Source organism: Zingiber officinale, chromosome 7A (genome assembly GCF_018446385.1).
Source record: "Zingiber officinale cultivar Zhangliang chromosome 7A, Zo_v1.1, whole genome shotgun sequence".
NCBI classification, from domain to species: Eukaryota; Viridiplantae; Streptophyta; class Magnoliopsida; order Zingiberales; family Zingiberaceae; genus Zingiber; species Zingiber officinale.
The window spans coordinates 113166684-113309053 of record NC_055998.1 but is presented as its reverse complement, the minus strand read 5'-3'; the positions used below and the strand labels follow the sequence as shown (position 1 = coordinate 113309053).

Sequence of the window (142370 nt, the reverse complement as noted above, 5' to 3'; positions counted from 1 at the left end):
AAGGTTTGAACCTTTAACCTCTTGGTAGGTGGTTGTATGTGATAACCAGTAGCCCCAGCAGGGGTGTGCTGTTAGGAAGAGAAGAGAGATTGTAGTTAAGGGTGGTGAAAGTGAAGGCCCCCCCTTCACTTAGAAGGAAAAGTTTGAGTTTTCTTCTTCTTTCCCAATGAAAAGATGATTTTTCCTTCTTCCTTCATTTAGCATAAATAAGAGAAAGGAAAGGAAAACTTCATTTTTTTTCTTCTTTCTTCCTCCTCCTTCCTTCTCCCACCGAAATCCCAAGCCCATCTTCTTCATTGCCGAAACCAAGCTAAGGGGTCTTCTTCCTAGGAAAACTTCTCAAGCAAGGGTATTTTTCCTTAGCGAAAGGATGTAAGTATTCCCTCACCTGCAGTACAAGTAGCTTTCGTATGTTTTATGCTTAAAGGTTGCTTAAAAAACCTAGGGTCTTACCTTGTAAAGTTTCGGCCAAAATAAAGTTAAGAGGTTATCTATGGTTACTAAGAGCTTTCATGCTTCATGTTGTAAAAAAAAAAAGAAAGAAAAACTTGAAACTATGCTTTTAGGGTTTCGGCCAAGAAGAAATAAAGGCCTTAGAGAAAGTTTTTAGACCTAAATTATATTTGCTTATGCTTCCTCATGATGTATGATCTTCTATATATTGTTAGTTTAAGTTTCCATGTCTTATGTTGCATTAAAAACCTAGAGTCTTACCTTTAGGTTTCGGCCAAAAGAAATGAAAAGGTTTAGAGAAAGTTTTTAGACCTAAATTATGTTTGCTTATGCTTCCTCATGATGTATGATCTTCTATATATTGTTAGTTTAAGTTTCATGCCTTATGTTGCATTAAAATTTAGAATCATGCTTCTAGAGGTTTCGGCCAAGATTTGAACATTAGGGTTAGAACCTCATTATGCCTATTAAGAGTCTCACTTGCTATACTATGTATGGTGTAAAAGGTTCATGCTTTAAGTTGTTAAAGGAAAACTAGAATCATGCTTACATGTTTCGGCCAAGACAAAGGATTTAGGTTAAGAAGCTACCTAGGGTTTCTAAGGGGCTCACATGTTATGTTAAGTATTATGAGAACTTAGGTTATTGATTTCATGTTTTTATGTTGCTTGAAAACCTAAGATTCATGCTCACAAGTTTTGGCCAAGACAAGAAAAATGAGGTTAAGGAGCTACCTAGGGGTTTTAAAGGTCTCGCATGTTATGTTAAGTATTATGAGAACTTAGGTTATTGATTCCATGTTTTTATGTTGCTTGAAAATCTATGATTCATGCTTATATGTTTCGGCCAAGTTATGATTAAGGGTTTGTAGGAAGTTCAAAACCCCAACCATGCATGATAATGACTCTTTATGATGTGATATGGATTTTATGTCACCATGATATATGTTATGTGCACTTATGCTATCATGTTATGCTTTCTCTATGATATGCTATATGTTATGTACATTTATGCCATCATGTTATGCTTTCTCTATGATATGCTATATGTTATGTGCACTTATGCCATCATGTTATGCTTTCTCTATGATATGCTATACGTTATGTGCACTTATGCCATCATGTTATGTTTTCTCTATGATATGTTATATGTTATGTGCACTTTATGTCATCATGTTATGCTTATGCAAGGCTTATGTATGATGAAAAGCCTAAGAGATGCTTCCCTTAAGTTGGGATTAAGAGCACTCTTCATGATATGACAAGAACATGATATGTCATGATATGACAAGAAACATGATATGTCATGATATGATAAGAAACATGATATGCTATTTTACTTTTGTATGGCTTGTACCGGGGATGGACTCCTAAGTTGCCCCTAGGTCGATGGTCAAAGAAACGGTCCTAGTAAGGGATGGGCTCCTAAGTGCCCCTAGGTCGATGGTCAAGGAAACGGGCCTAGTTCCTAATAGGTTCGAGATTAGCTACCTCGGATCTATTTAGGATGAGCGCAAATTTATGTATGTGGTACAAAGCTGGGCCCTCATGTTGAGATTATATTTAAGTACTTATATGATATATGTTTTCAAAAGGACATCTTGCATATACTCATTTCATGATACATGTTTTCAAAAGGACATCTTGCATATACTCATTTCATGCTAAATGATTTTCTTTATGCTTTAGTAAGATGCTTTTTGAAAATATGTCTATGATGCCTAGATGATCATGCTACTACTTTATGTTTATGCTCTCCCATGCTATGTTATGATTTGCTTAAATGAGTATGCCACTACCTTATGCTAGCATGCAAATTTTATATCTAGATGTTGGTTAAATGAACATGTCACTACTTTATGTTTAAATGCATGATTTATGTTTTGTGAGTAGGAAAGGATCTTACTAAGCCTATGTGCTTATAGTTAATATTTCCCTTGTACTGTAGAAAAAGGAAAAGAATGGTTAAACTAAAATGGAGTAGCAGGAAGGGCAAAGATGTGTGTGGCAGTGGCATGGTGGAATAGATCTGCTTTATGCTTATATGGTTTAAAGCTTTGCATGTGATCCTATTTTGCTACATAATGCTTTTGATGGATGATACTTGATGGTTTATACTTATTATGAACTTTTGTTTTCATGTTCCATGTTAGTATGCTTTATGCTCTAGTTAAGTAAAATATCATGTATCACGTAGCAAGTAGTAGATGTTAAGTCAAGTTATGAATGCTAGCATGTTCACATGTTAACATGATACATGATTACATTGTTCACATGACATGTTTTGATATATGCCTTATGATAACAGACATGCTTCTATGATAACATGATTATTAGTTTTTATTCATTTACTTCCGTTGCCAGATATGCGTGTATGTATGTTTCAAGTAACCCCGTCCTTCGTAAGCAGTGGAAGGGTGGGCGTTACATGAGCGGCGACCTTAAACTCATATCTACGCCATTAAGAGGTCGATCAGTGACCTTAAACCCTAGTCTTCATCAACGGTTGAGCGGCGCCCTTAAACCCACATGTCTATGCCATTAAGTGGTCGAGCAGTGACATTAAACTTTGGTCTTCATCAATGGTCGAGCGGCAATCTTAAATCCATGTCTATGCCATTAAGCGGTCGAGCGGCGACCTTAAACTCATGTCTACGCCATTAAGTGATCGAGCGGTGACCTTAAACCCATGTTTACGTCATTAAGTGATCGAGCGGCAACCTTAAACCCTCGTCCACATCAGCAGCCGAGCGACGCCTATAAACCAAAGATCGACAAAAAATGGCTTGTCCCAGCAAGTAATACAACCCTGATCGACCAGTCACGGAGCCACAATGGGAAGTTTTCGCATTATGGTAAGTAGTTCACAGTCTTGCTTTATCCTGAGCGGTAGCGCAGTGAAACAAATCAAAAAATGTGAAAAGGAAAAGTCGAATGGCATAGAACGAAGGATCGACATTAAATACAAAGGTCCGCCAAACGAGCGACCATTCATTAAAACTTGCATAACTTTTACAAGTCCTAAAAGGCAGTACCAAAAATAGATAGGATACGCAAGAGCAGACTCACTTAAGATAGTCCATAGCATCGTCGGGCAGTGACTCAGTCAGCTTATCCCGACTGATGACCTTGTTTGTCAGAGCGATTGGAATGTAGCCATCGTCTTTCAGTTGATTGAGCGTCCCGTCGATAACAAGGTTGAATAAACAGAGTGCCCGATCGGCAACCTTGTCATTAAAGATGTCTGAGCGGATGTAGGCCCGTTTCATGAGCTCAAATCTACTAGACTCGACCCCCTGATACGTCTCTAGGGTCGCTCAGGAGGCTTCCAGCTCTGCCTTCAACATGGCCAACTCTTCATCTTTAGCGTCGAGCTGGGTCTTCGCGGTGAAGCGTTCGGTCGATCGGCTCTCCCGCTCGATGTTAAGAGATGCCTCCGTATCCTTGAGTTTCTGAGCCAAAACTTGAAATTCCTTGATTTTGATCTCCAAGTCTTCAATGGCCCGAAGCTTCCTGGTGTTGGCCGAGTTGATCTTGGATTCAAAGGAGCTAGCCTGTTTATTAAGTCGAGCCAATTGTGTAGCTTGCTCGGCGCTTTTGCCCCTCTCCGCCTCCAGCTGCTCTGAGCTTTTACTCAGGTCGGCTCTTAATTGAGCCATCTCAGTGCTCATTTGCTCCAACTGCACCTGAGAAGCAAACGATTGGCTGCTCGGAGCACGCGGCTGCTGGATTTTATACTCCAAGTATATGAGCCTTTGGCACATGGCCAAGCTCTCTACCCAATACTGCAAGGCGCCAGGAAACTATGAAGGCTAAATGGAAATAAACAAGTATTCGCAGGGGATACTTACCCCAGTGGACATCGGGGTGTGACTGTCGGCGAGAGCCCTGGGAGGCATGACTATCGCACGAGCCTGGGCATCGGCCCATATCTTAGCAAGTGGCCCTTGAATAATTATTTAGTGCTCGAGGGTCCAAGATGTGACGTCGTCGGAGTCGCACCACTAGTCTATCGACAGATGGATGACTGTCGTTATGTGGCACTGGCCATTCGAGCCAAATGAGGCGGAGGTCACTCTATCGGTCAACCGAGACGCATGTGCCAATCAAATGCGTGATTTCTAGGTCACTAGCAAAGAGGGAGGTGGTATGAAAGCGACCGGCGATGCGCAGATGGTTCCTTGTGGCAGTCCGGACAAGGATGGCGTCCAATCGGATGAAATCGAAGTATGGATGGTCGTCGCTTGTTCGGGAGGAGCGGGTGTAGAGGTCTCACCCCACTCAGATGGAGGACGTGAGCTGGCTTGAATTAGGGTCTGCATAGCAGAAGTAGCAGATCGGGATGCGGCTTCCACGCGGTGCCTCTTCCGGCTTATCAGCGGTTACACAGAAGAGATCGACTCTGAGGCTGGGTCAATTGGAAGTGTCGGAGGTTACCCTAGTGGGAGATCTGTTGTACCAGCTACCCCACTGCCAGCCATCCAGCTACCTCCTCCTTCGCTCACCTGCAACCACGTTCCCCCGCTTCCGCTGAGCGGGTCCTCTTGGGAGCCAACAAGCTGTAAGCCTCGGCTCTCCAGCTCGGCCACAACATTGATCTCTATGTTCGCCAGTTTATTGTTGCCAGCCAGACGCGCCCTTAACATGATGTGAGCTATAAAAAAGGAGAAAAAATCAGTTAGATTCAACGAAGAAGAGGAAGAGGAGCATATCTAGGCTGGACGAGAGCTTCGTGCGGATAGGGCTCAAGCCGAACACGTAGAGGACTTCCTCATACAGTAACTTGTGGATGTGGTACTTCTGACTGGCTAAGTGTGAAGCTGCATGGAGGCAATCCGATCGACTCTTGTACTTCTTGAGTTCTAGAGAGTTCGCCACTTCCAACTGCCAGCCGGTTAAGAAATTTGGTCGCTCAGAAAAGTGAACGAAAAAATAGTAGTCCTTCCAATACTTATTGGAGGATGATATCTTATCAAAGAAGACTAAGTCTACTCGGGCTTGGAATAGAAAGGTTCCCGACTCAGACAGTTTAGGATAATAGTAGTGGAAAAGTCGAGGGGTCAAAGGAATGTCGTGTAAGCGGAATAGGACGATGACCCCGCACAGCAGCTGAAAGGAGTTCGGCACTAATTGATGGAGAGAGATGAGAAAATATTTACAAACTACGGAAAAAATGGGTGGACTGGGAACCATAGACCGATGGTAAACTGGTCCCTAAAGAAGCATAAAAAAACCTGGCAACGGTTCATTGGGACGGTCGGAAATAGAAGGGAGAGCGATTTGATAATCAGAGGGAACTTCGTAAGCGACTCTTAAACTCTCAGTGTTGCCTTCGTCGAACTTGGACTCGATGGATGTGTACCAAAGCTCGGGGATGGAGACAGGAGATTTTGAGGAGCTTGCCATCGAAAACAAAGAGGTCGACGAAGAACAACAAAAAGATTCGACTGAAAGGGTGAGAAGGCTTACGGGAAGGATCACCGGAGAGAAAGGAAGTGGAGCATCACCGGGAAGCTCGAAGATGAAGATGCGAAGTGAGGAAGACGGCGATGCACGTGAGGCTTATAAACCCTGTGGTCGATCGACTTCTATCGTTTGATCCATGGTTATGAAAACCTAGAAATAGATCCAACCGTTGAATTTGAAAAACCGCTTGTCACGTCTGTTGGTGCAATATCCCTAGGTCAAGGTTGACCAGGTTGACTAAGCTTGAGTTAGCTCAAGATAGAGTCTTGATATTTGGGTTTCGATGTTTTAAAATATATGGATATTGCAGATGCAATCGTCTGATTGGGGATATTGTTGGTGCAATGCTCCTCTGGTCAAAGAATGATCAATTTGATGTGAAGAAGAGTCAAGTAGATCAAGATTGACCGGATACTTGACTGGGAAAATCCTAACTGGAGGTTAGGCAAGTGAAAGTCTCGGTGAGTGAAGCCAAGCAGATGGAAAGTCCTGGTGAGTGAAGTCAGGCAGATGGAAAGTCTTGGTGAGTGAAGCCAAGCATGTGGAAATCCAGGTCGGTCAAGGTTGATCGGACACCTGGTGTTGGGAAGTACAAGTAGGTCAAAGGAGTGACCGGATACTTGGAACAAGAAAATCCAGATGGGTCAAGGCTGACCGGACATATGGTGGAAGGAATTCCAAGTGGGTTATGGAGGACTAGACACTTGGCACAAGACGGTAAGTCCAAGTGGGTCAAGGTTGATAAGTCACTTGGCACGTGGAGAAAAGTCCAAGTGGGTTAAAGGATTAACCAGACACTTGGTGAAGGAGTCCCAATAGGTCAAGGTTGACAGGATGTTGGGTTTGGGAGCCCTAGACTTGACTCGGGCAAGCTAGGGTTGGTCAATTTGATCAAGTGATTAAATTGGACCAAGCCCAATCGATCAGTTGATCGATTGGGCACAGTGTTGTGATAAACAGCAGCCAAATCGATTAGCCGGTCGATTGGGAAGCGATGCCGCAAGCACAGAACTGTCCCCAATCAATCATCCGATCGATTGGGCACCGCCAATCGATCAGTCGATCAATTGGGGGCTGAATTTCTTACGAGGACGCGAGGAAGCTTGAATCGATCCGTCGATCAATTCAGGTCATTTCTAGCATAGCACAAAGGCACTCTGAATCGATCATCCGATCGATTTAAGCCTCCCTAATCGATTGAGATATGACCGTTGCACAGGAAGCGAGCGATGGACGGCTGCGATTGCGTGGATGTGACATGAAAATCGATTAGGAGTAAGCCAATCGATTGGGAGCCCTAGAAGCGTGGAGTATAAAGCTATGGCGAGCTTCTTCTTTGTAGCGCTCTCGACACAGTGACATATGATCTTCTCCGACAATCTCCACTAGGTCTTGGAAGCTCTTGGGGGCAAGTGTTGTTGCACTTCTAAGGTTCAAGAGGCGTTCTTCAACAACAAGGTCAAGCAAGAAGAGGTTGTTCTTTTGTATACTTGTATTTTCTTCTTGTGTGTGTTATATCTTGTTTTGTGAGTGTTGTATAAGGCTTCTCCGCCTTCGGTAGTTACCAAGAAAGAGTATTTTTCATAGTGGAGAGCGTGTTGTGTGTGGATCCTTGGATTAGTCACCTCTTCTTGAGGTGGATACCAAGTAAATACTTCATGTTAGCATTGTAAGTGTGTTTCGTGTTTCATTTTGCTACATATCATCATTATGAAGCAAGACAACGAGTGCGATGAGCTATTAACCCCCACCCCCTAGCTAAATATCGACCCTAACAAGTGGTATCAGAGCGAGGTCGCTCTTCACCGGAATCATCACCGGAAAGGGCAACAAGCTAGAGGGAGAAGAAGTTGAAGCAAGTTCAGCAAAGTCAAAGGCCTCAAAATAGCTCAACTTCAAATGGAATTCTAAGATGGATTTAGATATGACACAAGGGTGCCTCCACCATACACATCGACAAGCTTCGATTCTTGGAAATCAAGAATCAAAAACTTCTTTATGATGGAGATAGAGCAATGGTTTGCTCTCATGGAAGGCTTTGAAGCTCCAACAAATAGCAAAAGCAAAATCCTCAAGAAGAGCAAGTGGAACCAAGAGCAAATCCAAAGATGTGAGGCTAATGATAAAGTGACCAAGCTATTAGTCAATCTATTGCCTAGCAATATTTTGAAACAAGTGGGAGAATTTGAAGATGCCAAGGAGCTATGGAGTAAATTGGCTAAAATTCATGAGGCCCCCTCCACTGCACCAAATCAAGATAAATCTAAAGAGGATGACTCATTGGATCAAGACCAAAAGGAAGAGGACTCCAAAATTGAGAGTTGTTCAACTTCCGAAGAAGAAGTCTAAGAAGCTTCATCCTCAAAGGAGTGCAACTAGAAGAGCAAAGAGGGAGCATACTCTTTGTTTCATATGAAAGAAGATGAAGATAAAGAGACCTCCACCTCTAGAATTGAGGGGGAGCATCATTCACTGACACCGAAACAAGATGAGGCTTCCACCTCTGGGTCAAATGAAGAAGAAGAAGATGGTGCCACCTCCACAAATCAATAAAAATCAAAATCTAAGGATTTAAGGTTGGAAAACCAAGCCTTGAGGTCAATGCTTGATAAATTAGAAAATACCCTAAATAAAATGAAAAATATTCTTAAGGGTTAAAATGAGCAAAACATAGGTTTAGATAAACAAGAGTCATCCTATGACCATAGAGGTTTGGGATACAAACCCAAAGTCAAAAAGGATGTCCCTTCTTATCATAGGGTTCTATATAGTTATAAAACCAATCCTAGGTCTAGGGGTCAAGTCAAAGATACAAGGCGTTGGTGCGGGAAGCATCCGACGATCGACCTTAGTTTTGATAATGGCAAAGGGATTCAAATTTAAGCTTAATTGTTATCTAATGTGTATAATTGAGTGTGTCAGGAAAGTCCTAGCTGCGGTTAGGCAAGTGGAAAACCCTAGGGGGTGGTAACCCTAGGTCATAGGGGGTGATAACCCTATGCGAAAAGTCTTGGCGGGTCGAGGGTTTCAGACAAAAGTCCTAGGAGGTAACCCTAGGTGGAAAGTCCTGGTGTCGCGAACCAGGTGAAAGACTGGACGAGCCGAGAAGCGGAAGTCCAGCAGAAAGTCCGGAAGCTTCGAATGCTGAGCAAAAGTCTAGTCGATCTGGAGGATCGCACTGGCAATAAGTAAATCTCCTGAGTGGAGTAGGTGAGGACGCGTTCCCCGTAGAGGGAACAGTAGGCGTCGGGTCGACCTAGGGTTTCCGGATGGAAATCCGAAGTCAGACCAGGACAGTCCGATGACTGTCAATTATTTCTATCATATTGTTCTTGTGCTGACTTTGTTTTGCAAGGTTTATGTTTGGGACTAACACATTTTGCAGGAACAAAGAAGCAACTTAGACCTCAGATGAATAGTATCCGAGGCGCCTCCATGGGCCTTGGAGGCGCCTCGGGTGCTAGCCGAAGCCAGCTGTCCAGAGACGCTGGAGGTGCCTCGGAGGAAGCTGAAGGTGCCTTGGACCAGACGTTGGAGGCGCCTTGGAGCAGCTTGGAGGCCCCTTCAATGGGATAAGGCGCGACCAAATCAGAGCTGATCCACGCGTACGACTCGACGGCCTGGAGGAACCTCAGACAGGCTTGGAGGCGCCTCCAGCACTATATAAAAAGGGTCTTCAAGCAACAGCTAAAAACATCAGATTCCAAGCAACCTTTCTGCAACCGACTGCTAACGAGAAGTTCCGACGAAGCTACAACTTGATGCCGATGACCTGGAGTTTTATTTCTGCCATTTCTTTTGTCATCGATATATTTATTTGCTATTAATTGTACTTCATTTGTAAATCTTTTACGATATTAGTTGTTGCCCAACGTAAACGTTCAACGAGCATGGGCCTTGGAGTAGGATCACCACAAGCTCCGAACCAAGTAAATGACTTGTGTCTTCTGTGTTTGTGTGATTCTTTGTTTCTTATTTCCGCTACGTTACTCGTTGTCGTACGAATTTGAATCGAACGAAATAGCCACGAGCTCCATTCACCCCCTCCCCCCTCTAGCACTTCTCGATCCAACACAATGGAAGCTATCCCTAGAAGTATTTTTGTCAAGACCAACGTGACTAAGACTTCTAAGAAGTCAAATAAAGTCACCAAGAATGTCACAAGGGAAGCTATCCCTAGAGTTGACCTAAGTGAGTCAAGTGTGACCAAGGCTTCTAAGAAGCCTAGGAAGGTCATTAGGAAGGTATCTAGGGAAGTCATCCCTAGTGAATACCTAGAGCATCCAAAGAGTACCAATAGACAAACCCTAGCTCTGATACCAATTGTTGGTTGGTCCTAGGAAGATCGTACCGGTTCCACTGTACAAAAAAATTGTACAAGTGTCGAACCTTTCCTAAACAACCTATTGTATTCTTTAGAAATTAAATTAGGAATCGCAAACGAAACTTAACATTATTGATTCCAAATTTAACTTATCTGTTCTTAATGGTTTAGACTTGGATCGCAAGCGCAACTTAACACTATTGATCCAAATCAACTTATGTTATAAAGTTAATTAAATATTTATTTCTAAAATCGGCTCCCAAGTCAAACATGGCGAGACACAAGGCCTTCTTGGGTATGGGATCATCCACCACTGCCTCGACTTAGCCTTTAATAGAAATTCAATATTTAATTTCCTAAAATAACATTAGGTTTAACCAAAAAGAACAATCGAATCACAAATTAGAAAAACAAAACAAAAAACACAAACTCGAATTACAAATTCGAAACTCTAGAATCATATGCCTCTTGTGTTTGGTATTTCTAAAAATAACTATACAAAGAAAACTAGTATGATGCGGAAAATAATTACTAGTTATACCTTTCTTTGTAAGCAAATAACCTCTTGATCTTCTACCGTATTCCTCTTCTTATCCCGGACGTTATGTGGGCAACGATCTACCGAGATGAGAATCCACCTAAGCCACCTTCTTTTCCAAGCAAGATTCGGCCACCATAATTCTCCAAGAGAAGTAGAGGTCCGGCCACCACCATCAAGCTCCAAGGGATGCTAGAAACAAAACCTCCTTTCTCTCCTTCTTCTCCTAGCAAGAACCGGCCACCATGGACTTCTCTTATGTTGATTTCGCCGGCCACAAAGGAGAAAGAGAAGAGAAGGAGAAGAGACCCTAGGGTCGGCCACACCAAGGAGGAAAAGAGAGGAAGAAAATGAATAGAGATGTTAGCCATGAAGGCACCTCTACCTCCTCTTTTATAATCCTTGGTCTTGGCAAATAAGGAAATTTAAATAAAAACTTCCTTAATTCTTTTTGCCATAAAAAGGAAATTTTAATTAATTAAAATCAAATTCCTTTTCTCACATATCATGGTGGTTTGTAAAAAAGAAATTTTATAAATTAAAATCTTTCTTATAAACATGTGGATGATTTCCAAAAAGGAAAGTTATCTCTAAAAATTAAAATCTCCTTTCTATTTACAAATAAGGAAAGATATCAAATCTTTTCTTAATCTTTTGTAGAAACTTATAAAAGAAATATTTAATTTTAAACTCTCTTTTAAATCATGAACATGGTTAAAAAGGAAAGTTTTCTTAAAATTAAAATCCACCTTTCAATCTACAAATAAGGAAAGATTTCAAATCTTTTCTTAATCTTTTGTAGAAAGCTTTAAAAGGAAAGATTTAAATTTTAAACTCTCTTTTAAAACCATGATATCCACATTAAGAAAAGATTAAAAATAAAATCCCTTTTAATATGATGTGGGTTCCAAGCTTGGGTTCCAAGCTTGCTTGGCCGGCCCCAATAGGATGGGTATAAAGATGGGTAAGAAGTGAGTATGTGGTGGGTATAAATCTCTATATACAAGAAGCTACGATAGGGACCGAGAGGAGGAATTGGTTTTGGTCTCCCGATGAAATTAAGTTTCCCATGTTCGCCCCGAACACCCAACTTAATTTCATCAATAATAATTCATACCACTAAAGAATTATTATTGAACTACCGCACCAATCCCAAATTACGTTTTGGGCTCCTTCTTATTATGAGTGTGTTAGTCTCCCTGTGTTTAAGATAACGAATGTTCACTAATTAAGTAAGTTACTGACAACTCACTTAATCAATATCTAGCTCCAAGAGTAGTACCAGTCAACCTCATTGTCATGTCGGACTAAGTCCACTTGTAGGGTTTAACATGACAATCCTTATGAGCTCCTCTTGGGGACATTCTCAACCTAGATAACTAGGACACAGTTTCCTTCTATAATCAACAACACATACTATAAGTAATATCATTTTCTAACTTATCGGGCATATTGATTTATCGAGCTAAATCTCACCCTTTGATAAGTTAAAGAAATAAATACTAAATATATGTGCTTGTTATTATATTAGGATTAAGAGCACACACTTCCATAATAACTAAGGTCTCGTTCTTTTATTAAGTCAGTATAAAAAGAACTTATCTTAAATGGTCCTACTCAATACACTTAGAGTGTACTAGTGTAATTTATTAGTCAAGATAAACTAATACCTAATTACACTACGACTTTACTGACGGTTTGTTCCTTTCCATCTTAGTCGTGAGCAACTGTTAATAATTTATAAAGAACCGATAACATGATCTTCTGTGTGTGACACCACACACCATGTTATCTACAATATAAATTAATTGAACAACTGCACTTAGCAAATAAATGTAGACTTTTGACCCATGTGATTCTTTTATTTCTAAATAAATGTTTATACAAAAGCTCGACTTTTAGTATACACTCTAACAATCTCCCACTTATACTAAAAGACTATGATGTCATTTATCCTGCCATACATTTGATTATCATCCCTTCAACATGCCCATAAAAAGCTCTTGCCTTAAGGGCCTTAGTGAAAAGATCCAGGTTATCATCTGATGCAATCTAGGCGACAACAATTTTTCCTCGTTATACGATATTTCGTATTGGGTGGTACTTGCGCTTTATTATGTTTACTTGCCTTATGGACTTATGGTTTCTTCGAGTTTGCTACTGCACCAAATAATTTTGGGCAAACCAGAAATCATATGTAAGTCTATCTTGAAGTATCTGAGTCATACAACTTCTATGGCTACCTCAGAGGCTGCCATATACTCAGCTTCTATGGTGGAGTCCGAAAAAGCACCTATGCTTATCACTCTTCTATAGTTATGACTTCACTTCCTAAAGTAAACACAAAACCCCGAGGTCGACTTTCTATTGTCCCTATCCGATTGGAAGTCAAAATCCGTGTAACGCACATGGAGCAAATTATTTGCCTTGTAAGCTAGCATATAATCTCTAGTGTCTCTAAGGTACTTCTTTATATGCTTTACCGCAGTCTAATGTCATTGTCCAGGGTTACTTTGATATCTGCTAACCATGCCCACGATAAAGCAGATATCCGGTCTCGTACACAGCATTGCATACATTAGGCTTCACACAGCCGAAGCATAAGGAACTGCCTTCATGTCCTCTATCTCCTTTGATGTCTTCGGAGACATCTCTTTATATAAAGCTACTCCATGCCTAAAAGGTAAGAAACCATTCTTGGAGTTCTTCATGCTAAAATGAGCAAGGATTGTATGAAGCTCGGGATAAGCACAACATTCTTTTCTTGTGATCCCTTATGACTTTGATCCCAAGAATGTGTGCACTTTATCCTAAGTTCTTCATATCGAATTGCTTAGACAACCATACCCCTACTTCCGACAACACTTTGATATTGTTTCCAACTACCAAAAATGTTATCTACGTATAGTACAAGAAATACCACCACGCTTCAATTTTAATTCTTATATACACAAGACTAATCCGGACGCTGAATAAATCCATACGACTAGATTACTTTATTAAACCGGATGTTCCAAGACCTTGAAGCTTTGCTTCAGTCCATAGACTGATTGAGCTTGCACACAAGATGCTCTTTGCTCTTTGCAATGAACCCTTCTGGTTGCTTTATATGGATGTTTTCTTCAAGACTTCCGTTAAGAAAAACTGTCTTGACATCCACTTGTCAAATCTCATAATCCATATGAGCAACAATAGATAAAGGAATCCAGATAGACTTTAAGCATGGCTACCAGTAAAAGGTTTCCCTTTTTCAACAAGCCTTGCTTTGAAAGTTTACACCTTCCCGTCTATCCTTCCTTTTCTATTGTAGACCTAATGGCTTTACACTATTTGATGATTTTTTAAACTCCCAGACTTTATTAGAATACATATATTCTAATTCTTTATTTATTGCTTTTTGCCAAGATGCTACATCTTTATCTTGGAGTGCTTCGTCATATGTCCGGGGATCAGGTTCATGTTCACCAGGGATCAAGGCAAAAGACTCTCCCAAAACATGAATCTTTTCAGGTTTCCTAACAACCCTCCCACTACGACGAGGCACTTTCTGTAATTGTGCATTTTTTTTTGTGACACGTGTTGTAGTTTTCTTGTGGTATCACATCTTGTACAGTTGGTACTAGATTAGACGTGTCCTTTCTTTAAGAACAAATTTACTTATGGGCTTGTGGTTCATAAACCTCTTCTAAAAACTGGGCATTGGTGCTAACAATGACCTTCTATTTTTAGGACTATAAACCTCCTTTCGTTCCTCTAGGATAACCCACAAACAAGTGAACTTCTGTCCAACTTCTCAATGTCTCTCTTCAGCACATGTGCTGGCCTACACCAAATCTGAATATGCTACAGATTAGACTTATGCCTACTCTGCAATTCTATGGGAGTAGAGAGTTCTGACTTAGAAGGTACTACGTTCACTTCCGTTTCCAGAATATATCCTTAAAATGAATTTGGTAATTTTCTAAATAACTCATCATCGATCTAATTTTTTTCATAAGAGTCCTATACCTTCTTTCTTCTACACCATTCTGTTGGGGTGTACCAGGTGCAGTTAGTTGGGATTGAATCTCGACTTCTGATAAGCGACTCCTAAACTCTCCTAAGAGGTACTTATCACTACGATCTCACCGTAGTGTCTTGATACTTTTATTTTGACGTTTCTCCACATCAGCCTCGTACTCTTTGAACTAATCAAAGCACTTAGACTTGCGGTGCATCAAGTAAATGTATTCGTATCTCGAATAGTCGTTTAAAAGAGACAAAATATTCGAAACAACCTCTTACCTGGATAGTCAAAGGTCCACACAAATCAGAATGAACCAATTCCAACATATCTTTGGCTCCTTACCCCTTAGACTTAAAAGCTTCTTGGTTATTTTTTCTTCTAAGTAAGATTCGCAGGTTGGAAAGATTTCCACTACCAATGAACCATAGAGTTCATTGGTTTGAATCCTACTCAAGTTAATATAACCTAGCCTTAGACTGACAAAGATGTGATTAGTTCATTTCCGAAGGTTGCTTTCTCTTAAAGTTAGAAGATGTGTTATTAATTTCCATTTATTGCATCTTGGGAGTTATTGAATTATAAATTGTCAACCAACGTACCATAACAGATATCTTTCCTATTTTCTTGATAACAATTTTGTTATCAAAATAGACACAATATCTATTCTTTAATAGTTTAGAAATTGAAATTAGGTTCTTTCTAAACTTAGTACGTAAAGACAATTTATGAAAATCCATATTTTATTCCTATTAGAGAATAAACTTCTCCCACTACAACAGCTGATACTTTTGCAGCAGTGTCCATGTAGTCGGTGATTTTCCCTTCATATAGTTATCGGATTTCCTGGAACCCTTGCAATGAACTACAGACATGATCAGTGGTTCCCGTATCTATACACCAAGTACCGGTAGATAACACCACTAAACATGTAACTACTAATGAATAAAAACCACCTTTATTGTTCTCAGTTCTGAGAAGACAGTCTACCTTAATGTCCAAGTCTTATTTCCAATCATTATAATTGGGACTACTAAGTCTTTTCTATAGTATAACAACTAGGAGATTGACTAACATTTTAAAACCTAAGAATCAAAAATATTTGGTCAAGATCAACTCCTTAAAATCCCCGTGAATTTTGTATGTCACGATAGTGTGGACATATACAAAAACAAAGAAGGAGATTTTATCCATTAATTGTATTATCTCGTCAACCTTACTTTATGACAAATAAAATTAATAGTTGGTCTTTCAAATATTTGGTCAAAGCTTTGAATTTAAAATAATATTGATTCCTCAAACAATATTATTTAAATTCACCAACACCTCAAACACCGGGAATTATGCATGCCACGATAGTATGGACGTATATAAATTCAAACATTTGTAAGAGGAGGGTTTTACCCATTAATTATCTTGTCAATAAATCTTTATGACAAATAAAATTAACTCAAACACCGTGAATTTTGTATGCCACGATAGTGTGGACGTATACAAAACCAAACATTTGTAAGAGGGGTCTTTCCCATTAATTTTATTTTCTTGTCAACCTGACAAATAAAATTACCTCATGCACCGTGAATTTTGTATGCCACGATAGTATGGACGTATACAAAATCTCAACATTTGTAAGAGGGGGTTTTAATTTTATTATCTTGTCAACCTATCTTTATGACAAATTAATAGTTGGTTTTCTTCGGTCACACAAATAATAGCAGTGACTCCGATGAGGAGGATACTATTAGATGTGCCTAAGTGTGTACCATTACTTGGCACTTAGTCCATTAATAAGATTGTGCCCCTTCCGATGGGGAAGATCACACGCTCTTGATTAATTTCCTATAGTTATCCAAAATGAAAGTTTGATCTAGTGATCCGCAAACAAGCTCATCCAATATGGAGGAAGGCACTCAGAGCCAACGCGCAAGCTTGTTGCATCACTTACAAACCAGTAATGGAGACCATGGAATTTATCTAAAATAAATCTCTCTCCCACTTAGTTATTTAAAGTAGGAATTTTAAACTATCCTAGCATACATCACATGCATACACACACATCACAGTAAATAAAAGCAATAAATATGAAAATTAATTTTCCAACTATTATGGCCTTTTTCCATCACTGTCCTCCGTGTGCTCCAACCCTAGCTGCTGCCATATTTAGCCACCGCCATCAGGTATAGTCGTCGCATCCATCTTGCTTCTTATTCCGCTGCACTTCTGGTGTTCCAAAAGTACCACGCCTCGCAAGAATTTGATCCGCAACAAAAATAGAATTTTACATATATTGATCTTATATTCCACGAAGGAATGTACATATAATCTAGATCAAAAATAAAATTCTAAATCCTAGGGCTAATATAGCTCCTGCTGTATTAGTTACATACAATCATGCACACACAAAATAATGCCCTTGACATGTCTAAGGGTCCAATCACACACAATATCTATTTGCCATAATAGTTGGAGTCTGCAACCACAAAGTTAGCACATCCTACTATTATCCTGCCTAAATTATGTATGACATGTGCATAATCTAATTGAAAACCAAACACACAGAGGCAAACCCTAGCTCTGATACCAATTATTGGTTGGTCCTAAGAAGATCGTACCGGTTCCACTGTACAAAAATTTTGTACAAGTGTCAAACCTTTCCTAAACAACCTATTGTGTTCTTTAGAAATTAAATTAGGAATCGCAAACGGAACTTAACATTATTGATTCCAAATTTAACTTATCTGTTCTTAATGGTTTAGACTTGGATCGCAAGCGCAACTTAACACTATTGATCCAAATCAACCTATGCTATAAAGTTAATTAAATATTTATTTCTAAAATCGGCTCCCAGGTCAAACATGGCGAGGCACAAGGCCTTCTTGGGTATGAGATCATCCACCACTACCTCGACAAAGCCTTTAATAGAAATTCAATATTTAATTTCCTAAAATAATATTAGGTTGAACCAAAAAGAACAATCGAATCACAAATTCAAAAAACAAAACAAAAAACACAAACTCGAATTAAAAATTCGAAACTCTAGAATCATATGCCTCTTGTGTTTAGTATTTCCAAAAATAACTATACAAAGAAAACTAGTATGATGCGGAAAACAATTACTAGTTATACCTTTCTTTGTAAGCAAATAACCTCTTGGTCTTCTACTGTATTCCTCTTCTTATCTCGGACGTTGTGTGGGCAACGATCTACCGAGATGAGAATCCACCTAAGCCACCTTCTTCTCCAAGCAAGATTCGGCCACCACAATTCTCCAAGAGAAGTAGAGGTCCGGCCACCACCACCAAGCTCCAAGGGATGCTAGAAACAAAACCTCCTTTCTCTCCTTCTCCACCTAGCAAGAACCGGCCACCATGGACTTCTCTTATGTTGATGTCGCCGGCCACAAAGGAGGAAGAGAAGAGAAGGAGAAGAGACCCTAGGGCCGGCCACACCAAGGAGGAAAAGAGAGGAAGAAAATGAATAGAGATGTTAGCCATGAAGGCACCTCTACCTCCTCTTTTATAATCCTTGGTCTTGGCAAATAAGGAAATTTAAATAAAAACTTCCTTAATTCTTTTTGCCATGAAAAGAAAAAATTAATTAATTAAAATCAAATTCCTTTTCTCACATATCATGGTGGTTTGTAAAAAGGAAATTTTATAAATTAAAATCTTTCTTATAAACATGTGGATGATTTCCAAAAAGGAAAGTTATCTCTAAAAATTAAAATCTCCTTTCTATCTACAAATAAGGAAAGATATCAAATCTTTTCTTAATCTTTTGTAGAAACTTATAAAAGAAATATTTAATTTTTAAATATTTTTTTTAAATCATGAACATGGTTAAAAAGGAAAGTTTTCTTAAAATTAAAATCAACCTGTCAATCTACAAATAAGGAAAGATTTCAAATCTTTTCTTAATCTTTTGTAGAAAGCTATAAAAGGAAAGATTTAAATTTTAAACTCTCTTTTAAAACCATGATATCCACATTAAGAAAAGATTAAAAATAAAATCCCTTTTAATATGATGTGGGTTCAAGCTAGGGTCGGCCACACCAACTCAACTCATCCTATTTACTTGGCCAGCCCAAGCTTGGGTTCCAAGATTGCTTGGCCGACCCCAATAGGATGGGTATAAAGATGGGTAAGAAGTGAGTATGTGGTGGGTATAAATCTCTATATACAAGAGGATACGATAGGGACCGAGAGGAGGAATTAGTTTTGGTCTCCCGATGAAATTAAGCTTCCCGTGTTCACCCCGAACACCCAACTTAATTTCATCAATAATAATTCATACCACTAAAGAATTATTATTGAACTACCGCACCAATCCCAAATTATGTTTTGGGCTCCTTCTTATTATGAGTATGTCAGTCTCCCTGTGCTTCAGATAACGAATGTCCATTAAATAAGTAAGTTACTGACAACTCACTTAATCAATATCTAGCTCCAAGAGTAGTACCACTCAACCTTATTGTCATGTCGGACTAAGTCCACTTGCAGGGTTTAACATGACAATCCTTATGAGCTCCTCTTGGGGACATTCTCAACCTAGATAACTAGGACACAGTTTCATTCTATAATCAACAACACACACTATAAGTAATATTATTTCCTAACTTATCGGGCATATTGATTTATCGAGCTAAATCTCATCCTTTGATAAGTCAAAGAAATAAATACTAAATATATGTGCTTGTTATTATATTAGGATTAAGAGCACACACTTCCATAATAACTAAGGTCTCATTCTTTTATTAAATCAGTATAAAAAGAACTTACCTTAAATGGTCCTACTCAATGCACTTAGAGTGTACTAATGTAATTTATTAGTCAAGATAAACTAATACCTAATTACACTACGACTTTACCGACGGTTTGTTCCTTTCCATCTTAGTCGTGAGCAACTGTTAATAATTTATAAAGAACCGATAACATGATCTTCTGTGTATGACACCACACACCATGTTATTTACAATATAAATTAATTGAACAACTACACTTAGCAAATAAATGTAGACTTTTGACCAATGTGATTCTTTTATTTCTAAATAAATGTTTATACAAAAGCTAGACTTTTAATATACGCTCTAACATGAAAATCATTTCTAAAACTTATTTTAAAATCCTTTGAAAATTATTTCAAAAACTTATTTGAAAATCCTTTGAAAATCATTTCTAAAACTTATTTGAAAATCCTTTGAAAATCATTTCAAAAACTTATTTTAATCCTTTGAAAATCATTTCTAAAACTTTTTTAAAAATCCTTTGAAAAATTAGTTCAAACACTTATTTCACTTAAATCTTTCAAAATGCTCTGAAAAATCATTAAAATAAATATGTTAAAAGCATACTTTAGAAATTAGTTGAAAATTTTAAAAATTACTTCTCAAACTCAAATTTTAAAATCCTTGAAAAAATTGTGGTTCCAAACTTTTGACAAATTTTCTAACTTAGCTAAACATTTACAAGAAAACTTATTTTAAAAGAGCTAAGTGTTTATGTCTATACTCATTTTACTCTCTTATTTATTTTGATATATGGCAAAGGGGGAGAATATATGGAAATTCAAAAGAAATTAAAGAAAATGGGAAGCTTCTATTAAGGGGGAGGTTTAATGTGCTTATGTTTTAGTTATGCTTGTGCTAATTTATGCCTATCTTTATTGTATTTTTTTTACTTAACTTTGAATTTCGGTTGCCATAATCAAAAAAGGGGGAGATTGTTGGTGCGGGAAGCATCCGACGATCGAACCTTAGTTTTGATAATGGCAAAGGGATTCAAAGTTAAGCTTAATTGTTATCTAATGTGTATGATTGAATGTTTCAGGAAAGTCCTAGCTGCGGTTAGGCAAGTGGAAACCCCTAGGGGGTGGTAACCCTAGGTCATAAGGGGTGGTAACCCTATGCGGAAAGTCTTGGTGGGTCGAGTGCTTCAGGCAAAAGTCCTAGGGGGTAACCCTAGGTGGAAAGTCCTGGTATCGCGAACCAGGTGAAAGACTGGATGAGTCGGGAAGCGGAAGTCCGGAAGCTTCGAACGTTGAGCAAAAGTCTAATCGAATTGGAGGATCGCACTGGCAATAGGTAAATCTCCTGAGTGGAGTAGGTGAGGACGTGTTCCCCGTAGAGGGAACAGTAGGCGTCGGGTCGACCTAGGGTTTCCGGATGGAAATCCGAACTTAGACCCGGACAGTCCGATGACTGTCAATTATTTCTATCATATTGTTCTTGTGCTGACTTTGTTTTGCAGGGTTTGTGTTTGGGACTAACACATTTTGCAGGAAAAAAGAAGCAACTTAGACCTCGGATGAATAGTGTCTGAGGCGCCTCCATGGGGCTTGGAGGCGCCTCGGGTGCTACCCGAAGCCAGCTATCCAGAGATGCTGGAGGCGCCTCGGAGGAAGCTGAAGGCGCCTTGGAGAAGTTTGGAGGAGCCTTCAATGGGATAAGGCGCGACCAGATCAGAGCTGATTCACGCGTGCGACTCGGCGGCCTGGAGGCGCCTCGGACAGGCTTGGAGGTGCCTCCAGCACTGTATAAAAGGGATCTTCGAGCAGCAGCTAAAAACATCAGATTCCAAGCGACCTTTCTGCAAACGGTTGCTAACGAGAAGTTCCGACGAAGCTACAACTTGACGCTGACGACCTGGAGTTTTATTTCTACCATTTCTTTTGTCGTCGGTATATTTATTTTCTATTAATTGTACTTCATTTGTAAATCTTTTACGATATTAGTTGTTGCCCAACGTAAACGCTCAACGAGCGTGGGCCTTGGAGTAGGAGTCGTCACAGGCTCCGAACCAAGTAAACGACTTGTGTCTTCTGTGTTTGTGTGATTCTTTGTTTCTTATTTCTGCTGCATTACTCGTTGTCTTACGAATTCGAATCGAACGAAATAGCCACGAGCGCCATTCACCCCCCCCCCCCCTCTAGCGGTTCTCGATCCAACACAAGGGAAGTTATCCCTAGAAGTATTTTTGCCAAGACCAACGTGACTAAGACTTCTAAGAAGTCAAAGAAAGTCACCAAGAAGGTCACAAAGGAAGCTATCCCTAGAGTTGACCTAAGTGAGTCAAGTGTGACCAAGGCTTCTAAGAAGCCTAGGAAGGTCATTAGGAAGGTATCTAGGGAAGTCATCCCTAGTGAATACCTAGAGCATCCAAGGAGTACCAATAGGCTTTAGGTTTCTAGGAGCATATTCTCTACACCCTAGATGGGTTTAGAGAGTGTCAACTCTAAATTTGTAGGGTGGTTAATCCAACCCTGATAAAGTTGACACTTGGAGGTATTTTCAAGGTTTTTGTTAACCTTTGAAAATGAAAAGGATTAATTGTTTACTTTTTGGAAGAATAAAATGTGTCAAACTTTGAGGAAGTGGACTTAATTTTAATTAGCACAAGTAGGAAAAAGAAAAAGAAATGTCAAGTTAGATTTTGGCATTTTCTTGAGAAAATGAGGGCAATCTAGGATCAATTTTAGTTTAGCTAAGGATTTGAGATACTTAGATAGATTATCTAAGTATATTTTATTTATGTTAATTGTCATGATTATTTACCCATCATATGTCATGACATCATATTTTACATTCATGCTTATTATGAAAAATAAATAAAAATATCATGTCATGTCATACATACATCATGTAGTAATAATATATTCTCTTTTAAAAATTATTTATTTTTGATGTATGTTATAACTCATCATGCATTATTTTAATTTTCTTGTAATTAAGGATAATGGCATTTACTACAAGTGACATCCTAGGATTCGCTTATAATTCTTAAAATGCCTAGATAGATATGCATGATTCCTAGTTTAGGGCCAAACCAAAATCTACATATCACAAAAACTATAAGGTGACTTGTATATATTTTAGTACACATTAGATACAAGTGAGATGCTAGGATGATGAACAAGATTCAAGATGTTGATTTAGTGTATCAATTTAAGTTTTGATTTCATTAAAACACATATTTATGTGTACTCCAATCATTAGAAAAGTTAATGTAGAAGTCATGTGCATTGAACCCAAAGAATATGGTTGGAAATTAGTTTTGAAACTCATTTTAAATATATTTTAGAAAACCTTGGTGAAGGCTATCTTTTGATAGCAATCATCATTGAAAAGTTAGATACAAACTAGAAGAAAACATTGAAGTTTTCAAGAGTTTTCAAGTTTGTGTCAATCTTTGAAAATCGGAAGTATTTTTTTAGAAAACTATTTTTCATGATAGTATATACCCTAAATAATGTTTATAGGAGTTTTCATGATTTTTAGAATTTTATAGAATTTTTAGGACATTTTTGAATTTCGCTGCAATTAAATTTCAGGAAATTAGAACTTCAATCGATCAGCTGATCGATTGGAGTGTCTCAATTGATCAGTCGATCGATTGAGACTGAGTTTCTCGCGAGCAGAGGCTCGTGAAATCGATCAACCGATCGATTCAATGATAGTGAATCGATCGGGCAATCGATTCAAGCGTTTTCTCTACGAATAGAAGCTTGCGGAATCAATTAGTGGATCGATTGAAACAAGTGGCAATCGATTGAGTCCCAACCCAATCAATTGAGAAGGTTGATTTTGGCTGGAAAAGTCTGATTTCAGCACTTTAAGCCACTTTTAGTCTCTTTAACCACTCTAAACCTCTTGGAATATATTTATATATATTTAAGGGTAGTTTTCATGATGAAAACAAGGAGAAATGGTTAAGAAACACTATGTTAAAGTTTAGGTTGAGGTTTGTATTCAAATATTGATACTTAAACCTCAAAACTTCAAGTTTTGGGTTTTCTAAAGATTTAGAGATTCCAAGTCGTTGTTGGTGCAATGACAGAAGTTTGGAGCATGTCTTTAGAGAGAATTACTCTTTAAGGACATGAAAATTAATTTTTCAAACACCATAGAAGGTGGTTAACCTTCGTTAGAGTTAATGTTCAAAGTTGAGCATTGAAAAATAATAGAGAGTGGATATCTTCATTGTTGAGTTGTGAATACTCTAGGATGAGCATTATGAAGTGGATTAATGCTCAAGGGTGAGCATTAGATACAATGAACGGTATAGGACCTTCATTGTTGGAATGATAAATGCTCTAGGATATGCATTGTGAAGTAGTTAATGCTCAAGGTTGAGCATTGGACACAATGAAGGGTATGAGACCTTCATTGTGGTGTTGTGAATAATGAATAAAGTTGTGAACAACATATAAAGTTGTGAACAATATATGAGTAACTCTTCAGGAGGAGAGTTTTTGATGTGTACCAAAGGAAGAGAATGTAGGATTTAAGTTAGGCCTTCATTACCTAAAGAGTGAGTTTGTCCTCTAAGAAAGGGGGAGAATGAAGGAAACCCTCATTCATGCTTTGGCATGAAGGGAAGTTGGGGCTATGGGATTATCCTAACTTAAAGGTATTGTCAAACATCAAAAAAATGGAGATTGTTGGTGCAGTATATCTAGGTCAAGGTTGATAAGGTTGAATAAGCTTGAGTTGGCTCAAGCTGGAGTCTTGATATTTGGGTTTCGATGTTTGACAATATATGGAGATTGTAGATGCAATTGCCCGATTAGGGAGATTGTTGGTGCAATTCCCCTCTGGTCAAGGAATGATCAGTTTGATGTGAAGAAGAATCAAGTAGGTTAAAGTTGACCGAATACTTGACTAGGAAAGTCCTAACTAGAAGTTAGGCAAGTGAAAGTTCTGATAAGTGAAGCCAAGCAGATGGAAAGTCATGGTGAGTGAAGTCAGGCACGTGGAAATCCAGGTGGGTCAAGGTTGACCGGACACCTGATGTTGGAAAGTCCAAGTAGGTCAAAGGAATGACCGAATACTTGGCACAAGGAAATTCAGATGGGTCAAAGATGACCGAACATTTGATGGAAGGAAGTCCAAGTGGATTATGGAGGACCAGACACTTGGCACGAGATGGTAAGTCCAAGTGGGTCAAGGTTGACAGGTCACTTGGCACGTGGAGAAAAGTCCAAGTAAGTTAAAGGATTAACCGGACACTTGGTGAAGAAGTCTTAACAAGTCAAGCTTGATCGAATGTTGGGTTTAGGAGCCCTAGACTTGACTCGGACGAGCTAGGGTTGGTCAATTTGATCAAGTGATTTAATTGGACTAAGCCCAATCGATCAGCTGATCGATTGGGCACAGTGTTACGACAAACAATAGCCCAATCGATCAGTCGATCGATTGGGAAGCGATGCCGCAAGCACAGAACGGTCCCCAATCGATCATCCGATCGATTGGAGGCTGATTTTCTTGCAAGTATGCGAGGAAGCCTGAATTGATCCGTCGACCAATTTAGGTCATTTCTAGCAGAGCACAGAGGCGCTCTGAATCGATCATCCGTTCGATTCAAGCCTCCCCAATCGATTGGTCAATTGATTAGTATATGACCGTTGCACAGGAAGCGAGCGATGGATGGCTACAATTGCGTGGATATGACGTGGCAATCGATTGGGAGTAAGCTCAATCGATTAGGAGCCCTAGAAGCGTGGAGTATAAAGTCGTGGTGAGCTTCTTCTTCGTAGCGCTCTCGACACAGTGACATACGATCTTCTCCGACACTCTCTGCTAGGTCTTGGAAGCTCTTAGGGACAAGTGTTGCTGCACTTCCAAGGTTCAAGAGGTGTTCTTCAACAACAAGGTCAAGCAAGAAGAGGTTGTTCTTTTGTATACTTGTATTTTATTCTTGCGTGTGTTGTATCTTGTTGTGTGAGTGTTGTACAAGCCTTCTCCATCTTCGATAGTTATCGAGAAGAAGTATTTTTCATAGTGGAGAGTGTTGTGTGTGGATCCTTGGATTAGTCACCTCTTCTTGAGGTAGATACCAAGTAAATCCTTCATGTTAGCGTTGTAAGTGTATTTCATGTTTCATTCCGCTGCATATTATCATCACGAAGCAAGACAACGAGCGCGACGAGCTATTCACCCCTCTAGCTACAAATCAACCCTAACAACGTCATCAGCGGATATCCACCTGTCATGTCAAACGTGCTACAGTAGAAAGGGGGCACATGGCGCTTAGTCACCGGACGACATTAATAAGGATGAATTACAAGGTATGGCAGCGTGTTCGGCTATAATGAGCAAAGATTTGCATGGTCTCCAAGAAATTTAGATGACGTCAGGGTGCTCGGTCGAGGAGCGCGAGGAACAAGGAGGAGAAAATGGCCGCCAAGTATAATCGCTCGTCGTCCCGACCGGGCATAGATAAGCGATTATCACACAGTCGAATGACCAAGACACATGTTTCTTTGGGGGCTAGGGTCGAGCGACAGTAACAGACCTAGTCCAGTGAAATAAGGTCGAACAGCGTGGGCATGTGCGCGACCAACAGACTTGAGCATATGGGCTAATCGGGTCTTAGAGTCAATGAAGGCACATCTTGTCCAGTCAGTCGAACTTACAGTCTCATTCAACTAGATTTGAAGGGGAGACTTGTGATGCGGCAATAAGAGGAAGCCCACCTGGCACGGGGTCAACCGCCAGGGTAGAGTTCAAAGTCAAGATGGTCAACGCCCAAGTGTTAAAGGGCCGAACGAAGGATAAATGCAACGACTGGTCAGGACAGGTAGGGCTTGATCGGCAGGAGACATGTACAAGCTTTCAATCCTTTCGACTAGAAGAATACAATAGCCAGGCGCTCAAGTCATATTATCAAGACGCTAAGGGAGATCGGACATTTTGTCCGAACAGAGGAAGGTAGGTTACTACACAGACACTGCACGAAAGGGCAACTGAAATTGACAGAGCAGAGGACTTCCGGCTGAGCGACTACCTATTTAGCCAAGCAGCGAGACCTGACCATAGATAGAGCATAATCCTTACCGAGCGGCTGATCCGCTCGGCCAAGCAGCATGGCGATGGTCCTCACAACATCCTTTCTTAGGACATAGTAGAGGACGTGACCCCGAACATGTTGGAGAACGTGGTCATGAACGTGTTGGAGAACGTGGCCACGAACATATCGGAGAACATGTCCACGCCTCGAGGAATGTGTATGTCATCCACCAGGACTCTATATAAAGGGGGGTCCATCACCGGCGGAGGTACGTGTGATTTACTATTTAGGCATAATTCCACTGTTTCACTTCTTCTCTGTATTATGATGACTGACTTGAACGTCGGAGGGCCAGCGTCAGGGACCTCTTCCCTGCCTCGGCACTGACGTCATCTATTTTGCAGAGAGGAGCGTAATCCACATCTGGTCAGCGAAACTGTCATATCCCAACTTTTCACTTGCCCACTTTCAGAGGATCACCCGACATCTAGAGTACCGTCTTGAAAGGGAGAATAATTATTTACAAGGAAGTATTGATTGGGCTATTCCTAGATGGTTTTGCCACAATGCTTGTAATCGTACTTAGTAAGATCATTAGACTAAGTCCCGTGGTTTTTCCTCACATTGAGGTGGTTTTTCATGTAAAATTGTTGGTGTTATTATTTTACTCTCTAAACTTATATTCGTTTCTACATTGTGCCCATTTTGTGTTTACAGATGACGGAATTTAATCTGTTAATTTCTAGCAGAATGCTACTAGACCCGGACTTCATCCCTAATTATCTGAATAATCGAATACTCATATATAAAGAAATCTCTTCCTATAAAATTTCATTCGGATCAAATATCACATCCTCCATCAAAGTGAAAGGAAATTGTCCCCATGCTCAATGCTCGGGAGATTATCCTTTTTCTGTTAAAATAAACGTGCATGCCTTAAAACCTATTTTGCATCATTTTTTATATTTAAAAAATCATTAAAAAGGTTCTTGAAATTTGTCAGATTTTTACCTCACCTTTTTTTTGCAATATATATATATATATATAGTTTCATTTCATTTTTTTTTAATGTAAACTGTAAAATGTGAAATGAAATTTTCTCTGAAATTAATCCGACGAGTTGTTTGGTCTGATGGTCTCTCTCTTGTGATCGTCCGGATTTGACATCGGAATGGAGATGCAATCGCCGCAAGCGTCAGCGGCCTCGATTGCTCTTTTCTATTCCAAGTCCATGGTTCGAGGGAGGTTGAAGTTCCTCCATCTCAAAGACGTGCATGCCTCGACAAGTTCGTTTCGCTCGCTTCCTCCATTTTCTCTTAAAGCTGGAACTTTGTCTGCCTGCAACACCCGTGCCTTCGTCAACGCCACTGACTCCTCATCTGGTCTCGGGATTCTTTTTGGTATGTTCTTGTTTTCGATGGAAATGCTTGTGTTTGTTCCATTTTAGCATAAAGTTGTTTGTTTTCCTTGATGCGTAGTACTGCGGTCATGACTTGTAGAATCTTTTCTGGTAATTAAAAGAAGTGGGCATGTTCAGCCTTTAACCATTGGAAGTAAGCATGAAAGTTTTTGGGTGGAAAATGTTGGGAGGAGGTTTTCTTCAGGGAAAACCTGTTGTTGTCTTGATTTTTGCACAGTGTAAACCTCTAGGAAATTTTCTTGAATCTGATTACAATAATCTGCATCGATCGCGCTCCTGAAAACACAATGACCGATTTATCAGAAAAATTAAAAATCCTTTTTCTGAATTGTTTCTTGTTTCAGTAGAATCTCATATCATCTGGAAGCCTGAGACAACCCTCATAGTAAGATTTTCAACCTCCTAGATCTCCCTCTCATTTCCTGATATTAATAAATCATATTAAGTACCATGAAAAAAGTGTGAAGAATGATAACAGGAGCTTGAATATGCTTAGTTGTAATCAATAAAACAGAACAATCATGCTCAGTATTCTGGATATGATTTTATTGTTTTTTCGTTTCTCTTGTAAAATTAGTATTTGCATTTTACTTTAGGTGCGAGATTTGGAGAGTCACTGGAAGATCAGATCATGGCCATGATTTTAACTGCTTTCATTCCTCAAGTCATTCAAGTGTTAGATGGAATCACCAAACGAGAGGAAATTTTACTCTTGGGCGTGGCTGATGAGGTTAAAGGTCTGGTAAGGAGGCTAGAGGAGCTAAGGAACATTCTCCAGGATGCTGAACGCAGGAGCTATAATGAAAAGGAGATACAATGGTGGTTAACCAAGCTACGAGATATTATATATGACATAGATGATATGATTGATCAATGCAAAATTGAGGGGGAGAGTCACAAGAGATTGTTGGAGCAGCAAGCTCAATCATTTAGGTTGCGCATTAGCACTAAGTGTTCTGTGTCACTATTTTCTTTCTTCAATCGATCTTTCCACCACGAGATTACTGAAAGAATCAAGAGGCTAAGTTCTAGGCTAGATCAAGTAATTAAAGAGGCTGCAAAGTTCCAATTAATATCATCCATCCATGGATATGAAGTTAGCCTGACAAACAAATGTATTGTTAGAGCAATGGATCCTGAAAGTGTAGAATTTAAGTTCAAGAAGGATGCAGAATCTATGTTTAAGCTACTGACTATGGAGGAGCGGATGAATCTCTTGGTGATTACTGGTGTTGGAGGGATAGGAAAGACCAGGCTAGCTCAAAAGATCTATTACGATGAGAGAACAAAAGCTCACTTCCAAGTTAGAATCTGGATATGTGTCACTCAGCAAACCACATTTATCGACATGCTGAAGCAGATAATCACTGGTGCAGGGCAAACCTACGGCGAAGCTCAAACAAGTGAACAACTAGAAATCGAACTGAAGAGGGTCTTAGAGCATAAGAAGTTTTTATTGGTTCTGGATGATGTTTGGAGCATACAAATTTGTAATGACTTACTGCAAAGATCATCACAGAACATAGTTTCTGGTAGTAGGGTTCTGATTACTACAAGAAACGAAACTCTTGCAAGAGAACTTCCTGGAGCACATCTTCATAGAATGAAACCTCTGTCAACCAAAGAAGGATGGTCAATGCTCCGCAAGGAGCTGTATCAGGAAGATCATGTTCAGGAGATGCAGGAGCTGAATAACATCGGTATCAAGATTGTGAGGAAATGCAAAGGTTTTCCTCTAGCTATCCGCGTAATTGCAGGAGTCCTTAGAACCAGAGGGTGGAGCTCTGAAGAATGGGAGAAGGTTTTCCTTGATCCAGCATGGTCATCCTTTGATCTTCCAAATGATGTTACAAGAGCTCTATATTTGGCCTACAAGGACCTACCAGCTAATTTAAGACAATGTCTTGTCTATTGCTCCTTATTTCCAGAGGATCATTTGTTTGATCAACAATCCATCACCAAGTATTGGATAGCTGAGAGACTGGTAGAAGAAAAAGAAAGATCAACAATTGAAGACACAGCTGAAGGCTATTATAAAGAGTTGATTTGGAGGAACCTCTTGGAACGAGATTTTGGTCAGCAAGATGCTCATAAGATGCATGGGCTTCTTCGCTTTCTTGCTCATTTTTTGGCAGGAGAGGAGAACTTGTTTGGAAATCTTGATCTAATGGATGCAACCTCAACAAAGCCTCGACGCCTATCAATTGTGGCTAAGGGGCTTATGGCAATCCCAACAGAACTAAAAGAGCAAAATTCTTTGAGAACATTGTTGCTTTTTAGGAATCCTTTATCAGGGAAAATTCTTGATGATTTTCTTCAAGGACTAAACCACCTGCGTGTCTTAGATATTCATGGCACCGATGTTGATAGCTTACCAGATTGCATTGGAGATCTTATACATTTGAGGCACCTAAATGTTTCTTCTACAAGATTAAAACAGCTCCCTGACAGTATAGAGCGACTCATAAATTTACAGTTCTTATCTGTACGAGGTTGTGAATCAATGACAGCGCTGCCTCAACATCTGGTGAAGTTGCAAAGCATAAGGAGTTTGGATCTTGTAGGTACTCAGGTCAATTGGTTGCCTGTTGGTGTTGGTAAACTTGAAAACCTTAACTCACTTTTAGGATTTCTTGTGGATTCTGGCAGTGAAGGTATTTTGATGTCTACACTAGATGATCTGGGACCTCTGACAATGCTCAAGTATCTTCTGTTACAGAAATTGGAGAGAGTATCCAATGGTGCAGAATCAGCTAGAGCAAACTTGAGAAGAAAGAAGTATCTCAAGAACTTAAGCATGCATTGGTCACTTAATATTGCAGATGCTCAACTACTTGAAGTGGACAAATTCAAGGAGGTGCTCGAGGCGCTATGCCCTTCATCAAGCCTGGAAGAGCTTGAAATTATGGGATACCCTGGTCTTGATCTTCCCAGTTGGATTTCCACAGTGAAAAAACTTACTAAATTGGTTCTTCACAGGTGCTCATCAATCCAACAACTTCCACAACTAGGCCACCTTCCCCACTTGAGTTTTCTATATATATCAGGTGCCACCGCTGTCACTAAAATTGGCACAGAATTCTTTGGCTTGGATGCATGGCCTCCATTCCCAAAGCTCAATACTTTGGTCATGGAGGATATGATCAACTGGGAAGATTGGCAATGGCAGTTGGAAGATGGTGAAGCTTTACCCTGTCTAAGAGAACTGCAGCTTGTCAACTGCTATAAGTTACCATCTCTTCCTGATGGCCTGCGGCATGCCACAGCCTTAACTGTTTTGGCGATGGATGGTGCTAATCGACTTATGAAGATCGAGAACCTTTCTACCATCAGAAAATTGTCAGTGTCTAGCAGCTTCAATCTTGTTGAGATATCCAATCTTTCTTCACTTGAAAATCTCAAAGTCAGCAACTGTTCATCTTTGAAGAAGTTTGAACATTTGGTTCATCTGCAACAACTAAATGTGATAGATGAATCAATGAATAACCTTCCAGAGGGCTTAGGAGAATATGCAACAAAAGATCTTCGATGGCTGGAATTGGAATGCAATGAAGATATGTTCAAGAGTTGTCATCATGGTGGCTCAGAGTGGCATAAGTTTCAGCACATTCAGGATGTACATATCCACAGCAAAGATCGATATATGTACTTCTCCTACGGCAAGTCGTTACAATATTGTGAAGAAGCAACTGGTTCGGAGTCCAATTTGGCCATTGTTCCTGTTGTTTCTAACACCCCTTTAACCAATACGTCCCCTGTGGCCATTCCAAACACTGATATGGTTACAAATCAAGGACACTTTTGTTTCTCCCCTCAAAAACTTCTACTCATCCTGTATATATACTTAACTATTTATATCCTGTTTGAATCTTTTTTCTTGTCTCCAACTCACCTTTCATACCTTGGATCAAGTCTCATTTCCTTTCTGATTGATGTCATCTTCTTCCTCATAAGTTTACCTCTTTGCATTATGCGCGACACGTTTGGTTCCCTCAGCTCTGTTGTTAGTGCAGCCTATAAACTGTTTGATATGTTAGTCAATGTTGCCAATTACATGGATGCTTCCATAGGTGCAGTTGTTGAACCTGGTGTAGACTTTCTATTTTCTTCCTTTTCATTCAGCTCCATCGTTGTTCTCTCATGGCTCATCGCTTCATATGGTGGTTGGTTTCATCAATAAACTGAGCTGAAACGTGTTGTGCTCTATGTTAGTGGAAATGAACAAGAAAAAAACAAGAAAGACAGAAAAAACCTACCACTGAACTTGAAAAGGAAGTCGTAGAATTTTAACTGGTGGTAACTGGTAAAGAGCACAGATGATAAGATACAAAGGCAGTCAAGAGATAGGGAGAAAAAGGCATCAAAAGATGATGCCATGCCATTAGCTAGCATCGAGGTGAAGGTCATGGCAGTGGCACCATGCCACTGCCATACTTGCAGGCACAGGTCGCTTTCTCTCTTTCTACTTTCTGGTCCTTTACGAAGGAAAAAGAGAAAAATGATTCCAATCCCATCCCTTATCTGCCCCACACACCACACCATCCCATCAAAGCCAGCACACAACATGCTGCCCCAGCCCCCAGCAGAGGCCTTCCTTGTTTCACCAACAGGGAGCATCTCTTTCATTTCTCCTTTCATTTTTTTTCTTTTTTTACTTTCACCAGTCTGTTCATTAGGGTGAGAAACTCGGAAGAAAGTAGAGGAGAGCAGCGGCTCCTGTGTTCACTGCCTGCAATGGTAGAAGAGGAAGAACTCCCATTGGAAAGTACATTACTGCACAGCCTTTTCAACAGTTGGACTCTGCAAGACCAGACATTGACCATTCTGTCTACAAGCATCACATTTAAGCAATTTTAAGCCTTTTGCATCAAGAGAAAACCACAACCATGCATGAATGATAGACACAGGTCAGAAAATGATAAGGGTGCTCATTATGCATTAAAAAACCGTGTTCTTTTATCGAAGTTTCAAATCTGTAAGCTGCATTAAATACTTGTGATCAATGATGATGGCTATGACTCTTCACCTCCACATTGGTTTCTTTCCAGATAATGTTACAGCTTTTTTGATACCTGATAGGCTGACAGCTCGCAGTTTGAAGGCATTTGGTGCTGACTGTCAAGTTTCCCTCCTCCATGCTGCAGGTCCGTGAAACACCATTTTCTTAAAAAATAATAATAATAATAATTTCTCATTATTATTTTTTTCAAGTTCAAACATTTTATCTGTTTTAGAGCACCAAAAATGAACAACTCTGAGAGGGTGGAATACTAGACATTCATTCATGCCCATACTACACATGAAATAGTTACTGCATCTAAACCCCTGCTGATAATATTGTATAAAATTTGATAATATTTATAATAGTTATTTAGCCTTTTATTATGATAGGAAAACAAAACTATTATGTAGAATCATTCATTATTCATCCTACACCCAGTTAACTAGTGCTTAAGTCATTTCAAAGGGATCGAAAATTTTTAAATTTTCATTGATATATATTCATTCCAGTTGTCATCTCTTATCCTCCTGCCATCCCTAATCCTGCTCAATCAAGAAATGCTGAAATAAAAAAACCAAGCATGCATTCATGGTTTGCTCAAACACTCTGATTCTCTGAATTCATGCATGCTAGTAATATCTACACGCCTGTTCTTTAATTTCTTCCAATGAGGATGGTTCCAGTTTGCTCGTCTCTTACTAATAAAAGAGATTGAGAAAGAAAATTACAAGTTTTGGATGTATTCTTGAACAGCAGAATATGCACAGTCACAGTACACCTGATTTCTCAAATGCACAAGTGTATTTTACACCCCCCAAGCCAAAAAAAAAGCAATATATATATATATATATATATATATATATATATATATATATATATATATATATATATATAGATCAATCTATCATTAAATTTAGACAGTAGATATATTTTTAAAAATTACAGTCAAAATATTAAGGAGAGAGATTTATATGGTGCCTTTTTATAAAACATTATAAGATCATATTTTTATAAATGCTAATAATGCTCAATATATAATCTATTTAACTTGATGCACATAATCGAGAAACTTTATTTTTGGATTTTTGAAAAACAGTCAAGAAACTTGTACCTTGGAATTAGTATATTGCAACTTGGAGAGAAATAGAGAGAGGGAGATAAATACCCTCTGTTGAAGCACAAAGCCGAAGGTGACCGACCACCTGCCCTTTCATTTCTTGTTCCTCTTGTCTCTTACAAGTATAACCAACAGGGGAGTGGAGAGAAGACACTCTGAGTTTTGACAGTAAAAATAAAAATAAAAACCAAAAGTCTGGTTTGAGGAGATCATGCAGCAGCACCTCATGCAGATGCAGCCTATGATGGCAGCTTACGCTTCCCCGAATCAAGTCACCACTGATATCATCCAGCAGGTGATCCTTTTCCTCTTCCTCATAGTCCCTTCAATCCTCTGTTGGGATCCAGTTTTTCAAGTGTTCTCTGCAGTGCATGGTTGTTCATCAGCTTTATATTCTACCTCTTGATGGAGATTTTTGGAGTAATATTTTGTGGGTGCACCCTCATGTCCTGATTCAGCTTTTGCTTTCCTTTTTGAGAGATTTATCTGAACTTTCTTCCTCTTAACGTTTGCTTGGTTATCTTCTTTGTGATATTGAGTTTTTTACTCTTAAAAATTGTTTGGTGGCAGTATTTTTTTTTTCTTGAAATTCTTTATTAGTTGATCAAAGTGCAATTTTTGGGTGATAAAATCGATAATATTCTCCTGCTCTTAAAATAATCTTCTTCGTAAGATAGTCTTTTATCATGAATTGATTCAAATACAAATATTTTGTTGATATGGGTGAAAAAATAGCTAACCTTCTCTTTGTTCTAATCTTCTTCGTAAAGTGATTTTTTTGTGTGTGAGTTATATAAAATGCATCTTTTTTTTTGTTGCTAATGGATGAAAAAATAGCTACCCTTCTCTTGTTCTAATCTTCTTCTTAATCTTTTCTTTGCAACTTGATTAAACTGCAATTTTTTTTTTTTTGTTGTTTTTTTTTTACAGTTTTGCTGGTACCAAAAGGTCCTAGGCTTTTGATTTTGCATACCCAAAATATTTCATAATATTCTCATAACGTAGAACACAGGAGGAAGATAATAATATTGTCTTATTCTAAGAATCCTAAATCTGCTATGATTTATGTTCAGCATGAAGATCTGGTCTGGCGGATATTTCAGATCATCTATTTCTTCTGAAACTATCTCGAAGAAGTTTCTTTGCCAATTTAATGCTATATATGGTCTTGTTGGCTATATCGGTTATACAACAACATCTAAATATATTTTGATATTCGTTTCTTGATACTTCAGTATCTGGATGAGAACAAGCAGTTGATTCTGGCCATTCTGGACAACCAAAATGCAGGGAAAGCTGAAGAATGTGCTGAGTAAGTCCATTTTTTTTTTCACGAACTGTTCAGGTTATTTTTCATAAGAGCTTTTATCCTGATGTGTATTTATCAGAAAGATAATTTTGTTAGATTGGTTTGCTAATATAATGAAAGTATTTAGCGAAAAGAAGATGTTATTGGACTATGGCATAGAATTAAACTAGAGGATCATACATCTCATTTTACAGAAACCAAGCAAAACTTCAAAGGAATCTCATGTACCTTGCTGCCATTGCAGATGGTCAACAAACTCCACCCCTTGCTCAGGTATTTTTAATCTCTCGATCAATCTAAAAATGCATTTTGGGATATTTTGTTAAAGATTCTAATTTCAAATCATTGTAGTTCTATACCTTAGATAGAAATGTTTGGTGATAGATGACAGTGAGCATGTCTTTTCATTGTTCTACCAGTTTCCTCCCAATCATATGATGCCATCCAGCCCGCGATACATGCCTCACCAACAGACCCAGCAGATGACTCCTCAGTCCCTTGCGGCTGCCCGAACCTCCTTGCTCTATGCACACTCGCCGATATCTTCTTTGCAGCAGCAGCAAGCAGCACTGCATAGCCAGCTAGGTGTGAGCCCCGGAGGGAACACTGGTTTCAACATCCTTCACGGTGAGGCCAGTGTTGGATTCCCCATTTTCAGCCACAGCAATTCACTGAAGCAGGAAGCTGGCAGTGCATTACCGACCGAGGGTCGCGGAGGAAACTCAGCAAGGCAGAGTGGAGACGGCACCGGCACCAGCACGGAATCTTTGTATTTGAAGGGCTCCGAAGAGGATGGCAACTAGTAATCAGTAAAAACCAAATGGATGTTCAATGATCTTTGTACTGGAAATGATCTTGTGGGTGTTTGTTTGTTTTGATGCATATTGCATATGCTGCCTCAATCTCCATTAGATTCTACGTTGACCTTGTTAGATGTATGCCTGAGTGTGTTAAAATTGATCTTTGTGATGCAGTGTGGATTTGAACAATAGTGTCTGGTTTGCCCAACCAATTTTGCCTGTTCAGCTCACTCGACTAGCTAAATTCGGCACTTGTTAGGCCTACATAACTGGCTCAATCGCCTGATCCGCTCGGTTAGTTAAGTTTGCCTGATCCAAGCATGTTTGATTTGTTCAATCCTTTTCCATGAAATTTTATTACAAATACACAAATACATATATTTGAATGCATAAAATCACACACATTACATATGCCTCACCAAGTGCATGGAATGTATCCTATGACTTCCTTTATTATAGCAAATATGATCATTAATTATGAAAAAATGAAAATGGCTAATTGATCAATCAGGGTATAGTAGGGAAAGGGCTTGAATCAGGTGGGCAATTAGGGCATTTTTCCAAATAGACCCCTAGTGCATGAACATAAGATGATGCCCTTCCGAAAAACCCCACAATTTTGTAATTGCAATCGAGTTTCGATGTAGGGGGGAAACTGATACTTTTATCATTACCCTTCCCGAATGAATGTGTGTGTTTGCTCGTGAGGATCTCCAATTTGGTTAAACCAGCCGGGTCATATAATCCTCTTATCAATTTGATGGGATCTTCCGCATCGAGTTCAATCTACATATATATAAAATTAATTGAAAAAATAAAAAATAATTAGTTTATAATGTATGTATAGTGTATATATTGCCTGATGTGGAGTGCCCCCTTCTCCTCCTATTAGCGGCGTTCGGTATTCTTTGTGATCATCGCTTTTGTATTCAAATCGAATGGAATGGATGCGATCGTCGGCGCTCACGTAGATGGTTTTGATGTTGGGAAGAGGGCCCATGTCCCACTCTATTCCTAAACGGGGGCCCCATGGGCCGTCTGTTTTTGCAAAATCTTTACTCGACTTGATCCGCTATAAGAATGGATGCACGTACTTGTCATATGAACGGTCGAGATTAAGAAAATCAGATCTGACGGTCATGAATAGATTGCATCACCTTGTAGAGGCCGTCATAGACGGCGGCGCTCTCGCCGGCAGCGGCGCTCTCGCCAGCAGCGGCGATCGCCTTGTCGATGGAGGCGTCGATCCGGTTGAGGTTCTCGACGACCAGCATGGAGGAGAAGGACGGGGCGTCCTTGGTGCCCATCATCATGTCGTCGATGTAGTGCTCGACTTGGCGGAGCTGCACCATGGCTCTGTCTTCCCGGCACAGTATCTCCCTCACCATCTTAAGCTGCAGCACCTCCATTTTGGTCTTGATCTGCATGAACCTGGCGTCAGTCGACGCGTCGGTGTCCTGGACGCTGCTCTTGGCGATGTCGAGCCGCTTCAGCAGGCGGCAGAGCACCTCGAGGCTGCCACTACTTCCGCCGCAGGGGTACATGATGGCGGCGGCGACGGGGAAGAATGAATGAATGGGCGAAAATGATGGGAGAAGTGTTGTTATAAGGATTAAGCAATAAAATGTGCCTCACTTGATGCGGAAGTAATAGATTTGTACTAACCAGGCTTTACTATCTGTGCCCGCCACCTAAAGCGATGCTTTGTCTCATCCAAGCTTAAGTGAAAAAGTGAACTATCATAAAAGAGAGACCTTTCATAAGATTTCTAATCTGAGAATTACCGGCCCGACCCTATAAAATTTTTCATCAACTAATTACCAGAGTAAAAGAGAAACATTCACAATGAATGCGTGGGAAACTAAGAATTCTCTTCCAACCATATCAAATTAATTGGATTGAACTCGAGTCGAATAACATTTTACATATTTCATTTCAATTTTCTAAAAACATTCAATCAAGAAGAGATACAGATCACAATCATCATGATGAATTGACTTATGAAAAGTGAGAAAAGCCAAACACTATATCAACTCGGCTCTTGATTAGCATGCTGACAAAAAAAATGTAACCAGTTGGTGCATCACAGTTCCCCACTAAACAAAGTAAAAAGCAGGGGAGATCTATCTGATACTACTCTCTCTGCCATTCAAAAACACATCCAAACATATGTAGTTGAATAGAATCTAAGAACCAGCCATGTGTTTGTGATAATACACTTTTGAAAAAAAAAATGTAGGACGAGAAAACAAGACATACAGGATCTGCATCAGGTTGAGTTGCTGTTGGAAGGTGGGTGATCGCAGGAGCCTTTCTACACGCTGAAGGAGATATGGATTAGCTGCTGATTTGGGTTTTTGGTTGATGGATTATAGCTTATGAAGGAGTATCTGGTTCTGGCTTGACTTCGGATTCAGATTGGTGTTGGGTATCATAGATCGCCATGGCGAGTGAGATTGGCATCATGCAGAGGGCTTTGGACTGGAGGAATTGCATTGCAGCTCCAATATCTTCTTCCATGAGCTTCGCAACCTGCCTTTCTGTGCCATCGGTTGACCATTTCTCCCAAATATGCTGTCTGCTGCCGCCCTCACTAGTTTCCTCCTTGAACAGAGAATTCACTATGCTATCAGATAGAAATATCAATAAAATTCACAGAATTGCGTGAGATTTCCTTGAAGCTGCCAAACTAATGTAGACTACTTTGGATTCAAGAGGCCATTATGAATATTTAGAAAACATCGAGGAACCTTCAGAAAATTTAAACTGAGTGAACATGTATGAAAAAAAAAATACACAATCACAGATATATCACCAAATTGCTTTGAAGATGGACAAAGTGTGAAATCTTCAAAGAATCTAATGAGGAAAATATTGTTACATTATCAAAATCAATAACCTGCTATAGGCGTGTGGCCTACGACTGGATAATTTTAGAAAGCAATTGCACTAGTTGAACTGATCAAATGCCTTATCATAAACTCTAAATGCCATGTAACTAACGCAATTTACATGGGTATTTCTAAGTGTTTCTTGCAACTGCAAAGCGCCTTAGAGTAACGAAGGGAAAGGTAATACTTGAAAAACAACATTAGCACTTGAACATGATGTTTTCCTCAAAAATTAATATACGAATTTATTGATGTTAGCTACCTATGCGTGTGCAATATATTATGTAGCATATGAATTACAAGTGATAGCCACTTGAAATAAAAATTCAATGTTGATGAACACCTACACGGTATCAGTAGAGTGGCAATAGAAGTTCTTAAATGTCCAATTTGATATGCTAGATTTTACCGAGCAATTTTACCTCCACTGATGCAGGAATTTCAGCTACAAGTTGTGCAACAGCAGCAGCACCACCTAGTCTACTCATGCTTAAAACCTGACATCAGAAGATAAGCACATTTGTCATGATGTTTTCAACTGTCCATTGTAGAAACAAACCATCAATATATTTAAGAAAGTGATTTTTTTTATGTAATTAAGCAAACATGGCTAATCATGAGACACGTAAAAGTTCAAGGTTATCAAAATAAAACAAAGATGTGCTATACAAAAAAGTGCACTTCTTCTCCAAGCTATTTAAGTGCCTAGGCTAGATGAGAAATGGTCCGTCTAAATAATTTAACTAACACATGAACATGGCCTGTAAAAACAAGCTAGGGCCCTTCCCCCACCTCACCTCTCTCTTTTCTTTTTCTTTCTTCTTGCCCCATTCCTTCTCTTTCATGCTTCTCTCCAACGGTAGAAAAATTGCAGCACCCCCCTTTTCTTCTCAAGCACGAGCCCTTCTCCTCCTTTCTCTTCACCAACCAAGAGAAACCCAGCAGCTGTTGCTGCTGCCCTCTTCCGGCAACAAGGGAAGTAACCTTTTTTCTCCTTTTGTTGTTTTCCAGCCAATCCTAGACACCAGAGTCTCTGCTAGAGCTAGCCGACGCCACCGGCAATAAGGAAAAGGTTTTCTTTCCTTTTCTTTCATTGTTTCGGCATTTTTCTTATCATTCCTTTCATTTGCTCTTGGGTTCCAACAATAACATCAACAACAATTTCTCTTCCCCATTTACAGCACAAGATTGAGCCAACATCAACCCCTTTTCTTGCTTTGTCCGATTTTTCCAGCAAAAGGAGCAACTTCAAAGGAAGTTGCAAGGTCTATTTTGGGTTGTTTTTCATCAATGTGTAGTTAGGAAGGCTATCTAGATTGAAATGGAGGTGGAATGTTAAATCTTATTAGGTAGCGAGATCAAAACAATTTATCGATTTCGAACGGTAGACAATGTTTACATTTTTGGTCATTATTTTTATTAGATAGTATTTTAATTATTTGAGTTATGTTTGGTATTATGTTTGTAGATACGAGCTCGAGTGGAGCACGGTGATCTACCGGCACTTGAAAAATTTTGTTGTATATAAAATGGGTAACTTCAATCCCTTGACTCTTTAAACATTACATTGTGCATAAATAGATAGTGAATTGATTATATTTACATGTTTGTATAACGGTTTTAAAAAGGGAATTCAAATGATATTTAAAATAGTGCAATGAGGGTTTTAAATAATTAAATTGTTAGGGGGTAAATAATTGATATTATTTTCGTATGCGCATGTGGGTTTCAAATAGGGATGAAGATGGAAAAGGGTGTTTTAAAAATGAAATGAATGTCTGACATACTCTTCCGTTGATACTTGTTTTTAATGTTGCTTCACCTTCAATGCTTCTTGATATTTCATACTGTTTATACTTGTAGCTTTTTATTTATAAGCCTTATGAGGATACAGAAACAGACTTCATACGAAATAGTTAACTTGATTGATCATTCAATATGAACATAGAACAATTATAATAAATTGATCAAGTGGAATTCTAAAAGTAAAATAACAAATATGGTAAATGGAAAATACTAAAAAGTGAAAACTATATGATATGTGGTAGTGTGTTCATCCGTAGTTGTACATTAGATGACGTATGCGATAGTATTATACTCTGAAGAGGCTTTTAGCCTATATGTATGCCTAGTTATTCACTTCTTAGTTGATTTATCATATTAAGATCATTGATATACATGTTGATACTCGTGATTTATGACATTTATCCATAATGATATTATCCAATGCATGACCTGTATTCAGAATTGATTTTAATCGATGATAATCAATAATGATAATAAAGTCAAGATATATATATATATATATATATATATATATATATATACTGGTTTGTTTTACTTTCGTCTGGTTGTATTTATGTTTTGTTTCACATGTCTTGCTACTTGTATAGTTTTGTTGTCTACGAAAAATATAATATATATGAAATTGATAAATTTCCTGATTATTCTATCTAGATAATTCTTAAGGTTTCTTATATTATATTATCACCGAGTGGGGTATCAGGCATGCATTGAAATACCGTTCCGTGCTGCCCGGCACGGACAGTTTTTACCGTTCCACTGAAGAACCGAACCCGACACCCTACGTGTGGTTGCTTCGAGCGTGTGTCGCAAGCAGCAAGTGTCCCAAATGAATCGTCGGATGCTTCCGGTGCCGTCGGAGGCGTCGCAAGGTGTCTGAAACGTCACAGGCTCCGGAGGCGTCACGATGCGATGCTTTTGGCAGGGCCGGAAGCTTAGTCGGACGCCTCCGGCGCTGTCGGAAACATCGCCGGACGCCTTCGGCGCCGCCGCCAGAAGCGTCACCTCCAGCGCTGCCGGAGGTTGTGGGGCGCCAGAGGTGTCAAGGGTGCGAGGTCGTAGACTCGTAGGCGTGCATCATGGGCTATCGTGCAAAATTTGTAATTTAAATAATTTAAACATTCTCACTTAAGTATGATATTTTAAAAATGCTTTCGTAAACCCGAATTATCTCAATAAAATATAAAAAATATATTTAAATTTTTAAAAAGTAATAAATTTTATTAAATGATAATCTGAAATTGTTTTTACTAATTTAAATTTTATTTAAAAATTCAAAAAAAATCCTAAAAAATTTATAAAAATTATAATAAATTAAATTTATATTCTGATTTTTTTTACTGTTTTAATATTTAATTGATATTTTGATATTTTTAATTATTTTAAATATATATTATTTAAATTAATAATTAATTAAATGAATAAATAATTAATTTATATAATTATTATATAAAAAAAATATCTTTGTATTAATTTATATAATTATTATATATAAAATAGTATCTTTGTATTAATTTATATAATTATGATTATTTAATCTAAATATTGGAGAACTATATAAGTTACCTACATAAAATGTTATAAGAACCAATATTTTTATCTGATTCACGCTACTCCTTTTAGTATTAACAAGGTATCATATTATGATATATTAATTTGAATTTGAATTATTGATAGTTCAAATTTTTTTTATAGAAATATATATTTAATTATTTTTTCTAACAATATTAAATTGTTTAATAATGGAGAACTTATATAAATTTAATATATAACTTATTTTTAAATTATACACAATAAATATATTTATCTAATAATTACTATATATAAATAAATAAATAAATACTGAAATCGTATCGGCACGGCTCGATATCGGAATCGTATTATTCCGGTCTGGGATCGAAACTTCAGCACGGGTCGAAATTTTAAACCTTGGTATAGAAACTATCTCTCAGGGCATGACATTAATAACCATGGAACACAGCCTTAGCTTTCAAAGTCATGAATTAAAGTGCCAAAATTTGGTAAATGTCCCTGAAGCAATATGAACCACAAGAACACATTTTATTTTACTATCTTGAAATTATGGTATACAGGATAAGTAAAACTGTTAGAAAGTACACAACTCTAGCAGAAAAGAGACTAACATCTTTACCTCAGGATCCTATTCAAGAGCAACCACTGTATTTCTAATAAACCAACTAGAATGATTATTTTAATGGGGAATTATAATATATTTACCTTCACTTGAAGCCTCAAAAATTTGACATAGTCTAGAATCTCATCAAGCATTGCTGCTCTATCAGTCTGCACATAAAGAAGTAAACTTTTAGCACATAGCCAAGGAATCAGGTTTTCTACATAATTGTCAAGGCTAAGTTTTTCTACATTCTGAATCACTATCAACACATTCTATTAGTACATTCAAATTAACTAGAACAAAGAAATATCAGTTATTTTCGACACTATAGATTATGAAATGAAAAAAAAAAAGACTTTGTCAAGCATGGTACAAAATAATGTAGTGGATATCAGGTCCTTTGCGATTGATGGAACCGTTAGAAAAAACTGTTGATTACTTGGGCATAAAGATAGACAAGCCAGTCATCACTCAGAATACATACTGCAGCGCAAACACAATGTATTTTCTAGATATATTTCCCTCAGGAATTATGACATACTATTGAAAATAAATTACATCATCTTCATGCAAATGGATTAGTTCATTTAAAACAACTGTACTCACGGATGCATGACTAGTTGATTTTACACTTTTCTTGTAACTGAACATGAACAGAAGAAAATGGGAGAGTTTTATATAGACCTTATTAGTGTTGGGCACCAATTCCTGCAAAGTTCTTAGTCTTTCTGATATTCGTTCTCTCCGTTGCTACAACCACAAAGAAAAAACAATGCTATGAGAAACTATTTTAGAGGTGAGTATGAGTCTACTATCTCAGCTCAGACAATATAAAAATTAGGCATCTAATGCACTTTGCTGGAGGACCAAACTTTACCCGCTCAGCAATGCTATGAGGATCTGTGGCTTGGCCACGCCTTGCTCGCACCTTCGGTCGTGGGGCTGGAGGTTGTGGCATTGCAGTGACTCCACCTTGCTTCACTTGACCATGGAAAATCTGTACAAAAATTGATGGAAAGAGCATAAAAACCATATATTATACACCACTAAAACATGTGAACTTCTCCAAGACATCTGAGATAATGAGCCAATAGTCGAGCATTATATGGTACATGAAAGAGGAGCATACTGAGGCAAGCACAAGATGATATGCTGCTAACTGATGATAGAAGAATGAAGAGGAGAGCATACTCGTTCTCCTCTTCTCGTTCGTGCCATAAGAAATTTAAACAGGACATGACCAGGTTGAATAAGTCAAACCTTTAACCTATCATCAGAAATCATATTCAACTTCACTTGACAGTGCAAAATGTAAATTTCCATACTAAATATTAATCATTTGTATCCTTAGGTGTTGCGCAAAGACGGGAGCAATACCTCTCAACATTTAACGCGAAAGAAGAGGAAGAGAGAAAGAGATTACACGGAGCAACGAGCCAAAGACACAGAAAAGAACAAACAAGGGAAGGAGGAGGAGGAGGAAGAGGAAGAGTTACCGTGGTTCGGCGGCGTGCCTACTCCATAAAATGGCCGAAGTTTTATTAAAATTCTCTATATACAAAAAGTCATCATCATAACAATGATACTCCTAATAGGTTTACAATGATCCTTATAAATAGTGTTCAAACCCTAACATGCCAAAACAGATCCGAAAAATAATAATAAAATTCTGTTACGAAAAACTACTACAGAATTATGTTACGAAAAAAACCTTAATAGAATTCTATTATGAAAAACCATAACAGAATTTTTCCGTCATTTCTTTCTTTTCATTCTTGGCATCCCTTGCATTGGCCTTCACTTAAATATGAGTCATCCGTCAACAATCTCCACCTTAGTAAATATTCACCCCTTCGAAGAACAAGAGTATCTAAGCAAAACTTCACTTGGATCTCTGGGTCTTCGTTTTCTTCCTCTAGCATCTAAAAACATGGATCAAGTTCAAGCAATGCTTAAACTTTTCTACGGTTACTGACTTTGTCAACATATTTGTAGCATTATCTATAGTATGAACCTTCTCAAGTTGAATTTCCCCGAAAACAATCAATTCTCTGATCTTGTGAAACTTCACATCACTGTGCTTGGTTCTTGCATAACACACTTGATTCTTCGCTAAATAGATATCACTCTGACTATCACATAACAACTTGACTCTATCTTACTGAACGGCTAATTTTCTGACCAACTCTGTAAGTCATAAAGCTTCCTTCGTTGCTTCAATTTCTACCATGTACTCCGACTCCATAGTAGACAATGCAACAATAAATTATATCATAAACTTCCAACAAATAGGCCATTCCGTCACAGTAAATACGTATCCTGTAGTAGACCTTCTGTCATCTAAATCTCTTGTATAGTCTGTACCCAGCAACTGAAGAATCTTTCGGTTATCTACTGAACATAATGTCATAATCAATTGTATTTCTCAAGTATATGAAAATCCACTTCACTGTATACCAATGTAGTCAATCAAGATTTGAGAGAAACTTGCTTACCATACTAACTGTTTGCGCCAAATCTGGTCTTATGCAAACGATGACAGACATCAAACAACCAACTGCACTGGCATAAGGAACCTTTGACTTCTCTTAGATCTCCTCATCCGTCTTTGGGTACTGTATACCGGATAACTTGAAGTGATGCAGCTCACCGACTTTTGTATTTTTCATGTTGAACCTATTCAAGACCTTCACCGCATAGCTACGTTAAGATAACCAAAATCTCCCTACAATTCTCTCCTTGTAAATCTCCATCCTAAGAACCTTCTTGGTCGTGTCTAAATCTTTCCTGTTAAATTCCTTACTCCTTCAATTTGTCGACCTTTTTCTTTGTTTTTGCAACAACCCACTTACACTTTACAAACTAATGAAACCCTCTAGCCATAAACACCTTCTCAGCTTATTATTTAGTTTGAAAGTAGTAATTATTTTAAATATTAGAATATTGAATTCTCCTAGCTCGATGAGTCATCGAGCAAGTATTAAATGGGCTTGAGATCAACTTGAATATTAAACAAGCCAGCTCTAGCTCAGCTCAAGCTCGGTCAACATCGAGCTCAAGTTGAGTTTTGACCGAGCCACTCACGAGCGGCTTGACTCATTTGTACTCCTAGCTCCACCTGCACAACATCTTTCTCCTTGTTCCTCTGTAGTGTCTCCTTTCCTTCTTCCTAAGTACGCTAATATGACCTTCTCGTCAAACACTACATCTCTATTGATCACTCTCTTGCTTGTCTTAGGATTTCAAAGTTTGAAGCCTTTAACTCCTTTCTGATACCCCAGAAAAATGCATTGCTTTGATTTCGCATCCAGCTTTGATCTTTCCTCATTATATATGTGCATAGAGGCTAGACATCCAAAAAATTCGAAGATGAGAGTAATCTACTAGATTTCCTGTCCATACTTCCTCTGATATTTTACCTTCCGGTGTTGCTGATCAACAAATTCTCTGTTAGCCCTGCATTCAGTCTGAGATATCTTGTCTTATCAATAATTATTCTATTCAACCTTTCCACCACACTATTTTGCTAAGGCATCCTATGAGAAATGTCTTATTATCTCATGTTACTCACAAAATTCCTAAAACTTTGAATTTGTATACTCAGTCTCATTGTCTGACTTAAGGCATTTGATCTTCCTTTCAGTCTAGTTCTCCACTTTAGTTTTCTATAGTTTAAACTTTACAAAAGTTTCCGACTTGTGATACATAAAGTATACCCAAACCTTTTATGAGTAATCATCAGTAAAACTCACGAAATACAAGTGCCCTTCGCATAATGCTACATTGACGTGTCCCAAAGATCCGTATGTACATAGTCCAGAATCCCCTCCATCTTGTGTTGCTGTCTTGAATTGCATTTTATTTTGTTTCTCAAGAACACAGAATTTGTAGAATTCAAGCTTGCAGGTCTTAACGTCCTTCAACAAATCTCTCTTGTGAAGTTTCAGCATCCCACGTTCGCTCATATGCCCTAATCGCATATGCCATAAGATAGTACTTTCTGATTCAGACTCCATCGAGGCAACTCCATCTACAACTGTAGTCTCTATCAACTTGTAAATATTCCTTACTAACTTTTATCCTTTCATTATTGTCAAAGCTCCTTTGCTGACTTTCATCACCCTGCTCACTGATTTGTAATTGCAACAAATACCATCCCGTGTGTCTAGTGAGATCAAATTCTTCCTTAGATCTGGTATGTGTCTGACATCACATAAAATTTTGATCACATCATTAAGCATCTTGATTTTGATGTCCTTATGCCGATGACTCTGCAAGATATATCATTTCCTATCAACACTGAACCAGAATACACTACCCTATAAGTGTCAAACCACTCCTTCTTTAGAGTCATGTGATATGAACATGCAGAGTATTCATGCATATGTCCTCTGAACTCGACATAGCTGATAGCATATCTCCATCATAACTCTCTGAATTTTTTTCTTCAACTATGTTTGCAAACATTGCCGAACTATCTTGTTCTCTACAACATGTTTCTTTATCTCTTAACAATTTGTCTTCATAGGACCTTTACCTCCACATTTATAGCATATGATCACTTTCTTCCTTCTCGATTTAGAAAGGGTCTTGTTGCCACTACCCGATCCATACCGAGCTTTGCTCCTACCGCGCTCTTGGTTACTATTCACCACAAGTCCTTTTTCCTGAGAAACTTCATCGCTTGTTTTCTTTGCCTGATGAAAACCTAACAATGCACGTGATCTCCTCCAATTTAAGAGATTTTTTACCCCATATCAAAGTAGTAACCAAATTTTCATACATAGCAGATAAAGGTAGAGAATTCAACAACATCAGCGTCTTGTCTTCGTCCTTGATTTTCGCATCAACTTGCTTCAAATCGCTCACAATCTGATTGAATAAGTTGATCTGTTGGCTCAGATTAGTTCTCTCTGTCATCTTCAGTCCCTATAACCTTTGCTACCGACTTTCCAACTTTTGTCAAATTGTCAACGATGACTCCTCGTTCATAACATGGTATATCACATCATCCGTAAGACAAAGCCCGATTGTTGTCACTACCTTCGCCTGAAGTTCATTCTAATCTAATTTTTCCATGCTTTCCGGTTTCCTTTTTCCTAGTGCCTTCACCGTGCCTTATTGCACCACCAAGTCCTTAACTCTCCTCTGCCATAATTCGAAATTCCCAATTCTGTCAAACATCACCATATCAAACTTCACAGAAGACATCCTGACATCTTGAAAAAATCCGCCAAAACCTCACTCTGATACCAATTGTTGTGTAAAGAGGAGAGCAACACCTTTCAACCTTTAACATGGAAGAAGAGGAAGAGAGAAAGAGACCGCGTGGAGCAACGAGACAAAGACGCACAAGAAAGAGCAAATACGAGGAAGAAGAGGAAGGAGGAAGAAGAGTTACCGTTGTTCGGCAGCATTCCTACTCTACAAAATGGCCGGAGCTTTATTAGAATTCTGTCAACACAAAAGAGTCATCATCATAATGATGATACTCCTAATAAGTTCACAATGATCCCTATAAATAGTGTCCAACCCCCAACACGTCAAAACAAACTCGAAAAATCATAACAAAATTTTGTTACAAAAAATCTTATCAGAATTCTCTTACGAAAAAACCTTAACAGAATTCTCTTACGAAAAAACCTTAACAGAATTCTGTTTCGAAAAACCATCAAAGAATTTTTTCCATTGCCTCTTTCTTTTCATCCGTGACGTCTCTTGCATTAACCTTCACTCAGATATGAGTCACCGATCAATAATAAATCAGTTTAATTGCAAAATGAACTATCTTACAATCTCAAAGGAAGCGGTTTGATGTTTCTTTTAATATTTTTCCAAGTGATGTTGCTTCCTCAGCACCTAGACAATGCAATGCTCAATAAAACACCTTCCAAACATCACCAGACAAACATAAACATAAAACAAAAACCCTTCAACTAAGTATTTTTCATGTTAAAATTGCAACATTTAAATGGGAAATATCATTGTTCCCTATAAAGTTACCGATAATACATATTTGTTGGTTGTAAAGTTGTAAATAAAGTCTCACATTGAAAATACATGGAAAAGATCATAGATTTATAAGGAAAAAATATCTCCATTGATATGAGGTCTTTTGGGTAGAGCCCAAAAATAAAACTCTGAAGAGTTAGGTCCAAAGTGGACAATATCATGTCATTGTGGAGATATATAAATTCCTTTTGGTCCTAACAATTGGTATCAAAGCTCGGATTGTCAGAAGGTCTAATCGCCGACTATGCATAAGAGTTTTGGTCTAATTGAGTCATATGAGTAGAATATTAACCTCGAACAAAGGAAGTGGGAGCTCCCGTATTTGAATCAAGAAGATTAGACACCAGGCAGGAAGTCTTAATTGATCGGGCATGGGAAGTTGTGGTCCTTCATTTGAAGGGGGGGAAGTTATTGGGTTGCAAGGTTGTAAACAAAGCCCCACATTGAAAATATCATACATTTATAAGAGAAAAATATCAAAATACATGGAAAAAATCATATATTTATAAGGGAAAGATATCTCTATTGGAATAAGGTATTTTTGAGTAGAGCCAAAAATAAAATCATAAGGGTTTAGCCGAAAATGGACAATATCATGTCATTATAGAGATATTTAAATTCCTTTTGATCCTAACAATATCATCAGTATAATTATTCAAAAAACAAAATAGAGGAACAAACAAACCATTTTGAGAAACAAGTCAATAATAATCAAAAATACATTTTTTAGAACCAACCACCTGTGGAGGAGTTGACTGGATTTGATGAGTGTGGAGTTGCATGAAGCCCGGCGGAAGCAATCCCGCCAACTGCATCGACTCTCTCTCCTGCTCCACAACGACACCAAATGAGCTTCACAACTCATCAAACTCACCGCTAACCCCGTTGCTTCGTAGAACGTGCAAAACCGAATAAAAAACAGGACGAGATAATCACACGCTCACCGCCTTGGCGTCGATCCCCTCGCAGAGCCGCTTCCCGCACGAAGAACCCTGCTCCAAGCTCAGCCCTAGATGGAACGCCATACCATCGCCATCGGCTGAGATGCGTTGGAGGGCCATACCGTCGGCAAGCATAGCCTCGTCCCCAGTACCGTAGGACGAGGGCATGGCCAGGATCTGCTCCAGGAAGTCGTCACCTAGGCCCTCCTGCGGGGGTGGCGGGGCCTGACCCGCCATGGCGACGGTCCGAGGGGTGTGACGAGGAGGCGGAGAGTCGGAGGAGGCGGAGAGTTGGGGAGTCGAGGAGCTCAAAGTGCATCGGGAGAAGGGAGGAGGAAAGGGAAGGGTGTGGATTGTTTATTACAGAGTGAGACTGTGAAACACTGGAAAATAAGGAGCGAGAGTGAGAATAAAGAAAGAATGGGGACTTTTGTTAATATTTTGCCCCTCACAATTTTACACAAGTGTTTAAATTCAGCTCATCCAATTTTTGAATTAATAATTACGATAATTAGTTTTAACTTTTATATAAATAAAAGATTAAACAATAGTACTTTGAGTGTAATAGCAGAGTATTTTAAAGTAGTTTTTATTAAAATTATTTTAAAAACAACCATACTATAATATATATATATATATACCCCTTTTTTCAAAAATACACACTAGTTTGTCTTCTCGAGACCTCACATCGTGACCCACAATGATCCTCCAATAAATGTTAAGGTATTTTGTGGGGATATGAATTGCGTAGAATTGTCTTTTCCTCGACCTTTTGCTCTCTTCCTCTTATGGCTCTGCCGTTTTCCTCGCCCTCCCTATTAGACCCATCCGAAGGGAGCCACTATGGTGGTCGCCTCCAAGGCATCACTCTCTCTGCTGCCCCTCAGGAGCTCCTCTGGTATCTCGTTCTCTTGTCGACCATCCTCCACGTCGATCTCTTGGGGACGATCCTGCACGCCAATGGCATCTCTCAGCGTCGCGTCGGCGCCTGCGATCTCCGAGATCTTCTCCCGGTTGAAGGAGAAAAATAAGGTGAGAGGAGATGCTAGTTTTTATGTCTTAGTCTCAGGGTTTCGTAATTTCTTGTTGATTTGAGTTTTTCTTAGTTTGTCGGAATGGAGACGGAATCCTGCTTGCTCTGGTCGTTCGCTTGAAATATTGTTGCTTTTAGACTTTTAGTGCCTAGTTGGTCCGATGGGTTTGATCCATGTTTTATATTAGTTTGTCTGAATAATAAAAAGAAAAAAGAGAACCTTCACATGTTAGTTTTCTCTGGAAAATGATGAGAAATTGCACTTGGGGGCACTCTCATTTCACGTTTTTCTATCATATCGAATTAAATCACTATGTTTTATGATCTTTGTTGTGATTGTAGTACATTCAGATTTGGTCTCTCAATGTTAAAAATTTTTAGCCATAAGACTGTAAAAGAGTGGCACCCTGATGTACATGTTTTTCCAATCACAGGTATAATTTTTCATGTTCGTGTGAGTGGATTGGCACGGGGCATTAGTGGTTTAGCCATACCTCACAAACAGAGTGATAGTATTGCTTTAGAAATCAAGATGATTCTATATTTGCTTTATTTTTTTGGAAATGAAATGAGTCTACTAATATTAGCTTGATTTTTTTGAACAATGTACCTTTGGTAATACTTGATAGGATATTCTTTGTTTTTTGGACTTGCTGTGATGCTGTCATATGCTGGTACCGAATTCGAATTACTTTTCATTCTGTAATTGGTAGTTAAATAATCTCTCTCATTATCAATAGGTTGCATTTATTCCCTTTATTACTGCTGGAGATCCTGATCTATCCACGACATCAAAAGCACTTAAAGTTCTTGATTCTTCCGGATCAGACTTGATAGAATTAGGGATTCCCTATTCTGATCCATTGGCAGATGGGCCTGTAATCCAGGTACTCAGCCCTTCTTCATTTGCTTGATGATAGTATGTTTAATTGTCTGATACATATCTAATGTATGTTAGGCGGCTGCCACACGGGCTCTGGCAAAAGGCACAAATTTTGATGGAGTTATCTCAATGTTAAGTGAGGTATGCCTACCATAAGCATTAACTCATTCTTGTTGGTGGATTGTACTTTGCATTGATTTGTTTAATGAGAATTTAATTAATGGAAAAGATAGAATTTTTCCATGCCTTTTTTTTAAAGTTCTTTCTTCAGGGAATAATATATTTGGCTCTTTCTGAGAGTAATTTTTTAAATATTCCTCAACTCATACTATCTCCTAGATGTCATTTGCCGCACATGATTAAATTCAAACAATTTGATGAGCTAGCGAATGCAGATAAGAAAAATCTTCTTATTCTTTCAGTTTGATTTGGGTTAAAAATTTTTGTTGGAAGCATTGGGAAAATACGATATATGATATGTTCAAAGACTCAGAAAATATTTCATTTTTCTTAAAATTGAAAATTTCGTATGAACATAAAACTGGGGGGGGAAATGAAATTTGTGAAAAAAAATACTACATGCTAAAAAAGAAATATTAGCTTCATATTGTAGGATAATGGTAAAGGACACATGAAAGTCATCATAACTTACAAGAAATCAAGCATGTGGTTGAGAAACAATGAGAAATAATATGATATGCTCATGATAGTATTTATTGTTCTAAGAGATCATTTGTTGTAGTTAATTTACATAGTGTGCGAGTTGGGACAAAAAATGAAGAGAGCATGAGTTGGGCATTTTAAATAGTGAGGTGGGTGTAATCTATCTTGTTTCCAATGTTTGTGTTTGTTCATAATGATCTCTGTCTTTTTTATAATGTTCTTTTGCTACACTAATATACACATATGATTACTTGGATCATTTAGGATTGGGTGCATTAGGTTTGACCACCAAAAATGCTTACTACTGGAATCTGTATTTTGTGCTAGTACCTTGCAAGCTTAAAATTTGCACAGATTTTGTTGTGTAATGTGTTAATATGGTTTGTCATGATAGTACATTGTTGCCCAAAATGTCAGTGTTATACTAGTGTGTTGTATCATGCCAGTGTATGCTATGAATCAAAGGCTTCATATTCTTTTTTTAATTATGGAAGTCAGGGATTGTGATATAGATGATGCTCTGGCCCTGATTTTAGGGATCTGAACGTGAGTGCACCATGGACTAGACAATGTTCTGTAGGACTTGGTTAATGAAATGAAAATGCAAGAGACTATTGTCATAAGCAGAACAATGTGTTAGTAGGTGTATTTGTTCACAGCCATTTTCTTCTTGTTACACAATAAGTTTCTTTTATACATTCTCTTTTTATTACGTTTCTTATGGTCCCAAATAATTGGAACTCATGGTTTGTTGTTGTATTAATCATACTTGAGTTCAAGTATTGCATTTCAATTGCTTTAACTTCTGATTTATTGCCATTTATCTTGTGCAAGCAGGTTGTACCTGAACTTTCATGTCCAATTGCTCTCTTTACATATTACAATCCAATTCTGAAGCGGGGAATCGATAAGTTCATGTCTATTATAAAAGATGTTGGTGTTCGGGGTAATTTTACCTATCTCAACCATGCATTTGGTGTCACCTTTTCACCATATTTGGCATAGTTTTCTCATTCAAATATGTTGTTTGTTCTCTGAAACCAGTCAATTAAATTTTTGGCTTATTTATTTAGCACGTCTGCTATTTTGCAGGGCTTGTGGTGCCTGATGTCCCTTTAGAGGAGACTGAGAATTTAAGAAAGGAAGCTGTTAGGCATAAAATTGAGCTGGTAAGTCTCCATGATATCTTCATTCTTACTTTATCTACTAATTTTGTACATATGACCCTTTTTATCATTATTAATCTTCCAGAATTCTTCGTTGTGGTTCTTATCTAAAATTTTTTTGTTGGTAAGAAAGTTAGAGTTTGTTATCATTACCTTTGGCTAGATAAAAGAGAATATTCTCCTACACTGAAAAAAAAAAAGGAAAAAAGGCTATACAATCACAACACTAGGGTATTGTTTCAGATCCAATGATAAACATTTAGCTTGTCGATGCATTGTGGTGCCTTTTCAGTATGTACTATCACATTGCCCTGCAGGTGCTTCTTACAACACCTACCACCCCAACAGAAAGAATGAAAGGAATTGTACAAGCTTCACGAGGATTTGTTTACTTGGTAATTATTTCATTTTTCAGCTTATCTACACTTTTATATATGGTGCCTGATATCAAATGACAGATAAGCAAGCATAACCAGGACTAAAAAAGTGTTAAAAAGATGAAGGAGTTATATTTTCACTAGGGAGATTATCTCCTGATGCATTTTGTTGAATTTTGATGCTGGATATGTATTCCATGGGTTTCATTGAATCTAGTAGATATGTCGAATTTTTTAAATTAGTTTGATGCAGTGAGTTACAGTAAGCCTAGTTTCCACTCATTTCTCTTGGAATGTGAAATTAAACCACCTGCAATCTTCTATCTCAATAAATTGGCTTCACTGCTTAAGTAGTAGAGCAATTATTTATCATCCATTTCCTGATAATCTTAAAACTTTTTAGCGCAGTGAACTTAAACCTCTCTAGCTACTAAAACCTCATAAATCTTCACATAGTTGTTGTAGTTCTTAATTTCTTTGATCTTTAATTTTGCTTTGTGTAGGTTAGCTCTGTTGGAGTTACTGGTGCCCGTACATCTGTTAGTTCACGTGTGCAATCTCTCCTGCAAGAGATTAAAGAGGTATGCCACCTCCATGTCAAGTGCCTTCTTTTGCCTTTCCAATCATCATTGTTGGAGGTTGGAGTCATACAAGTTATTTTATTTCTCAACTTCAAAGTTGGAGTAGACACCTGAGATTTTCAAAAGGACTAAACCAGAGAACACCCCACTTCTCAGTTTGCAACCGCACCTAGTATCATGAAGCAATGGCATAAACTTCATGTATTTGTATAAATGCTTGCATAGACTTCACTAGCAATATCAGCTGGAGAAAACCGAGTATGTGGCTAACATCTATATGAAGTTATAGATTAGCAGCAGCTCAAGTATTTCAGGTCAATGATGCAAATAGGAAATCGGAGGTTCGCCAATAGATAAATTGGTATCCACTATAAAGAATGTCAGTTTCATTTATGTTTGGAGTATGGTGTGTAAACAGATGCCAACCTTAGATATTCTGCAGGAAAACAGTTATATAGGTACTGGCACACGTTACATTCCTTCTTTTCTAAATTCAACTGCTGACTTAATTTAAAGAAACAAAGCTGATCAAATCTTGTAGATTTGGTCGTGAGGATTAGACTCCAGGGTTTCATGTTGTTAAGTGAATAAACTCTACCTTTCATGATTGCCTGCTCTGCATTTCCTTGAAGTCACACACGTTTTTCTGCTATTTCCAGGCCACAACTAAACCAGTTGCCGTTGGCTTTGGCATATCTAAACCAGAGCATGTGAAACAGGTCGGTTGCTCGATAATTTAGTGATCTTTTCTTTTTTTCCCAATAACCTAAATTCCAAGTGCTATGAGAGTTTTACCAGTTTGATTTTGTAGGTAGCTGGATGGGGAGCTGACGGTGTGATCGTTGGTAGTGCAATAGTGAAACTTTTAGGCGAGGCGAAATCCCCAGAAGAAGGGCTGAAAGAGCTTGAATCCTTCACTAGGTCCTTGAAGGCTGCTCTGCCCTGAGACTGAGATTTCTTCAGTCTCAATAGAGTTATTTAGGAATTAGCATGTAAATTGGCTCCATCAAGAAACAACTTAACATGCAAAATGAGTGGAATTCTCCTAGTTTTGTATTAACACTATTAAATTTCTTACCTTCTTATTGTTGTTAGCAAGTATAAGATGTTTGACATTATCTTAGTCACCTTCATTTTATTATGAATTTTAAATAATTATAAGATAATAGTTTGATTAAATTTTAATTAAAATTTAATAAAGGGGTGTAGGGATGAGAAAAGTTTGATTAAATTAAATTAATTTAAATGTTTAGCTAGATTATTATAGAAATTCAATTTTTTTTAAAGAGGATATTAATTATTTTGGATAATTCAATTTGGTTTTTAAATTCTTAATTTGATTAAATTAAATAAATTGATGTTATATTAGTAGGTTTCATGGTACGTGGTTGTCTCTACTAAGTTATGTTGTGTGGAGACATGATTGTGTCGTGTGGAGACAAGGCTATGTTACATGATTTGCCATATAAAGTTTGGTTAATATGGTTAAAAATTAAATTAATTGATATTTTATTTGTATGGTTTACTTAATTGAAAACTTTGATGGGTTGGATTATATCGAAAAAAAATCAATTTGCTCCGGGGATGGGACTTAGGAGCGAAGATGTATATAAAAAACTTAATCAATAAAAATGGGAGAGAGAAAAAAATCTTTTTGAGAAAATTGCTTATATAAAATAGAAACTTAGAAATACTTAGAAATAGAAGCAGATGAATATTCATAAACGAAAAAAAAAAATCAATAAATCTATAGGAACTTGGAATACTTGCCGAGTTACATCCGCTACGCGGCGATCCTACTCAGCGCATTACCCTTATTTTGGTTGGACGTGTTTTGCCATACTGGTGGGGCACATCAGTACCCTGGATTTGGTTTTCGGTTCAAGATGAGCCGATAAGGTACAGCTTCGTATAGCAGTGATCGAGATTTAGAACGCACTACTCACAGCGAGTTCTGAGGAAAGAGAGAAAGAAAGGGGGAAGCTGAGATGTCGTCGATCTGGGCGTCTAAGGGATGGCTGGAGGTCGGCAAGTTCGCCTTGTACTTATCGATCCCCGGCGCCCTCACATACGCCACCACCGACTCCGATACCATCCACAAGCTCATGGGCTTCGTACGCTCTCTCCCATCTTCCTTCCTCTTTTTTTGTTCCATCCATTGAAAATCTTGTTCATTTCTGTTCGAGATCGCAAGAAAACAAGATAACTTAAAAAACTGTTCTTTCTATTTTGCTTTTTTTAGTGCTAATGAAATGGCCGCTGTTCGATTTGTTTTTTCCCCCTCGTACGCTGAATTAGAGATTTTAGGGTTTAGGGCGTTTGCGTCAGTTTCCGTCGTTGGAAAGTAAATTGGTCATGGACAATTTGGGTATCGAACGATGAAATGATTTTGTGAGCATTAAGGGCACGAGTTGTAAGATTTATCTATAATGGAGTTCGAAGAAATTGGAAGTGGTTAAGTAGTTAAACATTCATTTATTGTCTACTTTGCTTGTTACTCATCTGTCAACATGGGGCTAATGCTATTTTGTTACTTTTAAGTGTGAGTTTCTTCTCATGAGACTTTCTGGTGGCGTCACTTGTATGTTTAAACAAATTGGTTGTTCTGACAATTATGATTGCTTCTGGTGGAAGCTGATTGGAGAAGTGTTTTGACCGACAAATCTAATCAGCTATGCTTACAGTTTACCCTTGGCTTCTATCGATTTGTATGTTGGCCAAACACCATCTATTGGTATCAATAGCATCAAGAAACCACTGCCAGGATCTACCCTTATAAGCTAGATGTTTGAATTTGAATCTGATGCCTCAGAACATCTTTTGTAGATTTGAGAAAGTGCACCTAATTCACAAAAATTTGCTCCACCAAAAGGGCATGTGTATAATCTTCATCCCTCATTGTAGAAGCAACACAATTTGTGCAATCAAGCATGACGTCCTTTAATGCAGGATTTAAAAAAAAAATCAAGATTGATATATTGTGATTCAGTCTAAGCTTATTCTATTCTAGGAATCCAAGCCTATATGATAAAGGATAGCCTGGTGTCTGAAGCTCCCACCAATGTCGAGTCCTAGGGAAGGGATTATTGTATGCAACCTTACCCTCCTTTGCAAGAGGCAGTTTCCATACTCGAACCCATGATCTCTAGGTCACACGGCAGTAACTTTACTTGCACCAATATTCCCCTTCAATCCAAGCCTATATGATATTAGAGTAAACTTAAATAAGTCACTGCTAAAACTGTGTTCAAAGACACTCTGTCATTACATGGCTCCTCGTTCATCACCAACGGAAGGAAGAACAAAAAAACAAACCTTACCTCGTGCACTTAAAACTCCCCATGAATATAACTCTCCACTCTGTAATGGGGTCTCCAACTACCTCTGCAAACAAGATGTGGCTCCTACATGACTAGTATATTTTTTTAACGTAAACCCCCAGCCACACTGAAAAGGATGGAAAGTCCTAAAACTTGGGCACTCTTAGGGGTGTAGGTTTTGGATCACTGAAGTGTATATGCTGCACGTGCTCCTGACCATGGAACAAATTGTTAAACTTGATATATTGCACCAAAATTTGTAGACAGCAGTATAAGGTGGGCCAAGATTGTGTATGACTAAGTGAGCGTCGTTTCAGTTTGAAGTCAGTTATATGTAATAATAAAAAGAAAAAAAAAATGCTCTGTGCTTTACCCTGTTGCAATTACTTTCTGCCCAACAGTGTCTTGGGACTTCTGACAAAATATGCAAATGTCCTCCCAAAGTACGTCCAGGGAAATATATGAGAATCCAAAAAATATTATGATGATGGTGAACAGCCCAGTTACTCTATAATTTGTTGATTATGGGGGTTCTATAATCATGATTCATTTTGGTTTTTGCGGTTCTTTTCTGAAGGTTTAGTTCTAAGTGCAGACTGATGATACCAGCTCAGTTTTGCGAACAGCAAAATTGTGTTCTTGCATTTCTTTTTTTTTGCAAGTTTTATCCAAACAATCAATGGTATTGAGTTTGTAAGGACTAAGGAGTTTCAAAATTGGCATCTCGGTTGTCTTAATGTATTTTTAAGTCATCTATGTTTCTTTTTTTAAAAAAAAAAAAAATTAACATGCATATGTGATCTTTTATGCAGCGATCTTATGTAGTTTACCCACCTGAGGGTCCCCGCCCACCTTCACCAGAGGAATTTAGAGAGATGGTGGCCCGAGAACGTGCCCAAAAGAAGCAGCAGCAATGAATGCTTTGATGTTCAAGTTTAGGGTAATTGCAAACTTCTTTTGCTGTTTGGCATAGTAATGACTTGTGATGTTTAATTGCAAGTAATCCCTTGTATCCTCAATGTTTACGTTTCTTTAACATATCTATCGACACATATCTTGTTAAATAAAAATACTTAGAAACCCTTAACATATTGACTACTTCATCTGTTAGATTTGTCCCATGCGTTGAGCACTAAATAAATAAATCACTCGAATTCTGTCAATTGATCTATGCATTTTGGTACACGTCCATGCAGTTACAAAATGATATGCCAACATACTCACATGATATTGGTTCCAGTCTCCAGAGGAAGTTCTTCCGAGCATTTTGTGATTTAATTTTTTTTTGAAGTCTATTTGTTGGAGCACTAGTTGTGCCTCACTCTGGACCTTTATTGCTTGAGCGTAAGGTTTATTGCTAGACGTAACCAATGTGGTGCAGCAGTAAAGATGAGCACTTGAGAGCACCAGCATTAAATGATTAGCCAATGTGCTAGGAAGGTGAAAAATATCTAGATTTGATTAGGTAAGTTTCAGACTAAAGCCCTGAGCGACTCTTGGGTTTTGAGTAGGGATGAGACAAAGGCTTCTTTATGTTTGCCTGTGGACTCAGTGCGAGTTGTTTTCATTGGCACTGGTGAGCACAACCCATGACTTGTTGAACTATGCCTGTCATTGATCTCATTTCAGAGTTTGACATCTCTAGTTACTCACAAGCAATTTTCTGCTCTATAAAATATCTTTTCCTAGAACACCCAATCACACCTCGATGCCAATTGACATCTCTAATCACTAAAAACCAGTCTTTTGTCCAATAAACCTCTTTCGACATGACTTCCAAAACCCAAACAAATCCCTGGCAATAAGCACAAGCACGGTGAGGTGCACAGAATGCCACAGTGCAGTGAATTCCTTTTCCAGGCACTGTAAACTCCAAGAACAGTATGCTTTGTAGGTGGGAAACCAAGCGAGGGTAAAAAAAGGGCACTGCTTTCCTTGTTTCAGTCTAGCAAATGATGCAGTGACAACTTTAGAAACACTTGTCCCCATTTTGTTCTCTTTTTCTTTTTCTTTGCTTTTGCTCACGATGAGATTTTGCAGTACTGTCTCTTCAGAGTTCAGAAACTCCCTTTTAATGGATGAGACTTTAATAAAAGGTGGTGGTGGAGATGTCAATAATGACCCCCCAACAGTGTTGAGGAAGGCAAGGAAAGGTCATGGCAGAGGGTGGCAAGTTGCTTTCCTGAAAGCAAAGTTAGCTCTTAGTTTTTATACAGTATTGAATGTTGTCTTTATCCATAGGCTCATCCAAAGATTTAGCTAATTGTTAGGGGTTCCAAGTGATGATCTGCTGTTCTCCATTCTTTCCATTTTTTCTGATCAAGAGATAGTGTTTTTGCTAAATCTTTGATTTGGGAGCCAAACTTTACTTCACCGACCACAATTAATTACTGCGACCCCTCATTTCAAAGTCTCTGTTTGGAGCAGGTGGCCACTGTCTCCATTCAATGTTCAGAGTAGTACAAAACAGAACATCCAACTTTTTTTTACCTCTCTGACCATTCTTCTCCTCACTTAAAATATCTTTATGATTCCACACGCAGTGATAAAACACTGAACAGTTGGTAATAACAATTAACAAGACACAAAAGTGGATATCATATCCCTATTCTTCGGTTCAATCGAGAAGGCACGAGGCTTCCATTCACCTCATTTTTTTATTATTATTATTGAAATTTAGCTTTGGCTTTGAAGTGAACTCTCCCTGTCATGGAGTTTGGAGCTCTTTGAAGTTGCAGTCTCAGCGGAGAGAACGAGGGCAATTTCTTCTCTGTTCCCCTTCGAGAGACCACCTCTGCCATGGTTTTTGCAACCTCCAAGAACGAAACATAACAGAGCATGGGTCATGGCAGAGCTACGGAGAATACTTCGATAGGTACAATAATGTCAGCTGCTGCAACAACTCAACTCGACTCAACCAAAAGATTGCTTTCTTATCCATTAATTACAAACACGACGAAATTATGTTCGTCTTCCAAGAGTAAAAGAGTTCAACTTTAATCAATATTCTTGTTGAACAGTTCATGGAAGACCCGTAGATTCGCTAGAATTCTAATCCTCGCCAGCAGTAAAGAGTTCGATAAACAGAAAAAGTTTTTTTTTCCCCTTGTTAGAGGATGGAAGAAAGGCCGGAGATGAGCTTATCACCGGCCTTCGGGCTCGCCGGCGATGTTCCCCGTGGCTCAGTTTTCACTTTTATGGTCTCATCTTCCCCAGCGGAGCTGTTGAACTCGTTGGAAAGATGAAGTGCTGAGATCGACCGGAGAATGACGCTGCCGCCGCCGCCGCCGCCGCCGGAGCTGTTCTCGTCCTGGGTTTCGAAGTCGGTCGTGCGCTGGTAACTAGGGGAGAGCCACTTGGCTTGCATGTAGTCCGATCGCCTCCAGGGCGGAACGTGAAGGCCCTTCTTCTTCAGGCTCTGCCGCGAGGCCGCCGACGCGAGGGCGACGATCCGCTGGAGCCGGTCGGGCGGGCCGACGAACAGCGACGGGAGGTTCTGGAGTACGGCGCGGTAAGACTTGGTCGGCCGCGCCACCTCGAACTCCGACTTGAAGTCCACGTCCACCAGGAGGCGGTGCCCGCCGCCGTCGGCTACCACCACGTCGACGTACTCGTACTCCCCTGTGGGAAAAGAGGGATTTTTATTCCACTGAGACTTGCAGATGGCGGCGTCGTAGCCTGCGGAGCGAAGACCGTCCACCACCATTCTCCGGCTAACATGCTTGTTCTCGGAGACCGCCTTCTCCAAGATCTTCGACGCGTCCGCCAAGAGATTTCTCTCCGTCACGCTCGCGCAGGGCACCAATCCCTAGTAAATCCCGCCACACGCGTTTGAAATCGAGCTCGATGCTCTCAGAATCGAAGTTTGGGAGGTAAATTAAAGAGCGCACACTACCTTGATCACCTCGGCGGCGTCCGGAGGCGCATCTGCGTCTCGGGCCTCGAAGTCGTCGTCGGAGCTGTCATCGAAATTGGCGTTGAAGCAGATGCAGCGCCCCCTCGGCGGTTTCTCGTGGCTCCCTTCCTCGCTGAAGCGGAAAAGCATCGCATCTAGATCGCCGGCGTCCTCCCTCTTCTTTTCTCTCTCGTCTCCGGCTCCGGCGAGCTTCTCGGCCGAGGAAGACCTAAGAACGCTCGGAAACTGCCACAGCCTCTTCAGCCGCGACTTGGCCGCCGGCCTCGCTGGGTCGCTCCTCTGAGCAAGTTCCGCAGCTCCGCCGGCGTCGATCGGCTGGATCTTCATCGGGAAATGCATCGATCAAACGATCACGACCAAAATGCTACCTTTCCTACTCACACCGATCTCAAATCTCAACTACTCCCGCTACTCAACACCGATTTCAACAAATATTTTGTCAGAAAATAAACGAAAAATTCTCCGCTACTAATCACAAAAATTCCATTTGAGGTCAAAGGAGTAGGAACAGCACGTTCTCCGACGAATTCCAGGCGACGATCGGTAACCTAACTGTGATCTCTTCCATTGATTCCGGCGAAGGAGGTGGAGGAGATGCAGTCTAGGAGGAGCGGAGTCGAGCGGAGGAGTTTTATGAAGGGGGGCAGGTTAATAATGACACGCTCGGGCTTCGGGTGCGGTACTTGCCTAACTTCACGCAGAGTGCCTTAAATTTCATCACGATCACGCCACGTGTCCTTTTCAAACCATATTTCTCCGACGCGGTTGTAGAAATTCTAAAGACTGAAATAGCCCTAGTTCTGAATCTAAACATCGAAATTGCCCCTGCTTGGTTGATTAGCAACGGGCCAACGGCTCTGTCCTCGCGATCAAAACCGTCCAAAATAACGCTCCGTATTAAACGGATAGAAACCGCTATAGCGTCGTTACGAGGTGAGGCATATGTCGGAAAATCAACAAGAAAAGTTACCGAGCCCGACAGCGTATAGCATGTAACGCTTCGTCCGTATCAGCCGACAAATCAACGCGCCGGGGCCACGATACGGGTGGCACTTCGGTAAATAACATAACGTGCGGGACCAATCAAATCACTCGCTTTTCACTTTATTCTAATTTAATTTAATCGTTTCTTTGTTTTTTCACGCGGAGATTCGTGAACAAGTCAATGATTTAATTAAATGTGTGTATGCGTTGCGTGTACAAAAGTAAGCAAGAAAATAAAAGAGGAGAGAAAAAATATAAAATATAAAATAAAATAAAGTGCAATTAATTTCTTGTGTAGTTTGGAAGGGAAAAAACAAAATGAGAGGAAGATGTCGACATTGTGGTGGGTGGCTTGGAGTCAAGTCTTGGTTGGAATATTTGGAAATAAGATCCCTTATAACCTTATTTGTTAAAATTATACTAAATTAAATATAGGATCAAAACGTATTGGGTGAATAATGTTCGTGACTTTTATATTTATTTAAAAATAATATGTGTAAATAGTAAGTACAGTGGAAAAGAAATAAAAATAAAAAGTCAAATTAATACTTTTGAATTTTACTTGGTTCGGAATATATGACAACTCCTATTCTAAAGTCTTTGATCGTTGATTGCTTTCACTATAATTTCAAAAAAAACATTACAAATAGCAGAATTACAAGTGCAGTAATTTAATTACAATATACCAACAACAACAGTGTTGAAATTGCGAGTTTCTAGTTGTCAGAGTAGTGTTACGACTTCGTCAGATCGTCTTTGGAGCAGCGCGCAAGAGAGTAGTTGTGAAATCAAGTTCTATTCATGCATCTCCTCGAGGACTTGTTTTATAGAGTGCTGAAGGCGCCTTCAACTCCATTGAAGGTGCCTCCAGCGGTGCAACTTATCTCCATTGCGTCGGAGATGATAACTTTTGCAATATGTGAAATTTATCGCTTTGAAGGCACCTTTAAGCTAATAGAAGACGTCTTCCGTTCAGTATCCAAAGCTCCTTCAGGCGCATAGAAGGCACCTTCGTGCCTCTTCTCACGAGCCTTCGGCCAAGCCACCTGAGGCACCTCCAATCACCTCGGAGACGCCTTGAACACTGTTCATTGGAGCTTGTTTTGTGTTTTCCATTCCCTGCAAGCCATATTAGTCCAAAATATAAAACATACCCTGCAAGACAAAGTTAGCACAATAAAATATGATTAATTAAGCTACTTGATAGTCTCTAGACTGTTCGGTTTTTACTTTCAAATTTCTCAAAAACCCTAGGTCAAACCAACATCTACTGTTCCCTCAATGGGGAACGTGTCCTCATCTACTCCTCTCAGGAGAAATTATTTTTTGCCAAACCGGTCCTCCAGACCGTCTAGACTTTTCCTCAACGTCCGAGACTTCAGGATTTTATGTTGCACGTCTGATCCATGACATATCCAGTCTTCCACCTGATGCCCGTTACCCCCAGGATTTTCACCTAGAGTCCTCAACTCTAGGATTTCGTCCAAAATCCTCGACCCGCCAAGACTTTGCCCAGTCCCTCAGACCAAGATTTCGTTGCTTAACCACAGCTAGAACTTTCCACTTGCCTAGTATCAGTTAGGACTTCTTTTGTCTAAGATCACTTAGGGCTTTCCTGCAAACTCAGTTAACCTTATTGGACAACAAGAAACATTAACTTTGAACTCTTTGTTATAATTAAAACTTAGTTTCTGGCTTTGAACTCACATAACTTACTTTTGTGAGTTACTTTTGCATCAGAGGTGCCCTTGTATAGTTCTATCAATTTCTCCCATAACTCTTTAGCGTTGTTGAAGGGGCCAACTCGGTTTGTTCTTTGGGTAGGTCGCATTGGAGGATACATGTTGCTTTTACATCCGCCTAGATTTTCCTCTTTGTTTGTGCGCCCACTTGTTGCAGGAGATGAGTACTCTGTCTTCGGTGGAGAATGTGAATCCGGTTTGAATTATGGTCTACATTTTCACTTGGGTCTTGAGATGATACTCCATTCGACTTTTCCAATATCTAAAGTTCTCGCTAGAGAAAAGAAGTGGGTGAGCGGTACTGAAGCCTTCTTGGTAGTCCATTGATAGAGAATCTCTCACACACAAAAAAAAACTTGTTCCAAGACTTAGCCTTGGATTAATAGTGCAGGAGATAAAGAAATTATTCGAGTAGTATTGCACAAATTTTGAGAAAAATAATAATATAATAATATTATAACAAATTTTGTCAAATGAGATATTTTACCAATTCTGACTTGTGGTGAAAAAATGAAAATTTTTCAACGAAGAATAAAATAATTTAGAGGGAAAAAATAAAAGGAGTAAAAATAATTTCTAATAAAAACGATATATAATTTTTCTTTCAAAAAAGGAACCCCTTACTCGATTGATGATTTCACCAACTCAGAGCGATCTCGTTCTGATACCAATTGTAGGATCAAAATGCGCTAGAGGGGGTAAATAGCGCTCATGAATTTCACGTTTGTTTAAAAATAATGGTGTAAAGAGTAAGTGCAGCGGAAAAGAAATAAAAAAAAAAAGGAAAATAGAAAGACAAGCTGACACCTTTGACTTTTACTTGGTTCAGAGTCTGTGACGACTTCTACTTCAAGACCCGTGATCGTTAATCACTTTCGTTGAGTAATCACTATATTTTCAGAAAATATTTACAAATAGCATAATAACATGTGTAGTAATTTAATTACAATATATTGACAACGAAGATGTTGAAATTGCGAGCTTCTAGCTGTCAGAACAACGTTATGGCTTCGTCAGATCGTCTTTGGAGCAGCGCACAAGAGAGTAGTCGTGAAATCAAGTTCTATTCATGCATCTGCATGAGGACCTATTTTATAGAATGCTGAAGGTGCCTTCAACCCCATTGAAGGTGCCTCCAGTAGTGCAATTTAACCCCATCGCGTCGGAGACAATAACTTCTACAATCTGTAAACTTTATTCCTTTGAAGGTGCCTTCAAGCTCATGGAAGGCGTCTTCCATCCAATATCCAAGGTGCCTTCAGGCACATGGAAGGCGCCTCCGTGCCTCTCAGCGCGAGCCTTCGGTCTAGCCACCCGAGGCACCTCCAACCCCCCGGAGGCACCTTGAACACTGTTCATCCGAACTTATTTTTTTGCTTTTTCAGTTTTCACTTATTGCAAGCAATGTTAGTCCAAAATACAAAACATACACGGTAAGACAAAGTTAGCACAATAAAATATGATTAATAATGCTACTTGACAGTCTTCGGACTGTCCGGTTCTGACTTCGGATTTTTGGGAAATCTTAGGTCTAACCGACGCTTACTATTCCCTCAACGAGGAATGCACCCTCATCTACTTCTCTTAGGAGAAATTACCTTTTGCTAGACCGGTCCTCCAGATCGTCTGGACTTTTGTTCAGCGTCCGAGACTTCAGGACTTTATACTGAACGCTCGATCCATGACTCGTCCAGTCTTCCACCTGGTGTTCGCGACCCCCAGGATTTTCACTTAGACTCTTCGACTCTAGAATTTCGTCCAAAATTTTTGACCCGCCAAGACTTCACCTAGTCTCTCAGACCAAGACTTCGTTACCTAATTACAGATAAAACTTTCCACTTATCTAATCGTAGCTAGGACTTTCCACCTGCCTAGTATCAACTAGGACTTTTTTTTTATCTAAGATCACTTAGGACTTTTCTATAAACTCAATCAATCTTATTAGACAAGAAGAAATCTTAATTTTAAATTATTTATCATAATTAAAACTTAATTTCGAACGTATGCTGCTTTTGCACCAACATTAAATTGTCAAATTAATCATTTTTATCCTAATGAATTCTATTCGTGAGGGGTGAAAAGGGAAATTTATTTTTTTTAAGGCATTCTTTCTTGTTTGCTAGAAATAACCGCCATCATTTTTATCCGTGTTCGAGTAGACACGGCAAAAATAAAAAAAATAAATAAATCAAATATACTTTAATTTCCCCGGGTCATTATCAAATTTTGGCATCATTAGCAAGTGGATTATTTCTCTTTTATTTAATATTATGGCGTTCATGATAAGATTACGTGACGTAATGGCATTAATTATACGAATTTAAATTTTCAGAGAAGTGACAGTGGTTTTTAATTAATTATATCGGATCTCATTTGCACAATTGCACCATTTCAAATTTTCAATGGAACCGAAGACAATTTCTTTGACTAAACCCTAACAAAAGTATGAATTTATTCTCGAAAGCATGCTAATAAAATTTGCAAGCCTTGATCAGGAGAAATATAATTACGAGTTTAAACAATTTAAGGCACTACTTACATTTGGTTATTGTTTATTAATGGTGTATTATTTTTCCAAGTCCAAACAACAAGATTGCTTGTTCAAATCTTGCAAGCCATTATTATGATCTTCCCTTCTACCCTAACCATGTGGAGGAGCTATCAAACTTAATTAAGTACCCTTGCAATCAATGAATATTTATATTTTTGGAAAAAAGATTAATTTGGTGCACCTAACAAGTAACCGATTACTAATTTTAGGTGACCCTATTTAACAAAAATAAATAAATAAATAAATTAAAGGAAGAAAAAGTAGGAAACCTTCAATCACATCAATAATGTATAGCGAAATATTGTCCTCTCTGAAACTCCAATTGGGCCTTACGCATTGGGTCTTAAATTGGCCGGGGGCTGGTTTAAAATTGGAAAACTATCCCTCGTCCATTTTGTTGCCTTCAACTTTATCATTTTTAACCCTTTAATTTCATGAAGTTATTTTAATATGAGATAAAACTTTTAAAGTTTTTTTTAGTTTTTCATTACAAATGCAAAATTAACAGGTTTGAATATTTGAATGCCCTAATTAAAAAACAAAAGAATTGGAACATTTTGAAAAATGAGTGAAATGATAGAGGGTAAAAATGTAAAACAAAAATTTTCCACTTCCTGCTTGTTATTTAATTTTAAAACATGTATTTCTTCCACAGTTTACCTTCTCTTTCGTGGAAAAGAAGGAACAGGGTTGCGGCGAGAACCCTAGCGAGGCGGAGGACGCCAGAGGCGGTGGACTACGGCGGTAAGATGGACGTTGTGAAGGCGCAGCAGATGTCCTGGAGGGTGGTGGAGAAGGTCATCGTGCACCCCCTCGTGCTGCTCAGTATCGTCGACAACTACAACCGCGTCGCCCGCGACACCCGCAAGCGCGTCGTCGGCGTCCTACTTGGATCCTCGTCCAAGGGCACGGTCGACGTCACCAATTCCTACGCAGGTTAGGTAGCATCGTTTTGATCCGCCGCCCTCCCCCACCTTCCTGATCTCATGGCAGTATTTTGACTATTTTCTGAGTTAGATTATAGATTCTTAGATTCTTACTGTTTAATGTGGGGAATTCTCTATGTGTATAACTTCTTTCTGTATTTGTTTCTTTCTTGTGTTGATAATGACAAAGTAGAGATATGACATATGTGCTTCAGATGCATTTTTTTTTAAAAAAAAAAATCAAATTCACTTTAGGTGTATTAGGTATTGCAAATATTAGGATGAATGGTGAAATTAGAACCTTCTTGTTAATCTTAATAGGTTGTCAATGATTTCCACATGGTTAATGGTTCAATAGATCGTTTTCTTTGTTGAAAATGTTATGTTCCATGACTTGATTAGTTGTAACGTGACTTAGGTTAATGTCACAACCTCATCTACATTGATAGAATATTAGATTTAAAGATAATTAGGTTCAGTATAATTGGATTATTTCTGTAGCTTATTTTCTTTCCTGATAATTGAATTAGTTTGATTTGATCTTGCATAGAGCTCAGCAAAGGGACAAAATTCAATTAGACGACACTAAATTGTTGGGCCAAATAGATGATGATGTATATGGAAATCTTCTCATAGTTACCAGCTCCTTTCCTTTTCATCTTTGTAATTCCCAAGTGCTTATTGTAATTATCCAAAATAAAACTTAGCAAAGAAGAGGAGATGCAGAAGAGTATGAAAGAGAAAAGGAGTAGATGAGAGAAGTGAATGAGTAGTAATTTGAGAGAAAAATATAATTAGATTTCATAGAAGTACAATATTAATCCTTTTTATATAAATAAGGATGTTTAGAAAAAAGGTGTTATGTAAGTTGTCTAGATTTTTGACAAGATTTAAAGATTTATGCAATTATGCAACATAAGTTCTCTAAATCTAATTCAAATTCTCTTAAAATTGAGCATCCTTTCCTTTGGAGTACTTAAACAACTAAGAGAGTTCCAAATAATCTTTATTCTTAAGAGTATGGTTGTTGAATTGTGGTTCAAATGGTGAATTGATTTAATGATTTTATGAATGATGAACCATATTTAATTGTGAATTGTAAGGCTTATGATCAAAAGATATATATGTTGAAAAATAAACTCCCTTACTAAAATTTGTAAGAATATCCTATTTAACACCTATTATGATTAATAAAAACATTGCCACAAATAATAAAATGCATTATATAACTAAAGAGGGTAAACTTTAGATTCATATCTCTAAAATATTCCTAAAATTTCATCTATCTTTTGTATGACTTAAATGTTTGTTAAAACTGTCAAAAACATATGTGTATCACTTTATATCCTCTTCACTTGAGATGTCATTATCCTCAGCATCTTGATCATCCGATAGTGAATGATCTATTGCTGAGGATGAGTGTCAAGATATGACTTAAGGTTGATGGCACATGAGGAAGAATCCCTTGAAGCCTTGGATGAGCGTGTCTGTCTGAGAGATACCTTAGGGTTGAGGATAAGGAGGAGTTGTTGCTGAAGAAGCAACCATTATTTGTGAAGGGTCATACACAATGAGTTGCTTCCAAAGAAGTAGCCTTTAGTGAGCTAAGGGTCAAAGAAAATAAAACATGTGAAGTTTACCATTGGGAATCAATTGATTGGTATTGAATAGATTGGAATTGTATCGAATTGGATGAATTCTTGACACAAACACGATTCACCCATACAGTTTGAACTGTTTTGGGTGTGAATCAAATCAAATCTTGTGATTCGAATTGTAAATCATATGATTTGGATAACTATGCTTAAGAGTACAAAATCTGTATTTCTCAATTGGCTGATTTGTTCTCTTGTATTTCATATGTGTTTTAGCATAATTTCATGAATATGCATTGTACTCGAAGATATGTTGCTGCTCTCCAAACAGGTCTTTCCAGTCTGTTTTGGTAAAACCCTTTAGTATGCTTTTGCTATAATTTCAATGATGTTGGTCTACAGTTAGATTTTAGTCAACCTTAAATAGGTAGGACAGACATGGTTTGATCATGATGATTTGCCTATTCCTGTTTTGTAATAGAGCTTTAAAGCATGTTTTGCTCAATTTTTGATGTTGTTATGCAGTGCCTTTTGAAGAGGATGAGAGAGATCCAAACATTTGGTTTCTCGATCACAATTACCATGAGGCAATGTTTTCTATGTTTAAGAGAATAAATGGTACTACTCTATTGAAACCTTGAATTCTCGTGAAAGAGTAGCATATTTCTTTCTGTGCCTTTGACAATCTTCCTTTTTGGTAGCCAAGGAGAATGTTGTAGGATGGTATAGCACAGGGCCCAAGCTGCGGGAAAATGATTTGGATATCCACGCTTTGTTTACTGAGTAAGATTGTCAAATCATAGACTTGCTTTGTTTGACAAAAAAAACTTACGTTTTGTTGGAACCTCTTCTTTGTTGAAGCTAGCATTAGAGGTTTATGTAACATTTCCTTAGTTCTTGTTAATAGAAGTAGAATTATGGCGCACTCTGTATCTGTTCAAAAAAGTGAAAAGACTTGTACTTTTCTAGAATAGCTGCTTTGAAAACTTGAATCTTATTTGTTTATTTGGTGTCTGTTTTGACAAATGTTACCAAATTTGAGATACTATGAAACAGTAGTCAGTTGGTTTTACATTAAAGAGTACTAAGATATAAAAAATAAAAAAGAAGCTGGACATTATTGCATACAGATGATTAAAAGCATTTTATTTCTCCAATATCACCAACTCGATTATATTTGTTTTAGAAATAATAATTCTATGAGAGCAAGCAATTTGTGTGTTCTGCATCCATCTTACTCAATTTTTTTTCCTCTTTGCATTCCAGAGTGGCTTTATAATGTGATGAACCTTTTCTGTTGTTAATTCCTTTTTTCTTTTGCTGTTTTTGAGAAAAACACACATTTAGCTGACAATTGGCAGTATCAGATTGATATTTATTCTCTCAAGCCTTGTCTTTCTCACTGCAGTTATGTTTTAAATCCTGTCTTGGTAATCATCGATGTGCAACCTAAAGAGCTTGGTATACCTACCAAAGCATATTATGCTGTCGAAGAAGTCAAAGAGGTGACTCTGTAATCTACTGAGTTTTAAAATATTGTGCCCTTTTCTATGGATCGAGTTCTAACAATTTTCAGTGTGCATTTGATTGCAGAATGCCACACAGAAAAGCCAGAAGGTGTTTGTGCATGTCCCTTCAGAAATTGCTGCTCATGAAGTTGAGGAAATCGGTAACTGAACCATAATTCTTTTAGTTATTGTAACTTCTTTAGTTATTAGTTGAATACCCATTTGAATGATGACTTTCCATTTGTGAAATAAAAGTTAGGAATGTGCTTCTGTGGCCTAATTTCTCTGTTTGCAGGAGTGGAACACTTGCTGAGAGATGTCAAGGATACAACAATAAGTACGCTAGCAACTGAGGTTATATTCTGCACTGTGCTTATCATTCTTTGTAGTCGTTAAAAGTTCTCTCTCTCATTGCAATATTAGCAAGATTCAAAATGTGAATTCATAAGCTTTCATGACTTGAAGATGATATTTACAATTTGCAAACTTTGCTATATATCATGCAGGTCACAGGCAAACTTGCAGCACTGAAGGGGCTCGATGCAAGGTTACATGAGATACGTGGTTATCTAGAACTTGTTATCGATGGGAAGTTACCTCTGAATCATGAGATATTATACAACTTGCAGGTTATCATGCATTTTTCTTTGTTTAATTTTCTATGTCGAAACTTAAGAAGCACATCCACCAATCTATTTGAAGTTTCTGTATACTGAAGCATATACTCGCTCAATAGGATTCATGTTCACTGTGTTAAAAGTCCAAATACTTTTTCTTTTGCAGGACATATTCAATCTACTTCCGAATCTTAATGTGAACGAGTTGATCAAGGCATTTGCAGGTAATGCCCTTGCAAACCAAGTGTAGAAGTGTCGTTAACCTGCCTTAGTTTGAATTTTCACTCCGTCCCTCAATTTTATGCAGTGAAAACAAATGACATGATGCTGGTTATATACCTTTCTTCCCTCATCCGAAGTGTTATTGCACTTCACAATTTGATAAACAACAAAGTGAGTTAAGTTTATCATCATGTATTTACTTACTACACATACCCTTTTATTTCACCCTTGGCGATGGATATAACTCTTCTTAGTAGAACACGATTGGCAAACATCTGATGCAACTTCATTTGGTGATTCTAGATGCTCAACAAGGAACATGAGAAAGCTGAAGACTCCAGACCCTCTGCGACAACTACCGTGAACTAGGATTCTTTTGGCTTTGCCTGGCCTGGCCTTCCTGATCGATCTAATGTTCATCCTCTGTTGGCGTTGCATTTGCATTAGAGCGTTTCAGAAGTGTTTTGGAAACAAATTGGATACGAGCTACTTTGGAAATGCCTATGCACACTCTGAAACAAGTTCATTCGGTTTGTAGTTTTTTAAACTTCCAAAACTGTATGGCTACTTTCTGGTGGGTGGCCTCGGTGCGTCACCAATCGAGACGTGGAGTACGTTGTGAGAATTTTGATTTGTTTTTTAAACCCTAAAGCCCTCCCAATAAACTTTTGGTAGACAAGAATTGCCCCTTGCGTTATGCATGCTTGGATTTGCCAAATTGGCATTGATTTCTTGTTATTGTTGTTGTTTTTTTTTTAAAAAAACAGCTATATTAAAAGAATTAAAGAGAGCATCAAACTCAAACAACATTCTGCATGCAACAAATTCGAATTAGTCAAGTGAGTTGTATATTAATAAAAGTATTTTTGATGTAACTAGATTCAAAGAAGTTAGTTTAAAGTAAAAGTTGTATTTTATGTTGTAAATCATCTTCCAAAAAAGTCAAAAAAAATTTAAAGGATAAAATAAAAAAAAGAGTATTGTTTAATAACTTTTTATCAATAAGCTACCGATGAGAAAGTTCTTGATTTACAGATTGGGCTTAAATGGGCTGAATAAATTTTAAATAATATGTTTTTAAAAAGGCATTTCACTATAAACCTCTCACGGCAGATTATCCATAGTTATAAACTTAGAGTAACATCATTATTACATCAAAAGTTAAAAATCTTACTTTTTTTTAAAAATTATTTTTTATTATCATAAAATCTCTCTCTTTTAAAAATTTCATTTCTCTTAAAATTCTCTTTTTATCCTCTCTCTCCACTATTTTTTTTATAAACTTGGTCCTAAGATTTTGATACAGGTTTATAAAAAAAACTATAAACCCTACCTATATAGTGGGGGAGGGGTTTATATTGAGAGATTTATAGTATACAATATAAACCTCTCACTGCAGATCATCCATAGTCGTAAACCTCTTAAAGAGATTTATGCTCTGCCACATCATTATTACATCAAAAGTTAAAAATCTTACTTCTTTTAAAAATCATTTTTTATTATCATAAAATCTCTCTCTTTTAAAAATTTCATTTCTTTTAAAATTCTCTCTCTATCCTCTTTCCACTATTTTTTTTATAAACCTGGTCCTAAGATTTTGATATAGGTTTATAAAAAAAACTATAAACCCCACCTATATAGTGAAGATGAGATTTATATTGAGAAATTTATAATATACATTACATGCTATAAACCTCCCATTGCACATGCCTTTATGAGCTTGTCAAAAAATATTTCAAATGGATTTTTTTTTTTCATAAAAAAAAATGATCAATTGGAGAGTGGAATGAAACAAACCTATAAATAGTTTATGTAACGGCAACAATGCCGAGAAAATTGGCTCATCGTTGTAGAAAGCCTTTCTTCTCTCCTCTCCGCTACACTCGCTCTCTCTCTCTCTCTCTCTCTCTCTCTCTCTCCCCCAGGCGAATCCTAGATTTTGATCTAGAGAAGCACCCTGAGTTTGAGGGTTGCTGAGATCTGTATCGAGCTGCTCCCATTGCACCCCGCCTCATCGATTCTTTCAGTGCCCTTGCATTTTGTTGTTCGCCGTTCATCGCCGCTTTGTTCTGGATCGGAAGAATGGCCGAGGAGGAGTACCGGTCGGTCCAACTCATAGACGGAGAAGGAGAATTCAACGATGCTGGTGTCGAGCATTTCATGAAGATCACGAGGCTCGCCGAGTGTGGGCTCTCCTATGCCGTGGTTTCCATCATGGGACCCCAGAGCAGCGGTGAGATTACCTTGGAGATCTATTTGATCCCGTGCCGCATTTTAGTTTTTGGAACATATTATACCAAAAAAAATGATCTTGGTTGGTTTTCAATGTTTACGTCCTCTCTGCGTATCACACCTGTTTGACGATTGTTCTGTTTGAGCAGGGAAAAGTACTTTACTTAATAATCTTTTCAAAACTGACTTCAGGGAAATGGATGCGTTACGGGGAAGGTATTGATACTTCTCCCTGTTCTGGAGAAAATTGGTTCACTGGATTTCATTTATTGGAACTCTTTGTTTAAGATGAATGTCTCGCTTGCTACTTTCTTATCAGGAGCCAAACTACCAAAGGTATATGGTTATCGAAATGTCAGGGAATAGATCCTTACACAATTGTGATGGATTTGGAAGGTACTGATGGAAGGGAAAGAGGAGAGGTAAACTTGTACTTTCATTTTGTATTTTTTTTATTGCTCTACATTTATTTGGAAACTATGAGTGCTCAAATTGTAAAAGGAGAATTTTCATCTTGCAGCCTAAAGTTCATCTCCTTTTCAAAATCCCTCTTTGGAGTTTCTAAATCATCAAGATATCCCTGGGGATTTCTAACTTTTGTCACTTCACTCCCTCTAACTGCTAACAATTTTAATATCTAACAAGATAATGATGTTGTTGATATGTCACATATATGCCCCTTCACTTTTCTAGCAAATAAAGTAATGGTATTAATTGTTAGGGGTGAAACAACAAGAGTTTGGAAATTTTAGGAGGGTGGCTAGGTTGACAATTTGAACCTTTGGAGGGTAAACAAAATTTTTCCTCCACTTTGCCACTTTAAGTTAATCACATTCATTATTATATGGTGCCACTAGCCTAGATAAAACAACACATCTAGAAAATATCTGAGTATGGAAATAAACATTTTTATATCCTCTTGGATGTGAATAAGTAAGAAGTTATTGAAGAAATAGTTCCAATTATTGCGTTGGTCATATCTGTCTTCTCTCTCCATTGAAGTTATGGAAGAAATGTTGGTAAAATATCCCTTATCTGAGGCGCACCCTACTTAAAATCATCCTTCCAATTTAGCATCTTACGATTATTTCATTCGTATACTTGTTTTGTTTTTTCAAAGAGATCAGTGCCATTTTGCACTTTATCGTGAACAAACGTTCCTATTTTCAGGATGATACTGCGTTTGAAAAGCAAAGTGCACTATTTGCACTGGCAATATCTGACATAGTTTTGATAAATATGTGAGTTAAGTTTTATCTTTCATTTCAACTCATTTAGAAATCTCTCTTATATAAGAGTATAACACTGTTCTTGTGAAGTTTACGAAGTCTAGCTTCCTCTGTTGATAAAGTTGATTTATCCAGGTGGTGCCACGATATCGGCCGAGAGCAAGCTGCTAACAAACCCTTGCTAAAAACAGTATTTCAGGTATCTTGTATCTTTTGCTAATCTAGTGTTGATTTATTCTGATAATTCATGGTAATATAATATGACATGGGGCATTTTATGCCCATACCTAATTGTGTATAATCTAGTTAACTTTTTTTAAAATAATTTATATAATGTTAAGTTAAAATATTTTGCTAACTCAATTTATATGACAAAAATTATATTTTTTAAATGATCTTATTTAGTAATTTTTTTTCTCCATTATTCATGTTTTGGGTTTTGCTACTACATTATGTGCAGTGTTATCTATCCTTTGACTTCTTTTATAGGTCATGATGCGTTTGTTCAGCCCTCGCAAGACCACATTGCTCTTTGTTATCCGTGACAAGACAAGAGTATGATGACCTGCGCATATGTCTTATTTGTTTTTAATTCATAGTCAGAAGTAACAATATTTTTGTTCACCGTCATTGTAGACACCACTGGAAGCTTTGCAACCTGTCCTAAGAGAGGATATACAGAAGGCATGTTGTCCGATCTTCTGCATCATAGATTTTCCTTTTTCTACATTGCCATTCACAGTTATTGTTGCTATTGTTAGCAGATATGGGACAGTGTTTCCAAGCCTGAGGCTCAAAAAGACACAGCTCTTAGTGAATTCTTTAATGCAAGTTTCTTCCTGCAAAGAATTTTGTTTATGATTAAAAGCATATTGACTTGTATATCTGATAACTTCAGTTCCCTTAAACAGGTTGAGGTCACTGCATTATCTAGTTATGAAGAGAAGGAAGATCAATTTCATGATCAGGTATATGGTTTTCTCTCTTCTTTCCTTACTAAAAACATATATCTTCACGAACAATTTTCTGATAACAACGAAAAGTTCTCACCTAGTACTCTAGATATTGGGTTTTGGTTTTAAGTTTTAAATGTACTTTTACTCATTTTATTCATATAATATGTTTATAAAATTCTCTGGTGAATGTATTTCTCTACCATAAGTGGTAGGTTTATATTTAAGGTGGGATGAACACAGTTGAGTATTCTACATAATTTAATTAAGATTTATAGAATTTCTTTCCAAACAACAGGCAATCTTTAATGCTTTCTAAAAAAGAATTACTATCATTTTGTCCACTTAATCTCAGGATCTTACGTCTTCCACTGAAGACTTAAATCCAAATATAGGTCTCATGTATTTCTATGGTATATAAAAGAGCATGATCTAAATTTTTAATTTTTGAGCATTTGCTGTGTAACAGGTTGCAGAACTTCGACAACGGTTTGTCCATTCAATTGCCCCAGGAGGACTTGCAGGTGATAGAAGAGGTGTTGTTCCTGCTTCAGGGTTTTCCTTTAGTGCGCAACACATATGGAAGGTTGTGCGTGAAAATAAGGATCTTGATCTTCCTGCTCATAAGGTACAGTTTTACATCACACTTGTTCAGCTGCTTAGATAAATTAAGGTTGGCAATATCATATAATACTTGATAACATAACACGATAGTAATACCCAAAACACTTCATTTGTTGTTTATTTTTAACTGCATTTGGTAGGTCATGGTCGCAACAGTTCGTTGCGAAGAGATTGCTAATGAGAAGCTCAGTCACTTAACCTCTGATGAGGTGACATCAATCATCAGGTTTCCATACATATGCTGCTGACTCAAAGTTATCCATGAAAATCTGATATTTTAGTAGTGCTTCAGAAATGGCTGGAATTAGAAGAGGCAGTACAGTCTGGCCCAGTTGCTGGCTTTGCGAAAAAGCTTGAAGCTATTCTTGATGCTTATATAGAAGAGTATTTTTTTCTTATTATATCTCTGTTTTTTCTTCTTCCTGATAAACATAAACAAATATCTCATCATCTCTGATCCTTTCAACTCTGATGCAGATATGATGAGGAAGCTGTCTACTTTGATGAAAGTGTCAGGACTGCAAAGAGGAAGCAACTTGAGTCCAGAGCTTTGCATGTGAGATAATACACTATATAATTTTGCCTTGTATACATTCCTGACTCCAGAGCCACAATTCTATTCTAAAAAGTGCTTAAAACGTTAGCATAACATATATCTTCATCAACATGAATATGCAGATTAGGTTTCTCATTTTGCATATTCCTTAGTGCCCAAGGTTTTGAATTAAATAATTCACACTATGATACTTAAAAGCAAAACATACCTTGGCTCACGATGACCTTCATGTATGAAGAAACTATAATCCCTTAGATAATTGTGTTTCTCCTCTTGACCTCTCTTCATACTTAGCCTCTTTGATGGAGCAAAGGCCTATATATTGGATAGAGGGAGGACCATATTGTAACCTTTCATTTACAAATTCCATCAATATGTACATTCAATTGTCTCTTAATGCAATACGTTAATTCTCATATTGCATGAATATGAGAATGATCTTTTCATCTTCCTTTAAATTCATTTGCATGAATATGAAGAAAATTGTCTCTTCATTGACCAATATAGATATAGTCATTAATAATAATTGTGGCTATTTAATCATAATAAAATCAAGACATATGAGCCATTGAATAGAGAAATAAATCATACATATGGGCATTAATTAAAAATAAAGAATTATTTCTAACATTCTCCCACTTGGCCATATCACTTTATTCACTTCAAACATAATGCACAATATGTAAGTAAATTCTGTCTTAAATTGGTCAATTATAAATCATAATTAAGCAAAAACAAATAAGGATCATGGCGGTTGTACATCATTAGTTCGCATACTTCCTTCCATGTATCATAATATTAGTTATATAGTTAACTTGAACTAAAATGAGACACAACATAACGGTCCATCCATGATATTCTTATAAGAGACAAATCCTGTTAATAATTGCATAATTCATTCATGTATATACACTAAAATAGAAAAACAGGATGCATTAATGTATCAGAAATAACATTCAAAGAGCTCTGAGAGTCAAATACAAATGAACATAAACTTAATTATGGAGTTATTAACAATTTTCCATAATGCCCATCCTTATGACATGTTCATTAAATGTCTTTGATAACAATCATTTAGTTAATGGATCCGTAATCATAAGATTGGTGCTAATGTACTCAATTGACACTCTTTGTTTCTGAACTTCTTTAATCACAAAGTATTTTATTTCCATGTGTTTAGCACCTTTTGAATACTTGTCGTTCTTAGAAAAGAAGATTGCTACAACATATCATAATAACTTTTCAACGGCTTGCAATATTGTCGATTATTCCAAGTCTTGAAATGAAGTTCCACAGCCATAATCCATGAATGATGGCCTCAAAGCATGCCACAAACTCAACTTCCATAGTTGAAGCAGCAATGATTGACTGCTTTGTACATTTCCATGAAATTGCTCCTCCGGCTAAGAGGAACAAATAGCCAAATGTGGATTTTCTAGAATCCAAGCATCTAGCAAAATTTGAATTTGAGTATCCTATCACCTCATGATAATTGGATCTCCTGTATGTGAGCATGTATTTTTTCGTCCCTTATAAATATCGCAAAACTTTCTTTGTAGCTTTCCAATGACGATTACTTTGATACCTACTGAGCATTCCAACAACAAAACTAATGTCTGGTTTGGTACAATTTTAAGCATACATTAATCTTCCAACGATAGATGCATAAGGAATTTGTTCCGTTTGTTTGCGTTCCAATTCATTCTTTGGGCATTGCATAGGGCTCAATTTATCACCTTCTTGAATTAGTACAATAATTGTGGAACATTTTTCCATTCTAGATTTCTCTAGAATATTAGTAATATATGACTTTTGAGACAATCCTAACATTCCTTGTGATCTATCATGGAATATTTCAATTCCTATCACATAGGATGTCTCACCCATATCTTTCATTTTAAGTTCTCCGAGAGAAATTTCTTGGTCTCGTGTAATAAACCAAGATCATTAGCAACAAGCAAGATATCATCAACATACAGAATTAGAAAAATAAACTTACTCCCACTAACCTTTAGATATATACACTGATCTACTATTTTTTCCTTAATTCCAAAAGAAACTATAGTATCATCGAACTTAAGATACCATTGTCAGGAAACTTGTTTAAGTCCTTATATTGACTTCTTAAACCTGCACACCATGTGTCCTTTTCCTTTAATTAAAAAACCCTTAGGTTGGTCTATATAAACCACTTCATCTAAATCTCCATTTCAAAAAGACAATTTTTACATCCATTTGATATAACTCTAAATCACAATGAGCTACCATTTCCATAATAATTCTTCGTGAGTCCTTTTTGAGACAGGAGAAAAGGTATCTTTGTAGTCAACACTGTCTTTCTGAGTGAAACCTTTGGCAACAAGTCTAGCCTTGTATCGTTCAATATTGTCATTAGAGTCATGTTTAGTCTTAAAGATCCATTTACATCTAACCGTCTTTGACCATTTAGGCAATTCAACAAGGTCCCAAACTTTATTGTGATCCATTGATTTCATCTCTTCAATCATGGCGTCAAACCACTTGGAAGAATTGACACTTTTCATAGCTTGTGAAAATGGAACCAGATCTTCATCAATACCTAAGTCATATTCTGACTCTCATAGATAAACCACATAATCATTCGGAATAGCTGATTTTCTTTCCCTTTCAGACCTTCTTAATGCTACTGCTTGTGGTTCATTAACATTAGGTTCATTGTGAACAACATTATGGAGTGTTTGGTCATTCATTTGTTGTTCTTGTAGGTTGTCAAAATGTCCAACAACCATAGGAACAACAACTTGAGAAGAAGTAATGGGCAAAGGTATTTGTACCCTAACTTCTTGAATTTCCACATCACGTGGTTTAATACTCCCACTAGTTTCATTATTCTCAATGAACCTAGCATTCCCAGTTCCAACAACTTTTATAGAATGATTAGGACAATAAAATCTATACCTTTTAGACTTTTCTGAATAACCAATGAAAAATTCACTTATTGTTCTTAAGTCTAGTTTTTTTTTTTTATGTGGATTATAAATTCTTACTTCCGCCGAGCAACCGCATATATGTATGTGCCTTAAACTAGGTTTCCTTTTAGTCCATAGTTCAAAAGGAGTTTTTGGAACTATCTTAGTAAGAACCATGTTTAACAAGTACACGATTACGCCTTTCTGCAATACCATTTTGTTGTGGTGTCCCAGACATTGTGTATTGAGCACAAATGTCATGTTGTTCTAAATATTTAGCAAATGGACTAGACACTGCCCAAAGTTACCATACTTACCATAATATTCACCACCCCTATCAGATCTGATAATCTTCTCCTTTCCATCTAATTGTTTCTCAACCTCATTAATAAATACCTTTAAGATATTTACTGATTGAGATTTTTCATGCAACAAATAGACATAGACATAACGTGAATAATCATCAATAAACGTCACGAAATATTTATCTCCGCCAAGAGATGGAGCATCAAAAGGTCCATATATATCGGTGTGTATAATTTCTAAAAGTTATGTGTTTCTTGTAGCTATTTTCTTAATTATGTATTTTGTATTTTTTCCCCTTAATACAATCCACACAAATATCAAGATCAGTAAATCCAAATCATGAAGGATTTCATTTTTTACTAATCTTTGTAATTGTTCTTTGGATATATGACCCAAATGTTTATGCCACAAGTAAGTTGAACTTTCATCCACCAGACCACGTTTTGTTCCAACATTATGATGCAAAGGTAATAAAGTCTTAGCAAACAAATTATTAAGCTTTAATTTGTATAAGCTACAGAGAACACCAGAACCAATAGAGTGATTATTCTTAAACAAATTGAAATATCCATTTTCAAACTTAAATGAGTATCCAGCTGTATCAAGTTTTGATAAAGAAATTAAAATTCTACTAACAGAAGGAACATAAAGAGTTTGAAAAAGATATAAATGATATCCAGTGTCTAAAATCAAACGATAAGTTCCAATACCTTTAACCGGAACCTTGACTTGATTTCCCATAAAGACAAACTTTTCATTTGGCTTTAATCCGCCATGCTTTAATCCACCATGTCTTATAAGGATCTTCTGCGAAATTTGATTCAAAACATACAAAAGCATTAGGCTTGCCTTTCTTTTCGAACCAAGCCTTTCTCTTTTGGCAATCTTTCTGAAAGTGTCCAGGCTTGTGACAAAAATAACACTTGTCATTCTTTTGTCCCTTCTTTTTGTTTTGAATAGATGACACATTTAACTTTAAGTGTCCGTTATTGTCCTTTGTATTTTTTTTTTCTGGTTTCTTTCTGACATTCAAATGACTCATGAGATTAATTGAGTGAACTCCTTGTTTCTTAATCCTTGCTTCCTCTTGAATAAGCATATTTTGCAAGTCTGTCACATTCAATTTATCCTTTATAGTATTATAATTGATTTGGAATGTACCATACTCAAGAAGCAAGGAGTTTATAATAAATTGCACAACAAAACTTTCAGTCAATTTCATTCCCATGCAATTCAATCTTGCTGCAATATTCATCATCTAAGTGATATGCTCATGCATGGTACAAGAACCATCAAACTTCATGGTGGTCAACATACCCATTAATGTCTCACAAAGTGACTTATCAACCGACTCAAATTGAGATAATGTTCTACAAACTTCATAAATTCCTTAGAATCATCTATTTTAGGGATTATTGGCTTAATGATGTCTGCTAGGGTCATTCGCATAAACATCAAGCTAAGACTGTTTGATCTTTCCCAAACCTTATGGAAAGATATTTGTTCAGTGTTGGTAAGTGCAACAGGCTTATCTGTAAGAAGTGCCAAATCAAGATCCAAAATACCTAAATGGAACTGGATTTGTTCACTCCATTCAGAAAAATTAAGTCCATTCAACTTCATAATAGACGAAGCTTGTGAATGAAGAGCAATAGTCGTTGACGCTGGAAAATATATAGAATGCTTATACTTCAATGCTTTAATTCATAAATTATAATACAAAATTCAGATAACATTCATATGAACTTTAAATTCATATTGAAGTTCTCCTTTGGGTGATAGTACAATACACACACATAATTAATGCTCAAATAAAATTTCTTATAATAGGTAATTAAATATGCTAAAATTAAACATGTTTGTTATCTTTGGATATACTAAACATATCTAATAAAGCATATAAATTAACTACAATTATATTCATGATCATAAAATAAAGCAATCAACCTTTGGATGTTTCTTAATTATTTTATAATCAGTGAACTTTAAATTATTCATGATAAGAGTTAAGTAATTTCATCATATCATCTCTTAGCATCACATACTCATGAATAATTTAACATTATTTAATTGCTGGCTAAACTTTTTAATTTGGCCACTGACTAACAAATTATGCATAATATAGACATTAAATTAAATAATAATGACAATAACCATTTGAAGGTTCATATGTGTTTAATTTTTAACTTTATGAACCATCAAACATAAAACATGAGTAAACATAATAATCATACTCATAGTAAGAAAACATTCATAACTGCATACTAAGCAAATATGTGATGATCATAATCATTTATTTCTAATAATGAATATATTTGAAAGCATACAAAGATCTAATCAAACACAAATAAGTGAAACATGCTTAATACATTATGTCCATTAGAAAGTTGTGATGCCAATAAAAACATACATAAATTTTAGTCTCAAAATTCTTTTTGCATAATTACTGTACATGTGCAATCATATAAGCATTCTCAATTAAGTTATCATACATGTCAAGAACATTCATAATTACATATTCAAATTTGTACATGTAAATCACAATAGAAGAAAACATAAAAAAAAATTAATATAGAATCGATCAAGAGAGAAAAATATTCTTTAATGAAAAATCATAAATTCTTAACAAAAGCTCTGATACCACATGTTAGCATAACATATATCTTCATCAACATGAGTATGCAAATTAAGTTTCTCATTTTGCATATTCCTTAATGTCCAAGGTTTTGAACTAAATGATTTTCACTATGATACTTAAAAGTAAAGCATACCTTGGCTCATGATGACCTTCAAGTATAAAGAAACTAGAACCCCTTAGGCAATTGTGTTTCTCCCTCTTGACCTCTCTTGTTACTTACCCTCGTTGATGGAGCAAAGGCCTATATATTGGGTAGAGGGAGGACCATTTTGTAACCTTTCATTTACACATTCCATCAATGTGTACATTCAATTGTCTTTTAATGCAATACGTTAATTCTCATATTTCATGAATATGAGAATGATTTTTTCATCTTCTTTAAATTCATTTGCATGAATATGAAGAGAATTGTATCTTCATTGGCCAATATAAATATAGCCATTAATAATAGTTGTGGCTATTTAATCATGTTATTTAATGATAATAAAATCAAGACATATGAGTCATTGAATAGAGAAATAAATCATACATATGGGTATTAATTAGAAATAAAGAATTATTTCTAACATAAAAGTCATATATTGTTTAAACAATCATGTTAAAATAGAATTATGACACCTTTAAATGTCACCAGATTAAATGGAACCGTGACACCCACTCTTTAGTGGTAGAAATAGAATCGTGATACATGCTTGCTTGTAAATTTGCTTTAAGATTAGGGCTAGGAGAGTTTATCACTATGTTATTGGAAATTCTCCTTTATTTGATGCTCGATAAAAGGGGCTTCATTTAAAATTTATCTGCTTATTGTCATCTAAGTTGGAATTTTCTTAGTGAAAGGAATGTATTTTACTTTTATGATATTTAAAAGGAATGAATTTTCTTACTATTGATCCCTGAGTTCATGTATTATGTTCATCTCTGTGGCCCCTTGTAGCTTGTGCATCCTACTTATCAAGCATTGCTTGGACATCTACGTTCAAATTCTCTGGAAAAGTTTCAAAAGGATATGGAAAGTTCACTGAATAGCAGGAAAGGATTTGCAGCATCTGTTCGAGACTGTATTGAGTCCTCTATGTTTGAGTTTGATCAAGGAAGTGCAGGTAACACCCTTACATAGAAACTGTTATTGAAACTATATAATGCCTTACTAATCTATCCAATTTGATCTTTTACCTTCAGATGCTACTATCAGTCGCACCGACTGGGATGCTTCCAAAGTCCGAGAGAAGCTTCACCGTGACATCAATGCTCATGCAAATTCTCTTCGCAATCAGAAACTCTCTGAATTGACTAATCACTACGAGGTCAATCAATGATTTCACTTTGTGATCTGAATTCTCCAAATTCTAGTGTTGAAATTCCTTTTCCTACCGTGTTTCTGTTCAGGACAAGTTAACAGAAGCACTTGCTGAACCAGTGGAATCTCTATTTGAGGCTGCTGGCAATGATACTTGGGCATCAATAAGAAATCTTTACCACCGTGAAACCAGGAATGCCCTCTCAGAGTTCTCCACTTCCTTATCTGGCTTTGAGCTAGAAAAAGTTATTTTTGATGAGAGGATCACAAATCTTAAGGAATTTTCGAAAAGTGTTGTTGTAAAGAAAGCAAAAGAAGAAGCAGCCAAAGTTCTGATCAGAATGAAGGATAGGTAATTAATAAACTACTTACCATATCTGTACTTACTTCTGTTACCTATTTCTGAGATTCTATGGTGTTAATTTTCAGGTTCTCAACAGTGTTTAGCCATGACAAAGATTCCATGCCTAGGGTTTGGACAGGAAAAGAAAATGTGCGGAAGATCACAAAGGATGCTCGTACATCGGTACTTCCAGACCTTTTGTAGATAAATGGTTTCAAAATTTTCAAGCTACATCCACTACAAGGGGCAGTTCTACTGTGCAGGCTCCTTTCATGGCTGATCATGTGAAGGGACGCCTTGGAATTGTGAACCCATAGAGGTTTGCTTAAGATTCATGCACATCTTTGTTTTATGATATATGGGCATAAAGAATGCCTCTTCACATGTGGCAAAAGACGATTCACTCTCCCTAGTGCCCTCGCCAATCCGTCCCTGGGCTAATAAGGAGGAGATAAATCACGGATGACTACTAACTATTGGTGGCCAAGGCATGGGGGAAGACATGCTTGGACACGTCGAGTTTCGACCCCATGACCTAATGCGGCAACACCTCATACCTCAACCATTGCACTGCCCCGAGGGGACAAGAATGCCTTTTCACATGTGGCAAAAAGGTGATTCGCTTGCCTCCAGTGCCCCCACCAACCTGTCCCTAAGCCAACACGGAGGAGGTAAATCATGGGTGACTACTAGCCATTAGTGCAGTGGACAAGGCATGGGGGAGGCGTGCTTGGACGCACCGAGTTTCGACCCCATGACCTAATGTGGCAACACCCCATGTTTCAACCAGCACACGGCCCCGAGGGAACAGAATGCCTCTTCACATTGTGGCAAAAGGCGAATACGCTCGCCCCCAGCGCCCCCGCCAACCCGCCCCAAGGCCAACACGGAGGAGGTAAATCACAGGCGGCTACTAGCCTTTGGAATAGTAACTAGCACATAAGGGAGGTAATTACTTCGGCTTTGTCGAGATTCGAACCCCAGACCTCATTATGGCAACACCTCATGTGCTAGCCACTAGACCTATCCGAGGGGACAGAATGCCTCTTCACATGATCAGCCATGAAGTGGATTTGCACAATCGAACTGTACCATTAAAATCCCTAAACTTTGGGATACATTTGACAATTAACCATCTATATAAATACTAAGATTTGAAGTTTGTATGTTCACTGTCATATGATGCAGGCTCTGAAACTGTTGGCTGTGATGTGTGCCATTCGTTTGGATGAGAAACCAGACAAGATTGAATCCACTCTCATGTCAGCACTTATGGATGCACCAACTGCATTAGGACGAAGAACTGTAACATCATTGGATTCACTCGCTTCCAGCACATGGGAAGAGGTAAGTGTGGAATTTACTTTGTGTGCAATGAATGACATGAAAGAGTGCAAGACAGGAAACTAATGTAAGCCTGGGATTTTGTTCAGGTTTCTCCATCTAACACATTGATCACCCCCGTGCAATGCAAGTCTTTGTGGAAACAATTTAGCTCAGAGACTGAATATACTGTCACACAAGCAATATCTGCTCAGGTACATATACCTGTGTTTATCTTTGGGTACTGGTTTTATTTTTTCCCCTTTTGTTTCTTGTTCTATATCTTCTGAAAATTTTGAGTTTTGAACTTGCTCAGAACTGATTTTAGTTGGTCCTTTAAAAGTGGTATTGCTATGTGCATAATTCTTCGACAAACAGATTATATACATATATTTGCATATATTAGCTCAAACGAGCATCAATTACTGCAAACAACAAGGAAGACGACCAAGGTATGATGCCTTAATCACGGCATTGAAATGATTATGCACAGTGGATCACTTTTACTATGTTTCATGACTCAGAATTCAGAGTCACGTAGTTAATTAGCGATGGCAGGCAATTTTTCACCTTCCTTTCTCAAAGAAAGTAGCTATAGTGGGGTTAGTTACTCAGATTTATTTTATTCAACTCAGGAAGCACATAAGCGCAGTAACAGTACGCTACCTCCTCCTTGGGCAATACTTGCAATTGCGATCCTCGGTTTCAATGAGCTGATGGTGCTCATGAGGTCTTTGCTTCCATTACTTTCCCTGCTGCTTGAATCTACCTCACAAGCTATAAATTAACTGCGTAAACTTTCATTCTTTTTCTCACGATGATTTTTTTATGAGCAGGAATCCTTTATATCTATTGCTGCTTTTTGTTATGTTCTTGGTGTCGAAAGCTCTATGGGTGCAGCTAGATGTCGCCGAGACATTTCAGCATGGCATAGTAAGTAAATTCCGACATGGTACAAATGTACAAAATCGAAAGTTTGGCTTTATGCAGACAGCCTTACCATTTAGCTGTTTTTCAAGGTTCATTTAGTATACAATTTCAAGCTTAAACTCATCCTTGATTTCAGTTTCCGAACTCATGCCAAAAAGAACTTAGGGTCAGGATTACTCATAGTTCAAATTATGAATGCTCATCTTGTATTGATAAATCTGATACTTTCCTAATTCAGCTCCCCGGCATTCTCACACTATCGACAAGATTTCTCCCCACAGTCATGAACCTTTTACGAAAACTTGCTGAGGAAGGTGCTCAACCTCCCACTGCTCCACAGAGCACCCAGAACAATCCACCCTTGGACACACAAAGTTTTCGAAGTGATTCGCAGAGGCATGCTCCTCCTCCACTCATGACCCCAGCACCCGATGTGCCATCTTCCTCATCGTCTACGGTTTCTTCTCCCAGAAGTGGTGTGGAGTGTCCAGAGACTAAGCACTTCGTGGAGGTAGACACTGAAGCCAGTTATACATCATGAGTGAACAAGGTCCAACAATTAGTTTTCTGAAGCATGATCGTCATTAAGCAAACACTACATTATGCAAGATGTTTGTGCCACCAAGTAGATGATGTATTTTTTTTCCTCTTAATTACTGAATGTTATTTTCTTCTGTTTTGTATAGATAGAGACTTATCCATTTTACCCAAGTCAGTGATTCAATCAAACAATATATTCAAACTCTTGCTTTTACTTGCTGTAATCTACCCCTTAAGTCTTGATCATTAGTTTCTTTGATATTTAGAGCACAAGAGTAGTGTGTAGAACCAAGATTGTATGAGTTAGTTAAAACTTGATTTTACAATATAATTTTTTGATGTTTTATAAATTTAACACGAACTTTCATTTACATTGATATTTTTGATTTAATAATATAAAAAAATTTTAATTGATTAAAATATTAATACATTATTTATTTAATCTCTAATGATCAAACTAGACATAAGTTTATATTTCATTTAATTAAAAAAAATGTGCAATATGTTAGTTGATAATGTACTAAATTTCTTGCATAATTAATAATCAAGGTATCTATAAATAGTATTAGATTTAGTAATCAACCTTCACGGGATGTCTAACCTCCATATATAAAGGACCATTGAGTTAAAACAAATATTTTTCATAATTTATCTCCTTCTAGATTATATGACCCCTTGATTTGAAGGGATGCTAACGATTTATTTGGGAGGAGATGAGGAAAGGATAAATATAAGGACGATAACTTTTAATCTTATTTGGGAAGGAAGTGAATGAGAGAAGATTGTTACCATTCAAATGACATATTTTCTTACCCCTAATTTAAAATATAAGGAAATTATCCTCCCTTTATCTCCTTTTTCAAATAGTGAAATAGAGGTAAGATTACTTGCTGCACTTTGCTCCAAAAGATTTAGCAATCAAACCAAATAAATTTATATCAACATATTTATTTTTGAATAAAATTAACGATGATTTTTTATTCAACAAAAAAAAATATCTCTTCCAATTATTTATTTGTTTGTTTATGCTATTAACACGCAATCTTAAATAACGATTTTTCTAATCCAACAGAATATTAAATTGCTTACAGCCCTAACGAATCCATTCCACCTTCCAGAGAAGTCTTTCCTTCTCTTTTCCCCTTCTCCGTCCTCTCGTCCGGTCTACGTGACTCCGGCGTCCTCCTCCTGCCGTGTTTGCTGGAGGGCTATTGAACGGTCTCCGGCGAAGGACTCCGTCACGCCGCTAGCGCGACCGCGCCGCGAGATTTCGCCATCCACCAAAGGGGTCGTGGGAGCACAACTTATGGCGGAGAAATTGGCACCGGAGAAGCGCCACAGCTTCTTCAATGGCGGTGAAACCTCGATTTTCTCCTCGGAGTACTTGTGTACCTGCTTCAGTTTTTTTTCCATTGATCCGAATGCCTTTCTCATCTGGTGTTGATTTTGATCCTTTAGAGCAGAAAGTTTTCGAATGGGATCAAACCCTAGACGAGGTCAACATGTACATCGACCTCCCTCCGAATGTTCCCAAGAAGCTTTATTACTGCAAGATCCAGTCCGGACACGTCGAAGTGGGGATCAAGGGGAATCCTCCTTATCTCAATGTTTGTATTTTATCTTATTTTTATGAGGTTGACCATCGTTTCTACACTTTTTTGACTCAATGAACTGGTTGCTTTCCAGCACGATCTAGCCTGCCCTGTGAAGACTGATTCCTCTTTTTGGACCCTTGGTAATACATCCATGTTCTTCTTCAATCTCGATATTATTTTCTGCAAGTTTCTTTTTATCACCACTTCCACTTTTCATAATGATTATTAATATTCTAGGGTGATTTAAAGTTGATTTATTGGACATTATTTAGTAACACAATGCATGGATTCAAACATGCGTAAACTAGAAATCACTAGAATAGGAACAAATGGTATTTAGATTGTGCGATGTGTTAGTATAATGGTAGTCAATTTTCAGAAATGCGGGGATACATTCATCTGTATGAAAACTACTATTCAGTTTACAGGTAAGCTAAAGGATGTCAGTCATCAGCGCAGTCAAAGCTTTTAGGATTCATGCTTCATTGCATTGCTTCTTGTATCCTTGTAATGTTTGGATCCTGACAGCACATAGAATAATAAAATCATCATTTGTTATGATATTATGGAGCTAAAGTTCAATTGATACATATATCACCAGGGCATTCTCAAAAGAAGCCTAACTGAAGTTTGAGAGGAAAAGATAATATTATTCATAAATAAGAGCAGTATAAAGACACGAGGTATTATCTATAATAAATACCTAATCACAGATTCTAATTTATAGGAAATTGACAACTAATTATGTGATTGATAACTAATTACAAGGAATAACTATAAATACAAGAGATTAACAGCGGTAGCAGAATATTAGAATATCCTAAATTAGGATAGTTTGACTTTCCACACTCCCCCTCAAACTATGCGATAGATACTCATTAAGCCGAGTCTGAGATTAAGTTCACCAAAGTTGGGTCTCAATAGAGTCTTGGTGAGAATATTTGCAACTTGTTGATGAGAAGGAACATAGTTCATCAACACAATCTTATCTTGTATCTTCTCATTGAGAAAATTCCAATCTATTTCAGCATGTTTTGATCGATCATGTTGGACAGGATTCTTAGCCATTTCCATAGCCGATTGAATGTCACACATCATCTGTATCAGACCTTGGAAGCTAATTTTGAGCTCTTTTAGCAATCACTTCAACCATATTCCTTCACCAACGCCTTGAGCTAAGGCTCGGAGTTCTACCTTAGCACTACTACGAGCAACCACGAACTATTTCTTGCTATGCCAAGTGACCAAATTTCCCCACATAAATGAACAATAACCAGATGTTGACTTTTGATCACTCTGAGATCCTTCCCCGTCAACATCTGTAAAGATTTCCATCGATCGATTTGTTGTTTTTTTAAAGTCCTTTTCTAGGATCTCCCTTCAAGTATCTTAAGATTCAATGAACAACATTCAAGTGATCAACCGAAGGGTCGGTGAGGAACTGGCTGACACGACTCACTGCATAATTGATATCTAGTTGACTGTGAGTGAGGTAAATCAATTTACCTACTAGGCACTGATATTGCTCCCTATCAATAATTTCTTCTTCTGCTCTAGCCTTCAATTTGACATTAGGATCCATAGGAGTTTCCGATGGACGACAACCACTTATACCAATTTCACGAAGTAAGTCTAACACGTATTTGCACTGAGAGACAAATATTCCTTGACGTGATCTACCGACTTCCATACCAAGAAAATATCTAAGAAGTCCTAGGTCCATCTCAAATTCTTTGGATAGGACGGTTTTAAGTCTTTTTATTTCCTCTTCATTGTCTCCTGTGAGTACTATATCATCGACGTATACAATTAGAATGGTCACCTTACCATTGGAGGCGTGTTTAACAAACAATGTGTGATCGGCTTGGGATTGATAGTAATCATCCAGCTTTAGGGCCTTAGAAAACCTCTTGAACCATGCTCGCAGTGTCTGCTTGAGTCCATACAAAAATTTCTTGAGTTTACACATTTTTCTCTTGTCAGACCATTCTCAAATCCCGGTGGAATCTCCATATATACTTCTTCAACTAAGTCTCCATTCAAGAATACATTTTTCACATCTAGCTGGAATATTGACCACTCTTGATTTACGACATAAGATAGGAGAACTCTCACGGTATTGAACTTGGCAACTGGAGCAAAGGTCTCATGATAGTCAATCCTATAGGACTATGTGAATCCTCTTGCTACTAGGCGTCACTTAAATCGATCAACAATTCCATCTGCCTTTTGTTTCATGGAGAAAATCCACTTACATCCAACAGCTCTCTTTCTAGGTGGTAGTGTGAGTACCCAAGTCTCATTATTCGTTAGAGCCCGATATTCTTCAAGTACAGCAGCATGCCATGTAGGACTTTGTAGGGCTTCAAATACATCTCTGGGAATCTGGATTTTGTCTAGGGTCGACACAAAAACCCTAAACTTCTGTGATAAACTGGCATATTATAGATGATTCTAAATTGGATGCATTGTATTGGATCTGGTACTTTTTTGAAGAGCAATTGGTAGATCCAAGTTAGAGATAGGATTATCTAGTAATTCAGAATCCATGGGCTCTGACTATGGACTAGTTGCTGGTTCAACCTGTGCTATTTCATGCATTATTGGATTCAGAGTTGATCCTGGTTGTGCTTGGTTTGTTCTAGGCGTTTTCTCCTCATGTAAACTTTAATGGTCTTATCTGTAAGATTGAGATGACTGTCGGAAGGCTGAGGTTGGTCGGCCAAAGGAGGTTGGTCAGCCAAAGGAGGTTGGTCGACCAAATGAGGTGGTTTATTGTCAGAAGGTGGCTGAGACACATGCGGTAGAGTGTCAATGAGAGAGGACTAGTTCCAATTCTTAGATTCAAGTGTACAAATTTCCCCCCGAATCCCCCTGAATTTCGGAATTGGAGAAGAATGAATGTCTTTCAAAAAAGGTTGAATCCATGGTAGTGTAGAATTTATTGGTTGTAGGCGAGAAGCATTTGTAGCCTTTTTTATTCGAGGAGTATCCAATGAACATGCATTTAATTGCACGCTCATCAAGTTTACTTCTGTTATGTGGGTAGATATGGATAAAGACATTACAACCAAAGATTTTTACTTGAATTTTTTAAACGCGATGAGAGTTTGAGTATAGGTGGACAAGGGCTTGGAGTGGTGTTTGGAAATTGATGACACGAGAAGGCATTCTATTTATCAGATAGGTTGCCGTAAGAACAACTTCACTTCAGAATCTTTTTGGGGCATTAGCTTGAAATAGCAAGGACCAGGCTACATATAATATGTGACGATTTTTGCATTTAGCAACCCCGTTTTGTCGTGGAGTGTGAATTTTGATGTACAATGCCATGGTCATTTAGATATGAGCCTAGATTGGAATTAAAGAAGTCATGAGCATTGTCAGACTTGAAAACTTGTATATATGTGTGAAATTGGTTCTTAATCATTACATGAAAGTTTTTAAAAATGTTGCTAGTTTCAGATTTATCTTTCACGAGGAATGTCCAACTTATTCGGGTATGATCATTAACTAATAGTAAGAACTAGCGAGGCCCGATGAGACTTGGTGTTTTATTGGGACTCCAAATATCTCCGTGAATAAGGGGAAAAGGATGAGATGGATTATATGGAATAGGTGAATATGTGCTACGAGTATGTTTAGAGAGTTGGCAAACATCACACTGAAATAAATTTGATTTTTTATTAATGAATAATGATGGAAACAGATGCTTTAGGTATGTAAAGTTTGGATAACCTAATCGATAGTGTCATAACATAATGCCACTATCTTTATTGGAATGAAAACAAGACTTGAGATTCTTAACTGACCGACACTGAGAGCCGAGTTGTGTACCAATGAGAGAATTATTTGTGTTGAGATATAACCTGGAACATAGTTCAGCACTGCTAATCATCTTCCATAATCCAATGTCTGAAAAACACAAGATTGAGCAAAAAAATTGTCTCACAATTGAGGTCGGAATTAAGTTTACTTACAGAGTAAGTTACAATCTAATTCTGGGACATATAACACAGCTTGAAAGGAAAGAGTGGGTGTCAGAGGTATAGTCCCTCTTCCTACGACTTTGGATCGTGATCCATTAGCTATGTGTACAGTCCGAGAACCATATTATGGAACAAATGTAGTAAATAATCTTCTATCACCTATCATATGGTCGGAGGCACTAGAGTTGACTATCTAAGAGGAGGACGGGTGCTGATTTGTTACATGAAAGGTAAAATGTTCAGTACCTAGAGAATCATCAGTAGTTGCACCCTGCTCCATGAAGGTTGTATTGGTAGTGACTTGAGACTTGACGATTTGCCTGAGAGCATCCATCTGTTGGTAAAGGGAGATGCTTTTGGTGCATCAACAATAGTAGAATTGCCTATGTTCATACTTTCATGTAGGCTTCCAATTTGTAGGTTTGCTGTGCAAATCCCAGCAAGTCTCCTTATAGTGGTCTGGTTTATCGCAATGTTCACACCGTGGACGCCCTCTTTGTAGAGCAAGGTTTGGAGGCTACTTTCAGGCAGCGAGAAATGTGGATTCTTCTCTGGTAGTGACTAAGGCAAAAGAATCAGATAAATGTGTCTTGGTTGCAGTGCCCATCATGATCCTTTTTTTGGCTTTCTTCACAACAGACTTCAGAAAATACCTCTTGAAGATTAGGGAGAGGTTTCATTCAGAGGATTCGGCCATGCACTTCATCTAGAGACTTGTCAAGTCCCATAAGAAATTTGAATACCCATTTAGTCTCAATGATTTTCTTGAAGTATGCAGCGTCTTTCGGTGTCATGGGATTCAAAATGATCCGATTGTTGACAAAGCCTTGTTAATGTAGAGAAGGAAGGTAGTGACTGATTGATCTACTTGGCGCAAGTCTTGGAGAGTGTTTTCGACGTGGAATAACTCCATGATCTTGTCGTTGGTTGAGAATGTTTCACGGGCAGAATCCCAAATTTCTTTTGTTGATGAGTAGAGGAGAAAGTTTTCTCCTATTTTGGTGATCATGGAACTGATAAGCCATAACATGACAAGATTGTTTTCTGTTCTCCAATTTTTTATTTTTGGATCACCAGAATAGGTTCGACGCTGCCTCTGTGAGATAGTCATTGCGACCACGGCCGGCGACAAACATCGTCATGGATTGGACCATTGAAAATAATTGTGGCCATTGAGTTTGCGACCAATGTTAAGGGTAAGGGAGGAGTCTGATGGTGTTTGGGAACTGATTGATATATGGGAAGAAACATGAGTGTTTGTGGCAGATGAATTGTCGGAGGTTTGGTTGGAATAGGCCATGGATTATGAGGCAGAAGTTTTAGACTGAGAATGAGGTTGTAGTCACTTGGATAGAGAGATGACAGCTTCTAGGTTACCCTTGGCTATGATACCATGAAGTTTTTTTTTTTAAAGAAAAGTCCTTTTCCAAGATCTTCCTTCAAGTAACTTAAGATTCGATGAACAACGTGCAAGTGATCAACCGAAGGGTCAGTGAGGAACTGGCTGACTCGACTCATTACATAACTGATATCTATTTGCTACAAACACATGTTTCTTCCAATATACCAATCATTTCCCAAACACCAGTCGACTCCTCCCTTGCCCTTAACACCAGTCACAAACTCAATGGCCACAATTATCTTCAATGATTCCAGTCCATGATGATGTTTGTGGCCGGCCATGGTCACGATGACTATCTCACATAGTGATCGAAAGTCAACACCTGGTTATTGTTCTTTTACGTAGGGAAATTTAGTCACTTGGAGCAGCAAGAAATAGTTAGTGGTTGCACCTTGCTCCACGGAGGTTGTTGTATTGGCAGTGACTTGAGATTTGAAGATTTGCTTGAAAGCATCCATCTATTCCTTGGTAAAGGGAGATGTTTTGGTGCATCAACAGTAGTAGTATTGCCTCGATGTTTATACTTTCGTGTAGGCTTCCAATTTGCAGGTTTGTCGTGCAAATCCCAGCAAGTCTCCTCATAGTGGCTTGGTTTCTTGCAATGTTCACATCGTGGACGTCCTCTTTGTGGAGCAGGGTTTGGAGGTTGCTTTCGGGCAGTGAGATATGTGGATTCTTCTGTGGTAGTGGCTAAGGCAAAAGACTCATACAAATGTGTTTTGGTTGGAGTGTCCATAATGATCCTTTTCTGGCTTTCTTCACGACAGACTCAGAAAATACCTCTCGAAGTTAGGGAGAGGTTTCATGCTGAGGATTTTGCCACACTTCATCGAGAAACTTGTCAAGTCCCATAAGAAATTTGAATACCCGTTTAGTCTCAATGATTTTCTTGAAGTATGCAGCGTTATTGGTGCACTTCCACTCATGGGATTCAAAATGATCCAATTGTTGCCAAGGCCTTGTTAATGTGGAGAAGAAGGCAATGATTGATCGATCTGCTTGGCACAGGTCTTGGAGAGAGCTTTCAATGTGGAATAACTCCATGGTGTTGTCGTTGGTTGAGAATATTTCACGGGCAGCATCCCAAATTTCTTTTGCTAATGAGTAGTGGAGAAAGTTTTCTCCTATTTCCATAATTATGGAACTCATAAGCCATGACATGGCAAGATTGTTTTCTGTTCTCCAATTTCTGATTTTTGGATCACCAACAACAGGTTCGACGGCTGCCCCTGTGAGATAGTCATTGCGACCACGGCCAGCCACAAGCATCTCCCTTTACCAAGGAATAGATGGATGCTCACAGCCAAATCTTCAAGTCTCAAGTCACTACCAATACAACAACCTTCGTGGAGCAGGGTGCAACCACTAACCAATATTGCAGAAAGTGCTAGGCGCTGATTGGGTGCTCCGCCTAGGCGCTCTAGTACTTTTAAATAGATATATCAAAATGAGCATCAAATTGGCACAATGGCAAGTAATAGAAAATAGTAAATACCAAAATGAACAGACTGACTGAATAGAACGAACAGATCGACTGAATAGAACGAACAGACCGAATATTTTTATTTAAAACAAAAAAAAATCACCTGGACCGAACATATAGGCTGCTTAGACTGAATAGACCGGTCGCCTAGACCGAATAGGTCGCCTATTCGGCGTCTAGGACTGCACATAAACAATACAACCTACTTTAGTCAAATAGATGGTTTTCAGTTCGGCTAGGGGCCGCCTAGGCCGACATATGCAACATTGCCGCTAACTATTTCTTGCTACGCAAAGTGACCAAGTTTCCCTACATAAATGAACAATAACCAGATGTTGACTTTTGATCACTATGTGAGATAGTCATCGCGACCATAGCCGGTCACAAACATCATCATGGACTGGGACCATTGAAGATAATTGTGGTCATTGAGTTTGTGACCAATATTAAGGGCAAGGGAGGAGTCGGCTGGTGTTTGGGAATTGATTGGTATATTGGAAGAAACATGAGTGTTTGTGGCAGATAAATCGCTGGAGGTTTGGTTGGAATGGGCCATGGATTATGAGGCAGAAGTTTTAGACTGAGGCTGCAGTGACTTGGACATAGAGATGACAGCTTCTAGGTTACCCTTGGCTCTGATACCATGAAGTTTTGAGAGGAAAAGATAATATTATTCATAGATAACAGCAATGTAAATACATGAGGTATTACCTAAAATAAATACCTAATTACAGATTTTAATTTATAGGAAATTGATAACTAATTACGTGATTTATAAACTAATTATAGGGAATAACTATAAATACAATATATTAACAGCTGTAGCAGAATATTAGAGTCTACTAAATTAGGATAGTTTGACTTTCCACACTAACCTTTCTCTTTTAACTTGCGAGTCCCAGCTTGTTCTAATATTTGAGGATGCTCACATGTTTGTGCCATTGGTGAGATTTGTTTCTTTGGATTGTGGACAGGTAGATCTCACAACTTGTCCTCTTAACAGATTTGTTTGGTTGGGCATGATCCAGCAAATATAAATATATGGCATGATCCTGCAAATATAAATATATGGAAGATGTTTTTAAGATTATTGATGTTTAATAGTAGCTAGAGAATAAGACTGTCATTCTCTATCTAAGGACTAGGATGAGATCAACAGACTATGACTATGAGAAAGTGGGGATCATGGTTGGAATATTATTGTGTGTTTATTGAAGGGGGTGGACTTCAGGATATCAAATGTTGAAATAATTTGGCACAAGCTATACTTTTATTTCGTCTGAAGGATCTCAAGTGTTGAAATAATTCAGCACAAGCTACACTTTTGTTGTATGAGACAAAAGTTATCTACATTAATGAACTCCCACATAATTTATAAATACTGAAAGGTGGCAATCTTATTCTGATGAACAAAAAGGATATTTCAGATCCTAACCATGAGATTCAGGTTGAAAATGATCCATCAATGCAAAAATCCTCCCTGAACAGAGGAAGCCTTCTCTAAGAGATTTCTTCCTCAAAATTTGTATGTACACCACACTATATTGCCATGCTGTCCCTTATTACACAAAGCCAAATGCTTTCGAATAAAATCTTTGTACCATTAATTTTTGGACAAGAGAGAAACACAAAAATCAAGTTGTTTGGTCTAGTGGTAAGCTAGTTAATTTGGAGGGCTTTCTGTCAAGCCAAAGCTTGGGTAATTATGAGCTTCTGAAAGCTAAATAGTTGCAAACTTATGAAATGTTGGAAAAGCAATTAAGTTGGTTTTGAATTTAGACTGTCACCATTGGTTCAGCTAAGCAAGATATTAGTGATGTCACGAGGGGGGCAGAAAAAGCTCCAAGAAATATTTTTAGATACAGCAGCAAGCTATGAATTAGTGTTATCTGTTTAATTGGTGATATAAATCCTGTGTTGTTTGACCATCTTCTTTAAATGTCTGCATTTGCTATGAAAATTAATAGTCGGTTTTTGTTGCCTTCACAAAATAGAGGACGAAGTCATGCACGTGACACTACAGAAAAGGGACAAAGGAAAAACTTGGTCATCTCCCATACTCGGTCAAGGTTTGCTGGATCCATATGCAGCGGATCTGGAACAGAAGCGCCTTATGCTGCAGAGGTTTCAGGAAGAGGTAAAAAAGCCTTGTTTTTGTTGCTTATTTATGTTGGAAATGGGCATGATTTTTCACAGCATATTTTGGTAATCCTCTAATAATTGTTGTGTATATATATTTACTATGATCTTGATTCCTGGTAATACATAGTGTAGGCTAGTGGATAAACTAAAAATGTAGAACACCTTAGTGTAGTATTTATTCCATTCATCAATATCACTCTGAGTTAAAAGTATAAATATCATGGAAAGAAATTCAATCTTTAATTTTTTTTTTGTATTTATTTGTTTTCAATTTGCAGAACCCTGGTTTTGATTTTTCCCAAGCTCAGTTCAGTGGGACCTGCCCTGATCCGAGGAGCTTCATGGGTGGCATTAGCTAAGCATACTATGGAGGTGATTCCTCTTGCTTCTTCTTTCCTGTTTTTAGACAACCATGTGTGATCCCTTGAACTTTGCCAATGATCTGATGAATGGTTCATCAAAATTATTGTGTATGACACTAGATTGCGATAATAGTTTCAAAAGTTATTTCTCTTTGTATCTTACAATTTCAGCCTAAGATCAAATTTGTGTGTATTTTATTGCATGTTGATGGTTTTTAGAACATATATTAAGTATATAAAATTACAAACACGATCAAAATAATTTACACTTAAACTTGAAATGATTTAAATTAACATAAAGATGGAAAAAAGGGTCAAATATAATTATATATATTAAACTTTTTAAAAAATTAATTTACGTAGTAAATTGGTTAATTTGTTTATATATTTGAGCTATATTATTATTGTTGTTGTATTTATTAGTCATATTGCAAGTCCAACTAAATAGTATCTTTGTGGAAAACATATCTAAAATTTTCTGTTGATTTTCAATTTAATTTTCTTATAATTTTTTTAATCAATTAGGTTTTGATTTTTAAATCTTTCAAAAAAATTTCCTGCTAGGAAAAAAAAACGAGAAGTGAAACTCGTTTTCTTTCACTCAAATGAAATATAAATTAGAAGAATATTTTCTAGCCATAAGGTCTGTTTTCTCTTTTTTCCCTCGCGAGAAACACAGAATTAATCACTCACTCAAATTTGCATGAATTTGCATGATTCTGATCGGAGGAGCGTAAGCTGACTAAAGTTTAACAAATTTCAGAGCAATTTAACAATCTTAAAGTTTAGAGAGATATTTTATAAAATAAATAAATTTCAAGAAGTATTTGAATTCTGAAGGATGTTATTAATTATACTGCGATAACCCTGCAGAACAATTTCCAGCATGAAAATGCATAGCTCAGTAATACAAGGAGAAAATAGATGAAGGATCCATTAGGGAGACCATGATTCATTAATATCATTAAGTACAAGATTTATAACAGTGATATCGATTAATGGAAACATAAAATCATTAAATATAGATAATTAAGCTTCACTACTTTCTTCCATAACAGGAAAGCCGCCGTATATATTATATGTTTTGCCACCAGGAAAGCTACCATATACAAACTCTTAAACTAGTCACTTCAGCATAACTACGTCAAGCAGAGCATATAGAGCCATTAAAAACTGAGCATGGAAGAGGTTAGTCGCTGTTCACTGCTGGCCTCAAACAGCCACAGGAAGCACCTTCCTTCTGTCTCCTGCTCTTTCTCCTTCCATAGATATATTCCCTTAAACGAATTCCGGTTCTTCGTTTGATCATTCTCATTCTTTTATTTGCATGTCTATCCTCAGATTTCAGCAGCCCATATTGAATTTTCTTCATCTCTAATTCCAACTTTCCAATTTTTTGGGATACCTTTTGCGCCCAGTCAGAGATCTGCTTCTGCCTTCTGCTGCCGCTAGCCTTTTTCCCTGGCTCATCGGCAGGAGATGCAGAAAAGTCCTCTACTTTTTTCATCAAATTACCATTCACTTCAATGAGCTCCAAGATGGTTCCCTCAGCACCTTTCAACCGTGCGTTGAGAGCATTGAACTCTGATTTAGTAGGCTGGTTGATCTTTTCACTTTCCTCCATGTTCTTCTGCAATTCTTTTATGCTTGCTTGCAGAAGCAACAACCTCTGAGCATCAGAAAAGAGTCTATCTAAGACCTTTCCGTGCCAATCATGGTGAGATTCTGCCTTTTTTGGGAGCTCTAGCTTGTCAATGCACTCTTTCTCAAATACCAGTCCATCTGAATGTGTGTACTTTCCTTCCACTTCTTCAGTTTGGTAGCATGACATGTCCTTGATTAGCACAGAACCTTTCTGATTCTGAGTGCTGCACCCCTCTTCGTATTTACCCCTTAGTTCTGTGGATTCACCAGCCTTTTTAGAGTTTCTTAGTCCGCGAGAAAGAAAATCCTTCTTGTACCGTGAAGAATTCAAAATAATATCAAGCTGTATGTCACTCATGTATTGTTTATATTTTGATCTAGCGATGTCATTGTTGGAGACTCTCTTCATTTTTAATGCTTCAATCTCTTTCCATGCAGCATCCAAACTAGCACTTGAATCTAATTGTTCGAGCACTACAACATTGCCCGTATCCATCACTGCCTCCTGCAGCAGTTTCACCTTGTTGTGCAAATCTTGCAGTTTTTGAGTTCCTATAGGTCCAGTGGCACCATATTCTTCCTTATGTTCTTCTTGGCTCCTCTTGATATAAGGAGAAGACTGATATTGATCATCCTGAATACACGGTTGTATCATCAGACATCCAGAATCTATTTTGATTAGTTCTTAGAAATCTTACTGCAGTATTATGGACACATCAAAGAACTTTGTTTAAATGAAACTAATAATACATTTTTCACTTCATCAAAGGAAAGAGTGAAGATACCTTGTCTTTTGTAGAATGTATTGAAATAGAATATCGCTTCACAAGGGAAAGTGTAAGATCTTCTAGGATAGCAATGTCATCCCATAAAGACTCCAAAAATAGAGAATACTCATTCAAGTCAGTTCTTAGTCGAGTACTTTCCCCTTCGAGGATAAAATTCTTTTTCTCCAACTCCTGAATGGTTGAATCTTTTACTGCGATTTCCTCTTCAAAAATCTCCATTTGTTCTTTTGCAGTAATAATTCTAGCATGATTGACCTCATACTGGACTTCTAGCAAATCTCCTCTGCACTCTTTCCAGTTAGAGGAAAAATCCTTCAGATGTGTGTTTTCATCTTCAAGCATTATTATTTTCACATTGACAATCTTGTTCTCCGCTTCAAGCTTGCTGTTCATGAAGCAGAGGTTGTGGTTTTCAGTACTCAACAGATTGATTGCTGAATCTCTCTCCGAGATAAGACTCCTACACACTACGGAAAGGCAGTCCAGAGCAATAAACTCCATAAGAACATTGTTCTCCTCTTCCAGTTTGCCATCATCTATCAAGTTATGTAGCTTCCTGCAAAGAGAATTATTTTCCTCCAGTACCTTAAAGGAATTAGTTTGTAATGTGCTGTGAGATTCTTGTAGACAAGTAAGCTGTCTGAATAGCAAATCCACTTCAACTTTCAATGCTTCCGCTCGTTGGTTGCTTGTCTGCATCTCCTTTTTTAAAAGTTCGCTCATCTCAAGGATTTCATCATTCTTGCATTTCATCTGGGTAAAATTTTCTGCTCTTACTTCAGATTCTCTCTCAAGAAGAGTCTTTTCTTCTCTCATATCTGTTACATAGTTCCCTAACTGCTGTAGAAGATTGATGGCAATGGATTTCTCCTGAAACAATTGTTGCTTTTCATCCTGGACCTCTGAAATAGTCTGTTGCATTTGCTTCAATTCATGCAAAATAAGCTGTAAAACTAATTCATCTTTGCTATCGTCTATACCAACATGCTCCAGATCCATCTTCAGTGATCTTATTATTACATGTATCCAGTCCCTTACTTTCCTGTTATGCTCTGTTAAAGATGTTACCTTTCTCTCAAGTGTCGAGCATTCCTGCTCGAGCTTTGAGATAAGCTTCTCTGCACATCTCAAGTCATATTCCTGTTTTTGAGATGCACATGATAAATCGGAGTTCTCCTTTCTCATGTCACATAAGCATCTCTGCAATATGAAAATTTCAATCTGAGCCCTTACGATTTGGTGTTGTTCCACTTGGAAATTCTCCTCCCATCCCCTAGCTTGTTCATGGAGGAGCGATACCTGATTTTCTAATGCACTCTGCTGAATTTTGCTAGACTGAAGATTGGTATTGTGTTCATTTTTTTCCATGATTAATAACTCTTGCAGTTTTGACATTTGTTGAAGGATTGAATCCTTTTCCCTCTCTAGGTTAGAGCCATTTTTCTCCATCTCAGAATACCGGCCTTTCAAGCTCTGTAGATTCTGTTTAAAGCTTTCCACCTGATACAGTGAAAATAGTGGCAACAAGTTGTATTAGTCTCAACTATCTGTAATCAGTTTTATGTATCTTATCCCTCATTTAAGTTCATACAAGACTATATCACCAATTATACTCAACCTGTTAAGCTATTTTTTTCATGTGTTAAGAATATCCAAATCTCTTAAATTAATTTTAGTAACATTAAATAGGGTTTCTTTGGAGACACCATCAAGTCTAATTGATCAACTTCCCTAACTATTGAGTTTGTCTAAGTGACTTTGAGCTTCACCTAATTATTCAGTAATCCCACATCAATCTTACCATTTTTCATATTTATTTATTACACTATTTTATGTACATGTTTCTACATGATGCAAACAAATTTTGGTATTAAACTGCAGTTGGCATAGCCACAAAATCAATCAAGAAATAATTCCAGAATAAGAGTGGAAAAAAGGATTAGTATGTTTAGATACCTTAATCAGCTTCCTGAAGATATCTTTACCTGTGTTATGAGAGTACTCTTCTCAAAAAGAAGACATGATTTCTCATCATCAAGAGTCTTGCAGGATTCTTTTACAACCCTCAACTTTCTTCTCAAATCCTCAAGTTCAACATTCGTATCAGATAGAGAGATCTCTAAGAATGCATTTTTCTTTGAAAGCTTCTCAATTTTCTGATTTGCAACCTCCAAGTGTGACAAAATCGATGCCTTTTCAGCAAGATGGATAGATATTCTACCTCGCAGATGAGCAGAGCCATCTTCTAATTTGTTTACCTTCGTTCTTAATCTCTCCAATTCACCATTTGCATGCAAAAGTGTACCTTCCAGTACTTGAATCTTCTTCGACATTGTTTGCATATTGTTTAGATTAAGCAAGTAAAGATTTATTTTATGCTCATTTTCCATGATTGAGTCCCTCAGTTTAAGGTTTGCATCCCTCAAATCCTTTATCAATGTCTGAAGGGATTCTACATTTAAACTAACCGCTTGAAGTTCATCTGTAAGTGCATGACACTTATCTACAAAATCATCTCTTTCTTGTGTCAGACAATCAAGTTGTATCTGAAGAGCTTCCTTTTCATCGAGATGAAGATCAACTTCATCTTCAAGTTTCCTTTTCAAATCCATCAAGAATGTTATTTCATCTTCCAGACTCATTATTTTAAGAGAAGACGAAAACTGCTCTTCACACAGTCTGACATTCTCCTCACTGACCTTCTTAAGTTCTTCACCCACATCCTTCAGTCTCTTAACTTCCATTTCGAGCTCCAGTTCAAGATGCCTCATCACTTCAAGGGTATCAATATGCTTCCTTTTCATTGATTGGCAATCAATCTCAACCTCCACTTTTCTTTGATCTGTATCTTGTAAGGAAGTATTCAGGATTTTCAGCTCCATACCCTTTTTGTTAAGCTCCTCCTGTTGATGTTCTATTTTCTTCTTTAGGATGCTAGCTTCTGAATGTAAAGATCGATTAGCCTTCTCCAAAGCAACCCTCTGTTCCTCAGTGCTGTTTAAAGTAGCAGTTCCCAAGATCATCTCATCATTAAGTTTCTTAAGATCAGCTTTGGTGAATGATATTTCATCTTCCAAATCAGATACTCTTGTCATGGATTCCAGATATCGAGCAAGTGATTCTTCTTTCTCAGATTTTAGCTTGGAGTAGGTCTCTTTTAGGCACTGAACTTCACCTTCATTTTTATCGGCACGTGCTGATTCCAAACTAATTTGCTTCTTCAGCTCCTGGTTTTCATTCGACAGCCTCATTATTTCTTTCTGAAGTAATTTGTACTCTGAAACTTTGCTTTCCCCACTCTCTGTAAAAGTTGTGTCATGATGCAATGACAATCCAAAAAGATCACTGTCCACATCAATATGTGCATTCAAATTTCCTTGAGTCATTTCAGGAATATTTGTGTCTGCATACAGGGATAGACACTCATCAAACAAGTCAAATGGAATTTGATTAGGGAATGCTTCAGCTATAGTTTGTTGAGCCTGACGAAGTGCCCCAGTTGCATGGTCATATCGTTCTGCCAATGCACGGTAGGCACGGTAAAATTCTTCAACCAGTTTCATAAGCTCAGGACGTTTCTTGAAATACATTTCTGCTTTTTTTGCAAACGAATCAGCATCTTCTTCTATAAGCATGATCATGGCTTTGACCTTGTCATCTATATCTGCACAGGTAAGTGTAAATGGTGTTCATCATTAGCATTGGACAATGAATCCCAAAAGGACACAAAAACTCAAATGATCTTCTTGGCAAACTATTTTTCCTATTACTGAATTTTAAGAAGGATAATAAATCAATATCCATTTTGTAATATAATCCAGTAGGAATAGTTACCCTCGCACTCACTTCCTTGTGCAAATATATGGATAACAGTCTTTTAATTCATGCTGGTCTTGGCACAACTTGCAGTTCTTGTTTGGTCTTTGTATACTCTACCAGATCAATATACTGTTCTACAATTCAGGGGATCTAGTGCTTGTAGTGACCTCCTTCCTCACTGAGAAAGAAGATCCACTGTAGCAAACGAAACTCATTCTTCTTTGTTGCAGATTTGCCCTTCTTGACTCCATTCCTGGTCTCCTTCTCTAGCTCATCCATCCCACATGGTGTCGTGAGTCCCAACCCTAACACCAGTTCAATTGATCTATCCTTTCCCTTGTTCACCAATACCCTACCCATATTTCCTTCCTTGTCCATTGTTGCCCCTACCTTGTTTCTTGTCTTCACTCGAAATCCCAGACTACTAGAAGATATTCTATCATGAATTACATTTAGCGGGATCTTAAATGCTCCTGAATCAAATCATGCTCCAATAATTTTGGAAATTTATCATTATACAAAGCTCGATTATCAATGAACATGACTATCAATAAATATAGCTCAATTCAATAACGTATAAAATGCATCAATTCTCACTCAACCAAGACAAAGAAGAGAATCAAAAACCTTACCTGCAAGATTATCCTGCAGCCATTTGGAGTGCTTGGGGATGATATGGCTATCCCACCACCATGAATACATGCGTTTGGATTGAGTATCTGCCAATGTTGCCATGATGAGTGATGACAGCCACCAAGGCAACTATTATCTTCCCCTATTTTCTTCAATCTCACAAATGTTCACGCCTTCAAAAGATTTCCAACTCCGAAGAAGATCAGTTTCATTGGCACAAGTCAATCATACAAGATTTTGACGAAGCAAGCACATGCTCTTCCAACTTCATACCTTATAGAACCACCTGAGTAAAACATAATAGAAAACAGTCTGATTAGGGAGTACAAAATTAGTATCAGCTGTGAGAGATTGAGACAACGTTGAGATCGAGTTGATACTAAAAACAATAAATTCATCCATCAACACCAACCATAAAAGTAAATGCACAGATCATTAACGTAAAAGACATCAATCATAGATAAAAAAAAAATAGAAAATGATGAAAATGATTTGTTCTCTAACCTTGAAGTTGAGAGGTAGCAACCAATCTTCTTAGGCAATATAACACACTAGTTTTCGGCAACAAATAATGAACACATTGGGAGATCATTTGTTTGTTTCATATAAAATGTTTGATAGAAAAGTTTTTTTTCTCACGCTTTTCATTGTTTGACCCCCTTTGCCTGATCTGCCAATCATCACAGCCAAATGAACACAAATATAATCATCTTCCTGTGAAATTCGTCTCAAGAAATATTTTTACACAAATAAATTATTTTCCAACCTTTAAGATTATGCAATGAAGTTAAATATTCTACTTGATCTTGCTCTGCAACTTTGTAAACACTTAATCATGGAACTAACTAATCGAGGAAAAACTTGCTTTTTTTTTTTGCAAAAATAAAATATAAAAGTATTCAATCAAAGCTCCCAGAAATCAAGGAAAGATAATCAGCCGTTGGAAACACCAAAAATGCTCGTGCGAGGCTGGAGATCTAGGGCAACTTTATCTAAGAACTCGATCACAGAGGAGGAGAAGTAGCATTCCTTTTTTTCTTCAAAAGATAAAAGGACGTCAGCATCAGAGAAGGCCAAAAACCCTCGAATACAAATCGATCGCCGACGGGAAAGAGGGGGAAGAAAAACGCAAGCTCAAATCACACAACAAACGCAAGCTTACATGATCATACCATGAGCATAAACCGCACTTCCCCCCAAAGCCAATCATCCAGCAGCTGCTCTTCCAGATCCAGCTGCTTTTCCCATCCAGATTCATCCCATCTCTCTGCTGCTCATCTTCCAAACAAAAGACAAAAAAAAAAAAAAAAAAGCGAAAGAGACAAAAAAAAAAAAAAAATAGGCGAAATGCCGAAGGATTTGGTAGGCTAGTTCGGTGGAATTGCTGGAGATGCGATTGCGATCACTGCGTAGAACAGTCTAACGACGCGATGAGTGAAGAAGCGTCCACCATTCTCGCATTCATGGAGCAATTCTTTTTTCCACGCCGTGTTGCAAGTACGCCACTGAAAGTTAATGAGCGTAATGAAGCAGCGTCCTTCCGTGCCTCCCCCCGCTCCCAACGGATCGTGCCCCTCCGAGATCCGGTTCGCTGCTTACTCAACTCGGCTTAGACTTGGGTCATGTCTAGACCGGGCCAGGTTTGATTCGGCACGGTAAGAAAATAGGTGGATCAATTTAGGGATGGCCCCGTTTTAGCATGTCCACTGCTCCCTACAATTACACCTTAAAATATTAATAATAATAAATAATTAATTAATAAATGGGCCCTTAAGCACCGACTAATGACAGACACCCTGTCACTCTCGCCTTTAGTTTTTTATTCTTCCTTCCACTTTTCTCTCTCTATTATATTTCTTTTATTATCTATTTAAATTTTGAAAGAACAAATCATTATTATTATCTTTGTCTCCTCCCAAACACCCCTTTTTGTAATGTATTGCTTCCTTTTCTTTCTGAGAAACAAAAAGATACGCATCTCTAGCCACATTATTATTATTGTTCTTATTATTTGATAATTCAGATATTCTAATTTATTAATTTTGAAAGTAGATTGTTTTTCTTTTAACTCATGTGAGATGGATATGTGGAGTAGAAGAGTATGGTTGGACTCCTTGAACAATAAAGTCTAGAGTAGGAAAGTTTTTTTTAAAAAATCCAGATATTTAATCTCTAGCCAGATTTTTTTTTCTCTAAACAGTGTAAGCACGATGAGCTTATATATTTTTTTTTAAAAAAATATTAATAGAAAACAGCATCTTATCTTAGATATTCTATATTTTTCAAAAAAATAATATCTATTTTTTTTTCACTCCTTTTGTCTCTCTCGCTATTCGTAGGCACCAACTCCATCTTAAAAAAAAAAATTCATCAAGTGGTAATATTTATTTATTCATAACAATTTAAAAAGTGTATTGTCTAATGTCCTTCCATAAGGTTCGATGTTCAAATGTCACTATGCATCTCAAGAACTATTTGAGATGTTCTTTTCCATAAGGTCCCTCCCTATGTCGTCTTATTCGATTCACTATTCATGATCTCTCCATTGTTCTTTATAGTAAACAAAATTATGACACAAAAGGAAAGAAAATAGTATTGACCTTGATAAGCCTCTCAGAGCCATGAACAGTTGCATGATCCAAACACATATTTTTCAAAAATTTTCCTCCATTAAAACCAAAAATACACACAGAAAAAACACACCCAGATGGATGCAAAAAATGAGCCAGCAGCTCTCAGTAAGACTGTTTTAGATTTAAGTTTGCGGAAATAAGGATTTGCACTTCTTCAGGATCATAATCGTCGTTTAGTTCATCGGCGATGAATCTACCGAGGGATTCTCGAACAAACCTTCGTCGATAAGCATCTCGCGGTGCCGGCAATTGGTGCTGCAGAATGATTTCTCGCCTCTGAAAGAAACATTACTGAGGTATGACAATAGGACAAAGCTCCAACCCAAGTTGCATCCAAATGCAAAAACACAAAGGAAGAAATTTTATACATCACTGAATCAAAATGTTTGGATAAGATGGAACAAGAGGTAGGTCTAGGTCACTCTCCAAAAAGAAGCTCTACAGAGATTGGGGACCCCAATAGCTACAAGTGCATCGCCTAATACCTTACAATGAACAAGAAGAGTGGTGTCTAATCCTGGCGTGGAAGTGACAAGGAATCATATGTCTCAATCACTAAGCAGTGGAATCAATTGAATTATCACAGAATTTAACCAAGAACAGTTTGTTTAATAACAGTACCATAACATAAGAACAAGGACTCACAGTTTAGTTTACTTGGAGTTTAATTGTTAGGTTAACAATTCTTTTGATCATTGGAAGAAAAATCTCCGCAAGAGAATATATTTTTTGTATAATAGGATTAGGAATTATGCAATTTATGCGAAAACTGAGTAAAAGATTGAAGAACACTGACCTATACATAAAGATGTCTGTTCCTGGTCCAAGAACTTGCTTACATGCATAGCAAGAAGTCAAAAATTCATCTGCAGAGTTCTCCTTCGCCGCGGTGGCAATGGATTCATTGATGCAGGGCTCAAGGATGCAATTGTCGAAGATGTGAGTGGTTTTCGGATTTGGCCCGTGGGAAATCACGCGCGTGTAGTCTTCCGAGAGCTCCATCTCGCTCATGGAGATGGACCTAGAGACAGCAGGCACCTCATGGCCGGAGGATATCCGGGCAGGGGAGAAGAGTGCCAATTGGGACTCCTTGTTCTTGACCCCGAACTCGATCGGGGAATTCGGAAACTCCACGGAGGCAATGGTGGGAATCTGAATCTTCAACTGTGGCCCGAACACAACCATTCGGCGCTGAGAGTTCTTCTCCCCGTTGAGGGCATCCACAATACCAAGGCCAATAGGCTCAATGGAATCAAAAGGAGGCTTCTTTGGCTGCATGAGGTTCGCAGAGGAGGAAAAGGGCCTGGTTTCGAGTATGGAGGTCGGGCTCATGGCGGCTTCGATGTCTGCAAATCTCTTGGAAGAGAAGCTCCGGAGTAGCAAATGGGACGAAGCAACGGTCTTGCTTGCAGAGGGAGATAGAGGAGAATTGGAATCAGACATCATCAATCCCTGCTTGCCACCAACTGATCTGGATCTTCTCTTCAGCATGCTAAATCCTTAATCTGAAAAGAAAAGGTATGAGGGACTGATTCTGATTTCTGATTCTTCTTATTGATTAACAAAACAGTTTCAGAATCAAATAAAAACAAAGATGAGTGAAATCGAACTCCCAAGATATGTGCGTCAGATTCTCTACAATATTCGGAACAAAAAATCGAACTGAAACAGAAGGTCAAACTCCGCCCTTTGTTTGCGTGAGTAAACGATCACACGCCATAGAACACCAAACAAGAGCCTGAAAAACACGAAAAAAGAAAGGGGGAAAAAAAAAATCCGATTTTGACGACGAGAAACAGGTAAAGCCTGCTTATGAAACGCGAGAAAATGGTTCGATTTTGACGTAAAAGTTCAAGAAGATGACTCCTTTCCGCTGATGGGCAAAAGGGAACTACTTGGAGAAAAAATTGCTTCTTTACGCTTAGGTTCGATTTCCACCTAAAAGTTCCAGCAGGTGACTCCTTTCCGCTTCCGATTGGGGGAAAACCCACCACTCCGACAGCGAAATCGATGCCAAGGTCGCTGCTTTCCGCTCCGTCCTCCACTCCAAGAGAACGGAGAGAGAGTGTTGGCGCTTGCGCTTGCTATGCGAGCGGGGAGCAGGAGAGGAAGAGGGGGGCGTATTTAAAGGGCGTGGGGTGCGCTGGAGAAGCACGGCGAGAAGAGAAGTGTGGTTACTGGGATGCATTTGCCTTGGCCAAAACCGCCCTCACCTGACGCCATGTTTTTCCTCTCCCATATCCTCCATTACTGTCGCGATCTTTAGCTTTTTGTCGATTGCGATTGAAATTAATGTGGTAGTTATTATTTTCTCGCCGAATAATTTTCGTGATTATAATAACTCTGTAACAGATGGCCGCCTGGCAGTGGCAGGGAAGAAATAGGGAAATTTGTCAAAACTGTCCTCGTGTTCTTTGAATAAATCCCTAAGGCCCATTAATAGCCCATTAAGAACCGTGAATCGTTTGCCGTCCGATCTCCATCTAGGGTTCGGTTTGCGTTTTGTTTCATTGGCTTCATAAGGCCGCCGCCTCCCCTTCGCCTCCCTCGGTCGACGCATTTGCTTGTGCGAGGGCTGTGGCAGTAGCAGCGGCGAGGCGAGAAACCCTAGACGTGGACGTCGCCATGGTTGGTTTGCCTCTCGATTCTTCTCTTTCACACATAGTGACACTGATGTCTCTTTTCTGTGATCTGTGGATCCGTAGTCGCTGGTCGCGAACGAGGATTTCCAGCACATTCTCCGTGTGCTCAACACCAATGTCGATGGGAAGCAGAAGATCATGTTTGCCCTCACGTCTATCAAGGGTATCGGCCGCCGGTTCGCCAACATTGTCTGCAAAAAGGCCGACGTCGATATGAACAAAAGGTTTTCCTTTTAGTTTTTTTTTTTTTTGGGTACGCTCGTGATTTATTTTGATGCAATGAGTAGGGGTTATATGAGTTCGCTGTTACTTCTTCTGAATGGTATATTAGTCTATATTGTAACATATTTTGGTGAAAATTCTTGTGCTGAATTTTCTCTTCTTCGTCTGAGATAACTTTGTGGCAATTTCTTGGTCATTGAAGTCGTTTGATTAACCATGGTGTTGTTCAGTCTGGCTGACAGGCAAAGCAGCAGATAAAGCAAATAATCAATTTATTTAAACCTATTGTGCTGATGTTTGATACTGCAAACTATTTGTAGAGCTGGTGAACTCTCAGCCGCTGAGCTTGAGAACCTTATGACTGTTGTGGCCAATCCGCGCCAGTTCAAGATCCCAGATTGGTTTCTAAACAGGAAGAAGGACTACAAAGATGGCCGATACTCCCAGGTTGTATCAAATGCTTTGGACATGAAGCTTAGGGATGACTTGGAACGGCTGAAGAAGATAAGGTTGGCTTTTTAAACACTGAAAATTATCTTTTAGTCGAATGATTCATTTAGTTTAGTTCCTTGGTATATTATTTTTCATTGTCAATTTTGTTCATTCTACCTACCCTTGTTATTCCTTTGATTTGTTCATTGTATAGGTATCAATTATTATTTGTTATTCTGTGAGATTGTAAGATAACCATAGGATATAACTGATAGGGCATGCCATTTGATTTGCTCGATAAAATAGGGCCAATAACTTGAGTTGGATGTGGTGCTTGATGCAAAATTGATTTAGTGAACAATGCTTAATCTACGTGTGATTTAGTGCCACTGGAAACAGTGATGTCTAGGTTTGAGTAATTGTGCGATTTTAGATTGACTTTTTAGTGTGGGTTTGAAATTTTGAGCAAAAAGAAGGCATTTTTTTGTAGTATTAAAATTTTGGAAGTGGAAGGTGGTGTTGGTTGATTCAAATTTGATTTTGTCAACAATGTTCAATCCACCTCACTAATTTATTGCCACATGAGACAGTGTTTTCTGAATCAATTATGAGAGTAAACAAATAACCTTGAAATCATTGTCATTGCTTCTCTACTTTTTAGTGTAAACTTCAAAAATATCTGAGTATATATATTTTTTCCTCCATTGGTGCAATCACTACTAGTTTAACTTGGCACCAAGTAAATGGATACCAAACATCTGTCTATATATCCATTGTCTACTGCAACTCAATCTCAACGCTTAGTTTCAGTTTTTCATTGTGTGGAAATCCTTTTTTGCAGAAATCACAGAGGACTTCGACACTACTGGGGCCTTCGAGTTCGCGGTCAGCACACAAAAACTACCGGAAGGAGGGGAAAAACTGTTGGTGTCTCCAAGAAGCGATGAGCTTGATCTTATTTTTCTGTTTCTGCTTGTTTTAGTTTCTAGTGGATCTCTACTTCCATGTCATGATTGCACGGAGCTTGTAGCTTCATGCTGTAGACTTAATGGCGTATTTGTTTCTCTTGATGATTTTGGATTTTCAGATTCTGAGCAATGTTTATGTTGGTAGCGGAGTTTGATTGTTCAGTGTTTGGTGCTGTCGTGTGATAGTTTAACCTATAACCTAGAGAATCAGCAAGTGGATTTTCAATATTTTTTGCTTTGTCTTGTTACTATTTTCTCATTAATTTTTTTCTCAAAACTCATGATTGCGTCTGATTGAATGATTAAAAGCATCATGCACTTAATTTTCAAATATTTGAATTGTGTATTTATTTTTATATTTATTAAATCATTCATTTTAATTTTACAATTATTTTATTTATTTTTTAAATTCTGTATTTATGAATAGTATTTTTTTAAAATTTAAGAAATAAAATTTATTTTTTAAATTTAAACAATGGATTTTATTTTCTATTTTTTTAATTTAGAAAATAAAATTTTCTCTAATTATTATAGAGGAGAAAGAGAAAGTAAGAAAGTTACTATATGATGTATTAAAAAATAAATATTTAAATTTAATAAAGTAATTTTTTTTTATTTTAAATTATCTATTTTAGATAGAAAAGTTGGTATAAACGTTCTAACGAAGGTTTTAAGAGATAAATTATGGTATTTTATTTTCACTTCTTTTATTTTCCATTCAATATTAATTATTTTCAGTACTAAATTTTATATTAAAAAATTTACAAACTAAATATACATTTAGTCAGTCCATAGTAACTCACGCTAAATAAACTTAATACAAAACAAATATTATTTGAGGACTTGTCTAATTTTGTAAACAAATATGAACTTCTTAAAGAACTTTATGCTTTTCCACATCATTACATTAAAAATTTAAAATCTTAGGGTACATTTGATTTACCTCATTTTCATTTTTTGAAAAATGCACGTTTTCTATTTTTTAGAAAATGATTTTTTCACGTTTTTCGTTTTCTTAGAAAATGCTCTCACATTTCTTAAAAATGAACATGGAAAACGCAAACCAAACGCGTTTTCCATTTTCCAGAAAATGAAAACAGAAAACAGCGTGAAAAACACAAACCAAACACTCCCTTACTTTTTTTAAAAGCCACTTTCTATTATCATAAAACCTCTCTCTTTTAAAAATTTCATTTTTTAAAAAATTCTCTCAATATCCTCTCTCCATTATTTTTTTTATAAACTTGGTCCCAAAATTTTGATACAAATTTATAAAAAAAACTATAAACCCCACTGGGGAAGTATTTATATTAAAAGATTTATAGTATAAATTACATGCTATAAATCTTTCACTGCAGATGCCCTAAGATTCATTATAAAAACTTCAAATTAGTTTTGATATTAAATTTAAAATATTTATTTATATAAAATTTAATTTTGCTATATTGTTCATAATTGATACCTGTATTTTAATTTAACTTAGTTTGCAATTGATAATTGTTATGTTTTGAGTTACAATTTGACTAATTATCAATTATCCAATAAATCAAATTATCGTGCCCCCGCACCCAATTGGTATTTATATGATTATGCATTATAATGGATCTGGGAGTTAATTTCCAGTAGAACCAAAAAATATTTTGCTAGATGTTTAATCTGTACTAGGATAAATATTCTCTATGATGTATCAAGGTACCATAAATCAAATTTACCGTATGTTTTATAAATAATCTTTGGAGTCATCAGCCCACAATTTGTTTAACTCAAATCAAACAATTCAATAAAAAAATTTCGGATTCATAAAATATCATATTTATGAAACCAATTTTATTTTATTTTATTTTTTGGACCTACTTCAATGTACAATCTATAGTTTATCTTTAAAAACTAATAAAATAAAACAATATAAAATTAAAATGGGACAAATTTAATGCACATTATGTCTTTACTCATGTGTGATTTGAATGATTTTCATCTAAAATAATTATAAATAATCTTATAAATACATTAAAAATATTCCTCTTTTCTTGCATCCCACATCGATTATATTAAAAATTCGGTGATTTTATAATTTAATTATGATCCTGCTCTCAACAGAGAAGTTGTCTTCTTGCATGAATAGAGGAAGTAATATATTCAAAATACTTCCGGATCGGAATCTTCTGTCCAAGCTCTACAAGATAAGTTCTTACCAGCAAGAGAGGAGTACTTCTTTCCCTCACCCTGTCACTCTAGTCCAGTCAGTATGAGAGGATCTTCTGCTACGTGCGCATGGATACCAAGAAAGAACTGCAATCACGCTGGCCGGCACCGGCAGCTAGAAGATCAATAGTCTAGTTCAGATCAAGATTTAGATATGATAAGTTATTGTGGTCGGAATAAACACTGCCTTTGTTCCGAGTTCACATTGCTCTTGTCATGAGTGAAGGGTAAGGATACATCTTTCATAGTTTTGAATCTCTATAGTTATTCACGATTCACCATGCACTGAGCCTTTGGGGCAATTTATGATTATCCGACGGGGAAATATCATTTGTACTCTCTCATTCATGTAATACTGTAATCCGCTACGAAGAAGATACGGACGGAGTCTTTTTTAAAAGTGACACTTTGCTCGCTTCCTAGGGTGTCATCGACATAAGACATATTTATAATATCAAAAAATAAAGAAAGATATATTTTATAATGTCATCGACATAAGATATTTATAGAAATTACATTATTATCAATCCTAAAATATTGAACTAAAGAAAATCATATATTTTTTATATATAAAAAAATTACTAATAAATTTTAAATTTATTTTCATATAAAAATTAAAAACATGTTAACATAAGTTAATTTTAGATTTCCTCAAAAATTAATTAATAAATATTTATATTCTTAATAAAATAATAAAATAATAATTATTTCTATTTGAAATTTTCTCCATCCCTCCATGCGTTATGCCGGTTCTAATGTCTGTTGGGCCGCAATTGTCAATTTAGCTTTTAACATAAGCCTTTTGAATCCTCTTACCTCGAATCAATCTTCCTTCTTTTCTTCCCTTGTGGTATGAACCTCTACTTAATTGCGGTTACGTATTGCACGCCGATCGTCTCGAAAAAACTCTCCATCATGAATTTGAAATATGTCGTGATATTTATTACATACGTCGTTCTCTTCAAATCCAACGCCCAACGATTATATGACCGTCAGACCATGATTATTTATCATGTTTATCTAATTGCCTACACTAAAGCAGGCACGTCCAAATGAATCAATCTAGACACGATGTCTCATGATATGGTGGTAAAAGGAACCTATCAATGACGAGTCAAAGATAAAAAAAATAATTGATATAGAGGTCAAAATTAAAACGGTTAAAAATATAAAATCAATGGGTCATCAAAATTGGCTAAACGGGTGGCAAAGAGCCGATCGGGCGCTCGACGAAAGGAGGACCCAAGAATAGGTGACGTCCGGAGGCTCATTCGTCCAGATCGCTTGCCCGATCGGGCGACAAGCAACGCCCCGATAGCCAGACGACTAAAGAGAGAAGGATGAATGTTCGCAACCGTGACAACCCTATAAGGACTAGTCCGATCGGACTGCCTATCTGACCATACGAGGAATAACCTACCGTGTCGAACGACCGTGGAGAAGAACAACCTCGAACGATTGGGCAGGGAATCCCGGCCAAGCGGCTCCCCCGCTCGGCCAAGTAATGAGACCCCTTGCTTAGCTTATCGTATCCTTCTGGGAATTGGTGCCGCTAACAACAAGGCATGATTAGCTGACAAATCATACCGTGGAAGCTTCTACTGTCATGTCAGGGATTTGCATGCGCTGTTAAGGAATGGTGTCAGAGACACTTTTCTGACTTATCTTTTCATAAGAAAAATGGAAAAATGTGTATGCGCTTTGGAAGTATGCATGTACACTACAAGACCACTATATAAAGGGGGGTCCATGAACATAGAAGGTATGCATTATTTGTGATTGCGCTCTTGTTGCTACTATAGTCTTCTTTGTTCTTCATTGTTACTGATGACTGACTTGAGTATCAGAGGGCCAACGCTGGGACCCCTTCCTTGGTTTGGCACCGCCGTTCTTGGTTTTACAGGGCAGAGCGGAGTCTTCACGCGTTCAACCGTAGAACCACATCCCCAGCCAGTTGTCTTCATCAATTTCGGATAGGATCATATGGGCGCCACCTGTGGGAACACTACAACATTTTTCACCAATGGCAACGTCCAAAAAATGTGGTCTAAAGTATAAAATCCGTTGCCTTTTCTTTAGACAACGGTTTTTAAACCGTGGTATAGTCAGCCATTGCCTTTTGTTTAGGCAACGATTTTACTAATAATTCGCAACACTATAAAAAAAAACACCAGCCTTTGATGAATATAGCTAACGGTTTTTTAATCATTCCAATAGAAAAAACCGTTATCTATGATAGCAACAAAAAAAACCATTGCCTTTGATTGCAACACAGGAAAAACCGTTGCCTTTGATTGCAACACAGGAAAACCGTGGTTATTGATAACAATAGAGGAAAACTGTTGTCGTTGATAGCAACAGAAAAAATTAATACTGAAAATATACCAATTGAAGAAAATTATACCAATTAAAGAAAAACATGCTCAAAATATATTAATCATCCACATACATATTGAAGAAAATTAATTACATTGTTATCCAAAAAAAAATATTATAATACTCAAACAAATATACTAATTAACAAAGTATGCATCATCTTCATCCACATTTGTCTTAATATTTCTCTACCTTAAATTTAAATCTTTGCACACAAAATATAAAATCATTTGTCATCTATCATTACTGATCAAAACATTTGATCTGCATCCACATTTGACCTTCATCCACTATCAGTACTTGTACTAAAAAAATCAAGCTATATAGCATCATCTTCTTCCACTTCTATGTCCAACATTTGATCTTCATCCACATGATCACCATCCATATTAGGATCCTGTATATAAAATTTAAAATATTAAGACCTCACCAATCATCATAAATAATAATTAAAAAAGCATAGCTACTAGAGAGTTATAAATGTTGAATAAATTATTAGATAAATGTTGACTCATGGTAATGACATGACTCATGTTGAATGACATAATTGGATTCATACTGATAACTGAGAAAAATACACAGAAACTAAAATGCATAAAAGCAACAATCTGATATCACAGGGGTGAGTGAGCACAGAAGTAAAATGCATAAAAGCAACAATCCGATATCACAGGGGTAACTGAGAAAAATATTGATGACATGACTCATGTTGAGTGAACACAGAAGTGTTGTCAATAAGAAAAAATAGGCGTGATATCATATCATAAAAGCAATATTCTTTTGGCATCGAGTTATAGATTAGGTCCATTTGAGTTCTTGATACCATCATCTGCATTGGATAGGGGTCAGACATTGGAGGTAGTAGCAAAGTGAATAGCATACAGACAAATCGGATAAGAAACAACAGATTGATGCTTGGCATCATCAGGGAGGAAAAAAAATCAATCCTAGAGGAAAGTAGTGGTTAATGGAGTCTGGAATCAAATAGCAGAATAGAGAATATTAAACTACAATTGCAGACCTTAGATTAGCTGACTACCACAAAAGATTGTATTCCTCAAACTCGAGTTGGCCACTGTTAAGTTACTAAAGTCTCTGGGTGCATCAATGTCTTTGGCAAAGCATTAGACATTCGCACACCACAAAGCCTTGCTCAAGTCTAAGAAAAGACATTTAATTATAGAAAATATTAAAAAAAAACATATGTATAGCACAAAAAAAGGAATATTGTAGAATTACAAAGAAAACATTAGGTGCATAATGAGAACTGATATTATCTAACCCACTACAGATGTTAGTTTGGTGCATATTCAATGCTTGTAATGTGACACTCATAGCATGACCAACCAAATATGTGTATATATTATTGGTTATAATTTGCATGTCTCCTTGCATTGCTTCTTCTAGGCCTGTGCTACTGTAATTGAGTCTTTAAACCAATTCAGAGCCTAAAATGATACCTAAGGTCAAAGGTAGAATATCACACACATACTAGGGCATCCATAATATGGTCCGGTGACGATGCCTTGCATCATGAAGATTCAAACTCAAATCCTAGTACGTCAATGAGTTCTTAGCCCAAACCTAAATTTTCATTTGCCAAACCCTGAGCAGGTGTCTTTGTTTGATTACACACATTAATTACCAGGTAAGAATAGGTGACTCCTAGAGGAAAAGATGTGACAGTATAGGTTAATACCCACAACTGAATTTGACTATTTACATTTGAAATTTATCACGTGATTATGTATAAAAACAGCCTAAAATCAGTACAAAGTAATTATCGCAAATGTAGGGGTGGTAAAAGATGCAACATTTTGCAAAATAGATCCAGCTATCTGTTCCAATTTTCAAACACAGTGAAAGTCGAGACCCCAAGTTAGTCAGGTATACCAAGGACAAAATATGAAGATCTAACTAATAACTAAATTTGGAGTCTATTGAAGGATGCAATAAGTCAAGAGGTTACGTGCAATAAGTCAAGTTAGATAGGTATACCAAGGATGCAATAAGTCTATTGAAAAAGGGAATTACCACAAGTTATGCCTTGAGTGCATAAATATTTGAACAAATTCCAAAAATATTTATTTAATATGAACTTCATTTTTACCTTGGGATTATTTGGAGCATGAGTAGATGTGGATGAACGTAGACCACTATTAGCATCACATGGAGATAACAAAGCTGCCAAAGACTCCATGTCTACTCTTGAGTCATTTTGATTTAACATGGTCCTTAGAAGAAGTTGAAATTTTTGCTCCATTGCCACCATCTCTTTACTATGTTTCACCTCCATCTCTTCATGTTTTGCTTCTATCTCGTGCACCTTATCAGTTAAATGTTTGACTTCATTAGCATGCCTTTTCTCAATTTCTGCTATTTCTTCATTTCTTTTTAAGAGTATAGGTGTTGTAGTTCTTCCATAGCATCTCACTCTCCCTGGCTTCTCTTTGCCAAATACAGTCTTAAAAGCCTCAGTAGAAGGTACACCAGAATTTTCAATCAAGTCTTGAAGTTTTGTCTAGCAATTGTATAAGTAATGTTAATTGTGATAGTGAATAATTACATTTGACATGTAAAGCGTAGAGAAACACTTACAATTGCATTATTTGTTTCTTGATCTAGTTGTTTTCCTTTCTTACTCTGTCAAGTTTCAATGAACATTTCAGCTTGAGTTGGAGACTCTTTATCCTCCTTTCTTGCACTAAAAAACAATGATTTAAGCACTAAATTTAGGCCAATTTAAATGTATGCTTATAACAAATAGAATAGAATACCAATCTCTCCTTTATACAAGCAAAACTTATAGGCCCTGCACAGTGTCTTCATTTTTACCGAGCAATATTTTTAGCATTTTGATCACTTATTTCCTAAATTCATCAATGAAAAATGAATTTTATCAAACATGAAAAATATAATATAAAATATTACTTAATTATAAAAATATGTATCTTACTTGAATGGTTTCAAGTCTCCAATAATCCATCAACACTCTAAAGTGTGCTTCTGGTATGTCTTGAGGACGATTTTTCAGTCGCTCGCGCATGGTTGTATACTCGGTGAAATGATTTTTCTTAATCCAACATTTATATCGCCTCCAAGCATCATTTATAATACCATACACAACCTTCTCCCTTTTTTCTGGAATGATGTATTTTTGCTGCTAAGAAAAGTAATGCAGTTATAAAGATCTAATTTATAAAAATACTAAAACACACATGTAGTAGAAACACAAAAGTAAAAAAGTTGACACATTGATATAATTCCATGTGTTGTTTGTTTGGTATAGCTTTCCAATTTGTGTAAGTAAGAGGACACAAATCTGCACTTCTTGCTATTGTTCCCAAGAAACTACTAAGTTGAGAAACTGTCTTCTGGTCTGGTCCAACGGGTTCTCCTTCTTTATTCAAGATGATTTCTTGTCTATCATTTATTGATCGTTCATGAACTTTTTTACACAATGTCTTTCCCCGTTTTCTCTTCGATGTTGCCCCTAATTAACATTACGAATAAACAAGAAATTTCATATTTTCATAATGTCTAAAATAAGCAAAGACACTTAAAACACAAATGAGTTAAAATCAAAAGTTGATATCCCCTTAAACTAGAAAAAATGTTACCTTCGGTTGTATTGTCATTAGTATCCTCATCTTCTTCATTTTCAAAGTTGATATCCCCTTCAACTTCTTGTTCTATGTCATTTTCTTCACTCTCTTCATCTTCTAATTCCTCTTCTTCAAGTTGATCCCTATGGTTATTAATATATTTTTCAAGTGATATAGCAGGACACTTTGAAGTAGCCTTTGGTTTCTTAGAGGCTGGTTGTTCTTCCGTAGATCCTTGACCATGATCTCCTATTGTATTTCTCAGTTGTCTCTTCAAATTATTTGGACAAAAGCTGTCATTTTGGTCATCAATCTTCTTAGATGATTCAGGTTGGACTAAAAATGCATGGTTATCAAGGTCTTTTTGACTTGGAATGTAAGTAGATCCTCCAACTTCGACTTCACTTCCAGTGGCTAAGGATTGCCTCATCTAGTCTTGCTTTTTGTGGTGTGTTTGAGTAGATCTTCCTACTTGGATTGCACTTCCAATGGCTAATAGCTTCTTCCTCTGTTCTTGCTTTCCATGTTGCATCAAAGTAGATCTTACTTCTAACTTTTCTTGCTGCATTCTAACTTCTTGAACTACACTTGTAGTGCTTAATGGCTGCTTGCTTTGGTCTTTCTTTTGATTTTGTATTTGAGTATTTCTAGCTTCTTGGACTACACTTGCAACAGTAGAATTTTTCCTTGGCTCTTGATTTGAAGTAGATTCTTTGTTTTTCTTCATATTTTTGGCACCTTGTTGAATTGCACTTGTAGTGGTCAATGGCTGCTTCCTTTGGTCTTTCTTTTGATGTTGTATTTGAGTATTTCTAGCTTCTTGGACTGCACTTCCAGCCGTAGAATTTTTCCTTGGCTCTTGCTTTGAAGTAGATTCTTTGTTTTTCTTCATATTCTTGGCACCTTCTACTTTTACTTTATATAGTTTGAGCAATTCAGCACTGGACTTAACTTGAAATTGATGAGGTTCAATATCAATTCTCCTGTTCATTTTTCTAAAAAAGGAAAAAAAAACCAAAAGCACATAAAATGATTAAAACAATAACATAACAAGTGAGACAATGTATGAAAAATTAAGAACAAAAGCACTGGAATTAAGAACAAATTTCTGTAAACAAAGAGATTGGTGATACTATAAGATAAATAATATACTGAAGGATCAAATTGTCTCTAGAGAACTTAGGGAAATGAGACTGAGGAAAACAACTAGTGAGCCAACCAAGGAAGCATCTCTATACTGAAGGATCAAATTGTCTTTATACAGAAGGATCATGCCTTGAGCGTACAAGTACGATATAAGAAGAAACAAAATTGTCATACCCTTCTGATCATTTGATACGCAGTACGGATATTGTCATTGTGATATTAAACAAAATTCATGTGCATTTGTATGTTTTATGTACCGAGGAAAAAGAAATCATCTCTGTGATTGAAGGATCATGTCTTAAAGTAATAAAGAAAAGTTTGAAAAGAAACCAAATCCTCATACACTTGTGATTTAAAATCATTTCTGAAATCGGAGGATCAAGTATTAAGCAAAAAAAATAAGAATCGATATCTGATGTTGAAGAGGGCTTTACGCAACTATTCCAATGCCAAGATTCCTGTTTATCAACAATTTACGTTAGTTAGAAACTCTCAAGATTGGTTTAATTCCCAATTTTTGTCACAAAAGAGGAATATACAAATGCTTCTACCATAAGAATCAACATATGATGTTTACAAAGGCAATAGCTATGAATCATAATGCCAATCAACTTTTAGCAAGCCAAATTAAACAAAGAATACTATGGAAGAACTAATCTTCCAAGAACATAACATGTGTAAACATGCACCAAAGGGGAGAACAAGTCCGCTTGGAGGCAGGGCTGCACACATACTATAAGACCCTTCAGTATATTATTTTCCTCAGTCTCAGTTCCTTGGTGTAACTTCTGGCAACTAGCAGGTTGAAGATAGGTGTAACTTCTGGCAACTAGCAGGTTATCATTGTAACTAAAACATATATGTAACTAATGTCAATTTAAATGAAATGAAACGAAATCAAAAAATTACAAAGATTTTAAGTCCATCATAAGAGCTATTTTTGTAAAGTTGCTTTTCTTATGGTAGAAGAATGTTGAAGTTTCTCAAGTCAAGAAGTAGCGAAATTGTCAGGACACTAACGCCTTTTATAGCAAAAAATAAACCACTAAGAACATGACCTTTGTTTTTAGGATGGGAGCTTGCTAGAGAGGTGAAACTACTCAATCATCTGGCCAATCAAAATGCAATATGGAAAAAAAAAATCTTGGTTTGCAAAAAATAAACACACTCACCTGCTTCAATAATGTCACGAGGTCACCACCAACACAATACTCTAGAACCAGTCAAGTTGAATAGTAGATATTAGAAATTTAGAACAAATAAAGTAAAGAAGCTATTTGAATAGCAGATAAGCAAATATTAGCAATTTGGAACAAATAAAAGATACTCATTGTGTTTAAATGTCTGGCGCAAAAAGTGAAAAAATCAGTACAGATAGACTAATTAGTTACTATTGAATTCACAAAATAAAATCAGTACAGATAGACTAATCCATGGATTCCGACAAAGTGACATCAAAATCTAATTCATCTTCGGATTCCACCATATTTGACTTAAGCAATGGATTTTCAATAACCGTCGTCGGCATATCATCCCTGACCAACTCAACTTCATAATTGGAATCAACTATAGCTAGATTTACAGCATGATTTGACGGCTCGCTTTGATATAACTCCTGGGCATTTGAATTTATATCATATTTCATATTAAAAAAGTCTCGTGGAACGGTCTTCATAACATATTTTCTATTAGCATCAAAAGGATCTTCAATATAGAAGCATTGGTGGACCTGAGAAGCCAACACAAAAGGATCATCTACATAACATCTCTTATCGAAGTAAACACAAGTCAACCCATACTTGTCGTCCTCAACTTCATACCAATCACATCGAAATAACACAAATTTAGAACTACCATAGTAGTCCAGTTCAATTATTTCAATAATTGATCCATAGTATGCTATTGGTTTTGTTGTTGGATTTTCATCTTTAGTGCTAGCAAAGATTTGGGTCACTGACACCACCGAAACACCACTATTTTGTGTCTTGTGTTTTGCATCACGTTGCTTTGTATGAAACCGGTAACCATTAATGACATAGCTAGAAAAACGTCTTGCAATTGTATTTGGTCCTCTAGATAGCTCCTTAAGGTGGTCAGGTACATCATCCATCAAAGCACGATTTTTGAACCACTTAACGAAATCTTGTCCTTGACTCTTTGCTTTGCTCCACTTCTTTCTTTTTTTAACATTTGTAATTACATTTTCATGCTCCCTACAATTGAAATTGCATTGTTAAAATGAATGTTAAATACTTTTAACATAATTAAAGCCAACAACCAATAGATTTACTTACCTAATGAATTCTTGAACTTCATCATGATTAAACAAGATGTAACGGTGGGCTTGACTCCTTAACTTGTATTCCAGAGAAATTACTTTTGCACTTCCAATAGAATGACCAATGCCAACTTCACAAGGATCACATCTATCACTATTCCTTGTCATTCTATTAAGCCTTGTTTCTACACCACCATTCAAATATCGTGAGCATAATGTTAAGCATTCCTCAACCAAGTATCCCTCAACAATAGAACCTTCTGGTCTACTCTTGTTATGAACATAACTCTTCAATTTACCTAAATATATTTCTGGAAAGTACATCCATCGAAATTGTACTGGCCCTCCTAATTTTATCTCGTCCACTAGATGTATAGGCAAATTCACCATTATATCAAAAAAACTAGGAGGAAAAATTGTCTCCGACTGACAAAGTGTTTCAGTAATCTCTGATTGCAAGATATTAAGATCCCCCATATCAATTACTTTTTGGCATAAGCAACGAAAAAATGAACAAAGATGAATCAAAGGGTGGGAAACCTGGTTGGACATTGTGCTTCTCACAACTACTTGTAGCAAGTAATGTAGAATGAAATGTGCATCATGATTTTTGTAACCATAAATTTTCTTCTCAGCAACATGAACACATCTTGAGATGTTTGACACACAACCATCCGGTATTTTTGCTTTCTTTAAAACACCATAGAAAATAGTCTTCTCATTCGGAGTCATGGAGAAACATGCTTTTGAGAACATTATATTTTTACCTTCATTTGTCTCTTTGGGATGAAGTTTCTTTCTAATGCCCATGTCTTGTAAGTCAAAACGAGTTTTTTCATGATCTTTTGTCTTCCCTGGGATATCCAACAAAGTCCCAATTATATTATCAAATATATTTTTCTCTATATGCATCACATCAAGGTTATGGCGCAAGCTATTGTGCTTCCAATATGACAACTCAAAAAAAATTGATTTTTTCTTCCAAGGACCATTGGTAAGTTTTTTTTTGCATCTTTCCAAAGACATTATTGAAGTTTTCTAATAATTCTAAGGTATCTTTCCCTTTCAACAAAGTTGGTGGAGGCCTGGATTCTTTTCTCCCATTAAAAGCCCTTGTATTTGATTTATATTCATGATCCATAGGCAAAAAAACACGATGATCCATATAACACATCTTTCGACTATACCTCAAATAAGTTGAATTAATGTTATAATTGCAACAAGGACATGCTAATTTCCCTTTTGTACTCCACTCACTCAACATAGCATACCCAGGAAAATCACTGATAGTCCACAATAGAGCTGCTCGCATTTGAAAAGTTTAATTTAGTGAAGAATCATATGTTTCTACTCCTGAATCCCACAATAACTTCAACTCCTCAATCAATGGTTGGAGGTACACATCAATGTTATTCCCTGGTGATTGCGGGCTAGGGATTAATAAAGATAGCATATCATACTCAGCCTTCATACACCACCAAGGTGGAAAGTTATATGGTATCAAAACCACAGGCCAAGTACTGTGAGACACATTCATGGATCTAAAAGGATTAAATCCATCACTGGTCAATCCAAGCCTTATGTTTCGTGAATCACTGGCAAAGTTAGGATGACATTTATCGAAGTCTTTCCACGCCTCTCCATCCGCGGGATGCCTTAACTTTCCATCCTTTGAACGCTCCTCTTCATGTCACCTTAATGAGCCAGCTGCCTTTGAACACAAAAATAACCTTTGAAGCCTAGGAATCAAGGGGAAGTGTCTCAAAACTTTATCGGAAATTTTGTAAGCTTTCTTATTTTCCTCAAGTTGGCGATCTCCTTCAACATTCTCAATCCATCGTGGAGCTCCACAAACATGGCAAGAGGTGTCATTCTCGTGATCTTTCCAATATAGCATGTAGTCATTAGGGCAAGCATCAATCTTTTTATAATCAAGCCCCAAATCCCTTATCATGCCTCTAGTTTTGTTTAATGAATCGGGAATATTCAATTGAGGCATAGATTCTCTCAACAACACTAATAAAGCATTGAAAGATGCATTACTCCAACCATAAAGGCACTTCAACAAATACAGTCGAATACTGAATGACAATTTAGTGAAGTTTTTGCAACCCGGGTACAACTCTTGCTTTGCATCTTCAAGTAGATTATAGAACTTTTTAGCATCTTCATTAGGGCCTTCGCCACCTCCATTTTCTTCTTGTGCCACATATCTAAATTGTTCATACAATAGTCCATCAATATCATCAATGGCATCCTCTCTATCATCCATATCACCATTGAGATCCATCGGGTTTATTAGCCCCTCACCATGACGAACCCAAACATCATATCCTTTTTCAAATCCGTATCCAATTAAATGATCAAGCACCACTGCCCTTGTCCTCCAAAATGCATTGTGGCATTTAGCACAAGGGCACAAAATCTCTACTCCTTGGGGGTTTCCTTTTGTGTACGCATAATTCAGAAAAACTTCAACACCATTAATGTATTCTGGGCTATATCTTGGTAATTTCATCCACGCCTTGTCCATCGGCTTCCTTAGGATAGCATCAAATAAAAAAGGATAAGGAATATTTACTTGTATGCCAATATGTAATGAAAAGCTATGACATTCTTAAAAGGCATGAATATGATGTTGAGTTAGATTCACCCACCAAAATAACATGAATGAGAGTCCATAAAAACATTCTTAAAAGGCATGAATATGATGTTGAGTTATATTTACTTTTCCAAATCATTTTTTGTCATGGCACCTTACTTGTTCCCTGGTCAAATGTGCTGTTGCAGTTAAAGCCTAGAAAAACATCTATTATAACAAACATCTAAATTTAATGTGAAAAGGTTATATACTGTTCACTATGGAAACACAATTCAAAATTGAGGTTGGAAACTACAATCCTTGTGATTGAGTGGGTCTAAGCCACCAAAACTCAAAGTGTTATAAATTATTTTGAATTTGGACCATCTTAACACTTCTGCATTTAGTCAAAGCTTAATAAGGAAAAATGAACATAGATAATCAAAATTAATAGATTAAAAAATGATGGGTTGTTTTTATTATTCAATCAAAGGAGAACTAACTAATGATATAGCTTCTACACCAACCAACCAATTCAAAAATATTGGCATCAAACGAAGTCTAGCATTACTAGTAGTTCTAACAATTCCATTAACTTATTAATAGACAATAGAAACTATTATATCTTAATCTACCTCCCATGTTAGAGCATAGAAACAACCTGTCCAATTTTCTATGTAAAATATAAGATGCCCCTAAATGCAATAATGAAAAGATGATTAATATATCAAAGATAACTTTCTAGACTAATCTTTAAATGAAATGATAATTGGATTAAACTTGACAATTTCTAATGGAGATATCTTCAAAAACATAGTTGGTAACAATATTCCAAGACAGACTATTTCAAAAGATGAAGTTGGCGACAATCTTCAAAAGAGATAATATAATTTACTTCCTTAACTTCCTTGTTAAATAATATCGCAGCTGGATTCCAAAGGTTTTGCAGACGTAAAGACAAAAGAAAGTAGAGATAAAGAAGTCAATGAAGTGTTAGTACAAGAGGTGAAATAGAGATACCAACAAGAGCACAGATTCCTCTGTACAAACATTAATATAAGCTGAAAGACATTAGTACTGAGATTCATATGATTGGCCAAAGACAGTACAAATAACAATTGGGCAGCCTGATCTATTGAGTCTGTTTGGCTCAATATGGTGAATGGCTTTTCTAGAGCATTGGATGTAGAGAGTAAAAGGAGCTCTTATTACATATGTTGATGGTCAGCCAAGGGCATGGTGGGTTACAAGAACATACTGCGAGATGATTACATTCATCGAATAGCAAGCCTTTTCTGAGAATTAAGTTCATGAGACATTTTGTTAGGACTGGCCTTAATTCACTCTCATGGTGGAGTAGGTATAAATTTCTTGTATTTTGCTCCATTTAAGATGTATAAACAGTATTTAGTAAAAAGTAATTTGTCATGATAGATTCGGTTAAAGTCATGATTGGATTAGATGTCTACATAAAAGGGCGAGACATATCAAAACCTTCAAGTTCCAATTGCTCTGTCCAAGTTGATCTTAGGGGATGACGAGAAGGCACTTCCCTCAATATCACAAGCATACTCAATAATGCTTTCTTATAGCAGGGAAGCTTTCTTATAGCAGGGAAGGGAATCTACCTTCCCCCTTTTACTTGAAAAGAAAAAATAATGCAAACAGTGAATAAAAAACATCTCCTAAGCATTATATCAAATAATTATTGTGCACATTACTACAACGAAGGATCTGGCGATAATGAAGTAGCGATAATCAAGCAGAGACTGAAATTATAGTTGGATCAAGGGCGCAAGATTGCCACAGCATTTGCAATCAACAAATAGTAAAATTGAAACAACCTACGAACCTCGCACCTGCTTCAAGGCCACCCGTTGCCTTCTCAATCGGAACTCAAGCCAAAATCTATCTGCTCTTCGTCCTCTCCCTCATAAGGGATGCGATCAGGTCTCAGGACTGGCGCAAGCGACCGACTTGCTGTTTGTTAACCAGCTACTCCAAGCGAGCCCACATAAACATGGACTGGTGTAACCGGGGGAGACGACGCTTGTGCCGGCAGGGTAGACAGCAATTTTTGGAGGGTGCGTGGTGTGTGGTTGGGGGAAATGCGTGCGCGGGTAGGGAAACTTTAGGAGGGAAAAGAAAAAAAAAGTAGGGAAAAGAAAAGGTCGGGCAAAAAAATGAGTAGGGAAATGCGCACGCGGGTAGGGTCGATTTTAGAAAATGAAAATAAAAATAGAAAATTTTATTTTAGAGAACGGTTATTAATCGTTGGAGAAAAATAAAAAAAAACCGTTGCCTAATGTATTTTAAGAGAACGGGTTTTAATCGTTGCAAATTTTTTTAAAAAAAAACCGTTGCCTAATGTATTTTAAAAGAACGATTTTTAAACTGTTGCAATGAGAGGCATTGAAAAAAATAAAGAATATTATAGTTTAAACCGTTGCTTAATGTAGCGCAACAATATTTAAAAAAATATTAAAAATCGTTGCCTAATCTATTTAGTATAATTTTTTTTAATAAATGTATTTTAGAGAACGGTTTTTAATCGTTGCATATTAAAAACATTTATTAAACAAACACTATTAAAAACCGTTGCCTAATGTACTTTAAGAGAACGGTTTTTAAGTCGTTGCAATGAGAGGCGTTGCCAAAAATAAAAAATGTTGTAGTGGAACTTAACCTGTATCAAAGGTGTAAAGATGGAGGACGTTGGATGACTTACGACTGTGACATTAACGCGAGAAGAATGGGACATGCTGATACAAGAACGAGCGGCCAAGATGTTGGAGCAGCAGTAGTAGGCGATAGCCGATTGACAAGAAAACGAACAAGCGACATTGGCAATAGGACAACGAGCCGATCATGGAGGCCGAGCTGGAAACGCCACAGCTCATCGTCCGAATAACAAGCCGACCGACACATTTGGAGATGCACCAAATATGCCGATCCCCTTTCACTGAGCATTGTTCCACACCCATTCTAAGGAACAAGGCCGAGCGGATAGAGCACAGGGATCCTCCCCAGATGATGCGCCTATCCTGGATGTACGAAAGGGTAAAGCACCAAGGCTCGACGATTTCCCCGAACGGATAAATAGGCAATTCTCTCAGGAGATCCTGAACGACTGGTTGCCGCGACACTACGCGCCACTAATAATAGGAGAATACACAGGGGCGATCCACCTCGAGGATCACCTCATAAAATTCGACAACATGGTCACGCTCTATCAGTACTCCAAGGGGGTCAAATGCTGAGTATTTCTTACTACGCTCTCTGAATCAGCTCAGAGGTGGTTCAGACACCTGTAGATCGGATCAATACATAGCTTCAAGGACTTTCGAGCTACGGTTTTGCACTATTTTACTAGCAGTCGCCGCCATCAAAAGATGAATGTCAATTCGTTCACGGTCAAGCAGGGGTCCAAGGAGACACTATGGGCCTACATTACGAGGTTTAACTAATAGATATGGAAGTCCCTTCGGCCACGCTGGAGATCCTTGTAAGTTCATTCTCACAATGGCTGTTAGAAGGTGAATTCTTTCGCTCACTCATCCAGAGGCCCCCTAAGGACTTCGGTCATCTGCTCGGACATACTACCGAGTACATCAATATAGAGGAGGCCCAAGCAGCTCGGAGGAGGGAACTGATCCCCAAGCCAGTAGTCATACTGGAACGACAAACAACCCATTCAAACCCACCACCAAAGGGGCCCCGAGCAGGAGTAACACAACAGCACCCAGAGCCCCGTACACACGTGGTCCATCATGTGGAAGCCGATTAGGGAAGATCCACCGCGAGACAACAGTGGATGCCACTCTTTTGCTCATTCCATCTGATGGCAACACACAACACCAGAGACTGTTACAGTCTCAAGCCGAGGCCTCGCCGAGCGGCCTCTCCAAGATTGCACCGTCTCTCTCCATCCCCTGACAATCACCATCATAGGTGATCATGTAAAATACCAAAAAAATGACGCATAATGATAAGGGAATTTTCTGGAATTTTTAGAAATTTTTCGGGAATTTTTCGGAGCTCGTATGGACAAGTTTACAGGGATAAAAATGGGGTTCGGGAAAGCCTGTTTGGGCCTTCCCCATTTAAGTGAGGAAATGTTTAATTTTTCCTTTTAATTTAGTTTTCTTTTTCTTTATTTCTTTTCACTCCGATCCTCTACTGTGCCGTTTCCCTCACCCGAGCCTACCTCCGTGCACCGCTCTTCTTCCCCCGCCGAACCCGAGCCCTAACTGCTCCTCGCCGGTTTCCTTTCTTCTTCCCGAGCCGCCGCGATCAAATTCTCCCCTTCACCGTCGGCGCGAACCTTCTCTCTCGTGCGCGTGGGATGCCACTTCTCCTTTGCCCTAGCTGTCGCGGTGAGGACTGAGCCGGCCAATTGATCCACTGCCTTCGATCTCCCCTTTGTCGTCGCTACTCCGCCGTCGCCGTCCGTCCACGCGAGCAGCCGACCGCTGTGCCCTAGTCTTCCTTATCACCGCTGGTTTCTTCCTCCTTCCTCGGCCATCTCTGCACGGACACATCCTGACTCCACTGCAGTCGCGCGTGCCCTAGCATTGAGCCTTCTCCGGGCATCTCTGCCTGAAGTCGCCATCTGGACCGGTGGTCCTTGCGAGCAGCCATCCCCATCGAACTCCTCTCGGCTGTCAAGCCGTCGACTACTGCTGAGGTCGGGTCCTAGTTGTGCCTTCTGTTCTCGGCACACAACGCACCCGAATGTGTATGTTGATTACATCATTGTTGGGGGTCAACACCAGCCTTCTGCCATCGCCGAAGAACTACCACTGCAGGAGATTAGGGGTAACAACTTTGCCCTATCTAAGTTATTTCATCCAGATGATTTAAGCAAGTTGAATGTGAATTTGGAGGTTTATGGGTGTATTAATTGTGGATTGAGGTGTTGATTTGAAGGGACAATGATTTCGCCCGCTCCGGTTATCATTATCAACAGTAAGAACCTTCAGACAAAGTTCCCGGCAGCAGGCTTTTCTGGTTGTGTGTCATCAGCGGAGTATCCTGCTACCGATGATCACATTGGAGTTTCACTTGGTCTCGACCACTGTTACTGATGTGAGGATGCTCCGATAGTGAGGCAGCATTAGGGTGCACTGGCATTGGGTGAGTTTTAGAGTTGATTTTTATCCCTGCTTTGGATTTGGTAAATGATTCATAATGCTTAATAAATTTAGGTGTTAAGAGATAATGGATGGATTGAGTGAAGATAAATGAAGTTTCCTAATTGAATTAGGAATTTGGTTTAGCTATTAGATACGTGTTGGTATAGCTAATTATACGTTTGATAAACAGGACTTTGATTCAAGATGGGCACCTCGACGTAGGATTTCTGGATATGATATTCTTTTGAGGCGGGTACCTCTTGACTTATCTTTTATAATATTGTCAATTGGATATGCATAGTATTTTATAGCTACAAGTAATGATCATGTTTGCCTTTGGTATGTCACGGTTTGATACCCATAGCATGTTCTGTTTTGTCACTTGTTATGTATCCAGGTTTCTACCTCGTGATTATTGCCATGAGTACCTTAATTCCTAGAGTAAGTGACATACCATGCTTTACTAAGTTTAGGACTAGATTCTGGATTTTTATTATCTGGCATGTGTACCTATATTTTTATATCATATCTAATCTGTGTACCTAGACCCTTTTGCTTTGATCCATGTATATTGTTGGTACATATTTTATGGAGGTGGATATGTTCAGGACCTAGGTTGTTATACCATAGAGGATCTGTATACTCGAGATCTGTGGATTTGACTTACTGGTACTAGGGTACACATTTTTATATATATATGGATTTGGTTCAGAATATTGTCATGCTTAGTGTCATGCACCATTCGCATAATTGCATGCTGCGTGATAGGCTGCTCCATTATTGTAGAGCATATCGCCAGTTTCATCACTGTTCGGTGCTCCGTTGGTTCGCTCATGGGTAGCGTGACGCAGCGTGGTAGCACGTCAGTTTTGCTCTATTCGGTGCTCTGTTGGTCCGCTCATGGGTAGTGTGACGCAGCATGGTAGCACGTCAGGGATCCCTCCCCGTCATCGTGTACCGAAAGATGAGAGCATTGCGCTCCCCCACTTATGATTTGGGGTAGGAGGGTAGGTGTACTCCGACAGCATCCCGTCCACTCGGTCACTCATCAGGAGTAGTGACGTCAGAGTGCACGGTTGTCACAGCCCTACCCACTCGGTCTCACCATTGTGTGTGAGATGGCTGACTAGCGTCAGGGGTGACTATATCATTGGCATCATACGCATTGATGCATTTATTGCTTGTGTTTGCTGCATTTATTTGCTGCATTTGGTTGGATGCATATGTTTGACATGCATACAGGATTTATGACACTCTCGGTTTGACGACCCTTTTGTTTTGGATAGGAGTTCCTGGTGAGTACAACTTCCCCAGTTACCTCTCAGTTTTGCATTTTTCCTATATATGATTAGGAAGCTGTATTCCATGTTTATTGCTGTTAGATATATCTTACTAGACATGTCTATTGGTATTCGCTGAGTTGTTGAACTCACCCCCGTGGACACTATCTTTTTCAGGTACCAGGTTATTAATGGAGTCGCTTGGAGTATCCTGACTACCAGTCCCCACGTCACATCAGAAGACATGTCTCTGTCTTTTTTTGTTTATTTTATCTTGGTATATGATATATGTGTATTTGGCTTTGTGTTCCGATTTTATTTCCGGAGTGTTGTGTTGATGTGTGGTGTAAGCCTAGCCGGCTAGCAGTATTTTGTTTTGTTTTGTATGAGCTTGTCTTTATGTTTTTTCACTGTGTTGATTTTGATTACAGCCGAGTGAGCTGATGAAAATATATATAAATGCGTGGTTGTTGTTATATTTGTCCAGCCGTGTAGGCTGAGATTATTAACTGTGTGGTTGTGTATATATTCCAGCCGCATGTGGCTGATGTATATTGTGTCTGTAGAAATGTTTCAGATTGTCAACCGTACAGGGGAGGTGCTGTCGGAATTTTCTTCAGACAGGGACTCCCCTAGGGCGTGACAATTTAGTGGTATCAGAATAGGTATACGATACTTGCTATATGTTTTGGATTTTTCGAGATTTATATGATTCCAATTTATTGGTATCAGAGCTCGGTTTACGAGTTTTATATCTCGTGTTTCGGATTTTGTGTTTTAGTATTCTCGATGTGACTTTTCGGATTTTGGGACCTGGCAGCGGCAGGACATCTCCAAGTTATAGGAGGTATGTTAGTATATTGTCATCCTACCTTTTTGTTGGTATATGCATTGTTGACTATGATAGTTATGACATGTATTAGCACTTTGTATTTGGTATCAGTCTGATGTTGTAGCCCATATTACATGTGATGGGTTAGCCACTGATGATGATCGACCCTATTAGGGATCAAGGATTACAGTTTCTGGTGATTTTTCATATCATAAACAAGTAGTTTTAGTTTCTGTTACTACTAGTTGGTTAGCATATTGAGGCACATACCAGCCTCTGCTATTATTAGCTGGGTAGTGGATAGTATCTATATCTTCATGTTGACCTAGCTAGTATATATTATTTTATCTTAGTTAATTTCATCAGTAAATATTGAATTACTCTTGTCAGATCGGTCAGTAGAAGACTGATTTACGTTTGTCGACTTGGGTAGTCATAGATCGATATATCTTTGTGATTGCGGAAGAATAACATACATTTGTTAGATTTAGATAGTCGATCACCGATTCATTATTTTGGTTGGTCCGATCAGCAGGGGATCGACTTACTCTATTTTATAGAAATGTTGATCTTTGGGTGATTCGTGCTTAGTTGGGTATCTAGAGCAAATTTGTGTACATGACTCGTACGGACGTGGAAAAGACTGAATTAGCTGTATACCATTGTCGATTTAGGTCAGTCTATAGAGGATCGATGTATTCTATTCCATGTGGACTTTAATTTTTGACTGTATGTACCGAGTTGGATTACTTAGAAGGTGACCCTGCTATTTCAGAATGCAAAGTTGATTGGATTAAATATGTTGATTTTGCATATCTATGTGGTGGGTACATATGATTGTTATGTGTTGTAGGAGTGTTATGATGGACGGTCTAATTGCATGTAGTGGGGTGTATACTTTTCTAGTTATGATTGTTGAGGGTTTCTAGTAGATTATATCGAGTGGTCTGATTGGTTTATTGGAGGTATTTTGTCAATTAAATCTATGTTGTGAAATGTGCATATGTGTTTGAGTGTTTTATTGGAGGTATCTTATCGATTTAATCTGAGTTGTGATATGTGCAGATGTGTTCGGTGTAATATTGAGGTATCTTGTTCATTATATTTGTTCTATGTGTACACTCGTGTCGATTATGATTTGTTGGAAGTATTACGTTGATTATACTCTTGGCATACGTGTATATATGTCATGAGAGTGTTGTTTAAGGTGTATTATCGATTATACCTATGTTGATATATGCACACGGGTTCGGTATGCATTGTTGGAGGTATCACGATGATTTATACCTATGTTGTGAGTAATGTTTGGTGTGTACTAATTGGAGGATTATGTCGATCATACATATGTTGTGTGTGCATGTGTGCCAGGTGTATGGTGGGTAGCATCATGATGATTCTACCTATGTTGAATGTAGAATGCTGAGTGTCTACATTATGTTATTGGTTGTGTTACCCTGTCAACTAATTCTCCTATTAGTGGGTGACCGACCCACTAGGATGATGATAGAGTTGACTATGGATTTGATTTGCTTACTATGTTGTTATACCCTAGGTTACCCACAGTGATCTGTGGTAGAGAGATCTTGTACAGTCTCTAGCTAGATAGTTAGGTGCCTTGGGCACTTATGTATTGTTTGTGGTGGAGCGTTGCTCCCACACATGTTATGGATTGTTTGTGGTGGAGCGTTGCTCCCACATATTGTGGATTGCTTGTAGCGGAGCATTGCTCCCATATTTATTGTAGATACATATTTCGGATTATTTGTGGTGGAGCGTTGCTCCCACATATGAAGAATTTCTTGTGGTAGAGCGTTGCTCCCACATATGTGGTATTTCGTGTGATGGAGCGTTGCTCTCACACTGGAAGATCTATTCTTTGGTGATTTATATCGTTGGTGATCAGATTCCTGACTTGTTGTCGGGGATCTTATGGTTAGGAATGCCTGTGATACAAACATTATGTGTCTTGGTGTTATCATTAGGGCTTGCGGAGCCTTAGATGTTTTCATGGACTCGATGATTTGGGTATCCCTAGGATATTGGATCAGAATTCGTTATCGTTATTGACAACATGGTGTTTTATTCCTGATCTGAGGTGTATCACGTACACCATCTTTGCATAGTTCTAGAGATGTTTCGACGGAAACGTCTATATGTGAAGATCAGTAGTGCGTATTTTGATTGCCTTCTGTGAGATGATTGAGACACATGGTCACCAGTAGGGGTATATCGTGGATCCACAGGAGATAGAGGTTGTTACCAGTTGGGAGTTACCATAGTCTATACATGAGACTCGTAACTCCCTTTGTCGAGCTAGGAATTACAGGAGGCTCGTTGGGGGTTTTTCCACGCGTTGCTATGCCACTGACACGTATGACCAGGAAAGGCGTGAAGTTTACGTGGTTCAAGGACTACGAGACCAGCTTCAAGGAGCTGAAGCGGAGATTAGTGTTGGCTCCGGTTTTGAATTTTACCTTTTGGAGAGGACGGATTCGTGCTCTATACCGACGCATCTCTACAGGGTTTGGGCGCTGTTTTGATGCAGCACGGTAGGGTAGTCTCCTACTTCTTGGCAGTTGAAGGAGTATGAGGAGAACTACCCAGTACATGACTTGTGGCTGATCACCATTATTTTTGCCTTAAAGATTTGGTAGTGTTATCTGTACGGTGTTATATTTGAGATTCTCACTGACCATAAGAGTCTCAAGTATCTGTTCACTTAGAAAGAAACTTAACCTCCGACTGAGGAGATGGATGAAATTTCTGAAGGATTACGATTGTACCATTAGCTATCACCCGGGGAAAAGCTAATGTGGTTGCCAATGCACTCAGCAGGAAGTCCCGAGGGACTTTAGCTTGCCACCGAGTTATGGTCACAGATTTGATTCTGGGAGAATTGGGCCTTGAGGAGCAGGGTATGCTGGTTACCATGGTTGCTCAGTCGTCGATCAGGATGAGGATTCAGGAGGCCCAGGTTGGAGATCATCATTTATGGTTCGTTGGCAGCCAGATAGTTTCCGGGCAGCAGACCGAGTTTACCCGGGATGAAGCGGGTATTATATATTTTCGTGGCCGATTATGTGTACCCCCATCTCCCCCAGTCAGGGAGGAGTTACTTCGGGAGGCTCATCACTCTCGATTTGTGATCCACCCAGGCGGGACCCACATGTATCGAGATTTGAGACGTTTCTACTGGTGGAACGGTATGAAGAAAGACATCGTGGAATTTGTAGCAAGATGTCTTGTCTGTCAGCAGGTGAAGTCCAAGCATCAGAGACCTGTCGGTTTACTATAGAGGAATCCTATTCCTGAGTGGAAATGGGAACATATCACCATAGATTTAGTGGTGGGTTTGCCTAGGACACGACGATGCCATGATGCGAGTTGGGTAATCGTTGATCGATTAACCAAATCAGACATTTCTTAGCGATCCGGAAGACTGATTCCCTGGATCGATTGGCAGATATGTATTGCCGGGAGATTATCAGATTTCATGGTGTTCCTTTGACTATTATTTCGGATAGAGACCCCTGGTTCACGTCTCGTTTCTGGTAGAGTCTGCAGCAGGCCTTGGGCACTCAGCTATGTTTCAGTACAGCTTTCCATCTGGAGACGGATGGATAGTCAGAGCGGACCATTCAGACTCTAGAGAACTTGTTGAGGACATGCGTATTGGATTTTGAAAGCAGTTGGAAGGACCATTTGCATTGGTAGAGTTCACCTACAACAACGGCTTGCATTCGACTATCCAGATGGCACCGTTTGAGGCATTGTAAGGTAGACCATGTCGGACACCCACCCTCTGGGATAAGGTTGGGGAGGCCCAGCTGTTGGGACCTCATAGAGCTCAGCATGAGGCAGAGTTTGTCCGTACTATCAGACGGAGGATGTCAGAGTCGCAGTACTGCCAGGAGAGTTATGCTGATCGGAGACGCAAACCCCTGGAGTTTTCTACAGGTGACCGTGTATGTCTGCGGGCTTCACCCACGAAAGGGGTGAAGAGATTTGATCGCAGAGGTAAGCTAGCTCCGCGATACATTGGACCTTTCCAGATCTTGGAGAGGATTGGAGCAGTAGCTTACCGGCTGGCATTACCCCCGTCCCTGGCAGGCGTTCACAACGTATTCCATGTGTATATGCTAAGGAGGTATATATCCGACTCGACATATGTGTTGACCGATATCTCAGTTCCCGTTCAGCCTGACTTCACTTATGAGGAGGTTCCGGTACGAATTCTGGACCGGAAAGAGCGTCAGTTGCGGAACAAGACTATCCAGCTGATTAAAGTCGGATGACAGCATCATTCAGATGAGAAGGCTACCTGGGAGCTCGAGGATGCTATCCGAGCTCGATACCCCCATCTTTCACTTGAGGTATGTGATTTAATTTACCGATTAGCATTTATACTGTTTAGCATTTGCTAGTACTTGCTGATGGTAAATAACGAAATTTGGGAACTAAATTTTTATTAGTGGAGGAGAATGTAAAATACCAAAAACATGACGCATAATGATAAGGGAATTTTCCAGAATTTTTAGAAATTTTTCGAGAATTTTTCGGAGCTCGTATGGACAAGTTTACGGGGATAAAAATGGGGCTCGGGAAAGCCTGTTTGGGCCTTCCCCATTTAAGTGAGGAAATGTTTAATTTTTCCTTTTAATTTAGTTTTCTTTTTCTTTATTTCTTTTCCCTCCGATCCTCTACTGTGTTGTTTCCCTCACCCGAGCCTGCCTCCGTGCGTCGCTCTTCTTCCCCCGCCGAACCCGAGCCCTAACTGCTCCTCGTCGGTTTCCTTTCTTCTTCTCGAGCCGCCGCGATCAAATTCTCCCCTTCACCGTCGGCGCGAACCTTCTCTCTCGCGCGCGTGGGATGCCACTTCTCCTCTGCCCTAGCTGTCGCGGTGAGGACTGAGCCGACCAATTGATTCACTGCCTTCGATCTCCCCTTTGTCGTCGCTACTTCGCCATCGCCGTCCGTCCACGCGAGCAGCCGACCGCCGTGCCCTAGTCTTCCTTATCACCGCTGGTTTCTTCCTCCTTCCTCGGCCATCTCTGCACAGACACATCCCGATTCCACTGCAGCCGCGCGTGCCCTAGCATTGAGCCTTCTCCGGGCATCTCTGCTTGAAGTCGCCATCTGGACCGGTGGTCCTTGCGAGCAGCCAACCCCATCGAACTCCTCTCGGCTGTCAAGCCGTCGACTACTGCTGAGGTCGGGTCCTAGTTGTGCCTTCTGTTCTCGGCACACAACGCACCCGAATGTGTATGCTGATTACATCATTGTTGGGGGTCAACACCAGCCTTCTGCCATCGCCGAAGAACTACCACCGCAGGAGATTAGGGGTAACGACTTTGCCTTATCTAAGTTATTTCATGCAGATGATTTAAGCAAGTTGAATGTGAATTTGGAGGTTTATGGGTATATTAATTGTGGATTGAGGTGTTGATTTGAAGGGACAATGATTTCGCCCGCTCCGGTTATCATTATCAACAGTAAGAACCTACAGACAAAGTTCCCGGCAGCAGGCTTTTCTGGTTGTGTGTCATCAGCGGAGTATCCTGCTACCGATGATCACATTGGAGTTTCTCTTGGTCTCGACCACTGTTACTGATGTGAGGATGCTCCGATAGTGAGGCAGCATTAGGGTGCACTGGCATTGGGTGAGTTTTAGAGTTGATTTTTATCCCTGCTTTGGATTTGGTAAATGATTCATGATGCTTAATAAATTTAGGTGTTAAGAGATAATGGATGGATTGAGTGAAGATAAATGAAGTTTCCTAATTGAATTAGGAATTTGGTTTAGCTATTAGATACGTGTTGGTATAGCTAATTATACATTTGATATACAGGACTTTGATTCAAGATGGGCGCCTCGACGTAGGATTTCTGGATACGATCTTCTTTTGAGGCGGGTACCTCTTGACTTATCTTTTATGATATTGTCAATTGGATATGCATAGTATTTTATAGCTACAAGCAATGATCATGTTTGCCTTTGGTATGTCACGGTTTGATACCCATAGCATGTTCTGTTTTGTCGCTTGTTATGTATCCAGGTTTATACCTCGTGATTATTGCCATGAGTACCTTAATTCCTAGAGTAAGTGACATACCATGTTTTACTGAGTTTAGAACTAGATTTTGGATTTCTATTATCTGGCATGTGTACCTATATTTTTATATCATATCTGATCTTTGTACCTAGACCCTTTTGCTTTGATCCATGTATATTGTTGGTACATATTTTATGGAGGTGGATATGTTCAGGACCTAAGTTGTTATACCATAGAGGATCTGTATACCCGAGATATGTGGATTTGACTTCCTGGCACTAGGGTACACATTTTTATATATATATGGATTTGGTTCAGGATATTGTCATGCTTAGTGTCATGCACCATTCACATCACATGATTGCATGTTTCGTGATAGGCTGCTCCATTATTGTAGAGCATATCGCTAGTTTCATCACTGTTCGGTGCTCCGTTGGTCCGCTCATGGGTAGCGTGACGCAGCGTGATAGCACGTCAGTTTTGCTCTGTTCGGTGCTCCGTTGGTCCGCTCATGGGTAGTGTGACGCAGCGTGGTAGCACTTCAGGGATCCCTCCCCGTCATCGTGTACCGGGAGATGAGAGCATTGCGCTCCCCCACTTATGATTTGGGGTAGGAGGATAGGTGTACTCCGACAGCATCCCGTCCACTCGGTCACTCATCAGGAGTAGTGACGTCAGAGTGCACAGTTGTCACAGCCCTACCCACTCGGTCTCACCATTATATGTGAGATGACTGACTGGCGTTAGGGGTGACCATATCATTGGCATCATACGCATTGATGCATTTATTGCTTGTGTTTTTTACATTTATTTGCTGCATTTGGTTGGATGCATATGTTTGACATGCATACAGGATTTATGACACTCTCGATTTGACGATCCTTTTGTTCTGGATAGGAGTTCCTGGTGAGTACAACTTCCCTAGTTACCTCTCAGTTTTGCATTTTTCCTATATATGATTAGGAAGCTGTATTCCATGTTTATTGCTGTTAGATATATCTTACTAGACATGTCTATTGGTATTCGCTGAGTTGTTGAACTCACCCCCGTGGACACTATCTTTTTCAGGTACCAGGTTATTTATGGAGTCGCTTGGAGTATCCTGACTGCCAGTCCCCACGTCACATCAGAAGACATGTCTCCGTCTTTTTTTTGTTTATTTTATCTTGGTATATGATATGTGTGTATTTGGCTTTGTGTTCCGATTTTGTTTCCGGAGTGTTGTGTTGATGTGTGTTGTAAGCCTAGCCGGCTAGCAGTGTTTTGTTTTGTTTTGTATGAGCTTGTCTTTATGTTTTTCCGCTGTGTTGATTTTGATTACAGCCGAGTGGGCTGATGAAAATATATATAAATGCGTGGTTGTTGTTATATTTGTCCAGCCGTGTAGGCTGAGATTATTAACTGTGTGGTTGTGTATATATTCCAGCCGCATGTGGCTGATGTATATTGTGTCTGTAGAAATGCTTCAGATTGTCAGTCGTATAGGGGAGGTGATGCTGGAATTTTTTTCGGGCAGGGACTCCCCCGGGGTGTGACAGATCAGGAAGGTGGCTGGAAGAAAGAAGACCCTCAGCCGAAGTGCATCAACAGCCAACGCAGAGCCGAAGATCATTAGCTGAGAGGCCACGACCCTCAACTCGGGAAGAGGAGCACCGCCACAATGCTACTCGGGCTGACATAGGGGACCCGATCAATGACTATTCCAATTGAGCCTCGAAGTCACATGCCTGACAATTAGAAATCCATGTCGTCGGATGCAGCCGAGTAGTAGCAGCGGGACCGGAGATCAATTTAAGTCCTCGAGACTTAGAGGGAGTGGAGGTCCCTCACAACAATGCCCTGATCATCAAAGCGATAATCAGTAACTACAATATTCACCATACTTTCGTAGATACAGGTAGCTTGGCGAATATCATCTTTAAAAAGGCATTTGATCAGTTGTAAGTCGAGGGGAGTGAGTTGCAGCCCATGACAACTCCACTGTACAAGCTCACGAGCAACGAAGTATTGCCAATCGGCCAGGCTTGGCTGGCCATATCTCTAAAAAAAGAGCTGTTCAAGAGGACAAGGACGACAAATTTCATCATGGTGGATGCTCCGTCTGTTAGAGTGTATACTAAAAGT

The 142370-nt window shown here is 38.0% G+C and overlaps 12 protein-coding genes and 1 pseudogene across 23 annotated transcripts; 6 read left to right on the top strand and 7 right to left on the bottom strand.

Moving 5' to 3' along the window:
* The first annotated feature begins 27694 nt into the window (after positions 1-27694).
* LOC122002078 (putative disease resistance protein RGA3) lies at positions 27695-34319 on the top strand. 4 transcript variants are annotated; one of them, XR_006117568.1, is made up of 5 exons: positions 27695-27966; positions 28583-32893; positions 33035-33130; positions 34085-34178; positions 34241-34291. XR_006117568.1 is itself a non-coding variant. In XM_042557134.1 (2 exons), the coding sequence occupies exons 1-2, from the start codon at positions 27738-27740 to the stop codon at positions 32164-32166; spliced, it is 3813 nt and encodes a 1270-aa protein (XP_042413068.1). In that variant the 5' UTR covers positions 27695-27737; the 3' UTR covers positions 32167-33027. The 4 variants fall into 4 exon arrangements, 1 of the variants encoding a protein (XP_042413068.1); XR_006117569.1 differs by having other exon boundaries at positions 33066-33130; positions 34085-34319; XR_006117567.1 differs by having other exon boundaries at positions 34085-34319.
* Positions 34320-36548: 2229 nt separating this feature from the next.
* LOC122000384 (agglutinin-like) lies at positions 36549-37944 on the bottom strand. Its single transcript, XM_042554797.1, has 3 exons — positions 37372-37944; positions 37074-37286; positions 36549-37000 (listed from the first exon to the last, which is right to left on the bottom strand). The coding sequence occupies exons 1-3, from the start codon at positions 37756-37758 to the stop codon at positions 36722-36724; spliced, it is 879 nt and encodes a 292-aa protein (XP_042410731.1). The 5' UTR covers positions 37759-37944; the 3' UTR covers positions 36549-36721.
* Positions 37945-38239: 295 nt separating this feature from the next.
* On the bottom strand, positions 38240-50376 carry LOC122002077 (transcription factor UNE12-like). Its single transcript, XM_042557133.1, has 7 exons — positions 50002-50376; positions 49798-49884; positions 43923-44042; positions 43730-43795; positions 43147-43212; positions 39528-39602; positions 38240-38818 (listed from the first exon to the last, which is right to left on the bottom strand). Exons 1-7 carry the CDS (start codon positions 50233-50235, stop codon positions 38591-38593), a joined length of 876 nt encoding a protein of 291 aa, XP_042413067.1. The 5' UTR covers positions 50236-50376; the 3' UTR covers positions 38240-38590.
* A 424-nt stretch (positions 50377-50800) lies between these two features.
* Positions 50801-55824, top strand: LOC122002076 (tryptophan synthase alpha chain-like). The gene is made up of 9 exons (XM_042557132.1): positions 50801-51030; positions 51772-51918; positions 51990-52055; positions 53415-53523; positions 53670-53746; positions 54061-54138; positions 54624-54701; positions 55361-55420; positions 55513-55824. Exons 1-9 carry the CDS (start codon positions 50842-50844, stop codon positions 55645-55647), a joined length of 939 nt encoding a protein of 312 aa, XP_042413066.1. The 5' UTR covers positions 50801-50841; the 3' UTR covers positions 55648-55824.
* Positions 55825-60929: 5105 nt separating this feature from the next.
* On the bottom strand, positions 60930-62670 carry LOC122002075. The gene is made up of 2 exons (XM_042557130.1): positions 61917-62670; positions 60930-61829 (listed from the first exon to the last, which is right to left on the bottom strand). Exons 1-2 carry the CDS (start codon positions 62274-62276, stop codon positions 61131-61133), a joined length of 1059 nt encoding a protein of 352 aa, XP_042413064.1. The 5' UTR covers positions 62277-62670; the 3' UTR covers positions 60930-61130.
* A 5184-nt stretch (positions 62671-67854) lies between these two features.
* LOC122002074 (26S proteasome non-ATPase regulatory subunit 7 homolog A-like) lies at positions 67855-72761 on the top strand. The gene is made up of 10 exons (XM_042557129.1): positions 67855-68150; positions 70261-70353; positions 70437-70518; positions 71144-71240; positions 71329-71404; positions 71539-71597; positions 71750-71872; positions 72027-72084; positions 72168-72253; positions 72386-72761. The coding sequence occupies exons 1-10, from the start codon at positions 67964-67966 to the stop codon at positions 72449-72451; spliced, it is 927 nt and encodes a 308-aa protein (XP_042413063.1). The 5' UTR covers positions 67855-67963; the 3' UTR covers positions 72452-72761.
* A 1156-nt stretch (positions 72762-73917) lies between these two features.
* Positions 73918-88198, top strand: LOC122002072 (protein ROOT HAIR DEFECTIVE 3-like). 2 transcript variants are annotated; one of them, XM_042557127.1, is made up of 22 exons: positions 73918-74315; positions 74464-74530; positions 74634-74736; positions 75485-75555; positions 75679-75742; positions 76033-76098; positions 76180-76227; positions 76308-76370; positions 76455-76511; positions 76966-77124; positions 77261-77329; positions 77413-77504; positions 77598-77676; positions 84506-84671; positions 84751-84875; positions 84958-85220; positions 85298-85394; positions 86400-86558; positions 86645-86749; positions 87170-87264; positions 87371-87467; positions 87703-88198. In XM_042557127.1, exons 1-22 carry the CDS (start codon positions 74165-74167, stop codon positions 88003-88005), a joined length of 2499 nt encoding a protein of 832 aa, XP_042413061.1. In that variant the 5' UTR covers positions 73918-74164; the 3' UTR covers positions 88006-88198. The 2 variants fall into 2 exon arrangements, with proteins under 2 accessions (XP_042413061.1, XP_042413062.1); XM_042557128.1 differs by lacking the exon at positions 87170-87264 and having other exon boundaries at positions 87703-87911.
* Positions 88199-89095: 897 nt separating this feature from the next.
* On the top strand, positions 89096-99180 carry LOC122002071 (nudC domain-containing protein 2-like). Of its 2 annotated transcripts, none has more exons than XM_042557126.1 (5): positions 89096-89384; positions 89463-89611; positions 89691-89739; positions 98468-98610; positions 98894-99180. In XM_042557126.1, exons 1-5 carry the CDS (start codon positions 89354-89356, stop codon positions 98972-98974), a joined length of 453 nt encoding a protein of 150 aa, XP_042413060.1. In that variant the 5' UTR covers positions 89096-89353; the 3' UTR covers positions 98975-99180. The 2 variants fall into 2 exon arrangements, with proteins under 2 accessions (XP_042413060.1, XP_042413059.1); XM_042557125.1 differs by having other exon boundaries at positions 89098-89359.
* Positions 99181-99898: 718 nt separating this feature from the next.
* Positions 99899-107421, bottom strand: LOC122002070 (protein NETWORKED 1D-like). Of its 4 annotated transcripts, none has more exons than XM_042557124.1 (6): positions 107024-107421; positions 106366-106531; positions 105861-106147; positions 103395-105073; positions 101407-102909; positions 99899-101255 (listed from the first exon to the last, which is right to left on the bottom strand). In XM_042557124.1, the coding sequence occupies exons 3-6, from the start codon at positions 105961-105963 to the stop codon at positions 100167-100169; spliced, it is 4374 nt and encodes a 1457-aa protein (XP_042413058.1). In that variant the 5' UTR covers positions 105964-106147; positions 106366-106531; positions 107024-107421; the 3' UTR covers positions 99899-100166. The 4 variants fall into 4 exon arrangements, with proteins under 4 accessions (XP_042413058.1, XP_042413057.1, XP_042413056.1 ...); XM_042557123.1 differs by having other exon boundaries at positions 107034-107421; XM_042557122.1 differs by lacking the exon at positions 106366-106531.
* A 1087-nt stretch (positions 107422-108508) lies between these two features.
* Positions 108509-110779, bottom strand: LOC122002068 (FCS-Like Zinc finger 8-like). Of its 4 annotated transcripts, none has more exons than XM_042557116.1 (3): positions 110433-110777; positions 109291-109999; positions 108509-108785 (listed from the first exon to the last, which is right to left on the bottom strand). In XM_042557116.1, the coding sequence occupies exons 2-3, from the start codon at positions 109983-109985 to the stop codon at positions 108668-108670; spliced, it is 813 nt and encodes a 270-aa protein (XP_042413050.1). In that variant the 5' UTR covers positions 109986-109999; positions 110433-110777; the 3' UTR covers positions 108509-108667. The 4 variants fall into 4 exon arrangements, with proteins under 4 accessions (XP_042413050.1, XP_042413052.1, XP_042413051.1 ...); XM_042557118.1 differs by having other exon boundaries at positions 108509-108770; positions 110433-110772; XM_042557117.1 differs by lacking the exon at positions 110433-110777 and adding an exon at positions 110109-110421.
* A 184-nt stretch (positions 110780-110963) lies between these two features.
* On the top strand, positions 110964-112920 carry LOC122002069 (40S ribosomal protein S18). The gene is made up of 4 exons (XM_042557120.1): positions 110964-111122; positions 111200-111360; positions 111679-111867; positions 112632-112920. Exons 1-4 carry the CDS (start codon positions 111120-111122, stop codon positions 112735-112737), a joined length of 459 nt encoding a protein of 152 aa, XP_042413054.1. The 5' UTR covers positions 110964-111119; the 3' UTR covers positions 112738-112920.
* Positions 112921-117655: 4735 nt separating this feature from the next.
* Positions 117656-121371, bottom strand: LOC121999622 (annotated as a pseudogene).
* Positions 121372-126055: 4684 nt separating this feature from the next.
* On the bottom strand, positions 126056-126898 carry LOC121999621. Its single transcript, XM_042554279.1, has one exon. The coding sequence runs from the start codon at positions 126896-126898 to the stop codon at positions 126056-126058; it is 843 nt and encodes a 280-aa protein (XP_042410213.1).
* Positions 126899-142370: the final 15472 nt, after the last annotated feature.

Excerpts from the sequence above, each read along its gene's own strand:
- LOC122002074 (XM_042557129.1), top strand. The coding sequence starts at position 67,964 with ATGGACGTTGTGAAGGCGCAGCAGATGTCCTGGAGGGTGGTGGAGAAG. Across the intron at positions 72,085-72,167 it reads GTTGATCAAGGCATTTGCAG|TGAAAACAAATGACATGATG; the intron begins GTAATGCCCTTG and ends AATTTTATGCAG. Across the intron at positions 72,254-72,385 it reads ACAATTTGATAAACAACAAA|ATGCTCAACAAGGAACATGA; the intron begins GTGAGTTAAGTT and ends TGGTGATTCTAG.
- LOC122002075 (XM_042557130.1), bottom strand. The coding sequence starts at position 62,276 with ATGCATTTCCCGATGAAGATCCAGCCGATCGACGCCGGCGGAGCTGCG. Across the intron at positions 61,830-61,916 it reads ACGCCGCCGAGGTGATCAAG|GGATTGGTGCCCTGCGCGAG; the intron begins GTAGTGTGCGCT and ends GGGATTTACTAG.
- LOC122002069 (XM_042557120.1), top strand. Across the intron at positions 111,361-111,678 it reads GACGTCGATATGAACAAAAG|AGCTGGTGAACTCTCAGCCG; the intron begins GTTTTCCTTTTA and ends AACTATTTGTAG. Across the intron at positions 111,868-112,631 it reads GAACGGCTGAAGAAGATAAG|AAATCACAGAGGACTTCGAC; the intron begins GTTGGCTTTTTA and ends CCTTTTTTGCAG.
- LOC122002077 (XM_042557133.1), bottom strand. The coding sequence starts at position 50,235 with ATGGCGGGTCAGGCCCCGCCACCCCCGCAGGAGGGCCTAGGTGACGAC. Across the intron at positions 39,603-43,146 it reads TTTTGAGGCTTCAAGTGAAG|GTTTTAAGCATGAGTAGACT; the intron begins GTAAATATATTA and ends TTCTGATGTCAG. Across the intron at positions 38,819-39,527 it reads AAATTCCTGCATCAGTGGAG|GAGGAAACTAGTGAGGGCGG; the intron begins GTAAAATTGCTC and ends TCTCTGTTCAAG.
- LOC122002071 (XM_042557125.1), top strand. The coding sequence starts at position 89,311 with ATGGCGGAGAAATTGGCACCGGAGAAGCGCCACAGCTTCTTCAATGGC. Across the intron at positions 89,360-89,462 it reads CCACAGCTTCTTCAATGGCG|AGCAGAAAGTTTTCGAATGG; the intron begins GTGAAACCTCGA and ends TTGATCCTTTAG. Across the intron at positions 98,611-98,893 it reads TGCAGAGGTTTCAGGAAGAG|AACCCTGGTTTTGATTTTTC; the intron begins GTAAAAAAGCCT and ends TTCAATTTGCAG.
- LOC121999621 (XM_042554279.1), bottom strand. The coding sequence starts at position 126,898 with ATGGACAAGGCGTGGATGAAATTACCAAGATATAGCCCAGAATACATT.
- LOC122002068 (XM_042557115.1), bottom strand. The coding sequence starts at position 109,985 with ATGCTGAAGAGAAGATCCAGATCAGTTGGTGGCAAGCAGGGATTGATG.
- LOC122002076 (XM_042557132.1), top strand. The coding sequence starts at position 50,842 with ATGGTGGTCGCCTCCAAGGCATCACTCTCTCTGCTGCCCCTCAGGAGC. Across the intron at positions 54,702-55,360 it reads TCCTGCAAGAGATTAAAGAG|GCCACAACTAAACCAGTTGC; the intron begins GTATGCCACCTC and ends TGCTATTTCCAG. Across the intron at positions 55,421-55,512 it reads AACCAGAGCATGTGAAACAG|GTAGCTGGATGGGGAGCTGA; the intron begins GTCGGTTGCTCG and ends TTGATTTTGTAG.
- LOC122002070 (XM_042557124.1), bottom strand. The coding sequence starts at position 105,963 with ATGGCAACATTGGCAGATACTCAATCCAAACGCATGTATTCATGGTGG. Across the intron at positions 105,074-105,860 it reads GCTGCAGGATAATCTTGCAG|ATATAGATGACAAGGTCAAA; the intron begins GTAAGGTTTTTG and ends TTACCTGTGCAG. Across the intron at positions 101,256-101,406 it reads TACATTCTACAAAAGACAAG|GATGATCAATATCAGTCTTC; the intron begins GTATCTTCACTC and ends CCGTGTATTCAG.
- LOC122002078 (XM_042557134.1), top strand. The coding sequence starts at position 27,738 with ATGGAGATGCAATCGCCGCAAGCGTCAGCGGCCTCGATTGCTCTTTTC. Across the intron at positions 27,967-28,582 it reads TGGTCTCGGGATTCTTTTTG|GTGCGAGATTTGGAGAGTCA; the intron begins GTATGTTCTTGT and ends ATTTTACTTTAG.
- LOC122000384 (XM_042554797.1), bottom strand. The coding sequence starts at position 37,758 with ATGTACCCCTGCGGCGGAAGTAGTGGCAGCCTCGAGGTGCTCTGCCGC. Across the intron at positions 37,287-37,371 it reads TCTATGACGGCCTCTACAAG|CGGATCAAGTCGAGTAAAGA; the intron begins GTGATGCAATCT and ends CCATTCTTATAG. Across the intron at positions 37,001-37,073 it reads AAGGGGGCACTCCACATCAG|ATTGAACTCGATGCGGAAGA; the intron begins GCAATATATACA and ends ATATATATGTAG.
- LOC122002072 (XM_042557127.1), top strand. The coding sequence starts at position 74,165 with ATGGCCGAGGAGGAGTACCGGTCGGTCCAACTCATAGACGGAGAAGGA. Across the intron at positions 76,228-76,307 it reads TAAGAGAGGATATACAGAAG|ATATGGGACAGTGTTTCCAA; the intron begins GCATGTTGTCCG and ends TATTGTTAGCAG. Across the intron at positions 84,876-84,957 it reads AATTGACTAATCACTACGAG|GACAAGTTAACAGAAGCACT; the intron begins GTCAATCAATGA and ends GTTTCTGTTCAG.